The following is a 113177-nucleotide window of genomic DNA, read 5'->3' on the forward strand; positions in this document are numbered from 1 at the left end:
TCCTTGGAAGAAAAGCTGTGACCAACCTAGAGAGCATAGTAAAAAAGCAGAGACATCCCTTTGCTGACAAAGGTCTGGATAGATAGTCAAATCTATGGTTTTTCCAGTAGTCTTGTAAAGATATGATAGTTAGACCTTAAAGAAAGCTGAGTGCCAAAGAATTGATGCTTTCAACTGTGGTGTTGAAGAAGGGGACTCTTGAGAGTCCCTTGGACAGCAAGATCAAACCAGTCAATCCTAAAGGAAGTAAACCCTGAATATTCATTGGAAGGACTGACGCTGAAGTTCCAATACTTTGGCCATTTGATGTGAAAAGCTGATTTATTGAAAAAGACCCTGATGCTGGGAAAGACCGAGGGCTGGAGGAGAAGGGAACGACAGAAGATGAGATGGTTGGTTGGCATCACTAACTCGACAGATGCGAATTTGAGATAGTGAAGGACAGGGAAGCCTAGCATGCTGCAGTCTGTGGAGTCACAAAGAGTTGGACACAACTGAGTGTCTGAACAACAAATTATTTGTATAATCTTTGCAATAAGATGGGATGAATAAATATTAGTAGGACAAAATCATGCAAGTCATGTAAGCTCTATTAAGTTGTGTGGACTTGCCCTCTGTCTGACCACCAGCCTATAATTACCGCTTGGACTTTGAGTCTCTCAGAATCCAGTTATCACAAATAAAACAGTAAAGTATAGGAAGTCTCAATATTGCAAAGATGAGAAGGAAATTACCTGTCCATTTCTTTAAGTCAAGATATTACAATGACTATGCACATACTCAATGGATAGCACACTTAGATAAATATCCCACCACTCATTAAATTTATACCTTTTTGACTTCACTGATGTGAACTTGAACATGAAAAAAAAAATCAATAACAAGCACAATGCCCTACAATGGCTATACAGTATCTGAGAAGTAGCTGAGCTGAACTTTAATCATAGACTAAACCCTAAAAATATTTACATAAACTAACCTTTGCCCTTCTGAAGAACTCTGAGTCCTTTGCTGGCTCTAGGCAGTGACCTCCATTCCTGTGTTACTGGGAGGATGTCCAGGTTTTGTGAACCACTTCATAGGCTCCTGTTTCTATCTGTGGCCCTTCTTTCTCCATATTCAGCAATCCTCATGTAGTGATAGGAGAGACTTGTGTCAGTTGCCACCACCACTGACAGTAAAGGAATAGCTGTTCTACAAAACAGAATTATATTTGATGTCTGGCTCTGATGATAAAGACCAAACACAGCAGAGGCACCAGTGATCCCCACTTTGCCACATCTTTCCCCACCCTCTGTGGAGACTAAGCCTGTGCGTGAGTCAGAAAATGGCAGAAGAGGCAGAAGCATCCACTCTCCTGGAGCCACAGGCAGCAAAGTCAGTGACACCAACAAAAGCAGGGCACCAAGGACTCCAAAGTGATGACAGAGCCAGCACCAGGCAACAGCTCTGACAGAGTTAAGTTCAGCTCAGTCGTGTCTGACTCTTTGCAACTCCATGGACTGCAGCACGCCAGGCTTCCCTGTCCATCATCAACACTCGGAGCTTACTCAAACTCACGACCACTGAGTCATTGATGCCATCCAACCATCTCATTCTCTGCCGTCCCCTTTTCCTCTTGCCTTCAATCTTTCCCAGCATCAGGGTCTTTTCTAATAAGTTAGTTCTTCACATCAGGTGGCCAAAGTATTGGAGCTTCAGCATCAGGCCTTCCAATGATAATTAATTCAGAACTGATTTCTTTTACTATTGATGGTTTGATCTCCTTGCAGTCCAAGGGACTCTCAAGAGTCTTCTCCAGCATCACCATTCAAAAGCATCAATTCTTTGGCGTTCAGCTTTCTTTAGAGTCCAACTCTCACATCCGTACATGACTACTGGAAAAACTATAGCTTTGATTAGATGGACCTTTGTTGGCAAACTAATGTCTCTGCTTTTTAATATGTTGTCTAGTTGGTCATAGATTTTCTTCTCTGACAGAGTCAGTGGAGGGTGAAAAGTGCCTACTCTCAAATATAACTAGGGAGAACACATGCAAGAAAAAACAAAATTTTTGTGCTATCATGCCACCTACTGGAAAACAATAGAACTAATTTCCAACCCATTGAATCATTGCAATGAAGTTAAAAAAAAAAAAATACCTAAAGAAAAAAGACATTCACTACTTCAGTGGGGCCAGCAAAGGAACGACTTTTCAAGCTCCATGAAGATCCACAGTAACACTGTATGAAAAAAGAAAATGGCAGTTCTCCAAAAACCAGTTGTTAAGCAGGGAATATCATGATCTGATAGAGAATTCAAAATAGTGATTATGAAGAAATTCAAGCTACAAGAAAACTCAGAAAGATAATTCAGTGAGCTCAGGAATAAAAGTAATGAATTAATTAACAGAAAGAATGTTTTACCAGGAAGATTTAAGTCCTAAAAAAAATCAAACAGAAAATCTTTAGAAGAAGAACACAATACACTGGAGGTACCATGCTCCCTGATTTCAACTGTACTACAAAGCTATGGTAATCAAGATAGCATGGAATTGACTAAAAAACAGACACATAAATCAATGGGACAGAATTGGCAGGCCAAAAATAAACTCACACATATGTGGAGAATTCAGGACTGTTCAGTCACTCAGTTATGTCCGGCTCTTTGTGATCCCATGGACTGCACCATGCCAGGCTTCCCTGTCCATACCAACTCCCAGAGCTTACTCAAACTCATGTCAATTGAGTTGGTGATGCCATCCAACTATCTCATCCTCTGTCGTCCCCTTTTCCTCCCACCTTCAATCTTTCCCAGCATCAGGGTCTTTTCCAATGAGTCGGTTCTTCGTAACAGGTGGCCAAAATATTGGAGCTTCAGCTTCAGCATCAGTCCTTCCAATGAATATTCAGGATTGATTATATTCTTTGCAGCCAAAGATGCAGAAGCTCTATACAGGCAGCAAAAACAAGACCGGGAGCTGACTGTAGCTCAGATCATGAACCCCTTATTGCCAAATTCAGACTTAAATTGAAGAAAGCAGGGAAAACCACTAGACCATTCAGGTATGACCTAAATCAAATCCCTTATGATTATACAGTGGAAGTGAGAAATAGATTTAAGGGACTAGATCTGATAGACAGAGTGCCTGATGAACTATGGACAGAGGTTCGTGACATTGTACAGGAGACAGGGATCAAGACCATCCCCATTGAAAAGAAATGTAAAAAAGCAAGATAGCTGTCTGAGGAGGCCTTACAAATAGCTGGGGAAAGAAGAGAAGAGAAGTGAAATGCAAAGGAGCACTAAGAGTTAGACACAACTGATCATCTGAAGTGAACTGAATTGATATGATATTGAAAAATTTTCTATTAAGCTTTCCTTCTACCTTGAACTCATCTCTCGACTATATTTTAAATATTCTTGTTCATCATTGAATCCATTTTGCTCATATTTTGATAAAGACATATTTGTATTCATGAGTGATTATGGACCTAGAATGCATTTCTCCTTCAGCTCTCTTTTGGGTAAGTTTATATCGCCTTTGGGATTAATGAAATATTTCTTTTTTTCTTATCCTAAAACATAAGGATTTATTCCTGGAATTTTTTGCTAAATTTTATCTGTAAAATCATGTGGATTTAGTATTTTTTGTGTGTGCAAATGTATTTGGTGGCCATCTTGATTCTAGTAAGGAACAAATTTATAATGTATATATATATTCTGGTTTGCAAATCTATTTTTTACAAATTCATCTATGGACTAATAAACGTCAAGTCCTGCTTGCAGAAGAGCACTAGAGAGGTGTCTCTGCAGATTTCCTTCAGGTACATGAGCACCACCAGTGAGTCCGGCCCCTTCTCATAGGAGTCGTTCTCAATAAATCCCGGGTTCACCATGGACTTGGGCTCATCCACCAAGGCTGTAGCATCTGTGACCACTGCCATCTCCTTCTTTGTATGATTGTCCTTCTTAGGGTCTCTTGCTCCGGGCCATGGCTGGAGATACTGGGTCACTCCTGGGCATCTGCTGCCTTCTTTCCTGTCAAAAGTGCTAGATTCTCCTCTGAGCCCAGAAGGCCAATCTGGCAACTCAGTGGTGGAACACAGAGCTGTTTTCAGCCTGGGTGGCCAGCTCAGCCAGGAATGGCGAAGAGGGAATCACCCCCAGGTCCAGGGCCATCTCTGGCCCCTTCCACCTCCCACCCTCCACAGAGATGCACAGCCCTCTTGGCACTGGGCTCTTCTTGGGCTCCATGACCAGTCCAGCGCCTACCTCATCACCGTCCTGGGCCCGCTTCTGGTTGTGGGCCTCCTGCTTAGCCCAGGGGGCTCAGGGCCTGGCTCCAAGACAATGGGAGATGGCTTCTGCCCATTCTCCTGGCACCTCAGACCTGGCATCAACTCCTGGGTCCCTAGAAGTTTCTTCAGCAGAGAGGACCATGTGAACAGAGGCAACTTCTTGTGCAGTGACAGCTTCAGAAGGCCACCTTTGCAAGCCTGCACTGTGGTGCAAGAACTATCTTGGCATAGAAAACACCACCCCACTGCCGACCACTTAAGAGCCGCACCACACAGCCTGTGTCTGTGAAAGCAGTGTCGACCTCCTCCAGTCCCATGGGACCAATCCTCATATGCAGCTTGACAATCACTTCATCAGCACTCTGCCTCCAATCGAGCACCAAGTCCAGGGAAGCTTGATGTGCTGCAGTCTGTGGGATCTCAAAGAGTTGGACACATCTCAGCCACTGAAGGACAACAATTGAAAAATTTGATGTAAGTAGATTTGATTAAAAGAACATAAACGTAGGGCTGAGTTGTACAGCCTGGTTGCAAAAAACTCCACAAGTTTTAAAGAGGGAAAAAAGACTTATAAGAGGAGGAACAAAAGTAGACAACCAACAACTAGATTCAGAGGTCTCAGTCTGTTCTCCATGCATCTTCACCATTCTATCATATTTCCTATTGCAAATTTTTTATTCAGAACTTAATTCCACATAACATCTTTTGATTTCTCTTTTGGCTCAACATTTATTTGTATGAAAGTGTTATTCTTTCAGTCGTGTCCAACTCCCTACAACCCCACTGTCCATGGAATTCTTCAGGCAATAATATTGTAGTGGGCTGCGTTCCGTTCTCCAGGGGATCTTCCTGACCCAGGGATCAAATCCATGTTTCTTGGCATTGCAGGCAGATTCTTTACCATCTCAGCCACCAGAGTCTACTCTTCAATCTATCCATTCACTTAAATCTGATTTGTTGAATTCTTTATTTGGAGAAATTCACTTTATTTCTTTAGCAAATTTTCACAATTATTCTTTTTAATTTCTTGTTCTTTGCCCATATTTTCAGATTTCACTTTCATATACTTAAACATATTGTAAAATCTAATTTATTTTCCATTTCAAACTATAAAACTACTTTACATCATTGAGTTAATATTTCTGTTACTTCTGCTGGTTCTCAGTCTTGAATCTTTCTTTTCTTGTAACAGGGAGGTGCTTATTTACCTTGAAATTTTATCTATAGGAAACTTTGAAGCTTGGGGCAAAGTTTCTTCAAAGAGGTTTTTCTAGTTTGAACTGTAAACCCATACCAAGGCTTATAGTGTTAAGAATTCTAAGGGAAGGGTTCTTTCATCCATAGAGCACTAAGTCAAAACTAGCAATTTTCCTTGCTGTAAACTTCTGTATAAGGGAATTCACTTGTAAAAGTGAGATCTTATCTTGAGAATCTAGTGTTACATGAACATATGCAGGGTCTGGGATCTTGGGCAAATCTTCAGACTTTTGATCTCTCCACTCTTGCCATATATTGTTTGTTCTACGAAGAAATGGCAAGGGTGAACATCAGAATTCCTGCTTTGACTTTGTTTAGGGATTCTTCTGATTTTTTATGATCTTGCCAAATCAAAAATGATTTTTTATGAGGCAATTTTACATTTTATCCAGATTTTTAATGTTTCAGTTGGATATAAGTGAACATATGATTCCTATACTTTTAAATTTATGTGAATAAATCCTTATTCAAAATCTGAGCTCTGCTTTAGTTTTCTCATATAATAAAATAACTTAGAAATATTTCTCTCTCAATTTACACAAGTATGTTAAGGTCAGTTTCTGAGCTGTATTATATCTCTCCATGAAACTGTTTACAACATGTGAACTTTGTCATAGTGATTAGATAAATTTATCAGTCTTTTCTTCCAAATCACTTCTAGGTTATCTATCATATATAAAAATACTTTCCTCTTTTAAGATTATATTGTTATCTCAATTTTCTTTTAGTGGATTCATGATTCTGTCCCATCTTCTTGTATTGTGATTTTTTTTTTTTTTGGATTCTGTTTTTTTACCAATTAATACAGAACTTATGTATACCCTAAATATGCAACAGGACACAACTCACAATCCTTGGTCAAGGTTTTGTCTTGGGATCTTCTAAGCAAACCTACCTGGTGTTTTCATTTTAGCAAACAAAACAGAAAAAAAAAAAATTCTCAGGGGATTTGAAATTTCAGCTTGTCTCTTCTAAATTATTAAAATGAATATAATTGTGTAACTTAATCAGTTCAGTTCAGTTCAGTCGCTCAGTCATCTCCAACTCTTTGCGACCCCATGAATAGCAGCATACCAGGCCTCCCTGTCCATCACCAACTCCCGGAGTTTACCCAAACCCCTGTCCATTGAGTCAGTGATGCCATCCAACCATCTCATCCTCTGTCGTCCCCTTCTTCTCCTGCCCCCAATCCTACCCAGCATCAGCGTCTTTTCCAATGAGTCAACTCTTTGCATGAGGTGGCCAAAGTATTGGAGTTTCAGCTTCAACATCAGTCTTTCCAATGAACACACAGGATTGATCTCCTTTAGGATGGATTGATTGGATCTCCTTGCAGTCCAAGGGACTCTCAAGAGTCTTCTCCAACACCACAGTTCAAAAGCATCAATTCTGTGGTGCTCAGCTTTCTTCACCGTCCAACTCTCACATCCATACATGACCACTGGAAAAACCATAGCCTTTATAACCCTTCATATAACTATGCCACACTTCTTAGAACACAGATACATTGATATTCCCTTTTACTTCTAAGTGGTGCTTTTCCACCTGCTAAATAGACTCTTAAAGACTGCTAACTCCATCATTCCCTTCCTCCACCAAAGTACCCCCTTCATAGGCTTTGCAATTCCTCAGTTCATCTCTACCTTCTCTGATCCTTCTCCCTTAAGCTTGTAGAATAAGTACTGGTTAACTGGCTAACTTATTTTGTGCAATAGTCTGTAAGATCATTTTGAATTAGAACTGTATTGTACTTGTTTCTTAATGCCCTGTGCATAATACAGAATCTAGTATACGGTAAGTACTAAAAATTGCTTGTTAAAGGTATGAAATATAAAGAATTTGGAGAGGAAGTGGAATTAAATTGAAATTCAGGTGCGTGACTGAATATAAAATGAGTACTTCTAAATTTATTTTTCCTTTGAGATTCACAGACATGTTCTGTCTTTAACTTACACGCTGCAGGTCAAAAACTCTTCTCGTAGCTACTCCTTTAGTGTTTCATGAATTTGCTAGAGTCATTATCACATTTTGGTTGCTTAAAGTAAAAACCAAACACTTACTGGTTAACTCCTGGTCATCTTTCACTTCCCATCAGTCATAAGATTCATTCTCTGCTCTCCATTCACAAATCAATATTTCAATATTATATTCTTACTTAGTTACCACTAAGCCACTAAGCAGAGCATATTCTTACTGATAATCTCATCAAATCTTGCTTTCCTAATATATATTTTTTAAAAAGGAAAGAAAAGTGTGTTAGTTGAACAGTCATGTCCGATTCTTTGCAACCCCATGGACTGTAGCCCACCAGGCTCCTCTGTCCATTGAATTCTCCAGGCCAGAATACTGCAGTGGGTAGCCATTCCTTTCTTCAGGGGATCTTCTTGACCCGGGGATAGAAACCAAGTCTCTTGCATTGCAAGCAGATTCTTTACTGTCCGAGCCACCTAATTTCAGTCAATTACATATCCATTTTTCTCTACAACTCAAATCCTTTTTGTTGCCAGAATAGTTTTATTAAAGGATATATATGATCATTTTCTGCACCTCATTCGAAAATTTGAGTAGACATCTTTTTATGGTAATTAAACATGACCCAGAACATAGCATCCAAGGCTCTCCAAAGTGTCCTGTTTTAACTATATTTCCCTTTTCTGTACAGTTCTGTGTTAGCCTCCACTCCATATATATGGAACTAATATCTGTACATTTAAATGACCATGACTTACATATCATTCATCTTTTTCTCCTTTTCTTCTATTCATTTTCAGAACCCTTCTTCTGTAATCTTCGCTTCTTGACTCAGCTGAAATGTCCCCTCCGTTCTGAAGTTTTGACTGATTTTCTTCATACTGCAGTGACAGCATCTTCTGAGGCTCTGAAACGCTGTACATTTGTACAGTATTTAGTGTATTTCTCTTATATTATGTGATGTATGTGCTTTATTCGTAAGTTAGCATACGACCAACCTTATGAGAAACATATTTTTATGTTTCCCCATTTATTAATTATGTTCCACCAAGATAAAACATGTTATTTAGTAGACTTACTAAAATGAATTTTTATACTTTAAAATTGTCAATTAAAAATATCATTTTTCTATTTTAACCTATTTAAAGCAAGCTCCTAGAATGTCAAAATTATTTCCTCCAAAATATGTATATATTACATATCTATTCCTGAATAAATACTATACAATACTGTACCAACTAACAACTGGCAAAGTTCTCTGCATGTAAGTGCGATTTCTGAACTCCAGAAATTAATTTTTAATGTGATCTATGTTGAAGCCATTGACTGTGTGGATTACAATAAACTGTGGAAAATTATGAAAGAGATGGGAATACCAGACCATCTGACCTGTCTCTTGAGAAACCTGTATGCAGGTCAGGAAGCAACAGTTAGAACTGGACATGGAACAACAGACTGGTTCCAAATAGGAAAAGGAGTATGTCAAGGCTGTATATTGTCACCCTGCTTATTTAACTTATATGCAGAGTACATCATGAGAAACGCTGGGCTGGAAGAAACACAAGCTAGAATCAAGATTGCCGGGAGAAATATCAATAACCTCAGATATGCAGATGACACCACCCTTATGGCAGAATGTGAAGAAGAACTAAAGAGCCTCTTGATGAAAGTGAAAGAGGAGAATGAAAACGTCGGCTTAAAGCTCAATATCCAGAAAACTAAGATCATGGCAACTGGTCCCATCACTTCATGGGACATAGATGGGGAAACAGTGGAAACAGTGTCAGACTTTATTTGTTTGGGCTCCAAAATCACTGCTGATGGTGATTGCAGCCATGAAATTAAAAGACGCTTACTCCTTGGAAGGAAGGTTATAACCAACCTAGATAGCATATTAAAAAGCAGAGACATTACTTTGCCAACAAAAGTCCATCTAGTCAAGGCTATGGTTTTTCCAGTGGTCATGTATGGATGTGAGAGTTGGACAGTGAAGAAAGATGAGCGTCGAAGAATTGATGCTTTTAAACTGTGGTGTTGGAGAAGACTCTTGAGAGTCCCTTGGACTGCAAGGAGATCCAATCAATCCATCCTAAAGGAGATCAATCCTGTGTGTTCATTGGAAAGACTGATGTTGAAGCTGAAACTCCAATACTTTGGCCACCTCGTGCAAAGAGTTGACTCATTGGAAAAGACGCTGATGCTGGGTAGGATTGGGGGCAGGAGAAGAAGGGGACGACAGAGGATGAGATGGTTGGATGGCATCACTGACTCAATGGACATGGGTTTGGTAGACTCCGGGAGTTGGTGTTGGACAGGGAGGCCTGGCGTGCTGCAATTCATGCGTTCGCAAAGAGTTGGAGACGACTGAGTGACTGAACTGAATTGAACTGAACTGGTGTCTAAATTGCCACTTCACTTCTGAGCCCAGCAAACATTCATCCTTTGCAGAGCAGTGTGTGAGGGAGCTGCTCTTATGGCATCTGAGACGTGGGTTTCAGCAATTCTATTGCTACAGCTCTGCTATACTGACTGTGGATTCTGTGAGAAAGTTTTGGTGTGGCCCCGTGACATGAGCCACTGGCTCAATCTAAAGGTTATTCTGCAGAAACTCATGGAAAGAGGTCATGAAGTGACTGTGTTGGTGTCTCCACAAAATTTTATCATTGACTACAGCAAGCCTTCCAGCAGGAACTTCAAGATTCTCCCCATGCCACAGGACAGAGAGGCTATGAAAATAGACTAAATGACTTTTTAGACCTATCGGTTAACATAATGCCTTCATTGTCACCCTGGCAATCAGCAAAATCTTCAAGATTTTTTTCTTTAAATGAGTGGATATTTAAAACTTGTCTGTGAGAGTGTTGTCTACAACTGGACCATCTTGAAGAAACTCCAGAACACCAACTATAATGTTATGATTATAGACCCTGTGGAGAGCTGATTGCTGAGATTCTAGGAAACCCTTCTGTATACACACTAAGGCATTCCGTGGGTGGCACAATGGAGAAATACTGTGGGCAAATTCCATTCTCACCTTCTTATGTGCCTGTTGACATGGCAGGACTACCAGGCAAAATGACCTTTCTACAAAGGGTAAAAAATTGAATGCTTTCCATTTCTTTGACTTCTGGCTGCAACAACATGACACTCAGCTTTGGAACCAGTTTTAAAGTGAAGTGTTAGGTAAGAGACTCTGCTTTTCATTCTAAAGTAGCTATCAGAAAAAGCTAAGGAGGTTTAAGAAAAGTCTAGGAAGATGAAAGGAATATATTTTTAAAACTGTCACTTCTCCCCAAACTCCACAATTAATATCAATGAACTGTGGTTCAATAACTAATTGGGAAAGGGAGGCAAGAAATGTCTTGCTGTGGTTTCTCTTTCTTTACAGTCATCTATCTCGTAGAATACTTCAATACCTAAAAGATTGTTACCAAAACAAAATGAAATATAAAACTTGTTAATAAGTATCAATCCAATGAAAGATGTATTTTTTGTCACATGCAGAATATCACAGGTAAGTCTAATACACTGAGCTTTCCAGCGGTAAAGAATCTCCCTGTAATGTAGAAGATGCAAGAGATGCAGGTTCAATCCCTGGGTCAGGAAAATATCCTGGAGGAAGAAATGGCAACCCACACCAGTATTCTTACTAGGAAAATTCCATGCACAGAGAAGCCTGTTGAGCTATAGTCCATAAGGTTGCAAAGATTCAGACACAACCAAGCTGTTGGGAGCTGCGTTAGGCATTGCTGACAAAATGGAGGCATGGCCCCAACCTCCTCTCCTCATCCCGCAGGCACGGTCCCGGGATGAAGGAGTTAGGTCTTGTGATTCTGACTTGTCCTTTCCTTCCTCCGGGTGAGCTTGCTGGAAAGAATGTTATAATCCATAAAGTTAACTATTGACATTTGTTCAAGGATCTTTACAAAGAATGTTTCAGGATGAGCACATAGGCTGCAGCTTGAGGCCATGGGAAACATTGTTATCTGAAACCTGCCTGTAAGGGGAATGTCTATGGCAAAACAAGTTTGCTGGGTTTAGGGGTTAGGAATAATTAAGAATAGTTATATAAAAGTTTAAGGTATGTTGTAGTGTTGGCATATTTTACTATAGCTTATGGAAACTAGGTATTTTAGAGGTACTAATAGCTAAAAGCTTTTTCAGGAGATGATGGGCTTGAGTTAATAAAGGATAGCAGGATTTAGAGAGATAAGAAATAAACTGAGGAATGTGGTATACAGCTCAGAGACAAACTTGAGTTACAATGTTATCACGAGGACACTTAAGAGGGAACTCTGAAGGACAACAATGATTTATGGAGACAGTAAATCTGGGTGAGGGAAAACTGAAGATGTCATACCTCTGACCTAATGCTTTTGTAAAATATAAAAGAAAACCTGATGGTTAAAACAAACATGCAGTCCAAATGAGTGAGAGGCTACATTATTCGCCGACCCTGTTCATCCCTTCAGGGCGATTCCCTGGCTGCCAGAGCTGGACTCCAGCACAAAGCAATTGAGCACAAACACACAGAGAGTTTTCATAGGGGAGGACAATGGACTTCTGCTCATTTCAGGTCAGTTGCTCAGTTGTGTCCAACTCTTTGCGACCCCATGGACTGCAGCACGCCAGGCCTCCCTGTCCATAACCAACTCCCGGAGTTTACCCAAACTCATGTCCATTGAGTCGGTGAAGCCATCCAACCATCTCACCCTCTCTTGTTCCCTTCTCCTCCCACCTTCAATCTTTCCCAGCATCAGGGTCTTTTCCAATGAGTCAGTTCTTTGCATCAGGTGGCGAAAGTGTTGGAGTTTCAGCTTCAACATCAGTCTTTTCAATGAACATTTAGAACTGATTTCATTTAGGATGGACTAGTAGGATCTTCTTATACTCCAAGGGACTGCTCGTTAAAGAGAGTGTAATGTTTGTTACTGTTGCTTCCTGACCTGCATACAGGTTTCTCAAAAGACAGGTCAGATGGTCTGGTATTCCCATCTCTTTCAGAATTTTCCACAGTTTATTGTGATCCACACAGTCAAAGGCTTTGGCATAGTCAATAAAGCAGAAATAGATGTTTTTCTGGAAATCTCTTGCTTTTTCGATGATCCAGCGGATATTGGCAATGAGATCTCTGGTTCCTCTGCCTTTTCTAAAACCAGCTTGAACATCTGGAAGTTCACGGTTCACGTATTGCTGAAGCCTGGCTTGGAGAATTTTGAGCATTACTTTGCTAGCATGTGAGATGAGTGCAATTGTGGGGTAGTTTGAGCATTCTTTGGCATTGCCTTTCTTTGGGATTGGAACGAAAACTGACCTTTTCCAGTCCTGTGGCCACTGCTGAGTTTTCCAGATTTGCTGGCATATCGAGTGCAGCACTTTCACAGCATCACCTTTGAGGATTTGAAATAGCTCAACTGGAATTCCATCACCTCCACTAGCTTTGTTCGTAGTGATGCTTTCTAAGGCCCATTTGACTTCACATTCCAGGATGTCTGGCTCTAGGTGAGTGATCACACCATTGTGATTATCTGGGTCGTGAAGATCTTTTTTGTACAGTTCTTCTGTGTATTCTTGCCACCTCTCCTTAATATCTTCTGCTTCTGTTAGTGCCATACCATTTCTGTCGTTTATCGAGCCTATCTTTGCATGAAATGTTCCTTTGGTATCTCTAATTTTCTTGAAGAGGTCTCTAGTCTTTCCCAATCTGTTGTTTTCCTCTATTTGTTTGCACTGATCTCTGAGGAAGGCTTTCTTATCTCTCCTTGCTATTCTTTGGAACTCTGCATTCAGATGAGAATATCTTTCCTTTTCTCCTTTGCTTTTCGCTTCTTTTCTCTTCCCAGCTATCTGTAAGGCCTCCTCAGACAGCCATTTTTCTTTTTTGCATTTCTTTTCCATGGGGATTTTCTTGATCCCTGTCTCCTGTACAATGTCACGAACCTCTGTCCATAGTTCATCAGGCACTCTGTCTATCAGATCTAGTCTCTTAGATCTATTTGTCACTTCTACTGTATTCTCATAAGGGATTTGATCTAGGTCATACCTGAATGGACAGTGTCAGACTTTATTTTTTTGGGCTCCAAAATCACTGCTGATGGTGATTGCAGCCATGAAATTAAAAGACGCTTACTGCTTGGAAGGAAGGTTATGGCCAACCTAGATAGCATATTTAAAAGCAGAGACATTACTTTGCTAACAAGCGTCCAGCTAGTCAAGGCTATGGTTTTTCCAGTGCTCATGTATGGATGTGAGAGTTGGATGGTGAAGAAAGATGAGCGCCACAGAATTGATGGTTTTGAACTGTGGTGTTGGAGAAGACTCTTGAGAGTCCCTTGGACTGCAAGGAGATCCAATCAATCCATCCTAAAGGAGATTAATCCTGTGTGTTCAGTGGAAGGACTGATGTTGAAGCTGAAACTCCAATACTTTGGCCACCTCATGGGAAGAGTTGACTCATTGGAAAAGACCCTAATGCTGGGTAGGATTGAGGGCAGGAGGAGAAGGGGATGACAGAGAATGAGATGGTTGGATGGCATCACTGACTCGATGGACATGGGTAAATAATTATTTGGGTAAACTCCGGGAGTTGGTGATGGACAGGGAGGCCTGGTATGCTGCAATTCATGGGGTCGCAAAGAGTCGGACACGACTGAGCGACTGAACTGAACTGAACTTAAATTTGCGATGAAAATTTAGTAAGTCCTATGTGAACTGCTTCATCATAGCTGGTCATATTGAAAAGTTTCCTAGTATGTTATACTTCTTGTGTGCATGCTCGGTCACTTTAGTCATGGCTGACTCTTTGTAACCCTATGGACTGTAGCCTACAGGCTTCTCTGTCCATGGGATTCTCCTGGCAGGAATACTGGAGTGGGTTTTCATGCCCTCCTCCAGAGGATATTCCCAACCCAGGAATAAAATCCATGTCTCCTGCATTGTAGGTAGATTCTTCATTTACCTACTGAGCCACCTGGGAAGACTATTATACTTCTTAGGGGAGTATGATACAGAAACCTAAAAAATTAAGTATAAACTTAAAAGAGTTTATAGCTCTAAGTGTTAAAAAGAGCATATTTTTCACTACACTAGTTACCTATATTCCATTTGTAATTGTTTGCCTTTCCTAATAAAGAATCATTTTCTTTTGTAGAAGCTCATATCTAGCTCATATCTGATTTCATCAACTGAGGCTGGTTTTCATTCCAAATATATGTATATTTTTTTTTTACTAAACTGTAGTTGATTTACAAGGTTGTGTTAATTTCTGCTGTATAGCCAAATAATTCAGTTTTACATAGTATGCATTATTTGTCTTCTTTTTCATTATAATTTATCTCACAATATTGAATATATTTCTCTGTATATATATTACAGGGCTTCCCTTGTAGCTCAGTCGGTAAAAAATATGTCTGCAGTGCAGGAGACCTGGGCTCGATCCCTGGGTTGGGAAGTCCCCTGGGGAAGGAAATGGCAACCCACTCCAGAATCCTTTCCTGGAAAATCTCATGGACAGAGGATCCTGGTGGGCTGCAGTCCATGGGGTCGCAAAGAGTCGGGCACGACTGAGCTAACTAACACTTGCTTACTTACTTTGCTGTTTATCCCTTCTATGTAAAATAGTGTACCTCTGCTAACCCAGAACTCCCACTCTGTCCCTCCCACACCTATCCTCCCCCATGGCAACCACAAGTCTGTTCTCTTTGTGGATGTTTCTATTTTGTAGATAGGTTCATTTGCATCATACTTTAGATTCTACATATAAGTGGTATCATATGGTATTCCTGTTTCTCTTTCTGACTCACTGCTCTTACTATGATAATCTGTAGTCATATTCATATTGCTGCGAATGACATTATTTCATTCTTTTTTTATTGTGGCTGCATAGTATTCCATTGTATATATGTACCGTGCCTTCTTCATCCATTCATCTGTTGATGGACATTTAGGTTTTTTTCATGAACTGGCTATTGTGAATAGTGCTGCTATGAATATAGGGGTGCATGTATGTTTTTGAATTATAACTTTTTCCATTTATTCCCAGGAATAGGATTGATGAATCATATGGTAATTCTATATTTAGGTTTTTCAGGAACTTTCATACTGTTTTCCACAGCTGCACCAACTTACATTCCTACCAACAGTGTAGGGAGTTTCCTTTTTCCCCACACCCTCTCCAGCAATTTTTATCACTCCAGATATTTTTGAGAGTCATGAAGAAATGTGAACTAACAAACAAAAGATCATATTGGGTATTAGAAATAGTAGTTGATTTAACTTCCTTAATGTAGTAGTTTTTTAGTGATGCTATAACTAAATCTAAACGACTGAGTGGTATAAAAAAATTTATTGTCTCGCAGATCCAGAAGCTAGAAGTTAAAGAACAAAGTATTGTCAGAGCTGCTTTTCCTTGAAGCCTGTCTATCTGCCTTGTAGATGTTCACCTTCTTGCTATGTCCTCTCATAGTCTTTCCTTTGTATATGCACATCCTTTGAGTCTCTTTGTCTTATAAGGCAATCTGTCATATTGGATTAGGAGTCACTCTTATTGACTCACTAAACTTTAATTACCTCTTTAAAAATAAGTGCTGGTCTCCCCTGGTGGCTCAGATGGTAAAGAGTTGGCCTGAAATGCAGGAGACCTGGGTTTGATCCTTGGGTAAGGAAGATCCCCTGGAGAAGGGAATGGGCAACTCACTCCAGTATAGAATTCCACGGACAGAGGAGCCTAGTGGGCTACAGTCCATGGAGTCACACAGAGTCAGACAGACACGACTGAGTGACTAACACACACACCTCTTTAAAGGACCTACCTTCAAATACTCTCAGACTTCAATATATGAATATTAAAGGAACATAATCCAGTCTATAATTTTGATTTTTAATAGATACATTGTTTAATAGAGCTAAGATTTTAAAAAATGCTTTAAAAATCCTTAACTTTATACATGATTTTGAATTTACACTGCATTTATTTCACAATAAATAATTTAACAACCATTAAGTACTTCCTGGTGTAAACAGTGAGTTAGGCTCTATGAATTGAAGGTAAATAAGACCAGGGCCTTGACCTCAATTCTTCTTTCAGAAATTCATGTAAAACATAAAATTAGGAATATATTCTGATAATTAGAGATGCTGTCCTAGTTCCAATCGATAATTTTCTGGGATATTTGTTGTATTACTCATTAATATAGGGAAGGTATATGATTCTGTATGGATACATATTATGAAACAAATGTAGTTCTCAGTAACAATTGGAAAATTTTAACTCTATTATCTTTAACAGATCTTTCTTTTACTGTAAGCACTGTGCTTCCCTGATAGCACAGGCAGTAAAGAATCCACCTACAGTGCTGGAAACCCAGGCTCACTTCCTGGGTTGGAAAGATCCCCTGGAGAAGGGAATGGCAATCCACTCCAGTATTCTTTCTTGGAGAATTCCATGGACAGAGGAGTCTGGTGGGCCACAGTCCATGGGGTCACAAAGAGTCAGACATGACTGAGCAACTTACACTTTCACACTGTCATTGATTCTCATTGCTGTACTCTATCATGTTCTTTATTAAGCAATTCTGAATGCACTATGAGTATCATTTCATTCTTGACATAATGATAAACATAGCTAATATAAATTGCTAAAAAAAATTGAATAGAACAAAAGCATATATAATGAATGGTAACTGGCTTCATGTTTTTCTTATATAAAAAGTTTTAACTTTTCTTGTCTTTTCATCAAGATATTGTCTACATATTATTAAACATATATATATATTATTTTTTTACCAATAAGGATGATGACTAATCATCTTTATCTATTTTTTCACTTAATATAGATTTGACATATTTACTCACAACATGTTAAAATCTACATCATTCTTTAAATTGGTGCGATAATATTCATATGAATGGATATAACAGATCATTGAACTGGTCTAATGTGAAAGCCATAGTTATATTTTCCAGGTCTGGTGTTACCAAAAAAAATTGTTGCCCTAAACTCATTGTACTTATATCTCAGCCACAATGCCCTCTAAAATTTTTGAACTATTTAGCTCTTATCCTCAGACCTTTACATATGTGTGTTAGTCACTTAGTTGTGTCCAACTCTATGCGACCCCATCGACTGTGGCCTGCCAGGCTCCTCTGTTCATGCAATTCTCCAGAGAAGAACACTGGAGTGGGTTGCCATTCCCTTCTCAGGGGATCTTCCCAACCCAGGGATTGAACTCCGGTCTCTTGCATTGCAGGCAGACTCTTTACTATCTGAGCCACCAGGGAAGCCCAATTATTTCATTTTCTTATGGGCTGTTTATCTTTTTGATCTCTAACTGGTTTGGTCTGGCATTTAGGGAATTTAAAGCCTTTTTTTAATGATATGTATTACAAACGTCTTTTTAACTCATTAATTGACTTTGAAATTGTAACTAATTTATATCAACATAAAAATATTTTATAAATATTTTAAAGTATTATACATGTGATTTCAGGTTTTAGAAATATCAAACCAATACAAAGTGAAAAAATACAAGTATATAGTTGAAATAAATGATGAAATAAACTTCTATATGTCCTGTAAACAAGTTAAGAAATAGATTGTTGCCAGTTTCTTAAGAACACCTTTCTTCCAATAGAAACTACAAGCCTGAATTTCATGAACATTTTCTTAGAAATTTTATGTCTATCATTCATGTCATTTCCTCAACACTCTACTGTTTAGATTTTCTAAAATACTATGCAAATGGAGTCATAGATGTTCTACTTATGCTGAATACTCTTAAAGATGCAATCATGTGTTTTCTTATTTTTTTAAGCTCTACGGATAGTGTTCTGCTGTGTGATTATATCATGACATTCTGTGGATGGACAACTATTTACAATATTTTATATAACGTGACTATTATAAACATTCCTGTACATGTACTCTGTTGTAGAAGAGAAATAGTACTAATAGGATATAAACTGTATATCTATATCTATATTTTTCCCTACTAGGTAATTTCAGAGTTTGCTCCAAAGAAATTATACTCCAATCAAGTCGATACAGTTTTGCCTTAGCCAACACAGCATTTTAGTCCTCATTGTGCCACATCATTACTTTTAGCATATTATTGAATGAGTTTTAGTAACAGTCATCTTGAGGAATGATTGACATACCATAAAATTTCCTCATGCACTGTGATATTTACTATGTTTACAAAGTTCAACCATTGTCTCTATGTTCTAATTCTGTAATCTCCCCAAGAAATGATTTTTTTTTTCTTTAAGTTTTGTTAGTGAGATGGGTCTGAAATGGTATTTAAGGTTTTATTTAGATTCCCTTGGTTATTCCTGAGATTGAGTAAATTTTTATACAGGGACTTTAGCCAGTTCATGAGCCACTTCAAGGTCCACAGCTGGTACTGAGGTCTGGATGTTTATTACTCAACATGGAGGTGGGAATGACTCTTTTTGTGTGCCTTGGCATATGGTGTTGGTGATACAATCAAATAGAAACAGCCCGTAGCTGAGTTCTCAGACATACAGAGCTTTTTGCCGTGTCTGCAGCCGGGAACACACTCTTTGGGTCTGTAACCTTGTTGCAAACTGCTGCTGCTGCTGCTAAGTCGCGTCAGTCGTGTCCGACTCTGTGCGACCCCATAGATGGCAGCCCACCGGGCTCCCCTGTCCATGGGATTCTCCAGGCAAGAATACTGGAGTGGTTTGCCATTTCCTTCTCCAGTACATGAAAGGGAAAAGTGAAAGTGAAGTCGCTCAGTCGTGTCCGACTCGTAGCGACCCCATGGACTGTAGCCTACCAGGCTCTTCCCTCCATGGGATTTTCCAGACAAGAGTACTGGAGTGGGGTGCCATTGCTTTCTCCGTTGTTGCAAACTTCCCTTCTCAAATGTCATTTTCTGTTTTGGAGTGTACCCGCATTTCACAATCTCCTATTTGGATCCCAGAGCTCCCACAAAGATGCATACATCTGTGGATAAACACCAAATCATTGCTGGGGAGAGTACGTGAGACACATCTTATTTGGTCACCCTGTTCAAAATATTTGGAAGGGTAATACTCCCTTCCCTTGTATTTCTTCTGGAGTACCTTGATTATTCTTGGCTTTTTGCTCTTTTATTATGGATTTTAAAAATTAAAAGCAAAATTCTACAAAAATCATCAAATTTCATGAACCTTGGGGTTTTGAAATTTTAGGAAGAATTACAAGGAATCTGTATACTGATTTGAAGAGAATGATCATCTTTATGATTTCTGATTTCCTATCAATGAATGTGATAGCTCTTTATTCTACTATAATGAATTTCAGTAAGACATTATAATTCTAATTATGTAAAGTTTGTGTATCTTTTTTATAACTATTCAGGAATTATAAGTCAAAGTATACATTTTAGTTATATTTTCTTTTATTCGTACACAAAAATTACAGTTGTCGTTTCATCTTTTTTTGTATTCATTGAAATGACAGACTCACATTTATTCTAATAACAAATCTGTATATTCTTTTGGAATACACAGAGAATTTCAGATTATCTAAACAGACACTCAAGAGCAAAAACTCAGGATGGGAAATCACCACAGGAACCAAAGCCTGGGTAGGAACACCTGAAATGTAATTGATGAATTGCTGGAGATTCACTGTGGATAATTCTGAGAGAAAAAATTCAATGGGATCCAGTCATATGGGGGTCCCTAAAATATAGTAAGTTTTAATTCCAGGAACTCAAGCAATTTTCCATATTAAATATCAGGAAAAAATCCCTTGCTTTCAGTGAAGGGAGGCAGAAAAGAAGCATTCTGAAAGAAGCCAAACACTGTTGTTATCAACAAGGTCTCTCCTCAGGGTAAACTGGTTAATGGGAGCACAGTGTGCAGGGGGTATTATCAGAGCCTAACTGACCTGGGGCAAGAAAAACACCCTACTCCAGGCCCCTCTAGACTACTGCATGGAAAAAGGGTATCTTAATTTCAGACCATCTTGCTCCATATAAAGTGGGGAAAAAAAAAACTGAGAAATAGTTGTGAAGAGTCCAGAGGCTTAGACTCAGTAAAATATTGAGACCAATCCTAGGACTCTAGAATGCTTCTCTCCCCAATTTACCATCACATTTTAAAGAATCCATTTACAATTCTACCCAGTACATCATGTCTGGGTATCAAGAAAAAAATTACAAGGCACATCAAGAGGCAAAAACACATTTTGAGTAGACAGAGCAATCGTCAGCGCCAGGGATGCCAAGAATGTTGTAATTATCAAGGCAAGGATTTAAAACAACTCTGAGTAATATGCTAAGGGCTCTAATGGATAAAGTAGACAGTATGTAAGAATAGATGACCTGTATAAGCAGAGACATGCAAATCCTGAGAAAAACCAAAAAAAGAGATAAATACATTGTAACAAAAATGAATTCAAGAATGAAATTATACTAATTCTATACAGTCATTTTTAAAGGATAGAAGTTGAGGGAATAATTTCTAACACATTCTATGAGGATTGTTGCTTTTGTTTAGTTGCTAAATGCTGTCCAATTTTTTTGTAACTCCATGGACTGTAGCCTCCCAGTCTCTTCTGTCCATAGGATTTTCCAGGCAAGAACACTGGAGTGGGTAGCCATGTCCTCCTCCAGGAGAATCTTCCCGACCTAGGGATTGAACCCATGTCTCTTACATCTCTTGCGTTGGTAGGTGGGTTCTTTACCATTAGCACCACCTGGGAAGGCCTTAGTGCCCATTAATCAATTATTTATATAATTCTCCACTGTGTTCATAACTCATTTTGTGTAATATAATTCTAGGAAAAAGATTGGCAGTAAATTTTAATTCCATATTTTTGTTTTACCAGTCCTCAGTATGACATTTAGAATGTCTTAGGAAATTATATAACAAATTTTGCACACTTTTGCACAATTTTGTTCTTTCACATTTGATTGACTTTGCATTTCACACTGTGCATAACTACTTCAAATAGAGAATTCTAGTGAACACTTTAAGCTTGGTCTTTCTTAAAATGTGGTCTACAGTTTCAATCAATAACTTTACCTAAGGACTTAGTAATCAAGACAGGATGTCACACACATGGAACAAGACATGTAAAGAACATAAACATATTGGTAAGAAAACTGAGGCAGTGCTATCATCCAATCTCTGACATTTTCAAGCTCAATATCCTTGGTAATTGCCTCTTTACTATCAAATTAAACCATTACTTATGTTACTTCAGGCATATATCCAAACACTACAAAGTAGTAACGATTCTAAAAACAGGCTATCCACCCTAGGAAATATTTGATCACCAATTTTGAATAGAACCCTCAAGAAAGGAGCATTCAATTTTCTTTACTTAGATGTAAAACAAGTTTTCTGTGTATAAAAGTGATTGACTGGATACTTGCAAATATATGTTTTTTTCTCCACAAATCTCTAAAATGAATACTTGGAATTTGTCTCTTTCAAAAAACATCATTGAAAGATAACACTCAAATAAGTGTGTGATATTAATAATGCATGCATGTGTCCTCTACATTCCATAGATGATTGTGTTAGGTATAAGTTACTCAGTGATTTCCTACTGAGAAAACAATGGCAAATCAATGAAGTGATGATATTTGACTCAGCAAGATAAGGTAAACTGCTATTTGTGAGATTCTTCAACAGTGAAAGTGAACAAGCAGCAGTGAGAGCTGAAACAAGCTGAAAAGTAGAAATCGAGACCGAATGGAAATTAGAAAGCCACAGAGAGGTGACTTGGTGTTAATCAGCTAGAACTACTCTGTCATATTCATTTAACTGGGGAGAAACAATGAGTATTAAATCCACCAGTACTTGAAGTTGTGGTTAAAATTTTTGATTGAATTTATTTCCTGAAAGAACTTATTTTTGTCAAAGAATTGCATTTTTATTTGATTTTGTTGAACTTATTTTTATTTTACACATTACTGTTCTTTCACTACCCAAACATTTTTTTCTGCCTCCTTCCTATCTCTCATCCTTGTCTTCTATCTTTTTTCCTTTGTTCCTTCCCTCCCTGAATCCCTTCTTCCTTATTCCTTTACATTTCCTTTCCTTTTAACATCTAGATGTGATAAGAAATCTAGAGAATCCACATTTATTGTTTTACCCTGTAGCACATCAGAAAATCAATGCTGCAATTTTCCCCCAGTAAGTATGTATGCTAATAACTTGGAGCAAACTATTTTCTCTAGGAAGACCCACTGTGCTATGTGAGACCATGGGAAAAGCAGAAATTTGGCTCATCAGGACCTATTGGGATTTTGAATTTCCTTGCCCATACTTACTGAATTTTGAGTTTGTAGGAGGTTTGCATTGTAAATCTGCCAAACCATTACCTAAGGTAGGTCTATTACAGTAAAGGGATTTTTTTGTGTGTCTTTTATGATAAAATCTTTATTGTCCTTTAAAGCTTATGTATCAATAACAGAGATATGCTGCTGAATGTCTTCAGTTTACTACTCCAAATATATTTTCAAAACCATTGGGGTCTCATATGAATGAGGTTACCTTTTTTCCCCCCTTTACATTGATATTTAAGCAGAAGAATGAAGTCTTCCAGGTGACATGTTAAAAAATATAAGTGTGTTCATATATTTACAGATACTGGATTGAAAGAACCTTGGAAATCACTAAGGAGCCTGCTGTAGTCTTCCTAACAAGCAAGGTGAACTTATGAATAGGGGTATTTATAATGATCAGCTGAGTGATAAGTTGCTTTAGTGAGTCTTGAGCAGACTCTTACTACAGACTTTGGTCAGTAAGAAGTTAAGTGTTGCTGGAAGACATGAAATCAGACAGGGATTCTTGGAGAGCAATGGACTTTACTCAGCCAGGAAAGAGTTGAAAAAAGTTTTCTGATATGACAATGAGTTTAATTTCAAGTTCACTTTAAGAAGTGAAAAGAATTTTCAGGTGAAGATTTCTAGAAACTGTCTGGTTAATACAAAGTTTCAGTCTCATCAGAGAACATAAGAAATAATTTGGGAGTCATCAACGTAAATTAGAACCATAAAACTGAGAAACCTAAATGTTAAATTGGTTCTTTATGACCATAATATCTGGGTATTTTGGGGTGAAAAAGAAAATCACATATCCATATTTCAATGTTATTAAAGAATAAATATGAGCTGCCAGAAATATTGGAGGGAAACAATATTTAGAAGTAAAAGGAAATAAGAGTTAAACATAGAAAGAATATTGTACTATATCAATAGGTGGTGAGGAGCCAGATATTCATTAACTTGGGTGTAGGTAAATGAGCTGATAAAGAATCTGCCCATGATACGGGAAACCCCAGTTCAATTCCTGGGTCTGGAATACTGGAGAGATAGGCTCCAGAATTCTTGAGCTTCCCTGGTGGCTCAGATGGTAAAGAATCTGCCTGCAATGAGGGAGACCTGGGTTAAATCCCTGAGTTGGGAAAATCCCCTGGAGGAGGACATGGCAACCCACTCCAGTATTATTGCATGGAGAATCCTCATGGACAGAGGAGGCTGGTGGGCTTCAGTCCATGGGGTCACAAAGTTGCTCACATGAGTGAGCAACTAAGCACAGCACAGCACAGGTAAATGAGCATAATCTCTGTAGGAGAGAGCAGGTTAAGAGGTGTCAGGCGAGTGTATGCTCCTCGGTTCTGTCACGTCACAACAAAGATTTGAAGTGACGGACGTTAGAGCCCTCAGCGAGTCATGTCTCTCGGGTCTTGGACAGACCATTATTGCTCTTAGACGAATCAGTGTTACAGCTCTTTTATTTAGATAATAGCAGGAAAATTCATCCTCGAAGCATGAGAGCATGCCGACAGTCGACAGTCGCAAAGACGCGAAGAGAACGCCCCAGCGTGCGGGAGGGGGAGAGGGAGGGAGGGAGGGAGGGAGGGAGGGAGGGAGGGAGGGAGAGAGAGAGAGAGAGAGAGAGAGAGAGAGAGAGAGAGAGAGAGAGAGAGAGAGAGAGAGAGAGAGAGAGAGAGAGAGAGAGAGAGAGAGAGAAAGAGAGAGAGAGAGAGAGAATGCTTTGGCTCCTCTTTTTATATGTCTTTTTCCTCCCCCTGGGCCTGCCCTATGCAAATTGAGCTTAGCCAGGAGTGCTGTTCTACCTGAAGTTCTCACTCCGGTAATTGGACCTTGCTTTTACCTTCCTTTGTTACATTTTCGCGGGCTTTTCCCTTCCTTGTCTTTTAGCCACCGCCATTTTGGACTCCTGTTTCCTATTCCAGCTACCTAACAGAGGTATTCCCAGGAGAGTTCCTGATTTCTGTTAAGGGTAACATTGATAGTGAAGTTTAAATTTTCACTTCATTTGGAGGAGAATAGATGCATCATATGTGTGTGGCTGAGTCCTTTTTTGCCTACCTGAAAATATAATATTGTTGGTCTGCTATACTGCAATAAAACATTAAAAAATTTAAAAAATGAAATTTGTTAACTACAAATTGGCACTTACCAAGAGCATTGACAATGACTGAACAACAAGGCATTTGCCATCTACCTCTACTGAGATTGAACCCTATGCTGCTATAGCTGTTGACCTTCAACAACCCCTGAGGGAGTTCAGGGTGGAGTGAGGCGCTCTGTGCTCCAGGGAATCTAGTAGGACAGGTCTTTAGATAGTTAGATGTTTTTAGGAACAGATTTTTATGATCTCAATCCTTACATTTCCTCATATCTAGAGAAGCACTAAATCCCTTCATGGTGACATCCGACCCTCATGACTAACAAAAAACCTTTTGTAAATTGAGTGGTTCATGATATTGAACTCCCCCTTCACCAAAACCTTATATATTGACTTTCCCCCATTGCCGCTTTGGAGCAGTCTCTCAGAGCTATCTGAGATGCTGCCTCCTGGGCTGCAGTCTTCATTTTGCCCCAAATAAAACTTAACTCACAACTCTCAAGTTGTACATCTTTTTTTAGTCGACAAATTTAACTTCAGGATCCTGAATATGTTTTCATACCAATCAAGTTATAGCTGAAGAAAGCTCTATTGAGTGTTATTTCTGGAGATAATAATACATCATCTAAAATAGTTAAAGGAACAGAAAGAGACATGACATACTCCATGGCTCACCAGATAATACCATGCCACGTTATTATGTTTATCCTTCCATCCTCACTTTTCACATGCAATTTCAGAAAAATAACAGACATATTTCATAAGAGGGGAAAATTATTCTATTCCAAACCCAATTATTAATCTAGATACTTGGGTAATATGAATACCAATCATGGCTTATGTCTCTGATAAAAAAAATTACACCAGTCATTAAACACAGGATAGAAAAGCACTACAAGTTAAATCAAGACTCCTAATGAAACATGATATAAGTGTGTAAGTCTTAATATATGTGTGTGTGTGTAATTTTTTTTTCAATCACTGTTTAGGAAGATGAATCAAAATGGTAAAACATCAATTCCTAAGATATCAGATATTCTCTTAACATTAGCTAAGCTAAAAATAGCAGTCTACATTTGTTTATGGCACTGTCCTTCCCCTGGTAATTTTACTAGCTTTAAATTGAGAAACATCCTTAATTGTAGGGTTACTACAAATAGTTACAAAGAGATAATACATCTCTAGAGGGTGACATTCACATATATTCCATTTCTTAAAAGATCCTTTTCAACGCTATTAATAAGTGAAACAATAAAGGTGAGTAAACTATCCTGAACTAGTAACAGGAAGTTAGATCAAGTTATCTAAAATATATTGCCTATAAACTGGTATGCTACACATTTTAAAAGTCTAGTTTGAAACCCTTCCTGGGCTTCCTTACAAGGAATATCTTTACAAATTTGTGAACAGGTCTGTTGGTTCATAAAATTAATTTTGAGAGGCGGGTGTCTCCAACAGTAAAGAATCTGCCTGCAATGCAGAAGATCTGGGTTCGATCCCTGGGTCAGGAAGATAGAGAAGGGAGTGGCAACCCACTCCAGTATTCTTGCCTGGCAAATTCCATGGACAGAGGAGTTTGACAGGCTATAGTCCACGAGCTTGCAAGAATTAGACACAACTGAGCGACTAACACACACAACATGAGAACATCTGGCTTTTATCACTTATTCATTTTGGATAATGGTTTGGTTCCACGTCTTTAGGTGTAATCACTCATTATATCCTTAAGCCATCATTTTCAGAAACACATTTCCTCTTAAGTAGACTAGATGGTTCTATGTGGCAGGAGACAGAATCAGTCTAACAGTGTCTCTCACAAATCTCTCAAGTCTGCCTATCTGGAAGTGTAGGAGAGCCTCTTCCCACTTGTGTAACAGAGAGAAATTTATCCCTGCAGGAAATGGAAGAATTTGTTCAAAGTTCAGGCGAAGATAGTATTGTGGTGTTTTCTCTGGGGTCAGTGGTCACAAACTTCACAGAAGGAAAGGTCAATCACATTGCCTCAGCCCTCGCCCAGATTCCAGAGAAGGTTAGTTCAAACTCCAATCCTGGTGACTAGCCACTTTGCAAACTGGAGAGAATATGTAGCTAATAGTACTCTTTTCAGATGAAAGTTGTAACTCATTCTTTACTGAGCAGAACTAGTACCACCTTTAAGTAAAAATGTCTCAAAACATTCAAATGTATATGGGGCACATTTTACTATTTGCCTCCTGAGTCTTCACATTACTATGAAAATACATCTTTTTAGGAAATCACTTATTTTCAATGAAAGAGAGATGAAAATTTTAAGATTCTACTGACTTTTTATTGTTTGAAATCTTATGACTTGTACTGATTCTTTCCAAAAGTTCTCAGATGTGTCAGCTCCAAGGTCCAGGAAAAGAGAGGTAACACATAGAGAGGAATCACACTCAAGAATATTCTTTATATCTCTAGGCTTTATTAAGACTTAAAGTGCAGTTGGTTTAGAAATAGAAGCCTAATCTTTCTAAATCGAATTTTCTATAGTTAAAACATTTAAAAATCCTAATGCTGTTGTCAGTGTATATTTTCTTCTTTATTGCATTTGATTAACTTTGTTTATTCTAGATTTCTCCTCTTCATGTATTCCCATTCACGAAATACCCTGCCTTTATATTTTTATATCAAAGTACATAAAACTCTATAATTGTACTAATTAGGCCTGTTAAAACTCTGTATTTTTAATTTTAGCTGTTCTGCTAAGAAGTTTGCTACCTATTAATATTTAATCTGAAATTCTTCATGCAGAGTTTCAAAAAGAAAAAAATTACATAACAAAAAATTAGCATCCTAATGAAAAGTTGTTGCTGAACCACGGGATTCTTGGCCTCCAGAGGAGAAGAATTCAATCCAGGGCCAGTGACGAGGCTTGATCGCTCAGAGCTTTTGTGTAATAAAGTTTTATTAAAGTATAAAAGAGATAGAGAAAACTTCTGACACAGACATCAGAAGGCGGCAGAAATAGTGCCCCCCTGCTAGTCTTTAGCGGGATGTTATATAGCTACTAGCAGTCTGCTAATTAGAGGAAGGCAATGTCTCAAAACTCAGAGACTGGCTCCAGTCCCCTCACCCACAACACGCATTTTGTGATAACATTGGCACCAGGTGAATCATCCAGGGGCATAAAACGAGTCTTGAAGAAAGGCAGGTTTCCAAGTAAATATAAAGCTCTATTAACATAGATTAGGAGAACAATGTATGAGTAAAACATACTGGTTTGTCAAGTTTGTTCTGAGTCTTAGGCTAACCGACTTGAAGACAAGAGTTTAGGGTAGATACATAGTTCGTTAACATAGTTTAAGACAAACATTTCCAAACAATGCTTAAGAAAAATGCATGGTTAACTCAAGGTTTGAGGAAAGTTAAGTTCAGGTGGAGCCAGGTGTCATCATGGCAACACAGAATTTTAAGAAAAACCTCTTTTTAAATTTGTATAGAGAAGAACACTTGTATGTTTCCTCCTGCCACTTAAAGTGAAAGTGAAGTCACTCAGTCGTGTCTGACTCTTTCGGACCCTATGGACTGTAGCCCCAGGCTCCTCTGTCCATGGGAGTTTCCAGGCAAGAATACTGGAGTGGGTTGCCATTTCCTTCTCCAGGGGATCTTCCCGACCCAGGGATCGAACCTGGGTCTCCCGCTTTGTAGGCAGACGCTTTTACTGACTGAGCCACCAGGGAAATCAGTCTTGCCACTTAAGAGAGAGATAAAATATGTCTGACACTTGCAGCCTATTTCCTCCATTTAGAGACCCCTGGCCTTCCTGCCTGTTACCTTCTCACTCACAAGATACTTCATTAAATAATAGAGTATAAGCAAATCCTCTATCTCATCCCCCCTTAAAAACCAAACTGACAGTATCTATACAACATTGAAATGAGCTAGATAGTATGATTTAAGAAAACTAACAAGAGAATTGTTTTAACAGCTTTTCTTAAGTCCCCATAAACAGACTTATTAAAATAAGCTTTACCTCTAGTAATTTAGGAAGCACAGATTCAATAAATGATTCAAACATCTTAAAAAAAAAGAGAGAGAGAGACAGGAAGAGAGAGAAAGAAAGAAAACAGGAGGGAAAAATAAAGGAAGGAAGGGAGGGAAGGGAAACACACAGCAAATCAGTCAAAAAGCAGACAATAAAAATTTAAAGCTAATTATATTTTTGGAAACATTACATTTGAAACGTAAGAGTTCAGATGCCCTCATGACAAGTAAATTTACATAGTAATCATGATTGTTTTTAATGTCTTTCAACACTCACATTCTGTCTAAACTCGTCCCCTGTATTTTCTATTTTTTCACTTACAATGCCACTTTCAAAAGACTTTCAAGAAAAAGTAAAGACAAATAGTTTTACTTAATCTCAGTGTTTGCAAACTACCTCATTCGTATTGATATGTTCCTCTTCAACTTTTAGTTCTCTCAAACTAAATGGCTCAGACGGTAGTCTGTCTGCAATGCAGGAGAGCCGGTTCGATCCCTGGGTTGGGAAGATCCCTTGGAGAAGAAAATGGCAGCCCACTCCAGTACTCTTGCCTGGAAAATCCCATGAAAGGAGAAGCCTGGTAGGCTACTGTCCATGGGGTCGCAAAGAGTCGGACACGACTGAGCAACTTCACTGTCACTTTCACTTTCTCAACTATCACAGAAAGTAGGACCAGCTACAACAAGTATATGTGGGCGGGTTACCCACACAGAAGAAATGCGGGTTTGTGCGCCACCTGCCGGTCATGCTGGGCAGAGCAGGATGATCTGAACAGAATTTAGAGGACATGCGTGCTTCTCACCTTACTGGCTGAGATGTCCCTCTGTCTGTCAACACCCCCAGATACTTTGCTGATGGCACTAGTGATGCTCTGCTCCAGCCATGCCTGCTTTCCTGTCTGGGGCGTGCGTCACTCCTTGGAGCCAATATGTGTGGAATCAGCATTTTAGGCTACTATAGTGGAAAAAAAAATCACGTTTATCCTGTCTCATCAGATTTTCCTCCACTGGATCTTCATCCTGTTAGACATAGAGAACTGCAGCTCTGCTTAGAATAAAATCTTACCTGATAAAGTACTATGTCATCTTGATCATAATCACAAATTAAACTAAAGACTAAGATGAAAGTGAAAAATATTTCGTATTGTCCCATTTGGGAATTGAAGTACAGAGTTGACTCCAAGAAAGCAGGGGCTTTCTGAAGCTGTGGAATACAACCGTCATGTCTTGGAGCTTATCAGGGAAGGAATCAAACTGTGCTTTTCTCTCATTTAGCAATTCCTCTCAAAATATAAAGGAATAAGGAAGAACTTTATGCTCATGACCCTTTCTATTCAATTGCATTTTTATGCACAAGAGAGTAATTGGCATTCATACCAGTTATAAAATATCTGAAAATATCTTTTATTACCTCCTATTGTTTCATAATCTGATCTTTGAGGTGTTATTCAACTCTCAAGTTCTCACTTTACTGAAACTCTTTTCTTCTTTTGAATTATGTGAATGCCTAATTACATTGTAAGTCCGTCATTTTTACGTATTTTTCCCTAATGTTGTGCAAGTTGTTGTTAAGTCACATTTTTCATCTTGCTTTCAGTGTTTGCTCCAAATGTGAATAGATAATCATATTTTAAAATGTATTTCTAGGTTATCTCAGACTCAATTATTTTTATTCAGACACAAAACTCAGAGCATAGTTATAACATTCTGTGCACATTACTGAAACATGAACGTCAGGAGGTAGGAGAGAAGGTACACTCAGATGAAATATTGTGCAGCTTTTCTAAAGGAGCTAGTCTGTGAAAACCATGTGCTAAAAGCCCTAGAGACAAGCTTTTCTAGACAAAGAAGTCAATGTATTCATTTCCAAAGGAAAGACACTCAATATTTGCCATGTATGCATTCTGAAAAGTCACGCTTGTGGTCCATTTTCCACTCCCACTCATATTCCAGTCCAAAGATTTTTGTTTAGATACATGTTCAAATCATAATTTTCATAACATTGTAAATTTCATCAAGAGCAGGAAAGGGAGTTAAGGAGCTTCAGCAGGACTTACTATGATATTTTGTTTCTCAGAAATGATGATCTTGATGTCTAATTCTTTTGCTATTACCAAGTTGTTAATTGCTGATAATTTAGTTCATTTTACTAAATATCAGATTGGTAAATTCTATAATTTTAAAAAATTCTACTTCTCTTTATTAAAGGCTTATAATTTTCTTGTTGATTTAGAAACATTGCTGTAAAAATTATAAATACACTTAGAATATCCAAGAAAATACTTGAAATTATTTATTTTACAATGCCTTAACATGAACCCTAAACAATTCTAAGTCTGAAATTATCTGAGTATAAAAGTGTTTAGTGTACAGTGTATACATATAATGTATTTATATTCCATTTATTTTTGTCTAAAAGAATTAAGGAATACAAGGATTATACTTAAATATATACACATAGCAACTTCGAGTACTCATAATATTCTAACATAACAATCATAAAGAAATTGGATACTGCTGTATTGTTCAGTCGCTAAGTCATGTCCCAATCTTGACCCCATGGACTACAGCATGGGGCTCCTCTGTCCTTCACTATCTCCTGGAGTTTGCTCAGATTCATGTCCATCGAGTAGGTGATGCTATCTAATCATTTCATCTTCTGTAGCCCCCTTCTCCTCCTGCCTTCAATCTTTCCCAGCATCAGGGTCTTTTCCATTGAGTCAGCTCTTTGCACCAGGTGGCCAAAGTATTGGAGCTTCAGCTTCAGTATTAATTCTTCCAATGACTATTCAGAATTGATTTCCTTTAGGATTGACTGGTTTGATCTCCTTGCTGTACAAGGGATTCTCAAGAGTCTTCTCCACCACCACAGGGCAAAAGCATCAATTCTTCGGCGCTCAGCTTTCTTTATGGTCCAACTTTCACATCCGTACATGACTACTGGAAAAATCATAGTTTGACTAAATGGACCTTTGTTGGCAAAGTAATGTCTCTGCTTTTTACTATGTCTAGGTGTGTCATAGCTTTTCTTCCAAGGAGCAATTGTCTTTTAATTTCATGGCTGCACTCACCATCTGCAGTGATTTTGAAGCCCAAGAAAATAAAGTTTCTCACTGTTTCCATTGTTTTCCCATCTATTTGCCATGAAGTGATGGGACTGGATCTTCACCTTGACTTCTCTTGTAGCTCAGCTGGTAAAGAATCCGCCTGCAATGCAGGAGACCTGGGTTCGATCCCTGGGTTGGGAAGATCCCCTAGAGAAGAGAAAGTCTACCCACTCCAGTATTCTGGCCTGGAGAATTCCATGTGTCGCAAAGAGTCGAACACAATTGAGCAACATTCACTTTGATATGTCTTCTTGATGGGACCGGATGCCATGATCCTAGTTTTCTGAGTGTCGAGTTTTAAGCCAACTCTTTCACTCTATTCTTTCACTTTCATCAAGAGGCTCTTTGGTTCCTCTTCATTTTCTGCCATAAGGGTGGTGCCATCTGCATATCTGAAGTTATTGATATTTCTCCCGGAAATCTTGATTCCAGCTTTTGCTTCATTCATCCTGGCATTTTGCATGATGTACTCTGCATAGAAGTTGAATAAGCAGGGTGACAATATACAGCCTTGACCTGTTCCATTCCCAATTTGGAACCTGTCCATTTTTCCATGTTCAGTTCTAACTGCTACTTCTTGACCTGCATACAGATTTCTCAGGAGGCAGGTAAGATGATCTGATATTCCCATCTCTTTAAGAGTTTGGCACAGTTTGTTGTGATCTGCACAAATTATGATGTTAACATAGTTAATGAAGCAGAAGTTTTTCTGGAATTCTCTTGCTTTTCCTATGATCCAATGGATGTTGGCAATTTGAATTCTGATTCCTCTGCCTTTTCCAGATCCAGCTTGTACATTTGGAAGTTCTCAGTTCACATACTGCTAAAGCCTAGCTTGAAGGATTTTGAGCATAACCTTTCTGGCATGTGAAATGAGCAGACTTGTATGGTAGTTTAAACATTCTTTGGCATTGCTCTTTTTTGGGATTAAAATGAAAACTGACCTTTTCCAATTCAGTGGCCACTGCCCAGTTTTCCAAATTTCCTGATATATTGAGTGTAGCACTTAATATCACCAACTCTTAGGATTTTAATTATCTCAGCTGGAATTCCATAACCTCCAGTAGTTTTGTTCATAGTAATGCTTCTTAAGGCCCATTTGATGGACTACATCACACTCCATTATGTCCAGCTCTAAGTTAGTGACCATCGTGATTAACCAGGTCATTAAGACCTTTTTAAATAGCTCTTCCTTTAGGCTCCTATAATTTCTCTCCCTTATTGTTATGGTCCTTTAATGGACCGGAACCTGGGGGTACAGAGTCAACGATTAGAATGTGAAAGAAGGAAGAAAAGAAGCTGATATTTCCTGGTTTACACAGTATGTTAACATAACTCTAGACAAAGAGTTAGCTCCATCTACATAGGCACAGGACGCCCTCTCAAAGAGGTCTTGAAAGCCCAGGTGAGTAAGTAGACACAGAGGACACCTGTGCTCCGTGAAAGCAGCCTGAAAGGGAAAGAGAGAGAGAGAGAAATGAAGAAAGACACGGGGATTAATGTTCTGATAGAACAAAGGCGTTTATTCAACATATTGTGGGCATATATACGCTGTCTTACAAGATAGCCTTTTCAGCAGAGATAGGGATAAAAAACAAGTAATTCAGGAAGCCTGAGGTTAGAATCATTTTCAAGAGAGGGTATTGTAAAAGTTACTTTACATATCAGAAGGAAGAGAGTTGTAAATGGATACTTTTCACCATATGGGAAGGCTACTTTCCATACCAACGGGATACATAAATTCCTATTATTCCCAAGAGCTGGCTTGCCAGCCCTCTCACACCTGCATTCAAGGGCTGTTAAGGAACAAAGGATTTATGCAAGACTGAAAACAGCATACAGGAAGCTTCCTATTAAATGCTTCCTTACACCTTATCATACCCATCCTTGAATGAAATGTTCCCTCAATATCTCCAATGTTTTTGAAGAAATTGCTAGTCTTTCCCATTGTATCGTTTTCTTGTATTTCTTTGCATTGTTCATTTAAGGAGGCCTTCTTATCTCTCTTTGCTATTCTCTGGAACTCTGCATTCAGTTGTATATACTTTTTCCTTTCTCCCTTGCCTTTTGCTTCTCTTCTTTCCTCAGCTATTGTAAAGCCTCCTCAGGCAATCAATTTTCCTCCATGCATTTCTTCTTCTTGGTCACAATCTCATGTACAGTGTTGTGTATTCTCATCCATAGTTCTTCAAGCACTCTATCACCTGATCTAATCCCTTGAATCTATTCATCATCTCCACTCAATAATCATAAGGGATTTGATTTAAGTCATACCTGAATGACATAGTGGTTTCCCTACTGTCTTCAATTTAAGCCTGAATTTTTCAATAAGGAGTTCATGATCTGAGACACAGTCAACTACATGTTTGTTTGTTTGTTTTTTGTTGCTGACTGTAAAGAGCTTTTCCATGTTTGGCATTAAAGAACATCATCAACCTGATTTTGGTGTTGACCATCTGGTAATGTCCATGTGTAGAGTCATCTCTTGGGTTGTTGATAATGGGTCTTTGCTATGACCAGTGTGTTCTCTTGACAAAATTCTGTTAGCCTTTGCCCTGCTTCATATTGTAATCCAAGCCCAGATTGCCTGTTATTTCAGGCAGCATAGTAGAATTAGCAGTATGGTCTAGGCTGTTGCAGTATGTTCTCTTTCAGTCTACTTTCTTCATCTTATATATGTACTTGAGTTTTAAAATAGTATTTGAGTTTAAAATAGTTTGTATAAATTTAAATGAATAATTTTTTATAATCTTCATTACACATTTATATTAGTATTGTGAAATGAAAATACCTAACTGCCATATTAATAAATAAGAATGTCACAGCCGTCAGCAATTTCTGGCCTCCAAATGAGAATGAGGACTCCCAAAACTGTGATCCCGTGGATGCTGCCACCCCCACAGTGATTGCTGAGGAACTGGGAGAATGCAAGAAGCAAGGTGAGCTAGGAAACAGAATCGGCCCAGATAGCTGAGGTGCATATGAAAAGAATAAATTCAGGGAGCCCAGAGGCTTGCATCATAGAATGCTGAATTCCTTAGCTTGATACCTGATCTTTGATGTTCAGACTGCCTGTTCCCTTTATTGCAAACTTGTGCACAGTCTGACTTCCTCTCCTGCCTCCTTGGAACAGTTTTCTCAGAGCTCCTTAGATGCTGTCTCCTGGGCTTGGAGTCCTAAACATTCCCACCAAATAAAATGGCTCTCTACTTTTAGGTTGTGATTCTATTTTTCAGTTGACAGTATTTAGTGGGAAATGTTTTGCGCTTTTTAGGATTAATTTTCTCCTTCACTGTTTCTTTACAAGATAGTTCTTAATAACAGAGAAGTTCCTAAATTCAAATAAACCAGTATAAATGTTGCAAATATTAAAAATATTAATATGTTAACTAACTTCATTTTAAGATACTGCCTTTTTAATTTTTAGAATTAAGTAGAACAATTTTGGAATTAATTAGAAATCAGTTTAGAATGTGTTTTTAAGTTTTAGAATTTACTGCATCAATTACAAGTGACAATTGGTTTCAAAAAATTAAGAAAATTTCATTATCTTAGCATGATACTCGATGTGCCTGCCCTACATAAAATATGCATATTTAAAACACAGTTACCGAGATAGTTTCCTTGCAGTTATTTTTAGGCCACACCATACACTGTGGTGTGCAAGTAGTTTCTTCCCTAGCAGTGGAGAAAAACTTAGATCAAGAATCCAGTAAGTAATTCAGATTTTCTTAATCGTACGGAATGTGGAAGAAGGGTGTAACACAAGAAACACCTGGGCCGTTTTGCAAGGCTGGTTTAAAGAGCACAGGAGATAAAGTTACAAAAGGGCTGGACTACTGTAAAAGTTGCAAATATGTAGTTAAATCAATAAATTTATAAAGGCAAATGTTGTCATGTAGCTTATTCAATATTAGAGAGACAATAAGCAGTATCAAATATTTCTCTTGACCTCTGACAATAAAAATATCACAACTGACTTAATCCTTTCCTGTTGGAAGAGCTTGCTTTTCCTGTTCTGGATTCTACTGGCAAATATCCTGGTACTTTGAGTTGGTTTGTATGTCTTTAGACTTTAACCACCACCTCAGAAATGCAGCAGTCTGAGTATTGTAATTGATTCATGAAGTGCTGATATTAAAAACACAGAAAAATTTTAAAAAAATAGCAAAGATTTTAAGAATTATGAGAGTTTAGATTTTTACAACTATGAAATTTTTAGTAAACATCATATTTATTCCTATATATTTTAAATAAAAAACAGTTGTCCTAAAAAAGTGCCTCAATTCAATGAAATAGATTTGTGCCAGAGAAAAGTAGTGCTATTTTCCTATATCATCTTAGAGGTAAAGTGCCAAGACAGACATGTTAATGACAGTCTGATATAAAACAGTATCAGGTTAAGAAGACTAATAAAAAAACTATTAAAATTTCTGGATGAGACATAGTTAGTGAATTCAGGTCAGTTCAGTCGTTCAGTCGCGTCCGACTCTGCGACCCCATGGACTGCAGCATGCCAGGGTTCCCTGTCCATCACCAACTCCCAGAGCTTACCCAAACTCATGTCCATGGAGTCGGTGGTGCCATTCATTTAGCAAATAGTATGATTTATTTATTAATTCTCAACAATAGATGGCAGTAAAGAGAAAAGATTTGTGAAGAACCTGCCACATTGCAGCAAAGCAGGTTTTTTTAAAATGAGTAATAAAAACATCTATATTCTATTAGACATGTCAAAAAAATAACAGAATCATTTTTTTTTCCCCCAAGTCCTCTGTTAGGTAATACTGAGACCCAGAAAAAAATAGCTTATTAATTTGTCCCAGGGTGATAAGATGTGACCAACTAAAGTAGTATACTTATTAAAACACTTAGCTTGCTCGGTAAGACAAGACTCAAGACCTCACTTTACTGTGTGCACCAGTCTAAAGTTATGTCATAAAAAAATAAAATAATAAATTCATGTCATAAACCTTGTTCAGTCCCAACCTCTTCCTTACATTACAAAGTTCCCCTCAATATCACTTTTCAGGTCTCAACACCCTAATTATCTGCCCCTGATTTCCCTGTTAGGAGGCAATAGTAAAGCCCTGTCAAAATATTTCACACCCTTCCTGTTATGAATCAGATTAACTTTGCTTTGTTGATTTTTCTATTTCATGAGCTTCTGACCATAGTACATGATAAATGGTTATGTTTGCTTTGTATCTCCTCCCATCAAGAGGTGGAGGCTGCTTCTCCACCTTTTGAATTTGGACTTGATTAATGAGTTGATCTAAAACTCAATAGCAGAAGAAGTGACATTGCATGATTTCCAAACCCAGGCCTAGAACTTTTATGCAAGCTGGTCTAGGATTGTGTTATCATGGGAAAAGTCCAAGGCTGTCTGCATAGAGGTCACAGGAAGGTGAGAATCAAAGATTATTGCTAACCTGCCAAACCACAGCCAAGAGAAGGATGTCTTCTTGGATCATTCTCCCTCAGCTAAGCTGATGGCTGATCGTATAGTAAAGAATAAGCTCAGGAAATTAATAAAGATGGCATTTCCCTGAGCCCAGCCCTAATTGCTGATACAGAGGGTCATGAACAAATACTTTGGTGCTATTTTAACTGTAAGTTTAGGATTAGTTGATTATACAGCAATATATAACAGAGATATTATGATTTAAGAAAACTGACACATACGTAACACTTTAAATAAACAAGCCTAAGAAATATTAACATAGTTGATCGATGTCAAATTAGAGCAATGTCCAAAATCTCAAAGACTTCTAGGTTGCTTGTACAAACTCTCAATAATGGTTGAAAAACATTCATTAAGAAACTCTCATATTTCTATTTCCTCACCACTCTTCACAAAATATAAAATATGTTTAATTTAAAATTCATATATTATGCATATACTACTGGAAGAGTTCAAGGATAAATATTAGAATGATGAGGACCATCGCTACCCTAAAATCATAATCATTTGATATATTTTTAGGCCTGAGAATTTTCAGATCTGATCCATTGACTAATGAAGAGACTGGGTCCTTCAGAGGAAGAATGGTGTAAATCCTGTGAAAGTGAAGTGAAAGTGTTAGTTGCTCAGTGATGTCCAACTTTTTGTGACCCCATGGACTGTAGCCCACCAAGCTCCTCTGTCCATGGGATTCTCCAGGCAAGAATACTGGAGTGGGTAGCCATTCCCTTCTCCAGGGGATCTTCCCAACCCAGAGATCAAACCTGAGTCTCCTGCATTGCCGAAAGATTATTTGCCCTCTGAGCCACCAGGGAATTCACAATAATATACTGTAGTCAACTGTCAGGCACTACTGGGATTCAAACCCTGGATCTCCTGTTTACTAGACAGGTTCTTAAGCATGTACATTATGATGTTACCATCTGAGTCACCCAGAGCTTCCCTGGTGGCTCAGATGGTAACATCCTAGTAGGTGTACATGCTAATGATCCCTAATGATCCCCTCAATTATTTCTCAAAAGGACAGTAGTATCACAGGCACAACCAAGGATTTTCTCAATTACCAAATGGGTAATTGAATAGATACAGTTTGTTGTTGGCACAAACTCAAATTGTATTCCTGGCCTGTGGAAAAACAGTAGAAAAAATCAAGTAGAAGTACTCTGCATTGGGTTTCTAGGGCTGCTATAACAAATTGCCACAAACTTGGTAGCTTGCTTTAGTGTTTGTTGTTCAGTCATGTCTGACTCTTTACAACCTCATGGACTGTCGCTCACCAGGCTCCTCTGCCCATGGAATTCTCCTGGCAGGAATACTGGAGTGGGTTGCCATTCCCTTCTCCAGGGAACTTTTCAGACCCAGGGATGGAACCTGCATCTCCTGCATTGCAGACAGATTCTTTACCACCTGAGCCACCAGGGAAGCCATGGCTCAGATGGTAAAGTATACTTTAACAGAAATTTCTTCTTTCACAGTTTTGGAAGCCAGAAATCTCAAATCAAAGTGTTGCCATGGTTCATTATTTTTTGTATTTTTGAAAGAATCCATTCATTTCTGTCTGTTGACTACTGACAGTGCATGGTGCTCCTTGGCTCTGAGACACTATGTTATTTCGCACCATAGACCATCCATCATAGAATAGGCATTAAGCAATAACATAGGCCAAATTACCCAGCCAGGTCACATCAGACAGCCTCCATCATGATCTACTCCAGTGCCAGTCCCTAGAATAAATTAACAAAATGGCTGTGGTGATGGCAAGTGAAGCTATACACGGGTCCCAATGTTTGGACTCCTATTTACCAAACTCATGTAACTATGCCCTAACTGAGTGTCAGGAGGATCACATCTGCTAGAGATCTAATTAAACACTAAATTCCTGATATGGCACCATAGTTTGAGTAGACCAACTGGATACTTGGCACCTACTTTCTAACTTGGATCTGTTTCACAGTGGTTATTTACCCTGATAGGAATAGTCACATATACTGGCAATGATTTTATTTTATTATCTGCATGAACTCTTTAAAATGGTTACATACCATTAACCTGACATTTTAGCAATTTTAGCAGTTCATAAGACTGGGATATATAAAAGCGGTATGAGCCACTGGTTTTCTAATTCCATTAATTGAGTATATTATCCATTTCCCTTTTAGTGTTATTGGATCCCATATCAAATATCAGCTGATGTTATATTTGACACTTTTTTAAATTCTCAATTCTATTCCACTGGCCTATGTGCATATTTCATGCCAGTGTCATACTGTTCTGATTATTATTGCATTGTGACATAATTTGAACAAGAAGTATAATGCCTCCAGTTTTGTTCTTCTCTCTCAGGATTGCTTCAACAATTCAGGGTGTTCTGCGGTCTATACAAATATTTAGATTTTTTCCTATTTGTTTAAACATGCTTTGTAATTAGTATATTAATTACATTGAAAAAAGTCACCTTTGGTTAGCATAGACATTTTGACAATATTAATTCTACTCATCTATGAATATATATATATATATATAAAATTGCAACTTTTTATGTTTTCTTCTATTTATTTCAAAGAAGTCTATAGTGTTCAGAGCTTTCACTACCTTGGTAAATTTATTTCTAAGTACTTGATTGCTTTTGTTTTTATTTTGAATAAGATTGTTTCCTTTCATCATTTTTAAGATGTTTTGTTGTGGGAGTATAGAAATGCAACTTATTTTTGTATGGTGATTTTTACCTAAAAATACTCTGAATCCATTAATTGCTTCTAACAGTTTTTTGGTGGAGTCTTTGAATTTCTTATATAAAATCATATCTTCTAAAGGAAGAAAATTTTACTTCTTCCTTTCCAATTTGGATATCTTTTATTCTTTCTCTTGCCTGATTGTTCTGGCTAGAACATCTGTTATTCTATTGAGTAGGGCACATGCATTATTCCTGATGGAATTTCAGAGGAAAAAATTCCAGCCTTTCATCATTTTGTATGATGCTAGCTATAGGCTTGTCATGCTCAGTCACTTCAGTTGTGTATCACTTTTTGCAGCCCCGTGGACTATGGCTCCCCAGGTACCTCTCTCCATGGGGTTTTTCAGGGAAGTATACTGGAATGGGTTGCTATGCCCTTCTCCAGGGGATCTTCCCAAAAATCCAGGGATCAAAACTGAATCTCTTGTGTTTCCTGCATTGCAGATGGAGTCTACCACTGAGCTGTAAGGGAGGCCCAGGTTGGTCATAGATGGACTTTATTACGTTGATCATGTTGTTTTTATATCCAGTTTATTAAGCATTTTTATCATGAAGAGTTGTTATGTTTTCCAAATTTGTTCACATATATTAAGATGAGCATATTAATTTTGTTTTTCATTCTCTTAATGATGAGTATCGCATTATTGATTGATGTATGTTGACTCATCCTTGAAACCCATAGATAAATTCTATTTGATCATGGAGTATGATCCAATTTTTGTGCTGTTGAATTTGATTTGCTAATTTTACATCTACATTCATCAAAGATCCTGGTCTGTAATTTTGTACTCAGATTTTGTTTGTCTGATAAAATCTTGATTTCTCTTTTATTTCTGAAGGACATCATTTTCATGTAAAATTATTGGGGTTATAGTGTTTCTTCTTTCAGAACTTTGAATATATGAACCAACTCTGTCTTGGCCTGGAGTTTCTTCTAAAAAAGTCAGTAATATCCCTGTGTATGCATGCTATATAATTTCAGTCATGTCCAAATCTGTATGACCCTATGGACCATAGCCCTCTAGACTCCTTTGTCCATGTGATTCTCCAGGAAAGTATACTGGAGTGGGTTGTCATGCCCTCCCTCAGGGGATCTTTCTAACCTAGGGATCAAACCCATGTCTCTTAAGTCTCCTACACTGACAGGAGGATTCTTTGCCACTAGTGTCACCTGGGAAGACTGAGTATCCCTGTAGGGTTTCCTTTGTATGAAATGAGGTGTTTTATTTCTTCACAGTTCTTTCATAATTTTATCTTTGGATAATTACTGAATTATATTTTCATTATTAGCCAATTATTCTTAAGATGATACTATTATCATCACATACTCTTATTGATTATTCACTTGAACAAAGTTAACTTTTTAAGCAAAAAATTATAGATGAAGTTATTGCCCTAAATATCACTGAATCCATTTCTACACCAGATCATGGCTTCCATGTGTAAAGATCCAGGCAAAAAAAAAAAAAAAAGGAGTTCTACATTATAAGAAATATCTTCAAACAGAACGTAAAGGAAATAGAAGCAGATATCCTGGAATGAAGGATAAAATTATCAAGATAACTTTATGACATACCTTTTCCACTGTGAGATATCTCTTTACAACATAATGTGAATCAGACCTAGAATCTGAACTTAAATTCATATCTACAGCTATAATAAAAGGATATATTTATCTCTTTTTCATAAAGATAGATGTGATTTAGTGAAAAGAGCACTTTATTTAACATCAAAATATTTATTTGAAAGTGTCTCTGCCTTAACACCTCTTAAAGTGGGCATATTCTTTACTTATGGCAGCAAATGATGTTCTCTTCTCTATGTGGAATATCTAGCATAATTATCACTAAGAGAAATACTAGAGAGACTTATACAATTCTGATCAAATGAACATTTAAATAAAGCCAGAGAAAAAGATCCCAAACATCCAGTATTAATTAAATATGCATAACTGATGATGAATTTTCTCGACATTATTTAAAAGTTATTATGGGTTTACGTTTAACTTTAAGCCCTTTCTTTTGATATTCTCTGAAAGAAACTTATAAACTCTTCTTCTGAGTTTTTTCCTCTTATTTATTTTTTATTGACTTTAATCAACATTTTTCCAATCAATAACAGCTGCATTTCATTTTAGTCTTTATTGCAAAGTACACAATTCAAAGTTCAGCCCAACCTACTATAAACATTGGGAGGGTTAATGAAGAGATCTTTGAATTGTGAGTTTCGCATACTTGGCTTAAGCCCAAATTAGTTTGAGCAAGAGTTAGTCATGAAGACTGTGAAAGACTTCTGTGTCCTTTTCATGCTGATTCTATGTCTCTTTGACCCTGGAGGGCTTCCCTCCTAGCTCAGTTGGTAAAGAATCTGCTTGCAATGGAGGAGACCCCGGTTCAGTTCCTGAGTCAGGAAGATTTGCTGGAGCAGGGAAAGGCTATGCACTCCAGTATTCATGGGCTTCCTTTGTGGCTCAGCTCATAAAGAATCTGCCTGCAATGCGGGAGACCTGGGTTTGATCCCTGGGATGGGAAGATCCCCTGGAGAAGGGAAAGGCTACCCACTCTACTATTCTGACCTGGAGAATTCCACGGACTGTATATTCCATGGGGTTGCAAAGAGTCAGATATGACTGAATGACTTTCACTTTTCACTTTGACCCTGGAAGGATGGGGAAAGTACTGGAAGGCCTGAGGATTTTAGTTGATTGGATTAATTTAAAAATTATTCTGGAAGAACTCCACCTTCCTGGACACAAGATAACCTTTCTTGTACCTTCACCAAGCTTTCTGATGGATCATACCAAGATTCCTTTTAATGTAGAGTATCCAATGGCCAGTAAGTAAACAAACTGTCATGGAAGAGCGCAATACTGATCTCTATACAGTTTCTTTTCAACTGTCCAAACTCTCATTGTGGGAAATGAATGAAATGCAAGTAAACCTGAAAGAACTGATGAATAGTTTATTAGAAAAAGCCAAAAGAGTATGTGACAGTGCTATCACAAATAAGAAGTTATCTAGCAGGCTGCAGGCAGCTAAGTTTGATATCTGTATTGCTGACCCTTTAAATTTTTGTGGGGAGTTGGTGGCTGAGCTCCTCAACATTCCGTTTATATAATTCTTTTTGGGTTTACTTTGGGAATGTCATTGAATGATTGTGTGCTGGATTTCCTCTGCCATTTTCATATGTTCCTGTTAGTGCATCAAGACTGACAGACAACATAACTTTCATACAGAGACTGGTGAATTGGTTATTGTATACAATGAGTGATATGACTTATTCATATTATGTATTTTCACAATGGGATGAGTATTACAGCAAGATTTTAGGCAAGAGAAATTTACATGTAAGAATGATTCTTATTTCATATGTATAGCATAAATATTTATCTGATTGTATGAAAATTTAGAAAAGTTTTTCAAGTGAAATCTCATATGGTCTTGTTGCTAAATTGTTTTGAGTGAAGAAAATACAATGTTTTTCTTTTTCATTTTGTGTTTGTTTTATATGTTTGAATACTGAACACATATCAGAGAAGGAATATTCTATTTATGAGTAAAACCTGCTTTATGCTGCTAAATTAAAAAAAAAAAATCTGGAAAAACCCAAACCTTACAGTGTGCTTACTTTTTATAACCTTGGTTTACTTCTTTCTTGTTTATGTCTCCTTTTCTACAGCCTGCTTTCTTTCTGATTAATCTATTTCTCAGGCTTTTTTTTTTTTGCATCCTATCTAGACTTGGTTGGCTGGTTGTAGGGCTTGACATGTGGTGAGCATGAAACTAAAAAATAAATATGTCTTGTTTTCATCTGTTCTTGTCTTAGAAAAGAGAAAAGAATATTATGATTTTTCTGTAAAGGACTATGTGTATAAACTTTTAATCTAATTGCATTTTTTCTTATTCCTCCTGCTCCTGCTTAGTTGCTCAGTCAGTTGTGTCTGACTCTTTGAGAACCCATGGACTGTAGACCACCAGGCTCCTCTGCCCATGGGATTCTCCAGGCAAGCATACTGGAATGGGTTGCCATGCCCTCCTCCAGGAGAATCTTATCAACCCAGGGACCAAACCCAGGTCTCCCACATTGTAAGCAGATTCTTTACTGTCTGAGCCACCATGGAAGCCCCTTTTTCTTGTTGGTGGTGTTCTATTCATAATTGCATTAGAGGTCCACTAGTGAGCTGTGACCCCAAGCACAATTTTTTTCTCTATTTTAGCACATCTGTTTACCCTTTTGTTTTTCCTTTTGCATAATTGATCTTTTATATATAATTGTGTTAGGGGTGATTTTGCCTAAAATATCTTTGAAGAAGTGGTTCTCTGCTTATATTCAGTTTGATGTTTTAAAGATATATTTAACATAAAACATTGCATTAGTTTCAGGTGTCAGTGAAAAATTAATCAATAGCCAGTATACAAAATAGATTGAAAATCTTAATCAATTAAAATTTAGGATTATAACCCAGAATATAGTCTTTCAGAAAGCACTGAGGAAATTTTTGCCCATTAGAAGTAAAAAACACAGTTGTATAGGTTTTTGATACAAAGGGTTATACATCATAGGGTTATACATCAGAGTAATATTGACGGTTTTCATAGGCCAACAAAGCAAGTGATGCATCATCATGATGCTTTACAGGATTAACGAAGGAGTATTATCACCTGAGGCGTTACCTTTCTGGCAGCAGGAGGAAGTTTTTTGTTTTGTTTTTTGGTGAGTAGGCATTTCTATATCTTCTAAGGGGATCTAGTTAATGTATAATGCAGATAAACTGAAGGAGGGGATGGAGTATTATCACAAATGACAGAGGAAATTTTGTATTAAGTTTTTCTTGTCCTGCCTTAAAATCATTTTCCCTTATCACAGATATATGACATAATGATTTTATATGTGTGCTATTGTGAAATGAAAGCTACCCAGCTGCTTCAGTAATAAAGAATTAGCCTGCAATGCAAAAGACATGGGTTCAGTCCCTGGGTTGAGAAAGTCCCCTGGAGAAGGAAATGACAACCCACTCCAGTATTCTTGTCTGGGAAATCCCATGGACAAAGGAGACTGACAGGCTACAGTCCAAGGGGTTGCAAAAGAGTTGGACGTAACTTAGCAGCTAAACAACACTCACTTCAATATTCTTGCCTGGAGAATCACATGGACAGAGGAGCCTGGCAGGCTACAGTCCAGGGGTCATACAGAGTTGGATGTGACTGAAGTGGCTTAGGATGCAAACAACAACATTGTGAAATGAACACCACAAGAACTCTAGTTAACACTCATCATTGCACAAAGTTACAATCAACACATTTTTGCCAATGAAAAGTAAGTTTATTCCTGTAGCATAAAAATTTTGGAAAGCATTTTCTGCATCCTGCTGGTTGTGGAAGCATTTTTCCTGCAAAAAGTTGTGGAGATGCTTGAAGAAGTGGTAGTCAGTTGGCAAGAGGTCAGATGAATACGACAAATGAGGCAAAACCTTGTAGCCCAATTGGTTCAACTTTTAAAGCATTGGTTGTGCAGCATGTGGTTAGGCATTGTTGTGAAGAAAAATTGGGGCCTTTCTGTTGACCAATGCTGGCTGCAGTCTCATAGATTTTCTGAGCATTCTTCTCAAATATAATGGTTTCACCAGGATTCAGAAAGTTGTAGTGGATCAGATGGGCACCAGACCACCAAACAGTGACCAGGACTAGTTTTTGGTGCAAGTTTGGCTTTGGAAACTGCCTTGGAGCTTCTTCTCAGTTCAGCCACTGAACTGGTCATTGCTGATTATTGTATAAAATTCACTTTTGTTGCACGTCACAATTTAATACAGAAATGGTTCTTTTTTGCTGCGTAGAATAAAAGAAGATGATATTTTAAGATGATGGTTTTTTTGACTTGCAGTCAGCTCACGAGGCACCCACTTATTGAGTTTTTTAAACTCTCCAATTTGCTTCAAATGCAGAACAACTCTAGAATGGTCGACTCAGAGTTCTTAGGCAACTTCTTGTATAGTTGCAAGATGATCAGCTTCATGGTCCTCTCTGTTGGTCATTATCAACTTCCGAAGGTCAGTTACTGTGCTGCTCATCGTCAAGTCTCTACCCTCCTTTGCAAAACTTCTTGAACCTCCTCCTGTACATTCATTAGTAGTTCCTGGGCCAAATGCATTGTTGACATGGGACTCTGTTAGAAATGCAATACTCAACCATGGGACATAATGCTATTTCCCACCAGAGATCATTCAATCATAGAATAGGCATTAGGCAATAAAGGAGACAAAACTATGCAGCCAGGTAACTTAGACAGTCTTTCTCATCATCCACTCTAGTGCCAGTCCCTAGAACAAACTTACAAAGTGGTTTTGGTGATAGCAAGTGAAGCAGTGCATGGGCCCCAATATATGAGCTCCTGTTTACCAATATATGGGCTCATGTACTACTTCCTTACTGACTGTCAAGAGAATCATGTCTGCTAGGAATCTAATTAAATACTGAGCTCCTGATATGGCGCCACTGTTTGTGAAGACCAACTGGAAACTCAGGGTCGATTTCCTAACTCGGATCTCCTTCACACTGGCTATTTACCCTGACAATAAGAGCCACATAATGTTGGGAATGAGTTTATCTATCACTTGGATGTTCTCTACAAAATGTTCACTTTCAAGTGAATGAAATTTTAGCAATTTAAACTGTTCATAACACTGAAAGATGTGAAAGTGTTTAAAAACCAAGATTTTTAAGACTGCAGGTGAAAATTAACTTCAACATGAAGAATCAGCGAACTAAGAAGGACTGGAATGGGTGAATTTACGTCAGATGACCATTATATCTACTACTGTGGGCAGGAGTCCCTTAGAAGAAATGGAGTAGCCATCGTGGTCAACAAAAGAGTCTGAAATGCAGCACTTGGATGCAATCTCAAAAACGACAGAATAATCTCTGTTTGTTTCCAAGGCAAACCATTCAATATCATGGTAATCCAAGCCTATGTCCCGACTAGTATTGCTGAAGAAGCTGAAGTTGAATGGTTCTATGAAGACCTACAAGACCTTTTAGAACTAACACCCAAAAAAAGATGTCCTTTTCATGATAGGGTGTCAGGATACATTTAACAGGAGGCTTTCTGTGTGCTGTTTTCAGTCTTGCATGAATTCTATGTTCCTTAACAGCACCTGAATACAGGTGCCAGAGAGCTGGCAAGCCGGCTTTCGGGGATAATAGAAATTCATGTATCTCATTCGTATGGAAATTCCATACGGTGAACAGCAGTCATTTAGAAGTCTCCTCCTTTCTGATATGTAAAGTAACTTCTACAACCTCCTCTATTGAGAATGATTCTAGCCTCTGGCTTTCTAGATGACTTGTTAGATTTTTGTTCCCTGTCTCTGCTAAAAAGGGCTATCTGGTGAGAGAGTATATACATGCCCACAATATGTTGAATAAACGCCTTTGTTCCATCAGAGCACTGGTCCCCGTGTCTTTCCTCATTTTCTCTCTCTCTCTCTCTCTCTCTCTCTGTCCTCTTCAGGATGCTCAGCCTCTTTTCTTCCTTCTTTCACTTTCTTATCTGTCGACACTGTACCCTCAAGGTCTGATCTATTAAAGGACCACAACAATAGGGGACTAGAATGCAAAAGTAGGAAGTCAAGAAACACTTGGAGTAACAGGCAAATTTGGCCTTGGAGTACAGAATGAAACAGGGCGAAGGCTAATAGAGTTTGGCCAAGAGAACTCACTGGTCATGGCAAACACCCTCTTCCAACAACACAAGAGAAGACTCTACACATGCACATCACCAGATGGTCAACACCGAAATTAGATTGATTATATTCTTTGCAGCCAAAGATGGAGAAGCTCTATAGAGTCAGCAAAAACAAGACCAGGAACTGACTGTGGCTCAGATCATGAACTGCTTATTGCCAAATTCAGACTTAAATTAAAGAAAATGGGTAAAACCACTAAACCATTCAGGTATGACCTAAATCAAATCCCTTATGATTACACAGTGGAAGTGAGAAATAGATTTAAGGGACTATATCTGATAGAGTACCTGATGAACTATGGGCAGAGATTCATGACATTGTACAATAGACAGGGATCAAGACCATCCCCAAGAAAAAGAAATGCAAAAAAGCACACTGGCTGTCTGAGGAGGCCTTACAAATAGCTGTGAAAAGAAGAGAAACGAAAAACAAAGGAGAAAAGGAAAGATATACCTATTTGAATGCAGAGTTCCAAAGAATAGCAAGGAGAGATAAGAAAGCCTTCCTCAGAGGTCAATGCAAAGAAATAGAGGAAAACAATAGAATAGGAAAGACTAGAGATCTCTTCAAGAAAGTTAGAGATACCGAGGGAACATTTCATGTAAAGATGGGCTTGATAAAGGATAGAAATGGTATGGACCTAACAGAAGCAGAAGATATTAAGAAGAGGTGGCAAGAATACACAGAAGAACTGTACAAAAAAGATCTTCACGATCCAGATAATAATGATGGTGTGATCACTCACCTAGAGCCAGACATCCTGGAATGTGAAATTAAGTGGGCCTTAAGAAGCATTACTACGAACAAAGCTAGTGGAGGTGATGGAATTCCAGTTGAGCTATTTCAAATCCTAAAAGATGATGCTGTGAAAGTGCTGCATCCAATATGCCAGCAAATTTGGAAAACTCAGCAGTGGCCACAGGACTGGAAAAGGTCAGTTTTCATTCCAATCCCAAAGAAAGGCAATGCCAAAGAATGCTCAAACTACCCCACAATTGCACTCATCTCACACGCTAGTAAAGTAATGCTCAAAATTTTCCAAGCCAGGCTTCAGCAATACATGAACCGTGAACTTCCAGATGTTCAAGCTGGTTTTAGAAAAGGCAGAGGAACCAGAGGTCAAATTGCTAACATCTGATGGATCATCGAAAAAGCAAGAGATTTCCAGAAAAACATCTATTTCTGCTTTATTGACTATGCCAAAGCCTTTGACTGTGGGCATCACAATAAACTGTGGAAAATTTTTCAAGAGATGGGAATACCAGACCACTTGACCTGCCTCTTGAGAAACCTGTATGCAGGTCAGGAAGTAACAGTTAGAAGTGGACATGGAACAACAGACTGGTTCCAAATAGAAAAGGAGTACGTCAAGGCTGTATATTGTCACCCTGCTTATTTAACTTATATGCAGAGTACAACATGAGAAACACTGGGCTGGAAGAAGCACACGATGGAATCAAGATTGCTGGGAGAAATATCAATAACCTCAGATATGCAGATGACACCACCCTTATGGCAGAAAGTGAAGAAGAACTAAAGAGCCTCTTGATGAAAGTGAAAGAGGAGAATGAAAAAGTTGGCTTAAAGTTCAACATTCAGAAAACTAAGATCATGGCATCCGGTCCCATCTCTTCATGGCAAATAGATGGGGAAACAGTGTCAGACTTTATTTTTTTGGGCTCCAAAATCACTGCAGATAGTGAATGCAGCCATGAAATTAAAAGACGCTTGCTTCTTGGAAGGAAAGTTATGACCAACCTAGACAGAATATTAAAAAGCAGAGACATTACCTTGATAACAAAGGTCCCTATATCAAGGCTATGGTTTTTCCAGTGGTCATGTGTGGATGTGAGAGTTGGACTATAAAGAAAGCTGAGCCCTGGAATTGATGCTTTTGAACTGTGGTGTCATAGAAGACTCCTGAGAGTCCCTTGGACTGCAACGAGATCCAACCAGTTCATCCTAAAGGAAATCAATTCTATATGTTCATTGGAAGGACTGATATTGAGGCTGAAACTCCAATACTTTGGACACCTGATGCGAAGAGCTGACTCATTTGAAAAGACCATGATGCTGGGAAAGATTGAGGACACGTGGGGAAGGGGATGACAGAGGATGAGATGGTTGGATGGGATCACCGACTCTATGGACATGAGTTTCAGCAAGCCCTGGGAGATGGTGAAGGACGGTGAAGCCTGTCATGCTGTAGTTCATGGGGTCGCAAAGAATCAGACACAACTGAGAGTCCAACAGTAGAGACTTGGCAGGCCAGGACAGAATGTTTGGTATATTCAAAGTTCTGAAAGACAAAATATGTGACCTAAAATATTTTACTTGAAAATGATATCCTTTTTAAAAAAGAAGAGATAGTTCCCGGAGAATCAAAATATGAGTGGGTACAAAATTATAGACAAATATCAGTGGCTCAGTGGATAAAGAATCTGCCATCAGTAAAAGAAATATTTGAGAGATTCTGTTCAATGAACATTCAAATCAAATCAGAGGAAAAGATCCAAAAAATCTAGTCTTAATTCAATATTCATCTGATGATGATGAACTTTCTTAATATTATTTAGAAATTACTATGAGTTGATGTCTAATTTCACGTCTCCTGTCTTTGATATCCATGAAAAGAAGTTTCGAAAATCTCATTCTGAAATTTTTTGTTTGTTATTTTTTTTCTGTAGCTATTTTTTCCTGACCCTGGGATTGAATCCTGGTCTCCTGCATTGAGTGCAGATTCTTTACCATATGAGCCACAAGGAAAGCTCTTAAAAGAAGTTTGGAAACTCATTCTGAGGTGTTTCTCTTTTTCCCTTAATTATTTTATTGACATTATCTACTGTTTTTTTTTTTTTTCTTTCCATCAAGGCAGTTTCATTTTGTTTTAATCTTTAATACAAAGTACATAAATCAAAGTTCAGTCCTACCTAGTATAAATTGATTGGGAGAGTCAAGGAGAGATGCTTGGTTTTTGAGTTTCATGCACTTCGTCCAAGCCCAGATTTAGTTTCAGCAGGAGTTGATTATGAAGACTGTGAAGGGCTTCTATGTCCTTTTCATGCTGCATCTATGGTTCTTTGACTCTGGAAGGACCGGAAAGATACTTGTATGGCCCATGGATTTTAGTCATTGGATTAATTTAAAGGTTATTCTAGATGAACTCTACTTTGGTGGGCATGAGATAACCGTCCTCGTACCTTCAACAAGTTCTCTGCTTGATCATACCCCGATTCCCTTTAACGTGGAGATCCTTCAAATTCCAATAAGTAAAGAAAGTTTCATGGAAGAATTCACTGCTAATCTCTACACACTTTCTTTTGAACTGCCGAAAGTTTCATGGTGGGAGAGACAAGTACAACTGACAAAAATGTTGAAAACTTTTTTAGCAACAGCCAGAAGCATTTGTGACAGTGTTGTCACAAACAAGGAGTTGCTCAGTAAGCTTCAGGCAGCTAAGTTTGATATCTGTATTGCTGACCCTTTAAGCTTCTGTGGGGAATTAGTGGCTGAGCTTCTCAATATTCCATTTATATACTCCTTTCGGTTTTCCTATGGAAATGTCATTGAGAGATCGTGTGCTGGGCTTCCTATGCCTTCTTCATATGTTCCTGGCATCATGTCAGGACTGACAGACAGCATGACTTTTATACAGCGGCTGGAGAACTGGTTATCGTATACAATAAGTGACCTGATGTATTCATATGTTGTATTTCCAGAATGGGATGAATATTACAGTAAGGTTTTAGGTAAGAGATATTTGCATGTAATAATGATTCTTATTTCATATAGAAAATGTAAATGTTTATCTGACTTTATGAAAACTTAAAAAAGCTTTTCTTTGAGTGATATCCAAGCTCATGTTTCTTAACTCTTTTGAGTAACAATAATAATAACAATTCTTTATCTCTCTTTATTCTTTTCTTAAACTTTTCCTTTTTTGTTTTGTTTTAGATTATTGAGTACTAAAAATTTATCAGACAACAAATATTCTCTATATTTATCCATAAATCCTATTCAATGCTGCTAAATTTTTTTTTTCCAGGATATCAACAAAACCCAAATCTGACAGTGTGTTTAAGTTCCATAACCATGGGCCACTTCTCTCTTGTTTACTTCTCCTTTTATATGCAGGCTTCCCAGGTGGTGCTAGCAGTAAAGAACCTGTCTGCCAATGCAGGAAACATAAGAGACAGGGGTTTGATGATTCCTGGGTCAGGAAGATCCCCTAGAATAGGGTATTATAACTTTCGTTTTCTTTCTGATTAATCTGCTGTTTCTCAGGCCTTCTGTTTGCATCCTCTAAAGGCTTGGTTTACTGATTCCCAGGCTTGTAACGTGATGAGTAAGAAACTGGAAAATAAGTAAACATACATGGGTTTCATCTGCTCTTTGCCTTCCAAAAGAGAAAGAAACAAGAAACGTTTTTCTCTAACTAGGCTTTTAAACGTATTTTATTGTTGCTTTGTTGTTGTTGTTCCATTCATAACTGGATTAGAAGTGAACTATTGAGCTTTGATCCTGAGCTCAAAGATTTTATCCATTCCAGCAAGTCCTTTGATGCTTTTATTTTTCCTTTTGCATAACTGATATGCTTATTTTTTTTTTTAATTTATATAATTGTGTTAAGGAGGATTTTGCAGAAGATTTTTTGAGAAAGTCGTTGATAGGGCCCTCATTGATGAGATGGCTCATTATGTCGACCTCACAAAAAATAAAGCACAGTGATCTGTGACACTGACCAAATTGCCCAAATGACATCCTGTTATCTCACTGGCGCCTATCTCCTCAAAGCTGCGAGACCACCAGATTCCAGACCTCCAGCTGCGTCGTGACCATCCCTTCAGAGAATTTTTCATTGGTGGGGTATAAGAAGGATTCCATCAGAAAGGGAGAACGCTGGTTCTCTTTAAGAGCCGGTCACCCTCTCTTTTCCCTCTGATAAATTTCCCTTTTCTTGTCTGACTGCCCGGCTCGCTCTCTTTTTCTCTGCACTTGCCTTACATTTTGGTGCGGAAACCCGGGAGGGAAGATCCACCGCAACGGGGTGGGCTCCTCTCACAAGCCCACCTCCGGTAGTCCCCTCCCTTGGACCATGCCGAGAAACTGAGATGAGCTCTGGGATGGGACTCTCCACTCGCCTTGCTGGACTGACATCCACACCCCAGCCCACATTTTATCCATCGGTTACAAAGGTGAGTGAAATCCCATTCCTTGGATCCTCTCTCTCGCCTCCTTTCCAAGTCCTAGCGATAGGCAGGAGGATCCCCACGGCCCTCAGCCCCTCGGCCTTGTGCCCCGTCTGACTTTGAAACAGGGGACGCCCATTTCAAAGCAGACTATTATTACTCTCCGAGAAAGTCTTGAGAAGGGGGACGCTCTCAGGTCCGAGAGAACTGGGTCTCGCACCTTTCTCCTCGCTTTCTCTCGCACTTGTTTAACTTCCCTATTCGCCCGCAATGGGAAATTCTCAATCCCAGCCCTCAAAATCTACTCCTCTAGGATGCCTTCTCCGAAACCTAAAAGCTTTGGGCTTCCAAGGGGAGGTAAGACCAAAAAGACTTACTTACTATTCTAACACCGTCTGGCCACAAAACCGACTTGAAAACAGGTCCCAGCGGCCAGAAAATGGAAGTCTCGATTATAATACTCTAAGGGAGCTCGATAACTTCTGCTGCCGCAGTGGCAAGTGGTTAGAAATCCCTTATGTTCAGGCTTTCTTTGCTCTTCGCTCTCGATCCTCTCTCTGTGAATCCCGTTCTACTTCTCAAATACTCTTAGCCCACTCTGGGCCACATGCTCCTAATGCAATGTCTCCTGATCCTTGTTCAGACTTTTCTTCTTCCTTTCACCTTTCTGACCACAGCCCACACCCTATCGCTCCCAATCCCCTTGCAGCCGCTCCAGATCCAGTTCCACAACCTCCACCTTACGTCCCCCCCTCCCTCCCTCCTTCTCAAGCGCAGGCCGCTGCCACCGCCGCTCCCAACACCCCTCCTCTGCCTGTGCCAGAGAGAAGCTCTGAGACCTCAGCCCTACCCTCTGCCCTGAGGGTCCCGAGGCTCTACTCCAACCTCGCTAGATCCCCTCTCCCTACCAGGTCCCGAGCAACTTTAAAACAGGAAACTTCACCACAGGACTCCGCCCCTTCCCCTGCTCCACTCCTCCCTTTACCTGGAGTAGCTGGAGCAGAAGGCATTGTTCAGGTTCACGTCCCATTCTCCTTTACCTATCTGTCTCAGATTGAAAAGCGTCTTGGCTCCTTCTTCTCAGACCGGATAATTACTAAAAGAATTCAAGGATCTTACCCAGTCTTATGACTTAACCTAGCATGATATTTACATCATACTTTCCTCCATTCTTCTTCCAGAAGAGAAGGAAGGAATATGGAGTATGGCAAGCCTCTCAGGTGCATGCTGATGAGATACACAGGACACTAAGCCCATAGGGGCAACGGCTGTCCCCTAAGATGATCCCAACTGGGATTATCAGGCAGGGAGACCTGGGGGAGCAGCCCATAATCATATGACTGCTTGCCTCATTGTGGGCCTTCAAAAGGCAGGGCATAAAGCCATCAACTTTGATAAGCTGAGGGAAATAACTCAAAGACTAGACGAAAACCTGGCACAATTTCTATCCAGGTTAAGGGAAGCACTACAAAAATATACAAAATTAGACCCCACTTCAGCAGAGGGCACCATTGTCCTTAACACCCCTTTTATCTCCCAGTCATCCCCAGATATCCGAAAGAAACTAAAAAAGACAGAAGGCCCTCAAACCCCTCAACGAGACCGTTTAAATTTAGCCTTTAAGATTTTTAATAATCGGGAAGAACAGGCAAAGCTAGAGAGGACCCAACCAGATCAGGCCAAATACCACCTTTTAGCCACTGCCCTACATGGCTCCAAGCCTCCACCAACCAACAAAGAAAGGAAGCCAATTGGGCCCTGCTTCAAATGTGGCAAAGAAGGCCACTGGGCCCGCTCATGTCTAAAGCCAAGGCCCCCTCCAGGTCCACGTTCCAGCTGTGACATAAAGGGACATTGGAAGGTCGACTGCCCAAATCCCCCTCCAGGGATCTGGACATCCCCTCTTGGTCCCGAGCAGGAATCCTCTGACCCAGCTCTGACCAGCCTCCTCAGAATTGCCACTGAAGTCTGAAGGTGCCCAGGGCCCCAGGCCCTCATCACCTCTACGGAGCCCAAGGTAACTCTTACAGTGGCAGGTAAGCCGATCTCCTTTCTCATTGACACAGGGGTCACTTACTCTGCTATGCCTGCCTACTCTGGAAAAACTAAGGTCTCTCAGGTCTCTGTTATGGGGGTTGATAGTTTAATATCTACACCACGAATAACGAGCCATCTTATCAATGAGATCCCAGGTGGGCCTTATCAGCCATGTTCTGTTAGCATTATTCGGTTAGAGTTTTTAAGATATAATTGACATGTTACTTGATTAATTTTAGGTGTCAACAAAATATTGTCAATCTGTAGAAAAAAATTGAAAATTTTAATTGAGCCAACCTTAAGATTATAACCTGGGAGACAGTTTTTTAGAAAATTCTGAAAGAAGTCCTCCCATTAGAAGTCAAAGCACAGTTATATGAGTTTTTGAGATAGAATGTTATACATCAAAAGGTTATGTATCAGAGTAATGCTGGCAACTTACATAGGCCAAGGCGAGTGGTGGGTCATTGTGACACCTTATAGGATTAAGGAAGGAATGTTTTCTCCTGAAGAGTTACCTTGCTAGCACCAGAAGGAAATTGTTTTGTTCATTGTTTGATGAGTTGGTATTCCTGTGTCTTCTAAGGAGACCTAGTTAATGTGGAATACAGATATGCAATGTATGCTAAAAAGGAGGGTGGTGAGTAGCTCAAATGGCAGAGAAAAATTTATGTTACTTTTTTTTGCCCTGCCTTAAATTCATTTTCTTTTATCACAGGCCTACAATGTAATGATTTTGTATTTATACATATTGTGAAGTGATCACCACAAGACCTCTGTTAATGGTCTTCACCTCACATAGTTACAACTTTTCAATTTTGAGATGAGAACTTTTAAGATCTACTCCCTTAACTCATTGCATATATATAATACAGAATTGCTAAATATTGTCATCATGCTATACATCATATCCCCAGGACTTACTTATTTTACAAGTGAAAGCTTATATCCTTTCACCACCTTCACCTACCTATTGTACCCACTTTCCAATCCTGGCATTTGGCAGCCAACAATCTGTTCTCTGTTTCTGAGTTCATTTTCTTTTTCAGATTGTGTTTTTTTTAGTATTCCACACTTAAGTGATTTCACATAGTTTTTGTCTTTACCTCTCTGACTTACTTCTCTTACCATGATTTCCTCAAGTTCCATCCATATTGAGGCAAATGACAGGTTATCTTTTTTTTCTCATGACTTAATACTATTTCATGGTATATATAATCATATTTTATTTATCCATTCACCCACTGAAAAACATTTAGAATTTTTCCATATTTTGGCTACTGTAAATAATGCTACAGCCCTGCAGTGAACATGGGAGGTGGTAGTAGTTTTATAATTTTATTGTTTGATGGACCTGCATACTGTTTTCCAGAGTTTTGCACCAGTTTACATTACTACCAACAATGCACTAGGGCTTCCTTCTCTCCATATCCTCACCAGCGTTTGTTACCTCCTGTCTTTTCATGATAGCCATATTAACAGGCATGAGGTGATATCTCATTGTGGCTTTAATTTGCATTTCCCTTATTAGCAATGGGGAACATCCTTTTAGGTACTTAGTAGCCATTTGAATATCTTCTTTGGAAAAATGTCTATTCAGGTCCTTTGCTCATTTTTACATTAAATTTTTTTTTTTTATTTTTGTACTGAGTTGTATGAGTTCTTTAGACATTATGGATAGCAATACTGTATCAGACATATGGCTTGAAAATATTGTCCCTAATTTTATAGATTGCCTTTCATTTTGTTGATCATTTATTTTGCTGTTCATAGTCTTTCTAGTTTAAGTAGTCTCACTTGCTTATTTTTAATTTTGTTGCTTTTACTTTTGGTATCATGTTTAAAAAATCACTGCCAAGACTCATATCAAGACAAGTTTCTGCCGTGTTTTCTTCTAGGAACTCTGGTTTCAGATCTTACATTGAAATCTTTAATCCATTTCCAGTTAATTTTGTAGTGGAGTAAGACTGGGGTCTAGTTTCATTCTTTTCATTTGAATATCCTTTTTTTTTCCAGTAAGGATTAAAAGATGATCTTTTCTCATTGAGTGTTTTTGGCTCCCTTGTGAAATATTAGTTGATCATATATGTCTGGGTTTATTTTGTGGCTTTTGATTCTGTTCCACTGGTTCTTGCGCCTGTTTTTATGCCTATACCATATGGCTGTGCTCCCTATAACTTACAATGTTGCTTGAAATCAGAAATGTTATGCCTGCAGAACATTATGTTTGCCTGCAGAACATAACATGCAGAAATGTTATGGCTTTTAGGAGTCAGTTTTAGTTTTATATGCATTTTAAAGTTGCTTTTTTTTTTCTTTTTCCTATTTTGGACAGAACTATCTCTAATAATGTGTCATTACTAAAAGATTAGTTTATTACTAAATTTTAAAAATTTCCTTCATAGTTGTAATATTTTGTTTTATATAGATCCTTCCATTTTCCTTATTTTCAGCACATTCTAAATTTCCTGTGAGAAATCATTTCTTCAACAATTCAGAAACAATATGAGTGTATTTAATGAAGCATGCTGCCCAGGAATATGCTCTGTGTTCAACAAGGCATAAGACCTAATCCAGGTGGACATGTAACACTGAGGTATTTTCTAGGCATTTTGTGACAGAAACAGGTGTTTATTTCTCTACACTTGACCCTAAAAACAGGCTGAAACTGTTGCACCCATCACTCACCTATGTCTAAAGTACAAGGTACAAAAGACAAAACTGAGAAAAGGTCATTGATACCTCATCCTGGTGACATTTTCTGAACTGTGGATCAAGAAGTGACTGACCTACAGCTGGATTTAAGATTTTTGTTTACTCCTGGTTCCAGCAGCTTGATACTCAGCTTAGAAACATATTTTAGTGTGAAGTTAGTGATAGGACATAACTCTGTCTCTGATTCTTTCCTAGCTCTTGGTGCCTGGAATATTCTTTGGGGAATCTGAAAAAAAAAGAATAAAGTCATAAAACAGAAGAAAAACATTTCTTTTACTTATAAATTTAAAAATGCTGTTAGATATAGACTGCCATTCAGGATCAATTTATAACCTTCATTATATAATGAATTCCAAGTATATTTTTTCAAATTGCAAATATAACTTATAATTTATGTAATTATTAATTTTATTATGTACAAATATGTTCTAATAATTGAGGAGGAAACAGGTAAGATGGTATCTACTTCAAAATATTTTGAGGAACTATTTATAAACAGTTTTGGATAAAAAAGAATGTTAGGATAGTACTATTAGGTTAGACACAAAAATAGTCAATGTCTAATAAGGCAATAAAATCATAATTTAGGAGATGATCTTTTCTACTAAACAGAAATATGCAAGTTAATGTTTAATTTAGAAGTATCTAAAAACAAAAATCTGCAGTAAATCACTAACAAATAACAATATAGAACGTAGATACATTTTTCTAAAGATATAAATAATCTTTGAATCATCCAGTATCCAACAAATGCAACATCATAATACAAAAAGTGGCATTGTTTTGCAACTTTGGGAAATGGTTTTCCAAATTTGAGATATTGGCTCACAATCTTTTCATTCAGATCAATTATAGTTTTTGTACAATATTGTCTTCCTTTCAATAAGGTGCCTGAAGCACATTAGATTAATAAGAAAAGAGTGCAGATTTTAACTAAAAAAGATATTATTTGTATAACAAAAGAAGGCAAATCAATGATATGAGCCCATAATTTTACTCATAGGCTTATAACCAAGACAAATGAATGGATTTACCCACACAAACCACATACCTTAATGCTCATAACCACATTATTCATAGAGCCAAATATGAAAACACCACAAATACTCGACAATTACTGAATGGATTAAAAAAATGAAGTATATCTGTACAAAAGTATTATTCAGAAACAAAAAATCTTGAAGTACTGATACATATGATGGTAGGAATCAATCTTGAAAACTTGCTAAATAAAAAGAAGGTAGCATAAAATACCGCATAGTGTATTTAAAAGGAAGAATTGTATGGTATAAATTGTATCTCAATAAAATTGTCATTAAAAGAGCAGGGGAATAAAGCATTTCAGAAAGAAAATAAGATTATACTCATAGCTGACACCTAAGGCTCTAATATGAAGTCTATACTATGTCTGAAACTGGATTTTTAATACCTTGGACATTACCAGAATCAGACCCCTAAATTACTGAGATTTGCTTGTGATCTCTTATGCAGAGAGGTTTTCCTGGCAATTCAAAAATTCCTCATATTTTCTAATAAAAACTTCAGCACTCTGAGAACATCAAGGAAAATATTTTTTTAAAAATCACGTGGTGAGAATCCAGATAGCTATAGTTTCTTATTGGCGACGTGGAGTGCATATTACAAAAGAACACTCAGAAATGAAAACTCTTGCTCCAAACTAAGGAAGGTGATTTAATTCAGAGTCACTAATTTTAGCTTCTATTATGTTAATATTCACATGCTTTCAACTTCTTTTGAAAGGGGACACTTTTGTCAGCAAGTAAGTCAAAATAGCAAATATTTTGCCACCAGATTATGATGCAGTACTCTATCTTCACCAAAGAGAACAAAGTTTCATGAAACTAATTTTGTATGGCAAAGGAGATAATCACTTTAAGATTTTTATTACAAGATTTCCATTCTGGATAGGATGTACTTAGTAGCAACAGGACATTTCCAATACCAGAAAAAAAAACAATGGTTCAATTCAAAAAACTGCTTATTTTTAAAGCTATCAGAGGCTTTTGGAGCAATGAGGATGAGATAAATTGGAATTCCAGAAGAGAAGACTCTATCACAGTAGGCTGAGGATCACTGGCTGGGTTTCTTGTTCATTGCTAAGAGCACCTGCTGATTCTGAGCAAGGAATAGGGCTCAGGTGTAGCTCAAGCTGAAAGATTCTGTTGGTAGAGATAAAGCAGAGGGTCTTTGGTTCTTCCATACTTAATTCTGTGTTTGTTTCTTCATAGTCTCAGTATTTTGTACTCTTGGAGGGGAAAAGGCCTATTAATTTCTCTTGGGTTGCATAAAGCTAATATTAGTTTTTTAAAGATTTTTCATAGGAAATTTGATGGTTAAACATGTCCCACCTAGCATATCAAATGACTTTCCCTCTATCATCTTTCGTTTTTGTTCAGGAAAATCTACCACATTTTGTGAGATTATGGGAAAAGCTGAAATGTGGTTGCTTCGAACTAACTGGGATTTTGAATTTCCTCACCCCTACTTACCTAACTTTGAATTTGTTGGAGGACTGCACTGCAAGCCTGCAAAACCCTTGCCTAAGGTAATTGAATGTGTTTCTTTTTGCCTCTGTCAGTCTTTACCTCCTGGAATGATTTTTAGTTTATTATTTTTAGTATTTGATATTCAAACTGAAAACCTAGACACAAGAATTAAAGGGACTTATCCACATTAGACTTTCATGCTACCATATTTTCTGCATTATCATAGTAATCATTACTGATGCTAATCAAATATTCCAGATGTTTAGCTAAAATAAAATTCCCAGCCACTGAGTTTAGTGAAATTATCCAGTATTCTCTGGGCAATGAGTATGAGCTGAAGAGGCATGTATAACTTCAATGTCCAACTCTTAATTGTCAGATGCACTTACTCCAGAGTTCTCTTTCCCTTTGTGATGTGAATGGTGTGTGTCAGTCTGGACCCTGATTAAAAATACATGGAATAATAGATGGATATATGGTAAAAGAAAGAAGCTGTTGCTTTAAGACACTAAGATCTTTGAGCCTTTTATTTACATATTTATTTACAGCCATGCTGCTGCAGCATGTGGGATCTTAGTTCCCTGACCAAGATTTCACAGGTGTCCCCTGCCTTGGAAAGCAGAGTGTTCACCATTGGGACAGCAGGGAAACCCCAAGACACTGAGATTTTTGAGTTGCAAGTTAGTCAGCATAACCTAGTCTAAGAAATGGACATAGTAGAGAAATTATGACACTTGGAGAAACGATCAAATAGAGGTGTGATGGCTCACCCCAAATCCTGGCAGAACTTACAGTAATGGTTTGTTTGGTTTAAACAGAGGAAAGAAATTATCCTGGAAAGATGATCATAGGATAAGTTGTGAAAAAAGAAAATGAGCAATGCTAAGTAGTCTTTTGACTTCCCTGGTGGCTCAGAAGGTAAAGAATCCACCTGGAGTGGAGGAGACCTGGGTTCGATTCCTGGGTAGGGAAGATCCCCTGCAGGAGGGCATGGCAAATCATCCCAGTATTCTTGTCTGGAAAATCCCCATGAATTAGAGGAGCCTGATGTGCTACAGTTCATGGGGTCACAAAGAATCAGACACAACTGAGCGGCTAAGCACAGCACAGTACAAGTACTCTTCACCTCAAGTTTAATATCAATGACAGACCAATGTATAAGTTTTAAGCAATAACATGATACAGCTTACCATTTCATATATTTTGGTTATTGAATTATTTGGAATGGAGTACGACTTAAATGGGCTGAGATGGAATGGGCTGAGAAATAGGTGCAATAGTTTCAGAAAGACTTTATAGAAATCCAAACTGCAATATGATAATAATTTTGAGCATAAGTGGAAAGATTTAACGAATATTTACAAAGAAAGATTTTCAGCTAGGCTGGAGGTGGCAGTTAAGAGTGACAGTTTCAGAATTAATCCTTAGCTTTTTATTTCTTGTATATGTCATACCTTTATATTTACTATTTTGTATGGGAATTTAGTAGAGAATATTGTCATTTACTAAGTGAAGAAGAGAAAAGAGCAATTTTGAGGGAAAATGGTCAATTCATGTTTGTATATGCTGAATGAGGTACAATGAAGTATCCAGCAAGCAGCTATTAAACACATTGTTGTAATCACAGAAGACAGGTCAATTAAGTATTTATGAAGTTTTTTAAATTAATAAACTATTTTTAAAGACATTTACATTCACAGCAAAATCTTAAAGCACAATGTTCAATATTTTGAAAAGATAGATGATGTTGGATATCCATTCTACATTGTCATAAGCCATTTTTTCAGCTCAGAAAGTAATCCTTTAAGTATTTCTAGTTTTTTTTTTCATAATTTTTAATAAAAGATCTATGCCTTGTAAACATTCAGTTCTAAAATCCTAGAAATCAAATGTTGGAATAATGTGAGGCTTGCAATAAACAGATATATTTAATGGCTCAAAAATATGCAGAATTCTTCTATTGTCTTAGTATTGACCAATAACACACATATGTATGTGTAATGTTTAATGTGTATGTATATGTATGTGTAATGTGTGTATTTAAGTATTTATTTATCAATAATGTGGCATAAAGGATCAATCTGTTACTTTTTGCAGGGTGTCCAGAAAGCATAAGAGCTTTGTAGATTTTCCAGTGAATCTATCTCCCCATCTCCACCCACTAGAGAACACTAGGGCCCTGGGGACACTACAAAAGCACAATGACATCTCTGCAGTCACATGATGACATGCTCTCACACATATGAAAAAAAAATTCCTAAATTTATGATATCAGTAGGATTCTTCAACGTAGCAAACATTTTCATAACATTGAATTATTTGAATAATTTGTATTGCTAATGTTGATTCAGTAATATCCCTAATTATAAAAATTAGACAACAAAGGATGCTAAATCAACATGTTATATACAGCTACAAGAGTCAATGCAAATGTGCAAAGTAAGGCATAAAGAGGGTGAAGAGTAAAGTAATCATGAGGTTTGAGGCTCTAATAGAAAGGAATATGATGGAGAACCTGGTGAAACTCGAACATTTTCACGAACAGTAACAACTTTTGTGTGCTATTTCAGAGTTAGTGCATGTACAATGGTAAATGATGAGTAAGCCAATGACTATATTCAGTTCTCTTTATTACCTTTTAGCACCTTCTCCACAATGCTCCAAATGAATAGCATTTGATTCTTAAGTAGCTCTGGTGCTTCACCTCATATTTAGCCATGGATGCTAATAAGATTTATCTTTCATTTTCTACTGAAGTACAGTCAATATAATGACATACTTTTGGTACAGTTACTTTGTTCTATTTTGTAAATTTCAGTTTTATTTTATATTGCCTATTTTTTCTCTTGGTAGAAGGTTCCACAGCACATTTAGAAATGAGGTAGCTATATACCTTCCTGACTGGACAAGTAATACAGAAGTTCTTATAATGCATACTCTGAGAATGACAGTAATATAATAGACACATATAGCATCACATTCAAAGTAAAATGGCATACTTAATCATGCTGAAGTAACTTAGAAATTTGGCTGTAACACCTACAGCTGTGTGAAAGTGAAACTCACTCAGTTGTGTCCAACTCTTTGGGACCCCATGGACTGTAGCCTGCCAGGCTCCTCTGTGCATGGGATTCTCCAGGCCAGAATACTGGAGTGAGTAGCTGTTCCCTTCTCCAGGGGATCTTACCAACCCAGGGACCAAACCAAGCCCTCCCGCATTGCAGGAGGATTCTTTACAGTCTCAGCCACCAGGGAAGCCCAAGAATACAGGAGTGGGTAGCCTATCCCTTCTCTAGCAGATCTTCCTACCCAAGAGTGGAACTGGGATCTCCTGCAATGGAGGTGGATTCTTTGCCTGCTGAGCTACCAGGGAAGCTCTATAACCTTGGACAAATTACTTAACCTTTCTGAGATAGCTTTCTCATCTGCAAATGTATACATATTACTTTAGTTACCATGTATCAGAGTCAAATGATACAAGTAAAGAACTCAGCAATGGCAAAAGATACATATAGACAATAATTTGTAAAGACATGCACACACACACCTCTAATGTGCTAAAAGGGAACCTCCAATTTAAATCATTTTTAATTTGCCTATTAACCAATGATTTCCAGTCACATTCTGTACTCTGAAATGGTTAACATGAAAAACTAGAATCATTCTTAGTTCAGGCACATTGAGAAAAGTGTGTGACTCATAACTCTAAACTCTCACATAACAGACTGTTTTCTTCACAGGAGTTTGAAGAGTTTGTTCAAAGTTCTGGAAAAAATGGAGTTGTGGTGTTTACCCTGGGATCAATGGTCAAAAACCTCACAGAAGAGAAGTCTAAAATGATTGCATCAGCCCTTGCCCAGATTCCACAAAAGGTCAGATATTTATATTTTTTGAGGGAGGGGCAGCTATTTTAGAATCTAGGAAAAACTCTTTAATTAAAAAGTGTGCTTTAAAATGTAAAAGTTATTGGTACTGTTATTGTCAATTTAACCAAGATATAAAAAAAGTATTAACTGTGAAAACAACATATGTAATTGATATCCTGGCATTGCTAACAGGAAAACTTATTGCAGAATTTTCTTTAAACATGAGCTAATACTGAATCATTCACTACTGTTAATCAGTAAGCTTTGTGCCTAGATTTTAAACCTTCCATGTAATCTAACATTGTTTTGTTGTTTGTTTTGTTTTAATGTGAGGCACATACACGAGTTACAACTGCCATGATTGAGAATAAAAGAATATTTATTTTAAATATTTTAAAGACTATAATATTTTAAATTATAGTCTTGATTCACAGAATGCCTTGGGACTATATTTCCTTATAATTAATGGATTTGGATCAATCAGGACCTGGTTGAGCCTTGAAGTTACAGCGTATATTCTTGGAATACTCCTAAACAATGATTCCTCTATTTAAATAATTGAAAACTTTAATAATATTAATACAGTAAAGATTTATGTAGCTCCCTCTTTGATGTTACCATAAATTATTGATACTATTCTAGGTTATAACTGAGTAATGTTCTTCTTAAACTCTCAAAGACATTTTTTCTCCTAGCTTTAGTTAAAACAGAGAATTACCTGTAATGTTAAGTTACAAATGCTCACAATAATTATTGTATTCATAGCCAAATTACTTTCAAAAATTGTTTTGTGGAAACAGTACCTTTTAAATATTTAATGTAAAAAAGCATCTTCATAAGAATATTGAATTGTATTAAAATATACAATGCTTAGGGGTTAAACCAGGGCAGAATCTGAAGCACCAAGACCTCTCTCTCTGCATAAACAAAATTGTTCCAGCAAAGGCTATCTGAAGTGACCATATTTGAAATTTGGACTCTGAGTACTTGCAACGCACAGTGGAAAGACTGGATGGAAATTGTGGTTAATTTCAGTCAATTTCAGGCCTTTAGAATAGCAGCAACTTGAAAGTCTCCATCACCCAGCCTCACAGTAGCCAAATGCCTGTATTCCTGGTGTGATTTGTGGCACCATGAGAAGCAATAGAGACTTTAACTGCCAAATACTGTGTGTCTGCAGTCTAATTGCTGACTACTGCCTGTGATAATTGAGGTGAGGCACAAAAGTTGGCCACAGTCATTTCAACTTTCATTAGAAGATGCAGTTTCCAGGAACTTTAAAGGATAAGCCTATTTTTTTCAATTTCCTGTTTTTGTCCACTTGGGAGCAAGTCATTGAATTAAGCCATTGAAAAACAACCTCACACAGTGGAATTTAGAAAGCTATGTGCAGGTCCATGAAAAGACAATGGTTCATAAAATATCTAGAAGGCCTAAAGCTTTAACCTCAGCCTGTTTTCTGGCAAAGAAAAATGTTTCAACAGTCAAACAAACAGATATACAAAGCAAACCCCATCAAAGGGACAAATCAGATTTCCAGAGTTAGAATCTTGTTTAAAAATCCAGTGTACACTTCTCAACCAATATCACAAGACAGAAAATTAGATGAAAGTATAGCCCAATCAAAGGAATGAAGGGGGGAAAAAAAGGAATAAAATAAATTGAGAAAAACAATTTCTGAGGGACCTTAGATTTTGGTATTACTAGAAACAAAACCTTTAAAAACTCTGTCCTAAAGATGGACAAAGAAACAAAGGAAGACAATGATAAAGAGAAGAAAATGATATAGGAACAAAAAGAAATACTGATAATGAGAAATTATTTTTTAAAAGAATCAAAAAGAAGTTGTAGATTTAACAGTTACAATAACTAAAGTGAAAAATTCACTGCAGGCATTCTAAATCAGACACAAGGCAAAAGCATCAGCAAATGTTCAGCTCAGTTCAGTTCAGTCGCTCAGTTGTGTCCGACTCTTTGTGACTGCATGGACTGTAGCACACCAGACCTCCCTGTCCATCACTAACTCCCGGAGTTTACTCAAACTCATGTCCATCGAGTCGGTGATGCCATTCAACCATCTCATCCTCTGTTGTTCCCTGCTCCTCCCGCCTTCAATCTTTCGCAGCATCAGGATCTTTTCAAATGAGTCAACTTTTCCCATCAGGTAGACAAAGTATTGGTGTTTCAGCTTCAACATCAAATGAACATTCAGGACTGATTTCCTTTAGGATGGACTGGTTGGATCTCCTTGCAGTCCAAGGGACTCTCAAGAGTCTTCTCCAACACCACATTTCAAAAGCATCAATTCTTCTGTGCTCAGCTTTCTTTATAGTCCAACTCTCACATCCATACGTGACTACTGGAAAAACCATAGCCGTGACTAGATGGATCTTTGTCAGCAAACTAATGTCTCTGCTTTTTAATATGCTGTCTAGGCTGGTCATAACTTTCCTTCCAAGGAGTAAACGTCTTTTAATTTCATGGCTGCAATCACCATCTGCAGTGATTTTGGAGCCCCCCAAAATAAACTCTGACACTGTTTCCACTGTTTCCCCATCTATTTGCCATGAAGTGATGGGACCAGATGCCATGATCTTAGTTTTCTGAATGTTGAACTTTAAGCCAACTTTTTCACTCTCCTCTTTAACTTTCATCAAGAGGCTCTTTAGTTCTTCACTTTCTGCCATAAGGGTGGTGTCATCTGCATATCTGAGGTTATTGATACTTCTCCCAGCAATCTTGATTCCAGCTTGGGCTTCATCCAGCCCAGCGTTTCTCATGATGCACTCTGCATATAAGTTAAATAAGTAGGGTGACAATATACAGCCTTGACGTACTCCTTTTCCTATTTGGAACCAGTCTGTTGTTCTATGTCCACTTCTAACCCTTTCTTCCTGACCTGCGTATGGATTTCTCAAGAGGCAGGTCAAGTGGTCTGGTATTCCCATCTCTTTCAGAATTTTCCAGTTTATTGTGATCCACACAGTCAGAGGCTTTGGCATCGTCAATAAAGCAGAAGTAGACGTTTTTCTGGAACTCTCTTGCTTTTTCAATGATCCTGCAGATGTTGGCAATTTGATCTCTGGTTCCTCTGCCTTTTCTAAAACCAACTTGAACATCTGGAATTTCATGGTCCACATATTGTTGAAGCCTGGCTTGGAGAATTTTGAACATTATTATTTGAACGCTTTGCTAGAGTGTGAGATGAGTGCAATTGTGCGGTAGTTTGAGCATTCTTTAGCATTGCCTTTCTTGGGGATTGGAATGAAAACTGACCTTTTCCAGTCCTATGGCCACTGCTGATTTTTCCAAAGTTGCTGGCATATTGAGGGCAGCATTTTCACAGCAACATTTTTTAAGATTTGAAATAGCTCAACTGGAATTCCATCACCTCCACTAGCCTTGTTCATAGCGATGCTTCCTAAGGCCCACTTGACTTCACATTCCAGGATGTCTGGAGTGCACATGTTAACTGGGGACTGGAATACAAAAGTAGGAAGTCAAGAAACACCTGGAGTAACAGGCAAATTTGGCCTTGGAGTACAGAATGAAGCAGGGCAAAGGCTAATAGATTCTGCCAAGAGAATGCACTGGTCATAGCAAACACCCTCTTCCAACAACACAAGAGAAGACTCTACACATGGATGTCACCAGATGGTCAACACCGAAATCAGATTGATTATATTCTTTGCAGCCAAAGATCGAGAAGCTCTATACAGTCAGCAAAAACAAGATATGAAAAAAAAAAAAAAACAAAAAACAAGACCGGGAGCTGACTGTGGCTCAGATCATGAACTCCTTATTGCCAAATTCAGACTTAAATTGAAGAAAGTAGCGAAAACCACTAGACCATTCAGGTATGACCTAAATCAAATTCCTAACAATTATACGGTGGAAGTGAGAAATAGGTTTAAGGGACTAGGTCTGATAGATTGCCTGATGAAAAAATGGACAGAGGTTCGTGACATTGTACAGGAGACAGGGAGCAAGGCCATCCCCAAGAAAAAGAAATTCAGAGAAGCAAAATGGCTGTCTGAGGAGGCCTTACAAATAGCTGTGAAAAGAAGAGAAGCCAAAAGTAAAGGAGAAAAGGAAAGATATACCCATTTGAATGCAGAGTTCCAAAGAATAGCAAGGAGAGATAAGAAAGCCTTCCTCAGTGATCAATGCAAAGAAACAGAGCAAAACACTAGAATGAGAAAGACTAGAGATCTCTTCAAGAAAATTATAGATATCAAGGGAACATTTCATGCAAATATGGGCTCAATAAAGGACAGAAATGGTATGGACCTAACAGAAGTAGAAGATGTTAAGAAGAGGTGGCAAATGTTAATAAAGATAATTGAAATTATCAAGTTTGAGGAACAGAAAAAAAAAAAAAGAAGAAGAAAAAAAATGAACCAAGCCTAAAAGCTGTGGGGATCCATTCTGTGAATTAGCATATATACTCTGGGAGTCCCAGAAAGAAAGAAATTGGCAGATAGCATATTAAAATAAATAATGGCTTAAAATAGCCCTAGTTTAATAAAGTCATGAATCCATACAAGCTTCCCAGATGGCGCTAGTGACAAAGAACCAGCCTGCCAATGCAGGAGACTTAAGAGTTGTGAGCTCAATCCCTGAATCAGGAAGATCCCCTGGAGGAGGGCACAAACCCACTCCAGTATTCTTGCCTGGAGACCCCGTGGACAGAAAAGCTTGACAGGCTCAGGTCGCAAAGATTCAGACATTACTGAAGCAGCTTAGCAAGAATGAATCCATACCTCTAAGAAGCTTAATGAATTTCCAGTAGGATAAACTCAAAGCAACCAACATTAAGACATATAATCAACCTCTTGAAAGCCAAAGATAATGAGTAAATATTGAAAGTAGCTAGGAAGAAAGAATTCATTACATATATGGTATCTTTAATACAGTGATCAGCCAATTTCTCATCAGAAACCTTGGAAAGACAGTAAGTTGATAAATTCAAAGTGTTGAAAGACAAAATTGTTAACTGAGAATTTTATATGAGGAAAATGTCCTTAAAATTGAAGTACAAATTAAGACATTCCCAGAAAAGCAAAGTTGAGGAACAACAATAACACTAGATTTTCCCTGTAAAAAATGCAAAAGGAAAACTTTCTGGTTGTAATAAAAGTCTGCTAAGCAGTAACATAAAACTATATGAAGAAATAAAGATCTGCAGTGATGTGAAATTGCAATAAATTCAATTATAAAAGTTAGTATTTTTGCAGTTTTGGCTATATATCTAACTTTTAAAAATCTCAAAAATTTAATATATAAATGTTTAATTAGGTAATTATGAACACAATGCATAAATATATAAATTATGACAACAGTAAAAGAAAGAGGATGAATCTATAAAGAAGCAGAGTTATTTTCTGCTGTTGGATCAATAGGTCAAGGAATAAGGCATGAGTGTAATTAGAAAATATCTTTTTAAATGAATGAAAACACAAGAGACAAAAAATATATGGTGAGAAAGCAGGACCACAGACAAATTTTTAATTATTGAATTTGAATTTGATTAGTAGTTAAGTAGTTTCTGACTCTTTTGCAACCCCATGGACTATAGCCCACTAAGCTCCTCTATTCATGGGATTTTTCAGGCAAGAATACTGGAGTGGGTTGCTGTTTCCTACTCCAGGGGATCTTTCCAACCCAAGGATTGAACTCATGTCTACTGCATTGACAGGCAGATTATTTACCATTGAGCCATTAGGGAAGCCCTTATAGCTTTATGTGACTACACTGAAACAGAGAAAAGATCTAAAACAAGCAACCTAAGATTATACTTTAAAGAACTATAAAAAGAAGGCTAGCTGAACCAACATGTAGCCAAAGCAAAGAAGTCATGATTATTAGATCAGAGATAAATAAAAATAGGTTAAAAATAAAATAGGGAAAATCAGTAAAATAAAAAGCCAGTACTTTAAAAAAGTCAGCAAAATTATCAAACATTTAGCTAAACTAGAAAAGAGAAAAAAGAGAGTTGATGTAAAAAATTAAAATTAGAAATGATCCTAGGGAGATTACTAATGGATTTATAGAGATAAAAAGGTTATAAGAGAATATAATGGCAGTATGGCTCAAATGGAAGAGTAGAAAGACCCCTAGCTCACCTTTTTCCTTAGGCACACTAAAATAGATCCTATTTACAGAGCAATTATTGATGAGAATAAACAGAAGACAGGCTGTAAAGATCTTCTACATCTAAATATATAAAGAAGGAACCACAGTTAGATAGATAGGAAGGATGGAGAAGGAATACAGTCAAGACTCATATCCCCAAGTAGGCTAATTAGCAGAAGTGGTTCCCAAAGACTGAAAGGTTTGAGCCCAATTCTGGACTCCTTAGCCCAGATATTCTGTGCTCAGAAGTTAATCCCTCAGAGCACTGACTTTGAAGGCCAGCAGGTATTACTTTCAGAGGAGCCAATGGCTCATAGTAGTCAATCTGATCTCAGGGAAATTTAGCAGGCAGTGGCTTGAAGCAGGATGTCAATTCCCTAACCAGATATTGAAACCAGCTCCAGGCAGTGAGAGTACTGAGTCCAGGCCATTAGACCGCAAGGGCCAGTAGCAAGTGAAAAGGCCATGGCTTGTTAGCTTTGTAAAAATGAATTTCAACAAAGAGACAGAAATTAGTGAAACAAGTGAAGTGTTTATTGGGAGAAAAAAGAAGAGCACGTGTGAACAGACACACATGGGCAGGTTCAGAGGGAGAGCTGTGAGTCATGGTAGCTTAAATCACTCTATGGATCATTTCTTTCCAAATTTCATCTGGCCGATATTGCTTTGTCTGGCTCTGAGTCTTTATTGATATAACTCAGAGTCTTCCCCTGTGTATGCGTGCATCACTTAGCTAAGATGGATTCCATCTCAGGGGCCTGTGGGAAGGTTTATACTACCTATTATGGGGTGGCACTCCCTTCCTTTTTGACCCCTAAGAAGACTTTCTGCACATGTGTAATTGAAAAGGTCTCCTTGACGTCAAGAATGAAAAATATGTGGTGTCTTTATCTGAGCAGAACTCAGCTCCTCTCTGCCCCTGTATCATCTTTACCTTGGATTATTGGTCCACAGAGGACAGACTTAAACTACTCAGCTCGGGGTCCATCTCTCTGCTGCCTCAAGCCCACAACAGAAGGATACATGCAGCCCAAATAGGGCTACCCCAGTAGCTAATAACAAGACTCTGGCTTGTCTGCTTTGTAAAAATGAAGAGGTAATCAGAGGAGGGTACACTGCTTGAATGCACAGGATGTCTCCTACAAAAAGTCTCTTCTCCTAGATCAAGCAATGTAACCAAACTATAAGATACATAAAATATGGAGAAGGAAATGGCAATCCACTCCAGTACTCTTGCCTGGAAAATCCTATGGACAGAGGAGCCTGGTAGGCGACAGTCCATGGGGTCGCAAAGAGTTGGACATGACTGAGCGACTTTCTCTTGTTGTTGTATGGCAGAAACCAACACAGCATGGTAAAGCAATTATTCTCCGACTGAGAATAAATTAAAAAAAAAAAAAAGATACATAAAATAAAACAGAAAGTAAGGTGTCATAAGGTAATAGAAGAATATACTCAAGTGAAACAACAATATAAAACTCCAGAAAAAAGAACTAAGTGAAATGGAAGCGGGCAATCTACCTGATGGAGAGTTTAATATTATGGCTGTAAAGATTTTCAAAGAACTTGGGGGAAGATTGGATGAACAGAGTGAGAAGTTAGAAACTTTTAACAAAGAGAAAATATGAAACACCACCAAACAGAGATGAAGAATATAAAAACTGACATGAAAAATACACTAGAAGGAAAAAACAGTATATCAGATAATGTAGAGAAACAGGTCAGTGAGCAAAAAGATAAAGTACTAGAAAACACTGAAGCTGAAAAGAAATAAAAAAGAATAAAAATAAATGAGGGCAGCTTAAGAGACCTACATGAGAGCATCAAGCACACTACATTAGTATTATAGGGGACCTGAAGAAGAGGGAGAAAGGGGCAAAGAGCATATTTGAAGATATAATAACTAACCTGCAAAAGGAAACAAGCATCCAATTGCAGGAAGCAGAGACAATCTCAAACAGGACTAATTCAAAAAGGACCACATCAAGACACATTGTAATAAAATGGAAAAAATTAAAGATACAGAAAAAAATTTTAAAAGCAGCAAGGGAAAAAAAACAAGTTATGTACAAGGAAATTCCCTTAAGACAATCAGCTGATTTTTCAGAAGAAACTGTAAAGGCTAGAATGGAGTAATGTGATATATTTAAAATGATGAAAGGAAAAACCTACTACCAAGAATACTCTATATAGAAAGGCTCTCATTCAAATTTGATGGTGAAATCAAAAATTTTGCAAGCAAGCAGAAGCTAAAGGGGATTTGAGCCACCAAACCAGGTTTACAGAAATGTTAAGGGAACTTCTCTAAGTGAGAAAGAAATGGTCACAACTGGAAACATGAAAATTACAAAAGGAAAAATCTCATCGGTGAAGAGAAATGTACTGCAGTGCTAGTAAATCATCAAGATATAAGGCTAGAAGGAAGGTTAAAAGACAAAAGTAGTACAATCAAGTATACTCACAATAAGTAGTCAGTTCAGTTCAGTTGCTCAGTCGTGTCCGACTCTTTGTGACCCCATGAATCACAGCACGCCAGGCTTCCCTGTCCATCACCAACTCCCAGAGTTTACCCAAACCCATGCCCATCGAGTCGGTGATGCCATCCAACCATCTCATCCTCTGTCTTCTCCTTCTCCTCCTGCCCCCAATCCTACCCAGCATCAGGGTCTTTTCCAATGAGTCAACTCTTCACATGAGGTGGCCAAAGTATTGGAGTTTCAGCTTCAACATCAGTCCTTCCAATGAACACCCAGGACTGATCTCCTCTAGGATGGACTGGTTGGATCTCCTTGCAGTCCAAGTGACTCTTAAGAGTCTTCTCCAACACCACAGTTCAAAAGCAACAATTCTTTGGCACTCAGCTTTCTTCACCATCCAACTCTCACATCCACACATGACCACTGGAAAAACCATAGCTGTGACTAGACGGACCTTTGTTGACAAAGTAATGTCTTTGCTTTTAAATATGCTATCTAGGTTGGTCATAACCTTTCTTCCAAGGAGTAAGCGTCTTTTAATTTCATGGCTGTAATCACCATCAGCAGTGATTTTTGAGCACAAACAAATAAAGTTTGACACTGTTTCCACTGTTTCCCCATCTATTTCCCATGAAGTGATGAGACCAGATGCCATAATCTTAGTTTTCTGAACGTTGAGTTTTAAGCCAACATTTTCACTCTCCTCTTTCACTTTCATCAAGAGGCTCTTTAGTTCTTCTTCGCTTTCTGCCATAAGGGATGCACAAAACAAGAAGACTTAAAATATGATATCAAAAACACTAAGTATGTTGGGAGGAGTAAAAATGTAAGGTTCTTAAAATGCATTTGCACTTAAGAGATCAGCAACTTAAGATAATCATATGTTTTACATATATTTGTATGTATTTTACCAAGTAGAGTGTGGGGAATGTAAGCAATGACTATGTAATAGCTTTACATGTTGTAACTACATTTATCATGATGATCATTTTGAAATGTATAGAAATATCAAATCACTATGTGGTCTAACAGAAACTAACATAGTGTTGTAGGTCAATTATACTTCAAAACAAAAAAAAAATTACAGAAATTCATAGAAAAACAGATCAGATTTTTGGTTACCAGAAGCATGGGATTGGGGAAGGGGCAATACAAGGAAGGTAGTTAACAGGTTCCAACTTCCAGTTATAAGATAAATACCAGGATGCAATATACATCATAAATTTAATTAACACTGCTGTATGTTATACACATAAATTGTCAGGAGAGTAACTTCCTGATGTCTCATCTCAGGATTTTTTCTACTTAATTTTATACATATATAAGCTGATAGATGTTCACTAAGCTTATTGTGATAGTCCTTTCCTAACATATGTAAGTTGAATCATTATGCTGTACAACTTAAGCTTACACAGTGCCATTATGTCAATTATATCACAACAAAACTGGAGGAAAAAAGTGATATAAAAATTGTACAACAAAGTTAGACAAACTAGAGGTCATGGATAAATATCTTGAAAAACTCAATTTACTTAAGGTGATTTTTTCTCTTATTTATAATAGTTTATTTTTACAGTAAATATTGAATTACTTTGACTATTCATTTACATAATAGTACTAAGTCTTAATATTATCTTTATTATTACCACATCTGCTTTTACTGTCTTAGTAGAAATCTGACAAAACGGTAGAATCAGAATGTGACAATTGAACATGTCCTATTCAATTACACCTGAAATATTCCCAGTGAAACATAGTATGCAAATTTGCACCATAAAAATCTATAAATGTCAAATTACACACCTCTTTTTTACAGGACTTTAGCAACATTTTTATTATAAGAATTTAAAAATTTCTCTTCCATTTTTATTGAATGTTATTTAACTCTTTAACTACCTTTTGCACCTTCTGAAAAATGTATTGTATAAAAATCACACATTTCCAGTCATCTATAATCACGTGTCTGTGACCCAAGAATCATTAAATTAATTAATTTTAAAAAATTATACAAATTTTAAGGATTACTTTCTATTTATAGTTATCACAAAATATTGACTATGTTCCCCATGTTGTACAATACATCCTTGAGCTTATCTTACACCCAATATTTTGTGCTTCCTACTCCTCTAGGCTTATATTACCCTTCCTCCCTTCCCCACTGGTGGCCACTAGTTTCTTCTCTATATCTGTGAGTCTGATCAAAAAAAAAAAAGAAGAAATAGATTATTTTAACAGATATATCAAATTAAGAGATTGAATTATCAATTATAATCAAAAATCTCTCCTAGAGGAAAAATCCAGGAGAGATCACATCACTAGTAAAGTCTACCAGACTTTTAAACAATAAAATAAACTAATAATTTCCAAATTTTCAAAAAATTTTAAGGGAACACTAAATAATTCTATGAGACCAGATTCACTTTGATACAAAAGCCACATAGAGACATAACAAAACATAAGATTATAGACCATGATCAGTTTTAAATGTAAATATTAAAATATTCAAGAAAATATTTGCAGTTCAAATCCAGTAGAATATTGAAAAAGAGTATTCACCATAATGAAATGGTGTTTAATTTCCTTAGATGAGGATGGTTAAGCAAAAGTAAATCAATCAGTATAATAACTTGATATGAGTGTAATGATCAGACTCACAGTTATAGAGAAGAAAATAGTGGCTACCAGTGGGGAAGGGCAGAAGGGTAATATATGTGTAGGGGAGTTGGAAACACAAAATATTGGGTGTAAGATAAGCTCAGGGATATATTGTACAACATGGGGAACATAGCCAATACTTTCTGACAACTATAAATGGAAAGTAACCCTTAAAATTTGTAAAATTTTTTAAAAGTTCAATAATTTAATGATATTTGAGTTGTAGACATGTTATGGATGACTGGAAATGTGTAATTTTTACAGTAACACATTTTTCAGAAGATGCAAGAGACAGTTAAAGAGTTAAGTGACATTCAATAACAAGGGAAAAAACAAAACAAAACAAATGATCATTACAAGCTACTCATTAAAGCTAACAAAATCTAATTTCTCTCATGGTAAAAAATCGTAAGAAACTAGGAAGAGTGAAAAAAGCCCCCAACATGCTGCTGCTGCTACTGCTGCTAAGTCGCTTCAGTTGTGTCCGACTCTGTGCGACCCCAGAGACCGCAGCCCACCAGGCTCCCCCCTCCCTGGGACTCTCCAGGCAAGAACAGTGGAGTGGGTTGCCATTTCCTTCTCCAATGCATGAAAGTGAAAAGTGAAAATTGAAAGTGAAGTTGCTCAGTCGTGTCCGACTCTTTGCGATCCCATGGACTGCAGCCTACCAGGCTCCTCCGTCCATGGGAGGACTTTTCCAAGCAAGAGTACCGGAGTGGGGTGCCATCACCTTCACCGTTCAACAAGATACAGAGTATAAAAAAAAAAAATCTAGTATCAAGCTCAATGATGGAACCTGAAAGCTTTCCTCCTAAGATCAGGAAAATACAAGAATGGCTACTTTCACTGCTGCTATTTAACTTTTATTAGAAGTTCAGCATGGAAATGACACAAGAAAAAGAAAGGCATTCATGCACATTAGAATGAGAGGTAAAACAATGTATATTTGCAGATGACATGATCCTATACATAGAAAATCTCCAAGAATTCACAAAAAGCTACTAGGGCTAAAAACCAAATTTAACAAAGGTGTAGAATACAAGATTCACACACACAAATCAGTTTTGCTTATTATGCACATAGTATCAATGAACACGCTGATGGTGAAATTTTAAAACTTCCTTACAAGAACAACGAAACAATTTAAATACTTAAGAATGAATCTGACCAAGGAAGTTACACACTTGCGTGTGGAAAACTACAAAACATTATCATTGTAAGGAATTAAAGAATGCCTAAATATATGGAAAGTCATCCTGTGTCCATGGATAGGAACAGTTAACATGCTAAAATGTCAACACTATCCAAAGCAATCTATAGATTTATTAAATGCCTATCAAAACTCTTTAATAGCCTTTTTGTAGAAATGAAATATCCAATTAACAACTTCATATGGAATTGCAAGAACCACAAATAGACAAACAATATTGAAAAACAAAAAAGTGAAAGGACTCATATTTTCAAACATTATAAACCAACAGTAAATTAACAGTGTGGTACTAGAAGGGTAGACATATAAACCAATGGAATAGAAGACAAATTGGAATTAACCTTCATATATATGGCTAACTGATTTTCAACAAGTGTGCAAGACCATTCAATTGGGAAAGGACAGTCACTTCTTGACACATTGTACTAATAAAACTCTGATATCCACATGCAAAAGAATGAAGACATATCATATATATATAAATTACCTCAAAATGGATCAAAGAATGAAAATTTAGAAGTAAAATTACAGCAATTTATAAGAAAATCCTAAGGGAAAACTTCATCACATAAATTATGTTATGATTTCCTAGGTATGAGGCAAAAAGAATAGGTAATAAAAGAAAAGAAAATCGGACTTCATCAAAGAAATTTTGTATATCAAAGATATTATCATAAAGTAACTGTAATACACTATTTAGGAAAAAATCTTTGCAAGTTATGCATCTGACAAGGAATTAATGTGCACAATACATAAAGAACTGTTACAACTCAAGAACAGCAAAAACCCAGCTGAAAAATGGGAAATTACATAAATAGACATTGATCCAAAGGTGTAAAAATGGTCAATAAGTACATGAAAAGGTATTCAACATCATTAATCATTCGGAAAATACAATGAAAAACACAAAAACATATCACTTCACACATGAGAATAACTATTGCAAAAAAAGAAAATAACAGTTGATTAGACTATGGAGAAATATGACCTCCTACATAGGTGGTAGGAGTGCAAAATGATGCATACTCATACTGCTCGTCGCTTCAGTCCTTGCTACCACAGGGACTGTAGCCCCAAAGGCTCCTCTGTACGTGGGATTTTTCAAGCAGGAATACTGGAAAGTGACTTGCTCAGTAGTGTCCCACTCTTTGTGACCCCATGGACTATCAGTCCATGGAATTTTCCAGGGCAGAACACTGGAGTGGGTAGCCTTTCCCTTCTCCAGAGGATCTTCCCAACCAGGTATCGAACCCAGGTCTCCCGCTTTGCAGGTGGATTCTTTACCAGTTGAGCTATTAGGAAAGCCCACTGATATCTGAATAATACTGGAGTGGGTTCCTATTTCCTCCTCCAGGAGATCTTCCTGACCCAGGGATCGAATCTGCATGCCTGCACTGCAGGTGCATTCTTTAACAGTTGAGCCACTAGAGAAGCCCAAAATGATGCATGTGAAAGGGAAAGTGTGTTGTTTGACTCTTTGTGGCCTCACGGACTGTAGCCCACCAGGCTCCTCTTTCCATGGAATTCTCCAGGCAAGAATCCTGAAGTGAGTTGTCATTCCCTTCTCCAGGGGATCTTCCCGATCCAGGAATCTATCTTGGGTTTCCCACATTGCAGGCAGATTCTTTACCATCTGAGCCACCAGGGAAACCCATGGGCTGTGGAAAACATTCTGTGTTTTCTCAGAAAGTTAAACATGGGTATATCGTAGGAACCAGTCATTCTAATTCTGGCTATATATCCAAAAGAATTGAAATCATAGGCTCAAACAGATACTTGCACACCAGTGGTCACAGCAACACCGTTCACAATCATGAAATGATGGATAAAGAAAATGTGAAATATACACACAAAGACATATTCACCTTATAAAAGAAGGAAATACTGATATGTTACAATATGCATGAACTTTTAGACATAACATTAAGTGAAATAATGTTAATTCAGAAAGTACTGTATGATTCCATTTAGATTACCAGAGTAGTTAAATCTTTAGAGACAGAAAATAGAATAGAGGTCACCAGGGGTTATGAAGTGAAGGGAATAGGGAGTTACTGCTGAATGATACGGAGTTATGTAGGGATGATGAAGACCTTTGGGATATTGATAGTGCTGATGGTTTCACAACATTCTGGATTATAATGCCACCAAGTTCTAATCATACAATACCTTAGAATGATAAATATCATTATGTATATTTTATTATAATAAAGACAATGCTCGATTCTATATCACTACCAAGTATATAACAAAGGTCAGAGTGCTAACAAGCTCTTAGATAAATAACATCCGTCCCCTTTACCTCTGAAAATTTTGTTGCTAAATTCCCTTTACCAGAATAACCTAGTAATGCCAATAGATAATTGTTTCAGGTAAAGATTGTCTTTTTTTTCTTCATCTTCTAAGTGAGAATAAGCCTGTTAGTATATAGATTAGGATTATTGTAAGCATTTGAAAATATGATGGTTTAAAATGGTTTAAAAACACTCATTACTTAATCACTAGAGCCTCATTGCTTGTGTGATACCTGGAGGCATTAAACCTGATTAATTCTAAGTTAACTGCCTCTTTCTGATCAGATATGGTTCTAAAAATTTTCAAATGAAGTAAAGACACTTGCTTTAACAGGTTCTGTGGAAATATGGAGGAAAGAAACCAGAAAATTTAGGAGCCAATACTCGGATATATGAATGGATTCCACAGAATGATCTTCTGGGTAAGACCAAAGAGAAGAAAATCAAACATAAATAAATAAGGGATAACCTGAATGATTACTCAATAACAAATCCAAAAAATTTGTATTCAAGATAAGAAATAAAAACCTTGATGGCTTTTTCACACTTCTTCCGAGGTTTGTTAAAGAAAAAATTGCCCATGACACTTGTTAAAGACTGTAAAGTGAAGTGAAGTGCAGTGGAAGTTGCTTAGTCATGTCCAGCTCTTTACTACCCCATGGACTATACAGTCCACGGAATTCTCCAGGCCAGAATACTGGAGTGGGTAGCCTTTCCTTTCTCTAGGGGATCTTCCCAACCCAGGGGTTGAACTAGGGTCTCCTGCATTGCAGGTAGATTCTTTACCAAGAATCCTGAGCTATCAGGGAAGCCCCAAAAGACTGTAAAGAACACTTTATCCAAGACCATCAGGATGAATACTATTGCAATAGACTTTTACAGCAAATCAGAGATTGGACCCAACTCTGAGTCAAAAAGGAAAAGTGGAAAATTTATAGACAAAGTACAGAGTGGATGGTCATTAGATGAAAAATTAATAAGAGTAAGCATCATAGACAAGGGTGTGTGTGTGTGGTTGGGGGTGGGGGGGTTGGATTCTGGCAAAAACAACCGAATCAGATTCTTACTGAAGGTAGGCGAGAGTGATCAGGTATCAAATAGGGAGATGATGAAGGATGAATCAACAATCAGAGAGGTGATCAAATATCAAGGTTTCAAGAGTCTAGGGAAACTGACTTCATAGGATGCTTGCTAAAATTAGGTAATGCAGAGTTAAAAAAGAAACCCCCAAACCAGGACTTAGTTGAGAAGAGAGTTCAGAGGAGCCTGACTAGACTTTGGTCAAGGATGGAATCTTTTTCAAGCTCTAACATAAATATGGAATTTATAATTCTTCCACTTATGATATCATCTCTTCCTCTTCAGAATCAGGGTAAAGGAAAGTACCTTTAGATCAGGCTCTCATTACCTTTTGTATAGAATATGGCAACACCTTCCTGACTCTCTGCATCCATTTTCTCCTCTGTACCCATCTACCTCTCTGCACTTTCCCTGCAGTAACTTTTGGGGAAACAAAAAATCTGGTAAACCATTTTACCATCTAGCATTTTACAAATGGCTCTAGATTACTATAAAATTACATGTACAATTCTGTTTTCTTAAACAGGTACTTAATGGACTTGCCTAGGTCTATCTCTCTATCCTGTGCTGCCAACATTCTCATATTGAAACCCTGCATATCTCACCTCCCATGTCCCATTCACAGAAGCATTTTTTCTTAAATCCCTCAATCCTGTTTATTAAAGCATCCTCATCCCAATTACTTGTCCAGTGGCAGGGACTCTCCATCACTTAACTCTGCACAAATTTTTCAGAGGTTTATGGAATGACTGACTTTCTGGAATCACTAATTGCTGCTTAGCCTGGAATAATCAATTGCTACTTTCTTTAGCACCTATAGGAATCTATATATGGCTTCATCGCACAAAATCATATAGAAGATGCTACCTAACTGAATTAATTGTTTATAAAGATGTTATGGCTTTCTGTTTCTAAAACTCTTTCAATTTAGAATACTATTTTTTTTTTATTTTTAGGTCATCCCCAAACCAGAGCTTTTATCACTCACTGTGGAACCAATGGGATCTATGAAGCTATCTACCATGGGGTCCCTATGGTGGGAATCCCTCTGTTTGGTGATCAGTATGGTAATGTTGCTCGTGTTAAAGCCAAAGGAGCAGCTGTTGAATTAGACTTGCAGAGAATGACGAGTTCCGATCTGCTTAACGCTTTGAAGGCAATTATTAACAACCCTATGTGAGTATAAACTATACAGTTTTCTGAGAAACTTTGGTATTTTAAAAGGAGTAATTGTTTCATTCAGTTTAATTCAATACTTTTATATAATCACCAGGACATATCTAACATCAAATAAATGATTGTCATATACTTCTCAAATTCTATGAAAGTATTAACCTATTGTTACTGGAGAATAGATTTCATCCTCAAAGAAATGCTAAATTTTTTTAAATCAGCTAAACTATTTTTAAAGAGTCACACATATTTTTGCTAATATTATTTTTGTTCATGTGCATGCTCAGTGCTAAGTCGTTTCAAATTTTTTGCAACCTCATTGACTTTAGTCCACCAGTCTCTTCTGTCTGTGGGATTCTACAGGCAAGAATACTGGAGTGAGTTGCCATTTCCTTCTCCAAGGAAAATGGAGGTTTTTATATATAAAAACCTATATAATCCAGGGGATCTTCCTGACCCAGGGATCCAACCTACATCTCCTGCATTGGCAGGCAGATTCTTTACCGCTGAGCCACCTGGGAAGCCATTTATTATGTCTTTAAAATTTACAGATATCACTACTATAAAGAATTGAGGCAATGTAACAGAAATATAGAGAAACAAAGTTGAAAAAAATCACTTAGCTTTCTTATCAGTATAGAAATATTACTTGAGATATTTCTTTGTGCTAATTTATAAATAGAAAAGAAAAAATGTATAAAAATGGCACCAGGTTACATTCTGGGACTTCCCTGGTGGCTCAGATGGTAAAGAATCTGCCTGCAATGCAGGAGAGGTTCGATCCCTAGGTCAGGAAGATCTCCTGGAGAAGGACATGGCCACCCACTCCAGTATTCTTACTTAGAGAATTCCATGGACAGAGGAGCCTGGAGACCTACAGTCCATGAGGTTGCAAGAGTTAGACACAACTGAAGCAACCTAGCTCAGCATGCTTGGTGTATCTATTCCTGAATGATTTGTTTTTATTAATTTTTTATCTGACAAATATTTTTTTTCTGTGTCTCAGAGCTATTGCTGTTTCCTTGTTTTCCTGAGATATATCTAGATGTACTTATTCATTAAATTCTTGTATATTACAAAAGACCCTATCTTTTTTTTTTTTTAACCAAATGGTGACACAGTTTTGCATACTTTTCTTCTTTTTTTTTTTGGCTCACAATTCTGTTTCTCAGAACTTTCTACATATATTTCATTATTTTTCTACAATTTAATGTTCTGTACTCTCTATCAATGATAACTGCACTTCAATGTGGCAGAATAACCTTCCTCCTCCATCTCCTTCACAAACCCAAAGGAATACTTCCTCTAAGTGAGCCATTAAAAACCCTAAACCTAGAGCCTATTTTACAGAGAGAAGGAACTCAGAGAGAAAAAAACAAATGTATCAATGCATATATACGGAATCTAGAAAAATGGTGCTGATGAACCTGTTTACAGGGGAAGAATAGAGGCACAGATGTAGAGAGGATGGTATTGTGGACACAGCAGGGGAAGCAGAGGGTGAGACAAGTTGAGAGAGTAGCACTGACATCCATCGACTTACTCTCAGCCCCTACTTCTTGCCCAGAGGATCACATCAAGCTTCCTGCTTTCATCTGGAATGTCAGGGCCCTGAAAATCTCAGACTGAAATCTTTCCTGCTGCTGTTGAAAACTAGCTTCTTTTAGCACTAATAATCCAAACTGAACCGGGGAGAGAGAAGAGGAGTACAGGAAGAGTTATTGTCTCATAGCTCTGCCCCTCAAATGCTGCTTCTGTCACTATTATGTTCCCAGCATCACATTCAGCAAAAGAGATCAAAATTCTGTATTCTCAAATTACATATTCTACATTCCTCTTTCTGAACCTTTAAAATGCTACTACCTGTTAGAAATTCTCCCCTACCTACAATTATTATAGAGACTGTGAAATATCCAACAAATTTCAGTTAATAAGCCACCATATCTAGAAATATCTCAAGGAAAAAAAAAAACTTTCATGTATATTCTGTGCTCTTGGTGATATCATTTATGACAATGTATTCATTATTATGTAATATACTTTTAATAATATATAACAATTTAGGTATATCCTGTCCTTAACAAAATTTTCAAGTGACTATCTATATATTCAATCCTTAGCTATAAAGAGAATGCTATGGAGTTATCAAGAATTCACCATGATCAGCCTGTGAAGCCCCTGAAACGAGCAGTCTTCTGGATTGAGTTTATCATGCGTCACAAAGGAGCCAAACACCTTCGACCAGCCTTCCACGACCTCACCTGGTACCAGCACCACTCTTTGGATGTGATTGGCTTCCTGCTAGCTTGTGTGGCAACTATTATGTTCCTGGTCACTAAATGTTGCCTGTTTTGTTGTGGGAAGTTTGGTAAAATTTCAAAGAAGAAAAAGAGAGAGTAGTTTTTGTTTTGTTTTTGTTTTTTAATAGTTGGACTAGAAACCTTGATGCAATCCATCTGAATTATCCCAGGCACTGATTTGAACAGATTTCTACTCTCTTGGGTTCTTTTCCATTCCTCAGCTTATTGAGTCAAAGTTCAAACTCTCATTCCAAAAATATGCCACATGATTTATAATTATGGTTTAAAAGATTCTTTTCTTTAAAAAGAAAGGATAAACAAATAAACAGGTAAAAGTTGCTACCATTACCAATGTAGTGGTTTACTTCATTTATTGCTTTCAGTTCAATCATTTGAGATGCTGTTTGAGGCCTTAAGAACATAACGAGTAATTCTATTTTCAGTACTAACCATTTTGAATATTTCCTTAATATCTGACATGATTTTGGGTTCCATATGTAATAATTATTGCACATACTCTAAAGAAACTAGACAAGGAGTAATGTAGAGCACACTCTAGTCAGAGCTTCCCTTCCAGTCAGGATGATCAGGAGACTCGTAGGGTTTCTACTCATCTGTAAAGCACATTTTACACCATCAATTTTGTTTCATATCATACATTAGATGTTGTCCCTCTTGGAATATAAAGTTTTGCTTTTGTCTTTGATTTGAAGATTGCCCTTCTTTGGATATTAGTAATGATAGTACTCATTTGATAATAATAATAGTACTTAATCTGTATTGTAAAACTTCATAGCTTCAGAGAACTAGTGATCATCATATATTAGCATGGTTGTTGGTATGGTGGAGCAAAAGTAAATGACTGGAATTTAATACCCATCCTTTGAAAGTAACAATTTTTTAAACATTTATTTTTATTTATTTACTTATCTTTCACTGTGTTATGTCTTCATTGCTGCACATGGGCCTTCTCTAGGTGCAGTGAACAGGGACTACTCTAGTTGCAGTCTGTGGGCTTTTCATTGAGGTGGTTCCTTTTATTGCAGAGCACAGGCTGTAGGGTGTGTGAGTGTCAGTAGTTGTAGCCTGTGGGCTCTAGAGTGGGAGTTCAGTAGTTTTACTGAACAGGCTTAGTTGCCTTGTGGCAGGTGAGATCTTTCTGGACCAGGGATTGAACTCATGTCTCCTTCAGTGGCAGGTGGATTCTTAACTACTGGACCAACAGGCAAGTCCTAAACTAACTTAATGTTTTTTTTTTAATTTCCTATATTAATTTTACTTAGAACATATACATTTGGAGAGAAGAAGCAAACTTCTTAGCAGAGCAGGCAATGGCAACCCACTCCAGTACTCTTGCCTGGAAAATCCCATGGACAGAGGTGGGCTGCTGTCTATAGAGTCGCACAGAGTCGGACACGACTGAAGCGACTTAGCAGCAGCAACAAACTTCTTAGAGCTACACTGCAGATTCATTGGGGAAAATGCATTTCTCAGAAATGTTATTTGCTATGGGGAATGATTTCTCCATCTAAAGAGAAACTCAGTGGGTTTTCTCATTTCTTCCTTCACTTCCATCACTTCCCCTTGTCTTCTCATAAATGGTCCTTTGATCACTATTACATGCACAAGTACTTAGGCTTCTTACTAACTAGCATCTGCTGGAAATCTGCAGTAAGCTTGAAAACACAGCTTGAATTTTAATAAAAAGAGGTACCTCTTAAAAAAAAAAAGAACATTCCCTTTCTTTCTTCTCTAATCATACAGGATCAGTTTTGGGGGGTCTTGACAATAATTTTGAATTCCACCCAATTCTCCCCTTTAAAAAAGATGTCTCTAGCATTCTTTTCTAAAAGTCTATCTCCAAAAAGTTATTTAACATAATACATGGTTGGATGGCATCACCGACTCAATGGGCATGAGTTTGAGTAAACTCTGGGAGTTGGTGATGGACAGGGAGGCCTGGCGTGCGGCAGTCCATGGGGTTGCGAAGAGTCGAACGTGACTGAACTGAACTGAACTGATATCAACCAGATTTAGTAATGATTTACCATAGACTTTTGTATTTATATCCCAGGCAAAATAGACCTTAAATTACAATGTCAGAATAAATATTAGTTTATCAGATTAGTCTAAGAACATAAAAATAGAAAGAATATAAGAATTATCTTTTTTTAATATAAATTTCTTTATTTTAATTGGAGGCTAATTACTTTACAATATTGTAGTGATTTTGCCATACATTGACATGAATCAGCCACGGGTGTACATGTGTTCCCCATCCTGAAGCCCCCCTCCCACCTCCCTCTCCTAGAATTATCTTAAAGAAGGTTGTGTCCGACACTTTGGACACTGTGGACTGTAGCCTGCCAGGCTCCTCCGTCCATGGGATTTTCCAGGCAAGAATACTGGGGTGGATTGCCATTTCTTCCTCCAGGGGATCTTCCCAGTGCAGTGATCGAACCCGGGTCTCATGCATTGCACGCAGACTCCTTATTGTCTGAACCACCAGGGAAGTAGAACAAATATGAATGATTTGGGCATTTTTCAGTTTTATTACAGGAATAGTGGCACAAATAAGAACAAGGTAAACATAAATTTATTCCTCAATGGGGAATTAACTATAAAAAATACACCAGAAAATTATTTTTTCTTAATTTTATGAGTTTGAAATCATTATTATACTTTAAGATATAGAGTTTAAAAAACATAAACACTATGCTGCTTGTTTTAAGACCTAATTCATGTAATCAAAGCAGTAATTTATCATAGTGCTAAAGCATTTGTTCTGACAGTAAGATAATGTCCTTTTCTATAATACTCTTTAAAAACCATAATTGAATCTTTCACCATCTTATGCCAAAATCAATATCTCTTGGATAATATAAAATTATGTTAACATAAAGGAGCTTAAGTAATTCAGGATTTAGATACCTTGTTTCTGAATTTTCTCAGTTTATTCAAAAGAACTACTCTGATAAATAAATGAATCTATTTTGTTTTATAGAAACTGGAACTTCTCTTAAACACTAATATTTACCTATTTAAATCATCTATACTTCATTGTATTAAATAAACAATTTGCTAATAATTTTAGGTATGCAGAGGCTAAACCTTTGTAACATGCTTTATTTTTCCAGTTTAGTTTTAATAGGCAATTTTTTTCCTGCATTTTGATGACCTCTGGCTTTCTTACTCAATCAGAATAACATGTTCTGAAATACTTTATATTTAAACTAGTTACATTTCATACATCACTATGTTAGGAAATCCTGCTCAAATTTCTTCCATATTAAGACTTAATTTAAAACGATAATTTTAAATTATCACAGGTATACACAAATGTTTTGCACATATGTGCATATAAATGTATGAGCACAATGTCAAGTTCTATGTGTCATAAATAAAACATGATCCATGAAATTGTATGCTTTGATTTCTAAACGTGGCTGTCTTTTATGGTGAGGGAGGTATTTATTTTGGCTATATTCAACATATTTTACCAAAAATAATGATTCACCTGTAATCTCAGATCTAACATTATCCATAAATTTATGAGGATATCAACTGTAATATTTTAAAAAACAGTACAGTTGGGGCTTAGAATAATATGCAGTCTATGGAGCAGAGGAACATCAGTTCTGCAATTCACATTGGATTGCCACTGACCTTTTGTTTGTCAATTTTGTTTCCTCCCTAGGTTCTTTGCTTCTGAATCCCACTCCATTTCTACTAGTGTTCTAGATTCTGGCTCTAAACTTGGCTGAGTAGACTGAGATCCTAAAATCACATTCTCAGTTCCTGGCATTTATTTCCCTCAGAGATGTCCTTTTTATACCCTTAGATGCAATTCCCTCATATATAATATCAGCAAACCATATGACATGATGAAATAAAAGTACCTATCTTTCACCCTTTTCATACTTTTAAAACTCAACATTCAGAAAACTAAGATTATGGCATCTGATCCCATCACTTCATGGCAAATAGATGGGGAAACAATGGAAACAGTGACAGATTTTGTTTTGGGGGGCTCCAAAATCACTGAAGATGGTGACTGCTGCCATGAAATTAAAAGACACTTGCTCCTTGGAAGAAAAGTTATGACCAACCTAGACAGCATATTAAAAAGCAGAGACATTACTTTACCAACAAAGGTCCATCTAGTCAAGGCTATGGTTTTTCCAGTAGTCATGTATGGATGTGAGAGTTGGACTGTAAAGAAAGCTGAGTGCTGAAGAACTGATGCTTTTGAACTGTGGTGTTAGAGAAGACTCTTGAGAGTCCCTTGGACTGCAAGGAGATCCAACCAGTCCATCCTAAAGGAGATCAGCCCTGGGTGTTCATTGGAAGGACTGATGTTGAAGCAGAAACTCCAATACTTTGGCCACCTGATGCAAAGAGCTGACTCATTTGAAAAGACCCCGATGCTGCGTAAAATTGAAGGTGGGAGGAGAAGGGGACGACAGAAGATGAGATGGTTGGATGGCATCACCGACTCGCTGGACATGAGTTGGAGTAAGCTCTGGGAGTTGGTGATGGACAGGGAAGCCTGGCATGCTGCATTCCAGGGGGTCGCAAAGAGTTGGACATGACTGAGTGGTTGAACTGAACTGGTTCTAGCAGTGTTAGCTGATATATCAAAGTGGCTATGATTTGCATTTCTGTGAGGGTTAGAAATACATTTCAATATTTTTGTTGGGCATATATATGTTTTCTTTGGAAAAATTATTCAACGTGTCTGGTCAGTTTTAAATCAGATTATTTTATTTTGTATGAGTTTTTTTTAATTACATTTTATTGGAGTATAGTTGACTTACAATGTGTTAATTTCTGCTGTCGTTGTTTAGTTGCTCAGTCATGTCTGACTCTTTGCGACCCAATGAACTGTAGTTTGCCAGGTTCTTCTGTCCATGGAATTCTCCAGGCAAGAATACTGGAGTGGGTTGCCATGTCTTTCTCCAGGGGATTATCCCAATCCAGGAACTGAAACTTTGTCTCCTGCTTGGCAAGCGGATTCATTACCACTGAGCCACCATTTCTGCTGTACAGCAAAGTAAATTGTGAGATTGTGTTTGACATATGAGTTCTTTTTATTTTGGGGATATTAATGCCTTATCAGATAAGTGGCTTGCTAATATCTGTCAGTTGCTTTTTCTTTCTTTTTTCTTTTTTTTGCTGTGCAGAACTTATTATTTTGATGTGGTCTCACTTGTTTACTTTTGTTCTTATTGCTGTGCTTTCGGAATCGATCCAAAAAACTGTTGCCAACACCAATGTCAAGAAACATGTCCCCTATTTATTCTTCTAGGAATGTTTTAGGTTTTTGTTTTTATGTCTAGTTCTTTATCCATTTCATGTTAAGTTTGTGAGTGGCATTTGGTACAGGTCCAGTTTCATTCTTCTGGACATAGTAATCTGGTTTTCCTACATTGTATATTGAAAGGATTATCCATTCTCCATCTATTGTTATTTGGACCTCATGTTGAATATTAGTTGCCCATATTTCTTACAGTTTTTTTTTTTTTTTAACTCTCAACTCGGTTCCAGTGGTCTCTGCCCATATTTTATGTCAGTGTCATTTCAGCTCATGATTGCTATTTCTTTGTAACATATCTTGAAATCAGAAACTGTAATATCTTTAGCTTTGTCTTTCTCTTGGGGATTGTTTTGGTGATTCAGGGTGTTTTGTAGCTCCATACAAATATTAGGAATGTTTTCCCTATTTTTGTTAAGATGCCTTGAAAATTTTATATTAACTGTATTAAATAGTAGTAGCAGTGTAGTATTAGTTGCTTAGTCATGTCCAACTCTTTGTGACCCCATGGACAACCTCCCAATGTCTCTTCCACATTGATTTCTCCCTCTTGTGGGGGATTTATTTAGGTTGTGTATCTCCCTTTGATCCCACAATACCAGCCCCATGTTGAGAGTTTCCCATTTGTCTTCTCAAGTATAGAGTCCTGAAATGTTCAAGGTTGTGAGTATTCTCCCAATACCACAGATATGGGTCAGATTTCTGCATTTGCTAACTCTTGCTGTCCATGGCAGTGCATGGAGGAGATGGTTCTGTGGGTCAGGGAGGAGGAGCAGAGTGGTGTGGGTGAGAAAGATGAAGCAGTGGGGAAGCCTGTGGCCACTCAGACTGGTCTGCAGATGAGGTGTCCAAGGAGATGGTGGGAAGTCCACCTGATGGAGTCTGCAAATTGTTTACTAGGAAGAACCACAAAGTGGTTAGCGGCACTGCTTTAAGGAGTTCTAAGACCCAGCAATGATCCCAGCCTCTTGTAACCCCTTAGCTTTGCAGATCACTCAGTAATCTTGGCAAGGTAAAAAAAAAAAAAAAGGACATTCCTTATTTCTGGGACACCATGCACTGACTCATACAATTTCACTTTCCTCTGTGGGAGAAATTACATTTTACATGGATCTTTTGTGGCACTGAACCATGATAATTGGGGAAGAAGTGACACAAAAAGCAAAACTGTTCATCTTACCCTCTTCAACACGTACATTCTTGGGATTATTTGCTCCCATGGTGAGCTGAAACTTCTCCATTGGGCTTTCAGATTCCCAGAAAGTTATGCTCATCCTAAGGTAACTACCAAAATCATTGTTCTGTGGGGATGACAGTAGAGATCTCTTCTTCTGCAGTCTTGCTGATGTCATTCCAGAGAAGAAATTCTTACCATGAAAACCTCAAAGGAAGCTGATATCAATGGAGAAGGAATGTGGAACAACATAACATTAGAAGTCAAGTCAGCATCTTGTGGGCCATTTCAGAGAGTATAGATTTTAATATCTATATAAGACATAGTTATTAAAACATTTGACTCAAGTAAGATAATTTGTGAAAGAAAATTAAAAAAAAAATAAAAAGGTCAATGAAGTTTCTCTAGTTTCCCAGGTGACTCAGTGGTAAAGAATTTGCCTGCTAAGCAGGAGATTCAGTAGACTCTGGTTCGATCCTGGGTCAAGAAGATCCTCTGGGGGATGAAATGGCAATCCATTCTAGTATTCTTGCTGGAACAATCCCATGGATAGAGGAATCTTGTGGGCTACAGTCCATGGGGTCCCAGAGAGTCAGACACAACTTAAACTGCAGCAAAATTTCTCTATGGAATGTGAGTTGCATGTGTGCAGAATTTGAAGCAGGGAGACCATAAGTTCAGTTCAGTTCAGTCGCTCAGTCGTGTCCGACTCTCTGCGACCCCATGAAATGCAGCATGCCAGGCCTCCCTGCTTTCTTCATATATTCCTGGTGTCACATCGAGACTGACAGAGAGTATGACTTTTATACAGAGGCGGGAGAACTGGTTATCGTATACCATGAGTGATGTGATATCTGCACATTATTCATTTCCAGAATGGGATGAGTATTGCAGCAAATTTTTAGGTAAGAGAAATTTGCATACAATAATGATTCTTTTTTTTTTCTTTTTTTCTTTTTTTTTTATAAATTTATTTATTTTAGTTGGGGGCTAATTACTTTACAATATTGTAATAGTTTTTGCAATACATTGACATGAATCAGCCATGGGTTTACATGAGTTCCCCTTCCTGGACCCCCCACCCACCTCCCTCCCCATCCCATCCCTCTGGGTCATCCCATTGCCCTGGCCCTGAGCCCTTGTCTCATGCATCGAACATAGAATGGTGTTCTGTTTCACATATGATAATATACATGTTTCAATGCTATTCTCCCAGAACGTCCCACCCTCACCTTCTCCCTCAGAGTCCATAAAATTGTTCTATGCATCTGTGTCTCTTATTCTGTCTCGCATATAGGGTTATCGTTACCATCTTTCCAATTCCATATATATGCATTAGTATACTGTATTGTTGTTTTTCTTTCTGGCTTACTTCACTCTGTATAATGGGCTCCAGTTTCATCCATCTCAGTAGAACCGATTCAAATGTATTTTTTTTAATGGCTGAGTAATATTCCATTGTGTATATGTACCACAGCTTCCTTATCCATTCGTCTGCTGATGGACATCTAGGTTGCTTCCATGTCCTGGCTATTGTAAACAGTGCTGCGATGAACATTGGGGTACACGCGTCTCTTTCAATTCTGGTTTCCTCGGTGTATATGCCCAGCAGTTGATTCTTATTTCATATGTGTAATGTGTGTATCTATCTGACTGTATGAAACCTTTGAAAAGTTTTCTTTTAAGTGAGATACAAGATTCTGTGGCTTAACTATTTTGAGTGAAAATAATAACTTTTTCTTTTTTTTAAACTTTCGGTTTTTTGTTTTGTTTTAGATCACTGTGTATTGAAAATATGTATCACAGAAGAAATATTCTCTTTATTTCTCCTTATATCCTGTTTGATGTTACTAATTTTTTCAGAGTATCTGGAAACCTCAAATCTTACAGTGTAAGTTTCATAACCCCAGACTATTTCTCTCCTTTTTACTTCTCTTTTTATATACTCTGTTTTCTTTCTGATTAATCTTCTCTTTTTTCAAGCTTTCTATTTGCATCTTATCAACACTTGGTTGGCTGATTCCTGGGCTTGGAATGTGGTAAGCATGAAACTGGAAAAGAAATATATAAATCTTGGTTTTTCTACTCTTGTCTCCCAAAGGAGAAATATGGAAGATTTTTCTCTAAAGGACCAAGTTTCTAGATGTTTAAACTTATCTCCTTGTCATCCTGTTGTTATTGTTCTGTTCATAACTATATTAGAAGTCAACTAGTCAGCTTTGACTCCAACAAAAAGATTTTCTCTATTTCAGTAAGTCTGTGTGTCCCTTTGTTTTTCATTTTTCATAATTGATTTTTTAAAAGCAGCATTTATTTAATTTATTTAATTGTGCTAAGAATGATTTTGCACAATATACTAATTATCTTAGAGGAGGCAGTACCCTACTTGCGTTATTTAGTTAGATTTTTTTTAAATGTAATTAACATATAATATTGTATTAGTGTCAGGTGCAAATGAAGAAATTAGCCAATAGTTAGCCTAAGAAGCAAGTGGAAAATTTTATTTGAGCCAGTGTGAGGATTATAACCCAGGAGAGAATCAGAAAGCTCTGGAGAATACTTCACCCATTAGAAGTCAAAGAACAGTTATATGTTTTTGAGACAAAGTGTTTTACATCAGAGTAATATACTGACAGTTTATAGAGGCCAATAAAGCGAGTGGTGGGTCAGTGTGACCCCTTGAGAGATTAAGGAAGGAATGCTATCTCCTAAGGAGTTACTTTGCTGGTGCCAGGAGGAAATTGTAATTTTTGTTTGTTTTTGTTTTATTGTGAGTAGACATTCCTGTATCTTCTAAGGAGATCTTAATAATGTACAATGGAGATGCAAAATGTATACTAAAGGGAAGCAGGGTGTTGGCTCAAATGGCAGGGAACTTTTTATGTTAAATTTTTCTTGTCCTGCTTTAAAACCATATTGTTTTATCATAGGTATACAACATAATGATTTTATATTTGTACATATTGTGAAACGATCACTGCAGTAACTTTAGTTAACATTCATCACCACACACAGTTAAAATTCTCTTCTCCTTTGAGATGAGGACTTTAGACTTATTCTCTTAGCACATTTCAAATATACAATACAGTATTAACAACGATGGGCTTCCCTGTTGGCTCAGTAGTAAAGAATCTGCCTGCCAGTGTGTTTGATCCCTAGGTCAGGAAGATCCCCTGGAAAAGGAAATGGCAACCCACTTCAGTATTCTTGCCTAGAAAATCCCATGGAGAGAGGAGACTAACAGGCTACAGTCCATGGGTGGCGAAACAGTCAGACAGTACTTAGTGACTAAAAAACAATCACAATTATTAACTATAGTCACCAAGCTGTTCATTAGATCCCCAGGACTTGCTTATTTGAAAACTGGAAGTTCGTATCTTTTGTCCACCTTCACCTACCTGTTGTGTCTATCCTTTATCCCTAGGATATGGCAGCCACCAATCTGTTCTCTGTGACTTCATTTTTCTTTTTTGTTTCACTTTCTTTTTAGGTTTCATATTTAAATAATATCAAACAATGTTTGTCTTTCTCTCAGTTACTTCTCTTACCATATTTCCCTCAAGTTCCATTCTTGTGTAAGCAAGTGGCAGATTGTTCCTTTTTCTCATGACTTAATAATATTCTTTTTTTTGATATAACCATATTTTCTTTGTCCATTCACTCACTGAAACACAGATTGTTTCCATATTATGGGTATTGTCAATAACGATGCGACTGACATGGGAGTGCTGTAGTAGTTTTATTTTGAAGTTTTTGAGCAACAAACATACTGTTTTCCATTGTGTCTTTACCAATTTACATTCCTGCTAATAGAGCACAAGGGTTTTCTTTTCTCCACATCCCCACCAGTATTTGTCATCTGTTCTCTTTTCAGTGCTAGCTATCCTAATAGGTGAAAGGTGATATCTCATTGTGGTTTTGAGTTACATTTCTCTAGTAATTAGTGATGTTGAGAACCTTTTTATGTACTTGTTGACTATTTGAGTATCCTCTTTGGAAAAATGTCTATTCAGGTCCTTTGTTCATTTTTTTAATTGAATTATTTGGTTTTTCCGTTGTTGAATTCTTTGTCTTCCTTAGACATTTTATATAGTAACAACAAATGAGATACATGGTTTGCAAATATTTTCTCTCATTTCATAGGTTGCTTTTTCATCTTGTTAATCATTTCTTTTGCTGTTCAAAAGCTTTATAATGTGAATTAGTCTGTACTTTTTTATTTTTAATTTTATCGCTTAAGATTTTGTTGTCATATTTAAAAAATCATTGCCAAGATCCATGTCAGAAGGTTTCCCCCCATGTTTCCTCCTAAGAATTTTATGGTTTCAGGACTTCCATTTATATTCTTCTTAATCCATTGCAAGTTAATTTTTGTAGTGAAGTCACATTGGGGTCTAGTTTCATTCTTTTGCATGTAAATATCCAGTTTTCAGCAAGAATTATTTAAGACTGTCTCCCTCCTTTGAATATTTTTGGCTGCTTTGTAAAATGTTAGTTGGCCATATATGCATGGGCTTATTTATGGGCTCTTGAGTCTCTTCCATTGATCAGTGGGTCTGCTTTTATGCCAGTATCATATCATTTTGATTGGTACAACTCTAAAATATTGCTTAAAATCAGAAACTGTGATGCCTTCAGCTTTGTTCTTCTTTATCATGATTGCTTTGACTATTTGGAGTCTTGTAGTTCCACATGAATTTTAAAAGTGTTTTCTTTGTTGCTATTTTTTAACAGAAGTATCAATATCTCTAAAACCCTATCATTACTAAAAATTAAGCTTATTCCTAAATAGTTAACAATTTTCTTTACACTTGTGATCTCTTGTTTTATGTAGCCACTTCATTTTTTTCTTTTTTAAGATATCTGTTCAAAATTTCCTCTGAGAAATTATTTCTTCTACAACTCACAAATGATATGAGTGGTTTCATGTCAATGCATGGCAAAACAAATACAATATTGTAAAGTTAAAAAATAGATAAATAAACTAATTTAAAAGATAAATAAAAAAAAAAATAAAAATATGAGTGCTTCTACTGAAGTGTGCTGCCCAGAAATATGCCACAGATTCAAAAAAGGTATATGACCTAATCAAGGTCGACATATTGCATGGAGGCTTTTTCTGGGCACTCTGTGACAGAAACAGGTGCTTATATCTCTAGAATCGACCCTAAAAAATGTGGACAAAACTGCTGCAAAGTGAGAGTCCAAGCTGCAAAAGGCAAAAGTGAGAAAAGAAAACCAAAAATATTCTGGTGACTTTTTCTGAGTCATGGATCAAGCAGTGAGTGATGCACAGCTGGACTGAAGCTATTTGTTTACTTCTGGTTCCAGAAACTTTGTACTCAGTTTTGAAAACTCTTTTATAGTAAGGAATAGTGATAGGATATAACTCTGTCTCTGATTTATTCCTAACTCTTGGCACACTAGAACATTCTTTTGGGGAGTATATGGATAATCTGAGAAAGAATAATAAAGAAAAAAATAAAAGATTTCTTCTAAAAATAGAAGAAAAACATTTCTTTGACTCTCATAAATTTTAAAATGCTATTGCATATAGATTGTTATTCAGGATCCATTGAGGATCTTCATTATAAAATATATTTCAAGTATATTTTTCAGATTTTAAAAGGATAACATAAATTATACAATTATAAACTGAATCATGTCATAGATATGTTCAAATAATTGACAAGGAAATGAGTAAGGTGGTATCTGTTTCAAAACATATATTGAGGAAATATTTATAAATATTTTGGGATAAAAAGAACTGTTAGGTTAGACACAAAAATGGTCAATGTCTAAAAGGGTAACAGAATCATAATTTAATGGATGATTTTTTACCAGACAGAAATATATAACTCAAGTTTTTAACTTCACAATATCAGAACACAAAAGTCTACAATAAATCAATAATAAATAACAAAAGAAAGCATAGGCACACTTCCCTATGCTTTTATTAAAGGATGTAAATAATTCTTTAATCATTCAATATTCAGCGAATGCCCCAGCATTATATCAAATGTAGCATTGCTTTTGGAAATTTGGAAATGCTTTTCCAAATTTGAGATATTGTCTCACAATCTTCTTATTCAGATAAACTGCTTTTTTATTTCTCCTACAATATCAGTTTCATTTCAATAAGATGCATTAAGCGCATGCGTGTGTGCATGCATCTAAGTTGCTTCAGTCGTGTCTGACTCTGTGGGACCATAAGGAATGCAGCCTGCCAGGCTGCTCTGTCCATGGCATTCACCAGGCAAGATTACTGGAGTGGGTTGCCAGTGCTTTCCTCCAGGGGATCTTCTGACCCAAGGATTGAACCCGTGCCTCTAAACATCTAACCTGTATTGCCAGGTGGATTCTTTACCACTCTAGATTACTAAATCAGAAGTGGAGAATTGACAGGAAAAAAATGTCATCTGATAATATGAAGGTTAGTGAAACAATCATATGACCCTGCAATTCTACTCCTAGTTTTAAAATCAAGAAAAATGATGACATATGTATATAGAAAACATATACATGAATGCTCATATCAGCATTACTCATGGCAGACAAACACGAAAACAGCCCAAAAGTTCACCAACCATTGAATGATATCTCAACAAAAATCTTTCAGCAACAGAAAGTAATGAAGTACTGATACATACTACCATGCAGGTAAACCTTGAAAAACATTATGCTAAGTGAAAGAAGGCAATGAAAGAGACATAATAATGTATGAATTCATTTATATTGAGGGAAATAAGATTATTTTGGAACAGGCAATTAAAGAAAAAAATAGGTTACGGGTTGTCAGGGAGAAATGGAGAATGATGGCCAACAGATACAGGATTTCTTTTGCAAGTAATACATTTGCTTTTGAATTTAATGGTGGTGTACATGCATGCACATGTGTGCTCAGTCATGTCCCATTCTTTGTGACCCCATGGTCTGTAGCCTGCCAGGCTCCTCTGTCTACAGAATTTTCCTGTCAAAAATACTGGAGGATGTTGCCATTTCCTACTCCAGGGGATCTTCCTGACCAAGGGATGGAATCCATATCTCTTGAGTCTCCTGCATTGGCAGCCAGATTCTTTTATCACTGAGCCAGTGGTGATGTTTTCATAATGTTATAAATGTACTAAAAACTACCCAATTGTTTATTTAAAAAGAAGAATTGTATGGCATATAAAATACATCTCAGTAAAACTGTCATTAAAATAAAGCATGGGAGAGAAACATCACACAAAGTGAATAAGATTATACCCCTGGTTAACACCAGTAAGGCTTCAGTATGGGGTCTGTCTTGGATCTGAAACTGGATTTTTAATACCTTTGTCATTAACAGAATCAGCCCCTAAATTACTGAGATTTGTTTGTGACCTTTTACATAAAAAGATTGTCCTGGTCAGATCAAAAACCCTTATATCTTCTGATCAAAACTTCATCACACTTAGAACATCAAGAAAATGTTCAAAAAGCCATGTGGTGAGAAAACAGATAGATATGGGTTCCTCCTATCAGTGACATGGAGCACGTATTTCAAAAGGACACCAAACTCTGGGTAAGGTTCTTATGCCACAGTAATTAAATATAATTTAGAAATGAAGCTCTGTTTCCAAACTAAGGAAGCTAACTCAATGCAGAGTCACTAATTTGAGTTCTTATTCTGTTCATGTTCACTTGGTCTCCACTTCAGTTCAAACGTCACCCTTTGGTACTGTTTATCAGCTAAATATGTCAAAATGGCAAATATTACACCATCAAGTTATTATGCAGTACTCTATCTTCATCAAAGAAAACAAAGTCTTGTGAAACAGGAGCTATAATTATGTATAGAAAAGAAGATCATCACTTTCAAATTTTTATTAAAGGATTTTCATTCCTGATAGGATGTATTTAGTTATGGAAGAACAGTACTAAACACCAGAAGAAAAGATAGATAAATTACAAATGCTGTTTTTAAAAGATATGCGAGACAGAATAAGAAACACAGATGCATGGAACAATTTTATGGACTCTGAGGGAGAAGGTGAGGGTGGGACGTTCTGGGAGAATAGCATTGAAACATGTATATTATCATATGTGAAACAGAACACCATTCCATGTTCGATGCATGTGACAAGGGCTCAGGGCCGGGGCAATGGGATGATCCAGAAGGATGGGATGGGGAGGAAGGTGGGTGGGGGGTCCAGGAAGGGGAACACATGTAAACCCATGGCTGATTCATGTCAATGTATGGCAAAAACTATTACAATATTGTAAAGTAATTAGCCCCCAACTAAAATAAATAAATTTATTAAAAAAATAAAAAATTAAAAAAAATAAAAGATATCAGCCACTTTTGGAGCAATGAGGATGAGATAAATTGGAATTCCAGAAGAGGAAGAGACTACCATAGTAGGTTGAGGACCACTGGCTGAGTTTTTGTTCATTGTTAGGAGCACATGCTGATTCTGAGCATGCAGCTGGGCTCAGGCTTACCTCAAACAGAAAGACTCTGTTGGCAGAGAGAAAAAAACAGGCTTTTGGCTTTATTCCATATCTAAATCCATGTTTATCATAATCTCAGTATTGTGTACTCTTGAGGGGGAAGGCCTATTGATTTCTCATGGATTGCATAAAACTAATATTGATTCTTTAAATATTTTTCTTAGAAAATTCTTTGGCAAAACATGTCCCACTTAACATATAAGATTGTTTTCCCTCTCTTTCATTTTGTCCAGGAAAACCTACCACATTATGTAAGATTATGGGAAAAGCTGAAATGTGGTTGATTCGAACTTACTGGGATTGTGAATTTCCATACCCTTACTTACCTAATGTTGAATTTGTTGGAAGACTGTATTGCAAGCCTGCAAAGCCCCTGCCTAAGGTAATTAAATGTGCTTCTTTATACTTCTCCGTGTATTTACCTCCTGGAATGATTTCAAGTCTATCATTTTTAGTGTTTGACTCTCAAACTGAAAAACTAGACATGAGAATTAATGGGAATTATCCACCTTCGACTATTAATATTATGCCATCATTAAGTATTTGCCATGTTATCATGGTAATCCTTAGTGATGCTTATCAAATATATCAGATATTTGACAACAATAATGGTCCTAACCTCTGAGTTTAGTGGAATTGTCCAATACTCTCTGGGCAATGACAATGAATTGAAGTTGCATGAATCACTTCCAGGTCTAGCATTCAATTGTCAGGAGCAATTACCCTAGAGTTCTTTTTTCATCTGTGATGTCAAAGGGGTGTGTTCCAGAGTGGCTATTCTGTCAACCTGAGTCCTGGTTAAAGAATATAGTAACAGGAGCAGCTCAATAGATGGATATATGACACGATAAAGAAACAATATGTTGTTTTAGGCTACTGAGATTTTGAAGTTGAAAGTTATTTTGCATGACTTAGTCTAAAAATGGACATAGTAGGGATATTATAATATTTATAGAAAAGAGCAAATAGAGATGGAATGGCTCACTCAAAATCCTGATAGAAATTCAGTAATGATGACTTGTTGGGTTTGAACAGAGAGAAATTAGCCTGGAGAGGTGATTAGGGGATAGGTTATAAAAAAATCAAATGAGCAATACTAAGTATTCTTTACTTAAAATCTAAGGTCAGTAAAGGATCAATGTATAATTTTTAAGCAGCAACATGATACAAATTACCTTGCATAAATATAGCCTATTGAATTTTTCGGAATGGAGCAAGATTTATGAGTTGAGATTCAGTTCAGTTCAGTTCAGTTCACTCAGTAGTGTCTGACTCTATGATCCCATGGACTGCAGCTTGCCAGGCTTCCCTGTCCATTACCAACTCATGGAGTTTACTCAAACTCATGTCCATAGAGTTGGTGATGCTATCCAACCATCTCATCCTCTGTCATCCTCTTCTCCTCCTGCCTTCAATCTTTCCCAGCATCAGGGTCTTTTCCAATGAGTCAGCTCTTTGCACCAGGTGGCCAAAATATTGGAGTTTCAGCTTCAGCATCAGTCCTTCTAATGAATATTTAGGATTGATTTCCTTTAGGATGGACTGGTTGGATCTCCTTGCAATCCAAGGGACTCTCAAGAGTCTTCTCCAACACCACAGTTCAAAAGCATCAATTCTTTGGTGCTCAGCTTTCTTTATGGTCTAACTCTCATGTCAATAGATGACTACTGGTAAAACCAAAGCTTTGACTATACGGACCTTTGTTGGCAAAGTAATGTCTCTGCTTTTTAAGCTGAGATAGATGTGCAATAATTCCTTCAAGACTTTATAGTATCCAAACTACAATATGATAGCAATTTTGAGTATAAATCGAGCAATTTAGGAGATGTTTGCAAAGAAAGTCAATAGGATTTTCTGATAGACTGAAGGTGGAGATTAACGGAGAGAATTCCAGAATTAATTCTTCCCTTTTTGTTTCTTTATACATGTAATTTCTTTACATTTATTTATTTGGTTATTTATTTTTGTATGGACAATTTAGTAGAGAATAGTGTCATTTACCATGGTGAAGAAATAAAGGAGAGCAGTTTTGAGGGAAAATGATTGGTTCATATATATATGTATGCTGAGTGAGGTACGAGCAGTGCCTAGCAAGTAGGTATTAAATACACTGCTTTAATTTCAGGGTGGGTTTCCCTGGTGACTCACATGGTAAGGAATCTGCCTGCAATGCAGGAGACCTAAGTTTGTTCCCTGGATCTGGAATATCCCCTGAAGAAGGGAATGGCTACCACTCTAGCATTCTTGCCTGAAGAATTCCACAGAGGAGGCTGGCAGGCTACAGTCCGTGGGATCACAAAGAGTTGGACACCGTTGAGTGACTAACCCTTCACTTTCACACTTTAATCTCTGGGCTGGTTTAAGCAGTATTTTGTTTTCTTTTGTTTTATTAATAGGCTATTTTTAGAGACATATTCACAGCAAATTTGATCACAAAGCACAGAAAGTTCTCACTATCTTTTGCTCTGTCCCATACACAGCTTCCCCCATCATCAGTGTCCTACACTTCTATGTGTGGCACATTTGTTACATGTTATGATATAACATCCATATAAATATGAACAAATGTCCACTGCAGAAAATAAAGCTAACTCTTTGTGCTTTATAGTCTATACCTTGATTAATGTATCATGACATGCGACTACCCGACACTCTCATACAGAATCTCCACTGTCCTAAAAACTCCCTGCGCTCTACTTCATCATTCCCTACCCCTTAATCTCTGAAAATCACCACTTTTTAATTCCCTCCATAGGTTCTCCTTTCCCGTAAGCAGTATTTTTAAATCAGGGATGTCAAGGAATAAGAATCATGACTTTGCATTGGCTGCTTACTGTGAATATTACATCACTCAGAGTGAAAAACAGAACTTGGTGTGGAAAAGACTATAAGCCAGATGCCGAAGTCTTCTGTGAACAGAGGTTGTTCTTGAAACCCTGACTGTTGGCATTGGAGCAGTAGTTGACAGTACAGAATAAACACATAAAGAAAGGATATATTTTTTAAGAGCAGAGAAAAGTAAATGGCTGGAATTGCAGTCAGAAGAAAGGAGGGCACAGGTCAAACCCCTGTCCAGAGTCTGGTTGTTACAGGTAGAGTAGAATGATTGAGCATACTTAAAGGATTATAGGATGAGACCCAAGTTCAAGGTAAGGCCAGGAAGTATAGGTGATTCAGATAGTAAAAAATCTTCCTGCAGTCAGGAGACCGAGGTTTGATCCCTGGGCCTGGAAGATTCCCTGGAGAAGGGAATGGCTACCCACTCCAGTATTCTTGCCTGGAGAATTCCATGGGCAGAGGAGCCTGGTGGGCTACAGTCCATGGGGTTGCACAGAGACAGACATGACTGAGTGGCTAACACTTTTGCTTTCACTTTCAGAAAGTATATGAAATACTTAGTTAAGATTTTGAGAATATTCAGAAAATTTTAAATCATGTAATAAGAATTTTTATTTTATCCTTTTATATGGGTATATAATATTGTGACAAGTTAATAATATTGAATATCCATTCTGCAGAACTCTAAGCTATTGCTTCTGCTCAGAAAGTAATCATTTAAATATTCTGAGCCTTTATTATGTTATTTCATATCTTTTGATAAAAGACCTATGCCACGTATATATTCAAATCTAAAATCCTAGAAATCAAATGTTGGGATAGCATGAGATTTACTTAAATTCATTAAATAGAGCATATTTAGAGTTCTTTTATTGCCATATTATTGACCCAGTAACACACATACGTGTGTATATAATGTGTGCTTGTTTGTATTTATGTGTTTATTATTCACCAACAATGTGACACCAAGGACCTATTTTTTGTATTAACTTAAGGATGTCCAGAAAGAGTAAGAGCTTTCAAGTATTTCCAACTGAATCTTACTTCCCCTGTCTCTATTCACCAAAGAATACTAGAGCCCTGGGTATCTATGAAAGCTCTATCACATCTCTGCAGTCAAATAATACACAAGTTCTCACACTTGAAAAAAAAAAAGTGATTCCTAAGTCTATGATGACTGTAAAGAATCTTCAATATTGCAAGCATTTTTATAGCATTTAATTGTTTGAATTATCCATATAATTAATTTTGACAGTAGATTTCAAAAAAGATTTTCAGTAATATCCCTAAGCATGTAAAGAAGACACTAGGTGGTGCTAGGGGTAAAGAATTTGTCTGCCAATGCAGGAGACTCAAGAGCTGTGGGTTTGATCCCTGGACCAGGAAGATCCCCTGGAGTAGAAAATAACAACTCGCTCCAGTATTCTTGCCTAGAAAAATTCCATGGACAGAGGAGCCTGGCAGGGTACAGTCCAAGGGGTCTCAAAGAGTCAGTCATGACTGAGCATACACACACAAAGGACACTAAATCTACATGTTATATACAAATACACGAGCCAATGTGAATGTGCAAAGTAAAGCATAAAGAGGCTGAAAACTAATCATGAGGTCTGAGGCTCTAACAGAAACGAACACGATGAGAGAACCTAATAAAATTTGAACATTTTAACAACAACCACATTTGTGTTCTGTTTTTGAGTTTAGTGTATGTACAATACAGATGAATAACTGGAATCCCTTCAGTTCAGTTCAGTTCACTCAGTAGTGTCTGACTCTGTGATCCCATGGACTGCAGCATGACAGGCCTCCCTGTCCATCACCAACTCCTGGAGTTTACTCAAACTCATGTCCATTGAATTGGTGATGCCATCCAACCATCTCATCCTCTGTCATCCTCTTCTCCTCCTGCCTTCAATCTTTCCTGGCATCAGGGTCCTTTCCAATGAGTCAGCTCTTCATATCAGGTGGCCAAAGTATTGGAATTCCAGCTTCAGCATCAGTCCTTCCATTGAACACTCAGGTCTGATCTCCTTTAGGCTGAACTGGATCTCCTTGCAGTCCAAGGGACTTTCAAGAGTCTTCTCCAACACCACAGTTCAAAAGCATCAATTCTTTGGCACTCAGCTTTCTTTACACTCCAACTCTCTCATCCATCCATGACTACTGGAGAAAGCATATTTTTGACAAGGTGGACTTTTGTCAGCAAAGTAATTTCTCTGCTTTTTAATATGCTGTCTGGGTTGGTTATAGGTTTTCTTCCAAGGAGCAAGCGTCTTTTAATAGCATGGCTTCAGTCACCATCTGCAGTGATTTTGAGCCCCCCAAAATAGTCTCTCACTGTTTCCATTGTTTCCCCATCTATTTGCCATGAAATGATTGGTCTGATGCCATGATCTTAGTTTACTGAATGCTGTGTTTTAAGCCAACTTTTTCACTCTCCTCTTTCACTATCATCAAGAGGCTCTTTAGTTCTTCACTTTCTGCCTGAAGGGTGGTGTCATCTGTGTATCTGAGGTTATTGATATTTCTCCCAGCAATCTTGATTTCTGATTGTGCTTCATCCAGCCCGACATCTCCCTGATGTACTCTAAATAAAAGTTAAATAAGCAGAGTGACAATATACAGCCTTGATGTACTCATTTCCCTATTTGGAACCTGTCTGTTGTTCCATGTCCAGTTCTAAATGTTCTTTCTTGACCTGCATACGAATATCTCAGGAAGCAGGTCTGAGATATAATATCCTACAGATATAATATCCTATCTGTTGAAGACTCTTCCACAGTTTGTTGTAATCCACACAGTCAAATGCTGTGGTGTAGTAAATAAAGAAGTAGACATTTACTTGGAACTCTCTTGCTTTTTCAATGATCCAATGGATGTTGGCACTTTGATCTCTGGTTCCTCTGCCTTTTCTAAATTCAGCTTGAACATCTGGAAGCTATTGGTTTGCATAGTGTTGAAACCGAGCTTGGAGAATTTTGAGCATTACTTTGCTAGCATGTGAGATGAGTGCAATTATGCAGTAGTTTGAACATTTTTTGGCATTGCCTTTCTTTGGGATTGGAATGAAAACTGACCTTTTCCAGTCCTGTGGCCAATGATGAGCTTTCCAAATTTGCTGGCATATCAAGTTCAAAACTTCAATAGTATCATCTTTCATGCTGTGCTTCGTCCCTCAGTAATGTCTGACTCTTTGCGACCCCGTGGATTGTAGCCCACCAGGACTGTTGGGATTAGACGTAACTCAGTTGGAATTTCATGACATCCACTAGCTTTGTTCATAGTGATGCTTCCTAAGGCCCCTTTGACTTCACACTACAGGATGTCTGGCTCTAGGTGAGTGATCACACCATCTTGGTTGTCTGGGTCATGAAGATCTTTTTTGTATAGTTCCCCAAAATCACTGCAGATGGTGACTGCTGCCATGAAATTAAAAGACACTTGTTCCTTCGAAGAAAATCTATGACCAACCTAGACAGCATATTAAAAAACGGAGACATTACTTTTCCACCAAAGTCCATCTAGTCAAAGCTATGGTTTTTCTAGTAGTTGTGCATTGATGTGAGTTGGACCATCAAGAAAGCTGAGCACTGAAGAACTGATGCTTTTGAACTGTGGTGTTGGAGAAGACTCTTGAGAGTCCCTTGGACTGCAAGGAGATCCAACTAGTCCATCCTAAAGGAAATCAGTCCTGAATATCCATTGGAAGGAATGATGTTGACATTGAAACCCCAGTACTTTGGCCACCTGATGCAAAGAACTAACTCATTGGAAAAGATCCTGATGCTGGGCAAGATGGAAGGTGGGAGGAAAAGAGGACAACAGAGGATGAGATGGTTCGATGGCATCATCAACTTGATGGACAGGAGTTTGAGCAAGCTCTGTAGGTTGGTGATGGATGGAGAACCTGGTGTGCTGGAGTCCATGAGCAAAGAGTTGGACATGACTGAGTGACTGAAATGAACTGAACTCTTCGTATTCTTGCCACTTCTTAATATCTTCTGCTTCTGTTAGGCCCATACCATTTCTGTTCTATATTGTGCCAACCTTTACTTGAAATATTTCCTTGGTATCTCGAGTTTTCTTGAGATCTCGAGTCTTTCCTTTTCTATTGCTTTCCTCTAATTCTTTGCATTTACCACATAAGAAGACTATCTTATCTCTCCTTGCTATTCTTTGAAACTCTGCATTGAGATGGATGTTTGTTTCCTTTTCTCCTTTGTGTTTTGCTTCTCTTCTTTTCTCAGCTATTTGTAAGACTTCCTCAGACAACCATTTTCCTTTCTACAGTTCTTTTTCTTGGGGTTGGTTTTAATCATGGCCTCCTGTACAATGTCATAAACCTCCGTCCATAGTTTTTCATGCACTCTATCTGATCTAATCCCTTGAATTCATTTGTCACTTCCACTGTATGATTGTAAGGGATTTGATTTGGTCATATCTGAATGGTCTACTGTTTTCCCCTTCTTATTTAATGTAAATCTGAATGTGGCAATAAGGAGTTCATGATCTGACCACAGTCAGCTCCTGGTCTTGTTTTTGCTGACTGTAGAGTTTCTTCATCCTCAACTTCAAAGAATACAATCAATCTGATTTTGGAATTGACCCTCTCTACACATTGACCACATAAAGAGTCATTTCTTGTGTTGTTGGAGGAGGGTGGTGTTTGCTATGACCAGTGCATGTTCTTGACAGAACTCTGTTAGCCTTTGCCATGTTTCATTTTGTACTCCAAAGCCAAAATTGCCTGTTACTCCAGGTGCTTCTTGACTTCCTACTTTTGCATTCCAGTCTCCTATGATGAAAAGGACATCTTTCTTTGGTGTTAGTCCTAGAAAGTCTTGTAGGTTTTCACAGAGCTGTTCAACTTCAGTTTCTTCAGCATTAGTGGCTGGGGCAAAGCTTTGGATTTCTGTGATGTTGAATGGTTTGTCTTGGAAATGAATAGAGGTCATTCTGTCATTTTTGCGATTGCTCCCAAGTACTGCATTTTGGACTCTTGCTGACTGTGAGGGCTACTCCATTTCTTCTAAGGGATTCTTGCCCATAGTATTAGATGTAATGGTCATCTGAATTAAATTTGCACATTCTGGCCCATTTTAGTTCACTGATTCCTAAAATGTTGATGTTCACTCTTGCCATCTCCTGTTTGACCACTTCCAATTTGCCTTGATTCATGGGCCTAACAGTCCAGGTTCCTATGGAATATTGCTCTTTATAGCATCGGACTTTACTTTCACCACCAGAGACATCCACAAATGGACGTCATTTCCACTTTGGGTCAGACTCTTCATTCCTTCTAGGGCTATTTCTCTGCTCTTCTCCAGTAAGGTTTTGGACACCTACTGACATGGAGGGTGCATCTTTTGGTGTCATATCTTTTTGCCTTTTCATACTGTTCATGGGATTCTCAAGGCAGAATGCTGAAGTGGTTTGCCGTTTCCTTCTCCAGTACAACAATGTGAATCCTCCATAAGTATATATATATAATGCCTTCCTTCTTGAGCCTTCCTCCGACCTCCACCCCATCCCACCCTTTTGTGTTTTGCGGCAATCTCTTGGGTATATTTAAGTCTTTTCGACCCCATGGACCATAGCCTGCTAGGCTCCTCTGTTAATAGGACTTTCCAGGGATTAATACTGGAGTGGTTTGCCATTTTCTTCTCCAGAGAATCTCAGTGACCCAGGGATTGAACGTACATCTCCTGCTCTCCTGCGTTGGCAGGGAGATTCTTTAGCACTGAGCCACCTAGGAAGCCCCAGAGTACCAGGCTGAGCTCTCTGTATTATACAGCAAATTCTAATGGCTATCTACTCTACACATGACAGTATATATAAGTCAGTGCTACTTCCTCAATTTGTCCAACTGTGTCCCATCCCTTGCTGTGTACACAAGTCTGTCCTCTATATCTACATTTCTAGTCCTACCTTACAAATGGAGTGATAAGTACAATTTTTTTTCTAGGTTACAATATTAATATCTGATATTTGTTTTTCTCCTTCTGACTTACTTCACTCCGTAAAACAGGCTGTGGGTTCCATCAGTGTCTCTTAAACTTCACATCTTAGATTTCTTTGCTGTATTATCAGAACAATGTTATCAAACTTACGACTTACACATCTTGCCCTTGACCACAATTTCCAATATCATTTAGCATTAATTTCATATTTATATGGACTTAATGAACCAATTTGTGTTTTAATAGAGTATTTGATTGACTTTTTATCTGATAAATATTTTCTTTCTGTGTCTGTCTTGGAATTTCTGTTGCTATTGTTTGTTTTCCTGAGATGTATTCAGAGGTACTTATTCCTTAAATTCTTGTGTATTAAAAAAGGCCTGCCTTGGTTGTTTAAACCAACGGGTAGCAGGGCTTTGTTTACTTTTTCATGGTGTAGAGTTCTCATCCTCAAAACTTTTTACATGCTTTCCCATGATTTTCTACTATTTAATGTTCTGTATTCTCTATCATCCAATCAATCCATCCTAAAAGAGATCAATCCTGGGTGTTCATTGGAAGGTCTGATGTTGAAGCTGAAACTCCAATACTTTGGGCACCTCATGCGAAGGGTTGACTCATTGGAAAAGACCCTAATGCTGGGTAGGGTTGGGGGCAGGAGGAGAAGGGGATGACAGAGGATGAGATGGTTGGATGGCATCACCGACTCGATGGACATGGGTTTGGGTAGACTCCGAGAGTTGGTGATGGACAGAGAGGCCTGGCGTGCTGCAATTCATGGGGTCGCAAAGAGTCGGACACGACTGAGCGACTGAACTGAACTGAACTGATTCTCTATCAATGATGATTGCACTTTGGTGTGGGCGAATAACCTCCCTCCTTCACAAACCCAAGGAAATCTTGCTTCTAAGTCAGACATTCAAAGCCTTAAACTAAAACGGTGGTTTGGTCTTCTGTTCCTTGACAGAAGTTAGAAAGGTTAGTGTTCTAGCTGTTGGCATCCTTCCATCTCATCACTGTATGTGCAGCCCTGTTATTGTTGTTGTTCAGTCACCCAGTTGTGTCTACACTTTGCAACCACATGAACTGCCTCATGCCAGGGCTCTCTGTTCCTTACCATCTCCCAGAGTTTGCCCAAGTTCATGTTCATTTTCAGTGATGCCATCCAACCGTCTCATCCTCTGATGCCCTCTTCTCCTTCTGCCCTCAATCTTTCCCAGTATCGTAGACTTTTCCAATGAGTTGTCCTCATCAGATGACCAAAAAACTGGAGCTTCAGCTTCAACATCAGTCCTTCCAGTGAATATTCAGGGTTGATCTCCCTTATGATTGACTGGTTTGATCTCCTTGCTATCCAAGGGATTTTCAGGAGTCTTCTCCAGCACCATAGTTGAAGGCATCAGTTATTTGGCATTCTGCCTTCTTTATGGTCCAACTCTCACAATGGTATGGGACCGCTAGGAAGACCATAGCCTTGACTATTCAGACCTTTGTTGCCAGAGTAATGTTTCTGCTTTTCAACACATAGCCCTCTTTAGCCTGAGAAAAAAATGCCAGCATCTGTTCAGTCTCAGGCCCTACTTCTTTCCTAGAGGATCACATGAAGCTTTCTTGCTTTCATCTGAAATGTCAGGACCATGAAGATCACAGACTGAAATGATTTCCTGTTACTGCTGAAGTCTTGTTAACACTGACACTCCAGACCAAACCTGGGGAAGTTTGAAGGGGTGGGGAAAAGGTTCCTTTTTCATAGACCTTCCCCTCCATGCTGCTTCCTTCACTATCATGTTTCCAATACCACACTCAGCAAGTTAGATCAAAATTCTGTATTCTCAAGCTACATATTCTATTAATCCAGTCCTGTTTCTGTACTTTCAGAATGCTATTATCAATTGGAAATTATTTTCTCTCCTACCTCCATTAATTGCTGAGACTCTAAAGCATCCATCAGCACAAAGATAGAAATATAGATCAATGGAACAAAATAGAAAGCCCAGAGATAAACCCACACACATATGGACACCTTATCTTCGACAAAGGAGGCAAGAATATACAATGGAGAAAAGACAATCTCTTTAACAAGTGGTGCTGGGAAAACTGGTCAACCACTTGTAAAAGAATGAAACTAGAACACTTCCTAACACCGTACACAAAAATAAACTCAAAATGGATTAAAGATCTAAACGTAAGACCAGAAACTATAAAACTCCTAGAGGAAAACATAGGCAAAACACTCTCTGACATAAATCACAGCAGGATCCTCCATGACCCACCTCCCAGAATATTGGAAATAAAAGCAAAAATAAACAAATGGGACCTAATTAAAATTAAAAGCTTTTGCACAACAAAGGAAACTATAAGCAAGGTGAAAAGACAGCCTTCAGAATGGGAGAAAATAATAGCAAATGAAGCAACAGACAAACAATTAATCTCAAAAATATACAAGCAACTTCTGCAGCTGAATTCCAGAAAAATAAACGACCCAATCAAAAAATGGGCCAAAGAACTAAACAGACATTTCTCCAAAGAAGACATACAGATGGCTAACAAACACATGAAAAGATGCTCAACATCACTCATTATTAGAGAAATGCAAATCAAAACCACAATGAGGTATCATTTCACACCAGTCAGAATGGCTGCTATCCAAAAGTCTACAAGCAATAAATGCTGGAGAGGGTGTGGAGAAAAGGGAACCCTCTTACACTGTTGGTGGGAATGCAAACTAGTACAGCCACTATGGAGAACAGTGTGGAGATTCCTTAAAAAACTGGGAATAGAACTGCCATATGACCCAGCAATCCCACTGCTGGGCATATACACCGAGGAAACCAGAATTGAAAGAGACATGTGTACCCCAATGTTCATCGCAGCACTGTTTACAATAGCCAGGACATGGAAGCAACCAAGATGTCCATCAGCAGACGAGTGGATAAGGAAGCTGTGGTACATATACACAATGGAATATTACTCAGCCATTAAAAAAATACATTTGAATCAGTTCTACTGAGATGGATGAAACTGGAGCCCATTATACAGAGTGAAGTAAGCCAGAAAGAAAAACAACAATACAGTATACTAATGCATATATATATGGAATTTGAAAGATGGTAACGATAACCCTATATGCGAGTCAGAATAAGAGACACAGATGCATGGAACAATTTTATGGACTCTGAGGGAGAAGGTGAGGGTGGGACGTTCTGGGAGAATAGCATTGAAACATGTATATTATCGTATGTGAAACAGAACACCATTCCATGTTCGATGCATGAGACAAGGGCTCAGGGCTGGGGCAATGGGATGACCCAGAGGGATGGGATGGGGAGGGAGGTGGGTGGGAGGTCCAGGAAGGGGAACATATGTAAACCCATGGCTGATTCATGTCAATGTATGGCAAAAACTATTACAATATTGTAAAGTAATTAGCCCCCAACTAAAATAAATAAATTTATTAAAAAAAAAAAAAAAGTCAACATTCAAAAAATTAAAAAAAAAAAAAAATAAATAAAGCATCCATCAGATTCCAGCCAATGGACCATCATATCTAGAAATATCTCAAGAGGAAACAAATTTTCATATTCTTGGTGATATCATTTATTACACAACTTATCGTATAATTAATTATGCAATATATTTTTAATAATATATAACTGTTTTAGGTGTATCATGTCCTTAACAAACTTTACAGGTTGTTATTTATATATTCAATTTTAGCTATAAAGAGAATGCTATGAAGTTATCAAGAATTCACCATGATCAGCCTGTGAAACCCCTGGACCGAGCAGTCTTCTGGGTTGAGTTTGTCATGCGCCACAAAGGAGCCAAGCACCTTCGACCAGCCTTTCATGACCTCACCTGGTACCAGCACCACTCTTTGGATGTGATTGGCTTCCTGCTAGCTTGTGCGGCAACTGTTGCATTCCTGGTCACTAAATGTTGCCTGTTTTGTTGCTGGAAGTTTGGTAAGGCTGCAAAGAAGAAAAAGAGAGAGTAGTCTTCTTCTGCTTTTTTTTTTTTTTTAAACATTTGGGCTAAAAACCTTGACAGAGTCCATCTGAATAATCCAGCCACTGATTTGGAAAGATTTCTCTTCTGGGTTCTTGCCCAATCTTCAACTTATCAAGACAATGATCAAAGACTCACTCCAGAAATAAGCCACATGATTCAGAATTAAGGTTTAAAATAATCTATTCTTTAAAAAGATACAACAAATGAATAAACACATGGAAATTGTTACCATTAAAGACTTAGTGCTTTCCTTTATTCATTGCTTTCAGTTCAACCAGTTGAGATGCTGGTGAGGCCTCAGGAACATAATGATTAATTCTATGTCCATACTGATCAAGTTGAATATTTCTTAAATATCTAACATAATTTGGGGTTCAATACTCAATAACTATTTCATATTCTCTAAAAGAACTATAAAGAACTAATGCAGAACACACTCTAGCCAGCGCTTCTTTGCCAGTCAGGAATATCAGAAGCCTGATAGGATTTCTACTCTGCTGTAAAGCACATTTTACACCATCAGTTTCCTTCCATATCACACATTAGACTTTGTCCCCCTTGGAATACAAAACACTGTTTTGTTTTTTTTTCACTTGAAGACTATCGTTCATTTGGATATTAATAATGATAGTACTTCATTTGTATTGTAACGCTTCTTGGCTTCAGAGAACTAGCTGATTATTCTATGTTTTATGGTTCTTGGTAAGATGGAGCAAAGTAAATTATTGGAATTTAATGCCCACTCTTTTAAACTAATTTATGTACAATAAGGCTGTATATTGTCATTCTGCTTACTTAACTGTATGCAGAGTGCATCTTGTGAAATGCTGGCCTGGATGAATCACAAGCAGGAATCGAGATTGCCGCAGAAATAACAACTTCAGGTGATACACAGATGATACCCCTCTAATGACAGAAAGTAAAAAGGGACTAAAGAGCCTTTTGATGAGGGTAAAAGAGGGAAAAGCTGACTTAAAACTGAGCATTTAAAAAAAAAATCATGGCATCTTGTCCCATCATTTCATGGCAAATAGAAGGAGGAAAAGTGGAAACAATGATTTCTTGTCCTCCAAAATCACTGTGGATGCTGACTGTAGCCATGAAATTAAAAGACGCTTGCTCCTCAGAAGAAAAGCTATGACAAACCTACACAGTGTGTTAAAAAGCAGACATACCACTTTGCAGACAAAGGTCTATGTAGTCAGAGTTATGGTTTTTCCTGTATATTTGCGAGAGCTGGAGCATAAAGAAAGCCCAGCAGTGAAGAATTGATGCCTTAAAATTGTAGTGCTGGAGAAGACATTTGAAGGTCCCTTGGACTGCAAGGAGATCAAACCAGTCAATACTAAGGGAAATCAACCCTGAATATTCACTGGAAGTACTGATGTTGTCATTGAATCTCCAATACTTTGACCACCTGATGAGAAGAACTGATTCATTGGGGGAGACCCTACTTTGGGGAAAGATGGAGGGCAAAAGAAGAAGGAGGTGGCAGAGGATGAGATGGTTAGATAACACCACTGACTCAATGGACATAAATTTGAGAAAACTGTGGGAGTAGTGAGGGCTTCCCCAGTGACTTACTGGTAAAGAATCTGCCTACCAATGCAGAAGACTCTCATTTGATCCCTGGCCCAAGAAGATCCCTCAGAGGAAGAAATGGCAACCCACTCCAGTAATCTTGCCTGGGAAATCCCATAGACAGAGGAGCCTGACAGGCTACAGTCCAGGGGATCGCAAAGAGTTGGACATGACTTAGCAACTAAACAACAACTGGGAGATAGTGAAGGACAGAAGAGACTGGTGTGCTG

General features: G+C 37.7%; 1 protein-coding gene and 2 pseudogenes across 1 annotated transcript; 2 read left to right on the forward strand and 1 right to left on the reverse strand.

Moving 5' to 3' along the window:
- Positions 1–3734: 3734 nt before the first annotated feature.
- On the reverse strand, positions 3735–8431 carry LOC145515419 (ubiquitin carboxyl-terminal hydrolase 19 pseudogene; annotated as a pseudogene).
- A 1550-nt stretch (positions 8432–9981) lies between these two features.
- LOC145515427 (UDP-glucuronosyltransferase 2A3-like) lies at positions 9982–38074 on the forward strand (annotated as a pseudogene).
- A 12910-nt stretch (positions 38075–50984) lies between these two features.
- On the forward strand, positions 50985–85324 carry LOC145514638 (UDP-glucuronosyltransferase 2C1-like). The gene is made up of 6 exons (XM_081512921.1): positions 50985–51705; positions 60315–60463; positions 64145–64276; positions 79376–79463; positions 81078–81297; positions 83415–85324. Exons 1-6 carry the CDS (start codon positions 50985–50987, stop codon positions 83692–83694), a joined length of 1590 nt encoding a protein of 529 aa, XP_081369047.1. The 3' UTR covers positions 83695–85324.
- Positions 85325–113177: the final 27853 nt, after the last annotated feature.

This window comes from Giraffa tippelskirchi, chromosome 1, assembly GCF_054371585.1.
Source record: "Giraffa tippelskirchi isolate mGirTip1 chromosome 1, T2T-mGirTip1v1.2.pri, whole genome shotgun sequence".
NCBI classification, from domain to species: domain Eukaryota; kingdom Metazoa; phylum Chordata; class Mammalia; order Artiodactyla; family Giraffidae; genus Giraffa; species Giraffa tippelskirchi.

Excerpts from the sequence above, each read along its gene's own strand:
- LOC145514638 (XM_081512921.1), top strand. The coding sequence starts at position 50,985 with ATGAAGACTGTGAAGGGCTTCTATGTCCTTTTCATGCTGCATCTATGG. Across the intron at positions 51,706-60,314 it reads ATATTACAGTAAGGTTTTAG|GAAAATCTACCACATTTTGT; the intron begins GTAAGAGATATT and ends GTTTTTGTTCAG. Across the intron at positions 79,464-81,077 it reads TCCACAGAATGATCTTCTGG|GTCATCCCCAAACCAGAGCT; the intron begins GTAAGACCAAAG and ends TTTTATTTTTAG.